At 41.6% G+C, this 144,179-nt stretch overlaps 2 protein-coding genes and 1 long non-coding RNA gene across 8 annotated transcripts in view; 1 reads left to right on the forward strand and 2 right to left on the reverse strand.

The window, feature by feature from the left end:
- LOC137619696 (uncharacterized) overlaps positions 1-13,254 on the forward strand; it is a 58,271-nt gene extending 45,017 nt beyond the window's left edge. For all 3 annotated transcript variants that reach the window (XR_011039958.1, XR_011039957.1, XR_011039956.1), the window contains 4 exons: positions 2,164-2,300; positions 6,461-6,589; positions 11,591-11,783; positions 12,882-13,254. This is a non-coding gene — a long non-coding RNA (uncharacterized lncRNA). The remainder of the gene's footprint in view (positions 1-2,163; positions 2,301-6,460; positions 6,590-11,590; positions 11,784-12,881) is intronic.
- Positions 13,255-35,119: 21,865 nt separating this feature from the next.
- On the reverse strand, positions 35,120-105,958 carry LOC137619697 (tRNA (uracil-5-)-methyltransferase homolog A-like). Of its 3 annotated transcripts, none has more exons than XM_068349973.1 (12): positions 105,806-105,958; positions 101,422-101,486; positions 94,790-95,085; positions 94,036-94,206; positions 92,282-92,431; positions 85,307-85,434; positions 80,056-80,179; positions 78,434-78,586; positions 76,734-76,831; positions 75,773-75,858; positions 49,770-50,014; positions 35,120-46,787 (listed from the first exon to the last, which is right to left on the reverse strand). In XM_068349973.1, exon 12 carries the CDS (start codon positions 37,815-37,817, stop codon positions 36,900-36,902), a length of 918 nt encoding a protein of 305 aa, XP_068206074.1. In that variant the 5' UTR covers positions 37,818-46,787; positions 49,770-50,014; positions 75,773-75,858; positions 76,734-76,831; positions 78,434-78,586; positions 80,056-80,179; positions 85,307-85,434; positions 92,282-92,431; positions 94,036-94,206; positions 94,790-95,085; positions 101,422-101,486; positions 105,806-105,958; the 3' UTR covers positions 35,120-36,899. The 3 variants fall into 3 exon arrangements, with proteins under 3 accessions (XP_068206074.1, XP_068206076.1, XP_068206075.1); XM_068349975.1 differs by having other exon boundaries at positions 105,806-105,868; XM_068349974.1 differs by lacking the exon at positions 78,434-78,586.
- Positions 105,959-117,620: 11,662 nt separating this feature from the next.
- LOC137619698 (uncharacterized) overlaps positions 117,621-144,179 on the reverse strand; it is a 27,793-nt gene continuing 1,234 nt past the window's right edge. The window contains exons 2-5 of one of the 2 annotated variants that reach the window (XM_068349976.1): positions 139,747-139,822; positions 131,931-132,060; positions 120,373-120,503; positions 117,621-118,145 (exon numbers count right to left, since the gene is read on the reverse strand). In XM_068349976.1, the coding sequence (XP_068206077.1) occupies positions 120,379-120,503; positions 131,931-132,060; positions 139,747-139,822 (331 nt within the window). In that variant the 3' untranslated portion in view covers positions 117,621-118,145; positions 120,373-120,378. The remainder of the gene's footprint in view (positions 118,146-120,372; positions 120,504-131,930; positions 132,061-139,746; positions 139,823-144,179) is intronic. The other variant, XM_068349977.1, reaches the window with a different exon arrangement.

Genomic DNA, 144,179 nt, shown 5'->3' on the forward strand with positions numbered 1-144,179 from the left:
TCAAATTGGAATAAATGCTGCTTCCTCATGGGCAAATTCTCGTGGATTCATGTTTTCTCCTCAGAAGACCAAAGCCATTCGCTTTACTCGTACTCGTAAAAGGGAAGAGATCCCCACCCTTTTCTTAAATGATTGCATTTTGCCATATGAGGATAATGTCAAGTTTCTTGGAGTCATTTTCGGCAAGAAAGTGACATATGGTCCCCATATAAATGACCTATCTATCAGGGTTAAGAAGTCACTGAACATTCTGAAAGTGATATCGCATTTTGATTGGGGTGCTGATAGAACAACTTTGCTTAGAATTTATACATCTTTGTGTCTGAGCAGGTTAGACTATGCATGCCAAATATATGGGTCAGCTACAAAGACTTTACTTGGAAAACTTGATATTGTTCACAATGCTGGGCTTCGCATCTGCACAGGTGCTTACAGAACATCTCCCATTGACAGTCTCTATGTTGATTCTGGCATACCTCCCCTTTCCATTCGCAGAGAGGAGTTGAGTTTGAGGTTTTTAGCTAGGTCCCTTGCTGTGAGAAACAATCCTAACTGTAAATATGTTAGGGCGCCTTTAGATCGGGCTCCTAACAGATCTAGAGTGCCTAAGCTTTTGGAAGTACAGCTGAAAAATGATGCTAGAGAAGTAGGCTTGTTAACAGCACAGATAGCAGAGGTAGGATATCCAAAGTCTCCTCCTTGGTGTAATCCACCTGTTAAAGTATGTTTTATGGCAGGAGGGAAAAATACCTTACCTAGTAGGGTAATGAAAAGTGAGTTTTTAAATCATGCTGCTCAACATCATGGGAAACATGTTTTTACAGATGGCTCCAAATCGGCTGCAGGAGTTGGAAGGGCAGCTGTGGTGGGGGATATTGTTATTAGAAGGAAACTCCCATCCTCTTGTTCAATATTTACTGCTGAGCTGTACGCAATAATTCTCGCAGTCCAACATATTTTTAGAAATGGCAACCAAAATAGTTTTTATACAATTTTTATGGATTCCAATAGTGTTTTACTCTCATTAAAACAAATTATGCCTGGCCATCATCTAGTACAAGAGGTGCAGGACTGGTTAGTACTTCTGCAGTCTAGGAAGAGTATCAGTGTTCACTTCTGTTGGGTCCCTGCCCATGTTGGGGTGGATGGAAATGAACAAGTAGATAAGGCAGCAAAGGAAGCTTCAGGGCTAAGTAATCCATCCCCCTTGAGTATTCCTTACAAAGATCTTAAAAGTGAGATTCATCTTTACTGTAAAAATAAGTGTACTGTAAAAATAAGTGGCAAGCTCGATGGTCTGGACTGACCACCAATACAAAATTGAAACAAATCCACCCATTGGTGGATAAATGGTCATCTTGTAATTCTACAAGTAGGAGGGATACCATTATTTTAACTAGGCTGCGTATTGGCCATACACATGCAACGCACAATTATTTAATGAATAGTGGGGAAGGGAGACAGGCCCCTCTTTGTAGTACCTTTCAAGTGACAATGGATGTTAAACATATTTTAGTCGATTGTCCTGTTTTTAATCTTCAGAGGAGGACACATTTACTCCAGGACAAACCTTTAAAAGATATACTGGGGGAAAACTGTAATACCCTGAACTTGAGAAAATTTATACAAAGTATTGGGTTATATTACGAGCTATAATTTATTTATTTTACCCTTTTAATCCCTATTTATTTCACATCTAGATTTTATTGTATGAAAGTGTTGCGATTTGTATTAAATGTTAAAATGATACTAAATGGTGTGAGTATACAGATATGATTAAATGATGTTCGTTATATAGCGCTGAATGGCCTTTGATGCCCCAGTGCTTGGCTTAATGCCTAAATCCTATATTCAATTCAATTCAACCCACCCCTAACTAGCGGTGGGTAGTTAAACCGCGACAAAAAATTCATCGGCTGATTTCAGCTTCGCCGAAATAATACTCCTCAGTAAAGAGCTCCAGGTTTTTATTGCTAGAAAAATACAAATTACTTGCAAATTTGTCATGTTTCATAAGTTGGAATTTTATTGAAACCCCTTTTGGCTTGCCTTTTCTCCTTGGCTAACTTCTTGTAATTTAACACGGGCAAACCTTTCCTCACATTCAAACACATCAATAAGCTTCCAAATAATGGTGTGACTAACGTTAACTTTGTGTTTCAGGGTGCAGTGCTGCTGAAGGCTATTAAAGTGTAGTATAAACAAGTGTCCCTCGTCTGTACATTGATGCCGAACATTCTATCTACAGTGCATAGGATTTTGACTGCCTGTATCCACTGACATCATCAACTGGCAGGAAGGTAAGGGCAAGAAAACAGGACATTTAAACAATCCAAGAAAGGAAGTGCTTAGTTTAATCCATTCTTTTTCAGAACTTTTTCCGGATGCCCCAGGTAGAACCCTGGTTTTAAGCCATGATGTTGACGTGGGGGGTGCTTCCCCTTTAAGAGTCCTTACCGTCTGAACGCTGTAAAATTGAATTAGGTCAGTAAGGAGATCAACTACATGTTGAAGCCTGACCTTATTCAGCCATCAGTGAATCCCCGGAGCTCTCCTATAGTACTGATGTGGAAGGCGGATGGCAAGTTCCGCATGTGTGTGGATTATCGAAAGGTTAATACCCACACCAAAGGTTATTCTTTTCCATTACCTCGTATTGATGACTGTCTGGATCGGATCGGATCGGCCAAGTTTATTACTAAGTTGGATCTGTTGAAAGGGTACTGGCAGGTTCCATTGTCCGATCGTGCTCGTGAGATATCTGCATTTGTTACTCCTTTCGGACTTTACGAATGTAAGGTTATGCCCTTTGGCATGAAGAATGCTGCATGCACTTTTCAGAGATTAATAATGAATAGGGTCAGTTGCGGTCTGGAAGGAACAGATATTTATATTGATGATTTCCCTACTTGGATGCAAGTTACTACTGTACCTGCCGTTTCTTGGTGGTGTAGCCTAGTGTTTCCTCCGCGGCATGGGCCATGGCGTTTCTGAGGGTGGTCCAGTGGTGCTTAACAGTGGCCTGACCCACGGGGTCTGCGAGGTGTTGTTCGCAGGCCGCCTTGTAGTTCTATGCCACCTGTGGGTTGCGGAGCTTACTACAATCAAAGCGTTGGTGTGGTACGCTGTCAGGTGCCTTTCTGGGTGGTCGTAGGGTCGTCACGGAGAGTCGGGAGATGAGGAGTCTGTGGTCCGTCCAGCATTCGTCCGCTCCGGGCATGGATCGGGTGATGCGGACGTCTCCTCGGTCTCTGGCTCTGGTCAGGACGTAGTCCAGGGTGTGCCAGTGTTTAGACCGTGGGTGTCTCCATGTGGTCTTTTGTCGTTTTGCTAACTGGAAGATGGTGTTGGTTACCACAAGTTGGTGTTCTGCACACAGACCCAGTAGGAGTTGGCCATTGGCGTTGCAATTTCCAATGCCATGGCGGCCGATGATTCCCTCCCACAGGCGATGGTCTTTGCCTACTCGGGCATTAAAGTCGCCAAGCACAACGAGCTTGTCATTGGCGGGCACTGCCTGGATAGTGCGGTCGAACTGGGTGTAGAAGGCAGCTTTGTCATCGTCGGTTGAGGATTGGTTTGATGAGAATGATGCTACCATGTCTCTTCTCATTGAAACCAAACGACAAGCACCCCTGACTTTGGAAAACCAACCAACAGCAGCTAACAAATGTGCTCACAAGGTGGCTGAAGCTGGTTGCCAAAGAGGGATCCGTGAAGCCCAAAACACCTGGTGGCAAAGAAAAGCTGCAGAAATACAGAGTTTCGCTGACCAACGTGACCTGCGCACCTTCTATGCAGCAACAAAGGAAATATTCGATCCCACACGGTCATCAGTGGGCAGCCTGAAGGACGCGGATGGGGCCACAACCATCACCAACAGCAAGGGCATCCTGGCCAGGTGGAGGTCTCACTTTGAGAACCTCCTCAATGACCAAGCAGACACCCCAGACGATCTCCTGCGAATGACTCCGCAGCATCCCGTCCGTCACTGGATGGCACTACCACCTTCCATCCATGACTTCAACAAGGCCTTGCAGTGCATGAAGCCCGGCAAAGCCCCAGGGCCAGACAACATCCCGTTGGAGCTCCTCACTCACGGTGGCCCCGGTTTGAGGAACCGTTTGATGCTCCTTATACTGAAAATATGGGAGACCAAGACCCTCCCCAGTGACTTCCGCGATGCAAACATTGTTACCATCTTCAAGAAGGGAGACAGGAAGAACTGTAACAACTACCGGGGAATATCACTACTAAGCATCGCGAGTAAGATTTTCGCTCGGATTCTCCTTGACCGCCTCCTTATTCTCGCAGAAGACGTCCTGCCAGAGTCCCAGGGCGGCTTTCGACCTTCCCGCGGGACCATAGACATGATCTTCTGTGCGCGAGAACTACAAGAGAAGAACCTCGAACAACAACAGCCCATAATGTTCATCTTCTGGGATTTGAAAAAGGCCTTCGACAAAGTACCTCGACCTGCCATGTGGGCTGTCCTCAAAAGATATGGCTGCCCACCCGATTTTGTCAAGCTGGTGCGTGCGCTCTGTGACGGAATGGTTGGGAGAGTCTGCCACCAGAACTCTCTTTCAGACCCATTCCACATCAACGGAGGCCTTAAGCAGGGCTGTGTTCTGGCCCCAACGTGTTTCTCGCTATACACCGCAGCAATGCTCAACGAGATTCCCCCAGTCGTTAGCTGATGCATACAACTCTGCCTACGAACGTTTTGGGATGCAAGTCAACACAGATAAAACCAAGACCCTCGTCCAACATCCACCAGGACTGATGCTCCCAAACTTCAATACCATAATGAATGACCAACTGTTAGAACAGGTGGACCAGTTTTCCTACCTAGGGAGCATCCTAACATCAGCTCCCACAAGCAAAAAGGACGTTGAGAACAGGATCAGGGCAGCCCACTCCGCCTTTGGCCGACTCAACTGCCGCGTATTTAACAACCACGCACTGACAATGACCACCAAAATAATAGTGTTCAGGGCAGTAGTCCTCTCCACGCTCCTGTATGCATGTGAAACATGGACGCTATATAGAAACGATATTAAAAACCTAGAACGCTTCCAACAAAGGAAACCGAGGCAGATCTTGAAAATTCCCCTGGGAGAGCCACACCACCAACATTGAAGTCTTAGAACGTGCCTCGCTGACCAGCGTGGAGGCCACCATCATCCACCACCGCCTCCGCTGGATAGGACACGTGCATAGGATGGATTCATCTAGGCTCCCAAAGAAAATATTCTACGGAGAACTGACCACGAGGATCCCCGTAAATGCGCTATAAAGATCAACTAGAGCGCTCCCTGGCTCTAACTGACATCGATCCTTCCTCATGGGAAGAAACAGCCAGGGACAGGAAAACCTGGAGAAGTACAGTACACCATGGCACCGTGGACTTCGAGGAGAGGAGGAGACAAAACGAGGAGGCTAGGAGGAGGAGAAGGAGAGAGCGATTAGAACAGCCCCGCCCACCACCTACCCTCCCTTGTGAACACTGTCCGCGACTCATCCACCACAGACTAGGACTTAACAGCCACATCAGGCATAAGCACCCACCCCATAGATAGGAGGCTGATGACTAACGACAGAACTCAATACTCGGACACGAGTGGGCGCCGACGACGACTACTGTACCATGAGATCATGCTCTTCTATTGGTCGGCATCTACTGTACTGTATCCCATCGTGCATCTACGTATGGGCGTTCCTGTGTCTTCACGTTTCGGCAACGGTATTGTACGCAATGACTTGGTGTTTGTGATTTCGCTTGCGTAACAATTTTACTGTAGTACCTACTGCTATCGTGTGTGATCCTACGATACATCATTAGCCATGGGTCCTAAGAAAGTTGCTGATGTTTAGGGAAAGAAGAGTATGATGCTTTGCATGGAGATGAAGATGGAAATAATAAAGAAATACGAGGCTGGCATGCGGTTAAGTGTGCTCGCGAAGGAATATGACTGAAATCCATCTAGGATGGGAAAGATCCTTAAGCAGAAGGAAGCTATCAAAGCAGCAACACTTTCTAAGGGCGTAACTGTTTTCTCCAGCAAGTGGAGCCACCTCCATGATGAGATGGAGAGACTGCTGTTTGTCTGGATAAAGGACAAAGAAATGGCTGGAGAAACTATCACTGAAGCGATAATCTGCCAGAAAGCCAGCGGTGGGTAGTTACACCCTGACAAAAAATTTATCGGCTGGTTTCAGCTTGGCCGAAATAATACTCCTCAGTAAAGAGCTCCAGGTTTTTATTGCTAGAAAAATACAAATTACCTCCAAATTTGTCATATTTCATAAGTTGAAATCTTATTGAAACCCCCTTTTGCCTTGCCTTTTCTCCTTGGCTAACTTCATGTAATTTAACACGGGCAAACCTTTCCTCACATTCAAACACATCAATAAGCTTCCAAATAATGGTGTGACTAACGTTAACCTTGTGTTTCAGGGTGCAGTGCTGCTGAAGGCTATTAAACTGTAGTATAAACAAGTGTCCCTCGTCTGTACATTGATGCCGAACATTCTATCTACATAGGATTTTGACTGCCTGTATCCACCGACATCAACTGGCAGGAAGGTAAGGGCAACAAAACAGCATATTTTTAGGCTAAAGTTATCCTCTTCGTGATATGTACATTGTACGCATCTCCCCAGTATTTACTAGATCTTTTACCAGCCAAACTTAATAGTCCATTCTTCCATCTGACTAGTGTCTTTATTTACTGCTGTGACCCAGTTCCCTTTTCTCGACTAAGATAATTCTTCTGTAGTCTTCCTTACCCACATCTTTTTCATCTTTCTCACTACCTCTCTCTCTATTCTCTTCCCTCTTTTATCCAATAATCACTAATGTCCCCTGTACCTTTGTTTCGTTATTCTCGGGTACACCTATGTCATCCATGCTGTTGTCCCCATTTCCTTTAACCTTTGACATTTCTTTTTCTGTTACTTTACCTTGAAGTCTTGTAATGTGTATCCTAGCTATCTCTCTCTCTCGGTGAACTACCATGTTTGGCCATGACTTACCAGACACTCCTACTACCTCAGCAGGCCTATTCCATTCCTTTTGACCCTCTCTCTTGTAAACACCTCATCTCCAACTACTGCCTCCTCAAAGAGAACATTGCGTTTTAATTTAAAGCAATTCTTAGTTTGCTGCAAGACACTTTTTTAATGAAAGCCTCTCTAAGCCTTGTGCACTGGATTCAATGTATCCCTTACTACCCCTTCTTCCGTACTTATCTCTCTACTAGCTGGATTTGAAGTCTCCCCTACTAAATTTGGTAATGCAGGATTTCTACCGAAAGGTAGCTGATTAGGTGAAAATTTTTCATAATTTACTAAAAAATTTTGCACATACCACCCATCTCAAAGCTATTGGCTAATTCGCATCTTCCTCATTTCTCATTTTCCTCGGACTTCCTCTGAAGATTCCCAACTGTTTTCTTGCACTATCCATTGCCCCATGGTGATTCTGCTTCTGTAGCCAACAATTTATATTCCACGTTTCAGTCATTGTTCTAATTTTTTTGATTTTGGAACAACTCTATTATCAGAAAGTAGTTTACAAGGTGCTCCAAAAAATGCGAACCACCCATCAATGCAGGTTCTTATGATAATTTCTGGCCCTTTGTCATTAATCCAGTATGCCTGACATCATCTGGTGGCCATATTAACAATAACTAAAAGCTTCCTTTCTTCGTTCTTTCCTATATCTGAAGCCAACCTCATTAAATATTCTATTTCAAGAAAATCCAATGATTCTTTTTATACTTCCTACATATTTTATAAGTTGCAATTAAATCTGTTATTAGCCTCCTAACTTGTTCCTTTTCTCCTCCACCCAAACCATCACTCCACTTGGCCTTTTAACCTCCATATCTTCTCTCCTTACTTGTCCAAACTGTAGGAGTAACTTCATAAGTGCCCCTTTAAATCTCTTTGTTACTTAGTCCCTTCCATCCCAAAAACATTTATTTTCTCTTTTTCTCTCTTCAGAATTGGTAGTCTTAAATGACTCGGTTCATCCTCTCTCAAATAAATTCTTATTTCACCTAATGCTTCTATTTCTACAAGAGTTACGTTCATATCTATCCTCATACCCATCCTACTCGGTTTTCTTCCCTATTAACCATGGTATGTCACCTTGCAAAATTTCTGTCTTCAAATAAAATTTCTTTGCTTTTAAACAAAACTGGAATTTCTATTACACCTTTAGATTTATATGAGGATTCACCAAACTTGAGGACCTTGTTTGATTCTTCTTTGATGTCCTTCATTCTTTTCAACTCTCCTAGGCTTAAACCAACTACAACCTTAGTCATAATTCACCACACACAGTTGATTTACATCCTGCATCTAAAATAGCATCAACTTCTCCCCCAAGAGTTCATATCAGTTTCTTGAATTTCTCCAATATAAATTTTCTCCTCTACATTATGTCTCTTAACTTGTTTAAACCTATGCTTATTTCCCACATTACTGGTCTTATTTTCATCGAACTTTTTTTCATATAACTTTACTTTATTCTGATGATTTTGAGGACAATATCTAGCTCAATGCCACTCTGAACTACATATAGCACACAATATTATTTTCCCTTCTCTATTGGATTTCTTCCACCTCTCCCTGTTATCTACCTAGTTCTACCCCCTACTCTTGTATCCCTCTCTGTCTCTACCCATATTCTTTTCAGATCCCTACAAATCATTCTCTTCCTTGTTCCTGAATCCTTCAAATATTCTTTTCAATATCTTTGACACAGAATCATACAATAGTTTCCCTTGCCCATATGCAGTCAACACCATCGGCTTTTGATTTTCGGTGAGATTTTCCTGCTCCAGAACATGAAAAACCTTGAGCCTTTCCCTCGACCAAACTTTTCCTATAGCCTTAATGCATTACGAAGCTGCGGTCTCATACCTATGAAACCTCTCATCTTTTCAACAGATTCTCTCTCTATTTTAAAGTACTTCTTCGTCTTTCCATAGTTATCCATTATGGTATCCTTTACATATACCTCATCTATTTTCATTAATTTACCTTTGAACCATCTGTAACTTTCAGTTTTTACCTATATATCTCTTCTGTCACTTCTAAAGCCTACCCTTTCAAACTTAATATCTCTATTTTTGGATATTTATCATCCCTACATACTACCAACCAATCTTCTACCTGATCTTTCAGACTTTAGTATTCTGACTCTTTACCACAGAACCTAGGACATTTCTTCCTTCCAACTCCTTAGTGTCTCCCATAGTGCTAACCTAACCAAAGAATGCTGATAACCAACACAGAAAATGTCCTAGCCTAGGTTCACTTTTAACCACTCTCTGTTACCACTGATAAATTTAATATTTTTACTATATTTAGCTTCTTTAAACTTCCTTAATCTGATGTCAAATTGTCAACACAAAAACAATTGTAACATTAAATACACACAAACCAATAGAGACAAGAGACCGCCCCAACACCAATATAGTTCAATCACCATGAATTCAATCAGTGCACTAATCCTCTGACAATCAATCGCCCTCACTAACAACAACACCACGTGACCTGACGTCACAAAAAACAACTCTTTTTCTTAACTATTTATTGCTGTAGTGCTTATTTACTTATAAAAAATCTGCTTTTCCTGGAATCTTCTCTACATATCCATATTTCAACCTTTTCTAGTAATGCTGTACATATAGCTTTTCTTTATTCTGATGATACTGAGGACAATTTCTAGCTCAATGCCATTCTGAACTACCTATAGCACACTGTTACTTTCCCTTCTCTATTTATTGGATTTATTCCACCTCTCCTTCCTATCCATCTAGTTCTACCCCTACTGCTGTTATCCCTCTCTCTCTCTCTCTCTACCTTTATTCTTATTTTCAGATCCCCACCAATCAACCTCTTCCTTGTTCCCAAATCCTTCAAATTCTTTTCAATATATTTGACACAGAATCATACAATAGTTTATCTTGCCCACATGCAGCCAACACCATCTGTTTTTTATTCTCGGTGAGATTTACCTGCTCCAGAAGATGAAAATTTCACCAGATTCTCTATTTTATTAAAGTACTTCATCTTCCAATAGTTATCCATTATGGTGTCCTTTAGATATACCTCATCTAATTTCATTAATATTACCTTAGAACCATCTGTGCCTTTCAGTTTTTCTCTCTTTTGTCACTAATAAAGCCTTTCCTTTCAAACTTAATATCTCTATATCTGGATATTTATCATCTCTACATACTACCAACCAATCTTCTACCTGATCTTTCCAACTTTTGTATTCTTACTTTACCACAAAACCTAGGACATTCCTTCCTTCCAACTCCATTCTGTCTCCTTAATGTCTCCCATAATCAAAGAATGCTGATAACCAACACAGAAAATGTCCTAGCCTAGGTTCACTTTTAACCGCTCAATGCTACCACTGATAAATTTAATATTTTTACTATATTTACCCTCTTTAAATTTCCTTTATCTGATGTCAAATTGTCAACACAAAAACAATTCCATAACAAAATACATACAAACAAATACAGACACAACAGCAATATAGTTTAAATGCCATGAATTCAATCGGCTTGCTCCTCTGACAATCAATCGCCCTCACTAACACCACCACCACCACCACGTGACCTGACACAGATCCATATTTCAACCCTTTCTAGTAATACTGTACATACATATACCAAAGGCACTTCTCCCAATTTTGGGGGGTAGCCGACATCAACAAGAAACAAAACAAAAAAGGGGACCTCTACTCTCTACTTTATGTAATACTGTAATACTGTACATAAAGCTTTGTAATACTGTACATAAAGCTTTTCTATATTCTGATGATTCTGAGGACAATCTCTTGCTCAATGCCATTGTGAACTACATATAGCACACAGTTACTTTCCCTTCTCTATTTATTGGATTTATTCCACCTCTCCTTCCTGTCCATTTAGTTCTACCCCTACTGCTGTATCCCTCTCTCTCTCTCTCTACCTTTATTCTTATTTTCAGATCCCCACCAATCATCCTCTTCATTGTTCCCAAATCCTTCAAATTCTTTTCAATATATTTGACACAGAATCATAAAATAGTTTATCTTGCCTACATGCAGCCAACACCATCTGTTTTTGATTCTCGGGGAGATTTGCCTGCTCCAGATGATAAAAAACCTTAAGCCTCTCCCTTAAACAAATTTTTCCTATAGCCTTAATGCATTCCGAAGCTGCGTTCTCATATCTATGAAACCTCTCATCTTTTCACCAGATTATCTCTATTTTAAAGTACTTCTTCATCTTCCCATAGTTATCCATTATGGCATCCTTTAGATATACCTCATCTAATTTCATTAAAATTACCTTTGAACCATCTGTACCTTTCAGTTTTTCTCTATCTCTTCTGTCACTTCTAAAGGCTTTACTTTCAAACTTAATATTATCTCTATATCTGGATATTCTTTTGAAATAAGCATACTATATTATTTTTGTAACTGATATGATTGTGATGCCTCTGAAAATATTGTAATCAGTCAGGTCTCCTTATTTTGCCATTTTCACCAACATTCCTAACTCCCACTCACCAGGTTTGCCTCTTCATGCCACATCCTACAAAATAATCTCGTACTCTTGAAGGCACTTCATATTCAGCCAGCATCATCCCGCCAGTTCTTCCATCGTAACTAGGGGCTTTCCAGCTCCTGAGTTTTTTAATGATGCCTTCGACTTCAAGCATTTTGAATTCATTCATGGACACGTAGAGGTCTTCGACAGCCAAAGGTATATCGATTAAATTATTCCCTTTTTATTGCTTACTCATGACCTCGCTGAAATGTTCCATCCAATGTTGTCTTTCTTCTTGTGTTGTAAGAGAGGCATCTCTATTATTGATGGCCATCTTCTTTGCCCCAGTAGAGATTTCATCAATAACTTTGAGTAATTCTTAGGCCTCATCTGCTGTCCTGTCTAAATATTCTGTCATTCCTGGCTTTTCTTATGACCTCATTATCAACACTTCTCGAACTTTCAACAATCAATTTCTGTCTCTCCTTTTTATAGTATCCCAAGTATCATTTGGTATAATTTGGTATCCATGGCTTTCTCCTCGTAACTGCGTCCCAAAACTTCACTATCAACTGACTATGTTCTTGAGATTGCACCATTCTTCATTGTATGTTCAATTCAATTGCAAATTGTTAATGTTCTTTTAAAAGCTTAGTTGTATCAAACCTAGTTATTCTATCTACCTTTTAGTTGGATGCTTTGTTTTAATTTTCCTGTGGCAATGAGGAGCTGGTGTTACCAATATCTGCACCTTTTTTATTATATTAATTATGGTTAATCTTTTATTTAGGTAAATGATCATGTTAACCCTTTTACCCCCAATGGACGTACTGGTACGTTTCACAAAACTAATCCCTTTACTTCCATGGACGTACCGGTATGTCCTTGAAAAAAATGCTATTTACATTTTATTTTGCATATTTTTGATAACTTTGAGAAACTTCAGGCATTTTCCGAAAGAATGAGACCAACCTGATCCCTCTATGACAAAAATTAAGGCTGTTAGAGCTATTTAAAAAATATATATGGCAAAATCTGCTTTTCCCCCCCCCAAAAAAAAAGCCCTGGGTTAAGAGTTGGAAAGTTCCAAATAGCTTGTGGGTAGAAGGGTTAAACAATTTGGTAAAGAATATAGTACGGAACAGGTCATCTGTAATAGATGGGTTGTACGGTATATTACTTTACTTACGGAAGCTGTTCCTTGTTATTTTATGTCAATCACTGCATTTTTATTTCATATGGAAAATTAAACCTAAACCGATTGTTGAAGAAAGGAAAAAAGGATATGACACTTATAATTTCCTTTTATTGCAGATAATTCTTTAACGGTGGGAACTTCATCATTGGACTTTAACAGTGGGAACTTCATCATTGGATGTTGACCTATTCGGACCTACTATAAGAGGAAAGAGTTTCTCCAGGCCTGAGAAGCGTTTGAATACCTCGGTATACTTGGCTGATGGAAACTGCAAATTGGAAACTTTTATACATCATGTGAACTATTACATCTGAATGGAGTGAAGTTCAAACGATGCACAGATGAAAAAAATGAGGAGACGACATCACAGAAATTCTGAACAGAGAGAATGGATCATCAACTAACATTACAGATGAAATAAACTTATATTAACTTTGTTTCATATGTAAAAAAACCAAGATGTGTGAAATAATAAAACACCAAAGTTTATACTATATTTTATTTTCCATAAAATTATTTTTTTTTTTTCTCTTAACATAGTGTCCCCCCCCCAAATAAGGGGCTGATCTCATTTTACTGACACTATAGAGATCTCTGCCTTACTGCCATGCTTACCAGAAACTTTGTGTAGAAGTTGAACAGTCCCTGATTCACACTCCAATGAGGGTGTTAACTGTCTCTCTCCTCTGAATGGAAAGTTTTAATGTCAAGTGAAAACTGTTTGCTTACTGAAAGCAGCCCATCACTTGAACACCCCCCAATTGGTCTTTTAGCTGCAATGTGTATTTTAAAAAAGCCTGATAAAATAAGTTTATAACTTGAAATGCTGCTGCTGACAATTTGAAATTACTGATAGAGCAAATTCAGAAAGGTGTTACAATATACCACAGAACAAAAGACACCTTTTGGTCATTGGACTAACTTGAGAAAATTCCTGAGTAAGTTTTAAACTAAGCCAAAAGTTGTTTAAAAAATAAAGTTCCTTTCACAACTGATAATTTCCTTTGTAAAATCATGACTTGACCTGAAGCAACAAATGAAAAAGATTTTAAATTCTTTCAATGACCCAAGAAAACATTTGACAAAGTTTCATATACCATTTTTAGAATTTGAATCCTGCTTAATATAACTGATATGAATAAAAATTTCCAGTTATTGTTATTCATCTCGATCTACCATGGCCCTTAACCCAATTTTGGGAGGTAGCCAACAAAAAAAAATCGAGAAGGGTATTTTCTCATTGATCCTCTTTGCCTGATGAATGACTCGCACAAGTTTGGTTCAGCAATACCAACCAAGCTCGGCCAAGTACCTTCAAAGTCAAAGAGTAACTGAGTAAAATAACCCTTTTGGTTCCTTTTTTGATGTCGGCTATCTCCAAAAATTGGGGCAAGTGCCATGGCAGTTAGTGATAAATCACAATACCTGAAGAGTTGTTCACAACCTGAGTACTAAGGTAATGTTACTGAAGACTTGAAATATACATCCTTTTCATCAGATATTTTAAAATTGTAATTCAATTGTTACAATCCTAACCTAATGATACCGTGCATAGACTAAAATCTTGAGTTCAGTTTAGGAAAATAGAATATTCAGAGCGCAAAAGAACTATCCGGAATTCTTCCACACCTATTCTAAAGCAACACCATTAATAAGCAGAATACGTTCAACTGTATAAATGCATAATTGTCAAAGTAAGAATGCATCTTAAAATGCAACTTTTAAACTCAAGCAATTGTTTCCCTGGATTTAGATTGTTTTGATTATAAGAATATTTCCCTATTTTTCAAGCAGATAAATATCTTTAATTTGGCCTGAATGGGAACAGTTTCAGATGTTAGCTCAATAATAATACTAAAGAAGTTGGTTATGCATTGATTTATATGATTTAATTCTGTAAATAACCAGAAGAATATATCATTGCATCAGTTAAGAACATCATAAAGTCACTTGCATCACCCTCAAGATTTACAGGATTTTAATTAAGCAAAAAATCTAGCTAAACTAGCTATACTGCAATATTTCTTACATTACTTTGGTTACAACTGACATCAAAGTAGAAACTTATTAATGTCATCAGAAATGAGGAGCAATAAATGTATGAAATATGCCCTTATAAACCCTGAATGTGAATAAATTATCATTAATGTAAAAGGATATTTATAGTTTATTTTAGTGTCCCAAGTCATCACTGAGGACAGGAGTCCTTGTTTCAAGTACAGTCCATTATATGAAGGATGATAAAAGCTCCCTAGAAAGCAGTAAGACCAAATACATGACTTAAGGTAAATTCGTGTGATGCTTCTCAAATGCGCAAAGACTTCGGAAAAGGGGATGACATCAAATGCAGAGTACTGCCCTGACACCCCAGCTTCACCCCAGCCAGTTATGTGCCAGATTGGACTATTGTCGCATTCCCCTACACCGACGAGTTAGCACAGGCAGAACACCCTTCAAGGTGGGACTGAAAGACCTGGTATTGGTACCAAGGTAATCTTAAATACCAAAATGCAGCTATCAGTACCTCCCTTGGAGGGTAACCACCTGATCTTTACATTAAATTAAAATGAATAGCAAAGTTATTTCCTGCTTATTCTGTAAACCAAACTAAAATGATTGTTGAAATGTGCCCTTTCATATTGCGGTCTTTTGAGCAAATGGCCGTTCCAATTACTGTACCAGACTGTCCTTAATTCATAATGTACATATTACTACTGTACATCTTATGAAACTATTGCCATTTTCATTTAAAGGTACTGTATTTTGCCAACCAAAATTGTCTCAACTGCATCCTGATGCACCAGCAGATTCCAAAAGGAGTTTACTGCTCCAACATGTAACTTTCTGATGCAAATTAAACCAACCATTTCTTATGACCCATTATACAGCAACAACACCAAAAAAACTTCCAGCAAAGTTTCAAAATCAGATTAATTAATGTGAAACAATTATGCCAAAATAAACTGATTTCTATTTAGGTAACCTGAACAACTAAAGGAAGTGTTCACAGCAATTTCCTTCCCAGAAAACTAAGAGAAAATATAGCTATTCTCAATTTTCCCTCAGAGGCTGTCATTATATTCATACAAAGTTGAGAATATAATACAAATACTTTTCTTAAATTGAGGGTAAATGGACCTGGATAATCCAATCTCATTCCATGTCAAACCCTAAGTTACAATTCTAAAACTTACATCCCTAAAAGAATATCGTACTTGTGCAGTTCATCACAAAACACAAGTTCAACTACCTTGGATTTATCGCGAGGCCATAAAGGAACAAAAACAGATCAAAGCAATGAGGAGAACATCACGCAAATCACTGATAAAAAAACACATCGAGTCTATCACTTGGCACTAAGTTTGAGACCAGTGACAATCAACTTGTGCAGATAATTTTCTAACCAAGAAAGATTACACTGAAATAATGTATAAAGTTACCCAACTGGAAAGTCAAGCACTATACAAAATTCTGTGTCCACAAGAACAGCTCTACAGCAATGGCCTATACACTTTAACCTCAGGAGACGACAGTTTTCCCATAAAAGTAGTAGACAATGCAAGGCTTTTATCAACACGAAATTAGCAATCAACACTTCCTAAGGATTTCTGCGCAATTTTCTATCCACATGTTTGTTTCCTTCTTCCTTATAGGCAACTAACCAAGTGTCTTGAATGGAAACTGAGCATTTTTTTTTTAAAGTATCTGCCAGAATAATGTTAAACATCTGCTTGCCACCAGAATGATTTAACAATCCATGTTTGAGGTAAATGGATCAATTCAAAATGTCTCAGAAACCCAGCATACAAAGACACGTATTCAGAATGCAGACAATTAACACCAAAGCGGAAAATCAAGGCACACTTGACTTTCGACATTAAGGAATCCTAATCTCAACCGAGTGGTGACTGGCAACAAAATCAACCCACACTGGAGATTGTACAACATATATTTGTAATAAGAAAGCAAAATTGTGGTCATATACAGAAGGCAAAATCCCTTCAACCACATCCTACCACTAGGGACCTTCCCATTGAGTTAGCAGTAATAGCTTGCTTGCAATAAAGTTTTATGGAACCTGAATACAATGAACAGCTCATATGCGGAAATCATTACCTCTTCCACAGACCTCTTGACACTGCTGTGATCCAAAACACAAACTGCACTGCAAAAGGGACAATGTCTTACTCCATCTTACGCTCCTAAATGCCTAATACAGATCGGAGACACATATCTGCTTCATATGCATTTGATGATTAGCAAGACATTCTTATTTAATCTTTCTAAAACAAAAAACTTGAGCAGGAACTTTGGCCTCAGCTTGTATGACAGAGATGGGGATTTCAACTAATTTTGCCCAAAAAGGACAAAAGTTAGCAATTATAAAGTGCTCAGGGAGAAATTGCTGCCCCTGGAAAAAATGGCAGCTATCAAAGGACATTAAAATCCATATTAAGTTTTAGAAAAATACAGTTATTTACAAAGTAAATACAGATTTGTAAATAAAAAAAAACAAAAGCAAACGACACTCGTGCACTGAGTACAGTAAAAATGTCGAAGTAAATTCCTTGGTCAAATACTGTACGAGTCAAAACACAAAGAATCTCAATACTGTAAATGGCTTGTGGCATCAACATACACAAGAGAAGTTGACAGCTAATGCACAAACAAATACAGATCAACCCACACTGTATCAATAGTTGTTCATACACATATTAATACAGGTAATATAACTTTGTAAGGGCACTATAGAATAAGTTTATTGATGAACATTCCTTGGTCAAATACTGTACGCGTCAAAACAGAGGGAATCTCGATTCAGATAATGGCTGACGGTACCAACAAACAAGAAAAGTTTGCAGCAATTCCATTAGACAACGAGATGGTAAGCCCAATGATATCCACAGCAAGCAACATGAAGTACAGCAGATAGAGAGGTAAAAATCTACAGCCTGCTTCAGCACAAAAAAAGGAAAGACCGATGCTCCAGAACTCAAAAGAAATTTGGATCAAGACTCATTCCATCAATAGCTGTCCACAAACATATTAAAACCAAAGATAAAGATCCATATTCCTCAGGTCAAGTTTAGAGATATCCGCAATTTATATATGCAGAAGATCTGTGCTTAGCCATCTAGTCAGATTCCTCTACTACCAAAGTGAGCAAATTATCAGATGCTTTGAAAGATCTGAATGAATACTACAAGCAAAACTTCTCAAATGCCAACCCAGACAAAACACAGGAATACGCTTTCCATCTTAAACATCACCATACAAAAAGGGAGTTGAGTATCTCATGGAATGATAGCTTCCCTATCTTTTAGGGTGCATGTAAGGAAAGTAAAGGCAAAGATATCTACCCGAAATAACCTACTTAGAAAACTTGCCAAATCAAATTGTGGAAAAAATCCTCAAACCTTAAGACAAACAGCTCTGGCACTCGACTAATCCCCAGTCAGGGGAAGGTCATATCATTCCCATAAAGTTGACGATGAACTCAAGTATGTAGCATAACTACTGATGCCTTAAGACCAACACCCCTTCCAGTGCTCTATAGATTGGCAGGCCTTGCACCATCAAACATCCGCCAAAAAGGCCCAAAAATATAAATAAGAGAATGATGAAAAGCACATCCTCTATGATCACTCTGGTGGTTAGACAGACTGAAATCCTGCAGTTAGCAGCTTACCACCTAGTACACTGGAGATGAACAAACCGCTTCTCACCTAGTGAGGCCATCCAAAGCCCATGCGAATCTCTTCCCCCATGGAACAAACCTCTGTAGAAAGGGTTGGGTTACTTCTAATCATGCAAGAGCTAGAGTTAGAGGAACTAGAGACAATCTTTATAAGAGGGATCTCGCCCCCTCTGCTGAGTGCCCATGTGGGCATCCCATCCAGACAATGGACCACACACTTCATGGGTTTGAACAGGAGCCAATCTGTACAGATTTGGACCTCTACGAAAGCAATCAAGCCACTATGCTGTGGATACAATTTTCTTGCAATAATATGTGATGATGAGGTCAAGCTGATAGGCCCTTCATTTATAATATCAAATAAAATAAAATGAAGATTACTGGAAATATATTCTCAAGTAAAAAATGCTGAAAGTACATTAATCAAATGTATTTGAGCTGAGATTACATCTTGAGTTGCACTGAAAGAATTTTCCTGTAACAGGAAATAGAAAAAAAAAACATATTGTCTTTCTTCCTTAAAGGATAAACTGTCTCCTAAACATGGTAAGATCTAAAGATTTAGATAAAGAGCAAGAGATTAAAATAGAAGACTGATCAAAGCAGTATTCTTCAAATGTTTTTCTCTAAACATCTCAAAATATATTGCCTAAAACGGATGTGGCACAGTAGAACTCAAGCAAACATCTTGAAAAAGCAGCTGTTGAGAGAAGCACCTAAACAAATATTCATGTAAAAATAAGCCGTTGAATACAACATCAAAACAAAATCTATGGACAGCATTTGACTCGAACCTTTTGAAATTAAGGTTTACAGAGGAGCTTTCAAATATAAGGACACATATTTCAAGCATCTTCACAAGGTGTGCTTAGAAAGGGCAAAAAGGATGGCATACAGCTTTATCTTCTTCCAGGTAAGCTTTAGTCACTCATAGTATAGCAAAAGGTGATTACTGTACTCCTTTAGATCCTCAGAAATAAGACAGTCAAGTTTAACAATGCAAGGAACACACTTATTTTGAGTTAAATCCATCCCAAATTTACCAAAGGTACAAAAAAAAAAAACCTTGGAACAGACAGAAGGATATCTATAAATCCTTTGAACGAATGAAGACAAATGAAGACTATTTTGGGTCAAGAGTGATATCCAGACCTGCATTAAATAAATCCTACAAAATTACAGCATATAAATGAACGGAAAAAATTAAACCCATCAAGAGTGGAAAAAGTAATCCTGACAAGCTTGTAACATCCTCAGGCTGGTAAGAATGAACTCAACTGCTGATTTATAATATTGGAAAAGTATTAAAGAGGACAAGTAACCTTCAAATCCTTTATCCAAAGAGGAAAAATAAACAGAAAATATTTCTGGATCAAAGGACACTTCTAAAGTGAAAACCTAAATTGCTTACCAAGACTTTCATCACAGAATTCAGGTGCAATATGAAAATCCAAATCATATTCACCAAAACAGTTTTCTAAATGGTCACTCTATCTGCCTATTGGAAAAGTCTGCCTGGCAATATGTTGGAGGGAGGTTCAAGACCCGTTCGGGCTCGATCGTTTCTTGTAGTGTCTGTAACATCACCATCCTTGTAAGCTAAGGATAGGGAGTTTGGGGGAGCCTATAGGCCTACCTGCTGAGTCATAAGCAGCCATTGACTGTTCCTCCCTGATCCTAACTTGATAGTAAAGGGGCTTGGGTGCTGATCCTACCAGTATGTATATATGGTCAGTCTCTATGGCATTGCCACTGTCACTGTCCCTTGCCATTCATGATCAACTTTTAAACCATAATTCCTACAAAACTGAATTCAAAACATATCAGCAGAGGAATAAACTAAGCATCATATAATTTGAGACTTCTAGCCAATATGGAAATTCCAAAAACTGTACAAAAACTTCTTCAACATCATTTAGTCCTGTGAGTTTTTTTATATCTGATTTCAGTGAGATCAGTGTTACTGTCTGGACACGAGTCGTGGTATGACAATGAGAAATTATCCAACAGATTTTGTAGATTTGAGAATAAACCCCTCAGAAGAATATTGGAAGTTAAATGGCAGGACAGGATTAGAAATTAAACTATAAGAGAGATTACTCAAGTGCCATCTGTGGATGAGATCATGGTGAGGGGTAGACGGAGAGGGTTTGGGCATGCTCTTTGCAGTCTCCAAGAGAGATTAGTTCAGCAAACTTTCAACTGGGCTCCACAAGGCACTAGAGGAGTTGGAAGACCCAGGCCTACATGGCTGGGGACGAAGCATGAAGTGGGAGATGATGAATGGGGAAGCATTGATTTACAAGCTCAAGATAGACAACTGGCAAAATCTAACCAAGGCCCTTTGCGTCAATAGGAGTAGGAGATGATGATGGTTTCCACTGAAACGAAGGATGTACTCCTGAATCCTTTGCCGATATGAAAATCTTCCCATGGAAAAATGCCACAAAAGGAAACCTAACAAAATTCATTACACTTCTAAATGAAAATTGTCTCAAGATATGGTAATTGAATGTTTAACTTCAATATTCATCCATACTGAAAAATATATCCCAATAAATATTAGCTCTGGGTGATAGGAGGATAAATGTGAGAGAGGCAAGAGAGCGTGGTAGAAATGGGAATGAATGGCGAGCGATTGTGACGCAGTTCCGGTAGGCCCTGCTTCTTCCTCCGATGCTTTAGATGACCGCGGAGGTAGCAGCAGTAGGGGATTCAGCATTATGAAGCTTCATCTGTGGTGGATAATGGGGGAGGGTGGGCTGTGGCACCCTAGCAGTACCAGCTGAACTCGGTTGAGTCCCTTGTTAGGCTGGGAGGAAAGTAGAGAGTAGAGGTCCCCTTTTTTGTTTTGTTTCATTTGTTGATGTCAGCTACCCCCCAAAATTGGGGGAAGTGCCTTGGTATATGTATGTATGTATGTACTATATAACATTAATGTAAACAGTACATGAACTATAATTCATAATGCAATCTCTCTAATAAAGAAAGTATACATTTCCAACTTCTCATCAAATCTTTTGAACAGACTTGGATTTATTGTGCAAATCTGGTCAAGCAATTGCAGCATTTTATGTAATAAAGATGACCGAAGACACAAATATTTGTGGTACCGGATTACTGTATGTTAAACAATCATAAATCCTCATGATCTGCTAATATTTCTTCTGAACAAATATATGCCATTGACTTCTATTTTCAATAAAAGTTCATCCAAAATTACAGCAGAGTTACTTCCTGTACAAAGCAATAAGATTTCTTAAATTCTCTGCATATTCTAAGCAGATTTTGAAAATAATCTTTCCTTGACACATTTAACTGTTATCAAATCCTGTTAACCAACTGAAATGTGTCAAGGAGGTTTTAAGATTAACACAGAAACGGTGTAAGGAACAGTAAGATATCCAAATCCTTTTCAGGATTCCAAAATCCTGCACAACCAACCAACAGTAGATTCTCCCAAAACACATGTGTTATACACCTGGCAAACTTGATAGCCAGGGTGTAACAAATTCTACATAAAAAAGGGATTTTGACGAAGGAAAAATCTATTTCTGGGAAGAGGCCTGTGATGCCCGGTGAAAGGTCCTTCTTTGTACCTTTCCTAATATAAATCTTCCAAATATACTAGAGAAAGATAAAAGCATGGAATGCAGAGGTTACAACCCTCGCGCGAACACCTTGTAGGTGTCGTGTATTTAACAAAGGCGTGCGAAAACCACTATTCACAGGCTGTCTTCCAATTAGATAAGCCCTTCATCAATGGGGAGGCCCGTGACAGGCCCTAGTCTAAACTCCAAAAATAAGTGGCTCAAATCCGATACGGCAAATTTAACTAGAACTTGACAAAATCAGACCACCTGAAACCAAGAAATATGGAAAACCAATGCAGAAAAAGAAGCCATATCGTCTTCCTGAGAATCAAGTCTTCATAAAAAACCTGAGACCAAACTTGGTTGAAACCAATGTATTCATGACATTTCATCAAGAACAATTTTAAGATTTACAACTTTGCTTTAGCTTTTGTAAAGTCCCTCTATTACAGTACTATACAGTACATATCAACAACCATAGCATAATAAATACACATGACGCAGTTGGCAATCTATTAGGACAATATTTCACTTTCTGGAACATGAATGAGCCTGGCTATTAGTCAATGGTACCTTTGGCACAAGAATCTAATTGGGCATTAATTTGGCATGGCCATTTGCTTCAACATTTGGTACAAACCAGCAGGAAATAATTTTACATTATATTTAACGAAATGAAAGATTCACTGCGTCAAATCTCAACGAAATGACGCAGTCGTGTGCATGTTGCACTTTTCTTTAGTCAACTACGCATTCAAGCAACATTACAGCAACTTGTCTTAGACATGTATTGGGTGATACTGTACTCCTTTCTAAACAGTTCCTACCATTCATAATATAAACAGAAATGAGCCGAAACTCTTCCATGTCCTTTGTGGGACAAGTTACACAATTAACTAAAAATGCCCTACAATTAATGACTCTTTATTAACATTCTGTGACTTTTAATGTTTCTCAAGATTCAAGGATAAACTAGTCCAGTTACTACTATCCTATCACACAAAACAATAACACTAACTTCGTAAGCCTATTTAAGCTCACACTAGATTGTTCCTCTTCACATCAAATTAATGAAGATATACACTGCAAGATAAAGATATTTTTCTTAGTAATCAATTCTTTAAAGCAGGGACAGACAATTACTGGAAAAAGTTATAATTAAATTACATTCATATTTTGGAAATTATGCATCTTACAGCAGAACGTATTGTTTATTAGAGCATTCAACTTTTGAAGCCAGTGGAAGATTTACGGCTAATCACGCCACTCTCTGGAAATTCCATATTCAATAACTGAACTCAACATCAAGTTAATGCAATCACTTTAAAGAATTAGGATACGAAAAAACTGAATTACCTAAAAAACATCTGATGAAAAGGAAACTTTTTCACTTCTTCGGTAAAATTATCCAACTACTGTACTCATGTTTGGAACAGCGATACTTTCCAAGGAAATTATTACTTATATCAGTTACAATGAAATCAGGAACCTTTCTTCATATGGAATTCTAAACAACAGTCAAGGGTTTTCTTAGGTCATTTTAAAAATTTAAAAACTAAAGCCATTTGTTTCCTCGTCAGTCATAATTCTAAAAGGAAATTTGGCTGTGGTGTTAGCCAAATAGAACTTCAAAAATACAACTCTTTGTTAAGTTACAACTGGGACTCAAGAAGATTTCTCTTAAGACCAATGCCAGGCTATCTTGGGTTCTGTGATATTTCAAAACACCTTGGAGAATTTAGCATAAGCTAATAAATAACTCTATCAATAAAACAAAAATGCCAGCAGCATGGTTTCAAGTTATAAATATTCCACATTTTAAGTATCAAGCTATTTAAAATACATCGTATCCGAGCCAAAATTAACCAACTGGAAGACGACCCAGCGATAAACCGATCCAGTAAACAACCAGTTTTCACTTACCATTTAGACTCTTCATTAAGATGAGAAATACAGCGTCACCGATCACAGGAGGGAGCCAGGGACCGTTCGGGGATTCTACGTGGTTTCCGGTGGCGAGGCAGCAGGGGAGACTCGACAAGTGCCATAAAAATGAGATCAGCCCCAAGGGGTGGTGGCCTTTATTGATTAAAACTTTTCCAATAACAAATTATACCTGGAAGATTAGATTCAAGAATACAGTAAGGTTAAAACGTTAAAAAATTAACATTATTTTGACATATGTCTGGAACATAATAAAAAAATTAACCTTATTTTGACATAAACATTAAAAAATCTACCTTAGTTTGGCATATGTCTGGAACATAAAAAAAAAATTAACCTTATTTGACATATGCCTGGAACAAAAATTACAAAATTAACCTTATTTTGACATATCTGGAACAAAATTACAAAATTTAACCTTATTTTGACATATGTCTGGAACATAAAAAAAAATTAACCTTATTTTGACATAGTCTGGAACAAACAAAAAAAATTAACCTTATTTTGACATAAGTCTGGAACAAACATTACAAAATTTAACCTTATTTTGACATATGTCTGGAACAAACATTACAAAATTTAACCTTATTTTGACATAAGTCTGGAACAAAATTAAAAAATTAACCTTATTTTGACATAAGTCTGGAACAAACATGAAAAAAATTAACCTTATTTTGACATATGTCTGGAACAAACATTACAAAATTTAACCTTATTTTGACATAAGTCTGGAACAAATATTAAAAAATTAACCTTATTTTGACATAAGTCTGGAACAAAAAAAAATTAACCTTATTTTGACATATGTCTGGAACATAAAAAAAAATTAACCTTATTTTGACATAAGTCTGGAACAAACATTAAAAAATCAACCTTATTTTGACATATGTCTGGAACATAAAAAAAAATTAACCTTATTTTGACATATGTCTGGAACATAAAAAAAAATTAACCTTATTTTGACATAAGTCTGGAACAAACATTACAAAATTTAACCTTATTTTGACATATGTCTGGAACATAAAAAAGAAATTAACCTTATTTTGACATATGTCTGGAACCATAAAAAAAAATTAACCTTATTTTGACATATGTCTGGAACAAACATTAAAAATTTAACCTTATTTTGACATAAATTTAAACTATGAGTGATCTTATACAGTGCAAGAAATATGCTCTAAACCCAGCTCTAAAATAATAGGGAAAATAAGCCTAATATAACTTTACCTACAGTTCACCTGGACATTCTAAAGATGTCAACAATTATAACGCTTTAATTTAAAACGCCAAAGTACAAGAAGATTAAACATTGCCATAATGTCTTCTTAAATATCTACTTCTACATAAACACACAAGTTTTGCTATCAAACATTTTTAACTAAATACTGTCCCTTTATCTAGGCTTCTACTAACTCTGCTTTCTTATCAAAAAGTTAATTGTGTTTTTTAATTTAATTGCCCATACAGTAAATCACAAAAATGAATTGACTTTCTATTACCTATTTTCATCTATAACATAAAAATAATCTTTATAATCACCAAAAATATCTCCTATTGCAAATATACGGTCAAGAATTACGAAAATAAAACACAACCGAAAGAAAGTACTTCAAATACTTCACCTAATGCTACGCAACAAAATCTTTAAATTCAAGATAATAAAACAAATCCCATAAGCAACATCTTGAAGAGGTCTTCCTATTAAACAACAAAATGGATACCAGACTTATGTCAAAAGAAGTATTAATGCAAACATCAAAGTTCTCCAACAGTAATTCCATCACATTCAGTATAAAATTATACATCCTTTTCTACATAAATATAAACTAAGTTGTACTATACTGCAGGAGTGGCCAAGGTCATTCATTCATAAAACTATTTTGTGACAAAAGGACCTAGTCTACAAATCATATTTACACTTTTAAGACTGTTATATCTACGTGGAATTCAAGTGCATGTGAATATTAACATGATAAAAAAAGTTCTGGTAATAAATTGAAGAGTCTAAACATTTAAATACATATACAGTATATCAAATAACTTTATAGATTAAACCTCTTCATACCATAGAAAATTACATAAGAATATAATTTATAATCGGGTACAAAACTAAGAAAAATTACCTGAGTTAAACATTATACAATTTCTGAGATAATACTGTATAGTTTCATGAATACAAACCTTATCTAAATTGATACTTTATCACTGGGATATGCATAGAAATATGTTGTGTATTGTAGATTGTGTAGTACAGCAATCTACTTGCACCAAACCTCCCCCTTTAATGGAAAGTGTGCTATTTCCACATATTAAAGCCTTTGCTTCATCATTTTGCCTGAATTCTTAGTGAGAGGCAACATTCAATTTCCAGGATTATATAATTTTCAAATAAACCTGTTTCTTAATCCAGGATGGAAATAAATGAAGAACTCTCATATTAAGTGGAAGGATTTAAACCGACATATGGAATTGGGTGGTAAGATCTAAATTTATCAAGATCACTCAAAATAGGACAACTACGGTGCTGGTATCTGGAACTTGTAAGATGGTTTAAATCTTTGGTTATCTTGGATCATCTATTAAGTAAGTCCATAAGTAAACGACGTCTGGATGTTAAGCCACGAGGTCACGTACAGAATAGCACAAACCTTGACACGACAGAAAGCAGCCCTAAATACCATGTTGTCTATAGTTTCTGGAATAGTTAGCCTTCCCCTTATTGCAGAAACAATTAAAAATCATCATAACAAACTGCAGAAGTATTACATCCTCAAGACTGTGAGGGATGTTGACCAACACTTCAATATATCTTCCTTTTGCAATTCAACACTTTGAGAGTAATTTACATATAAACACATATTTCAAATGTTTAGCTTTAATACCAATGTGTAACTTCTTCATATGCTTGGATAAAGCAGAGATAAAGCTAACCTCAAGCGATGGAAATCTTATTTGGCGAAAGTTCTGGTCTGATGCCGACGAGTCAGAATCCCAACTGAATACTTGAGACAAAAAAAGGACTTTGTATTCTTTTGAAATCACAGGAGACTCCATGACAAAACCTAAGTGTAACTAAGAGATTCCAACTGTGCACTGGAAAGCATTTTCTTTTAAATAGCCATAGTTGATCAGTGACAGGATACTAAGTGGGGGAATAGTCATCTTGACACAACTACCTGGGTTTTGTATTCTTGCCCGAAATTTGGAAGTCTTGAGAGGATCCCAATCCTCTTTCAAGAATTATCCTTGAAGTTAATCCATCGATCTGAGATAGAAAACTAAAATGAAAGACGGTTTCAAGTGACTTACATAAAAGTTTTATAGCTTCTCTCGGAAAACTTCTTTGAACGAGATTAAAATTCCACATTAGAAGTTGAAATATAATGGATGTGCTCTCAGGTTTTAAAGTACAAATCCTAATCTCTCTGTGTATAAAACTATGTTACCTGATCAGCGAAAATAACAATCTATTTCATAACAATAGTAGAAAAACATGTCCGTCGTTCAACACAACACTTCAGAGGGGGAAAGACTACATCTTCATCACACAAATCCAATGACAAAGGATTTCTTAAATTCTATATCTACCAGTAATTAAAGAGATATAGATACGTTTATAAGGATATAGAAATTACTCCCTGAGGAATGAACCTGTACTTGCTATTTGGGACAGTCGACAAGAATGCACTGCCATTCTGGAAATACAGGAATCTTTTGACTTGTAAAGGATTTTGTACGTTATCTCCTTAAATGTTCCTAATGATGAGCCAACATTGACGATATATCCAACATTATTGCAGTCTTTCTTCCTATGAATAAATTGTCAAAGACCTACAAAGATTTCCTCATTATCAATTGTACTCCAGCACGAAATGTACTGCAAAGGTTTACTCAGAATTGTTATGACATTGGCAATTTGTGAGGTCAGATTAAAAACCAGAGAAAAAAACATTGTAACATCAATGTAAAAAAAAAACTCTGGAAAACTGTACTCACAAATTGCCAATGTCACACAATTCCTAAATTGTATTCAAAATTGTTACAGAATACTAATGCAATTACTTTAAATGTTAAACTGTTCACATTTCTGTGGAATGAATCTTCCTTGAAGATAATACATTCTACTGGAGTAAAAGACAGTACTAAAAGAGTAAAAAGTTTCAAGCACGTGATTCTTCAATGATGGGCTTTCTAAAAGTTTAGTAAGTCCTCTTAAAAAACTTCTATAAAGGAGACTAAAGCCCCAATATGGATGATAAATTAAACAAGAAGGAAGCACTTAGGTTTCGAGATAGCTGGAAACCATAGCACATCTACAGCACAAACATGTTTGTTGTCAAACACACTACTTCAGATGTGGGAAATATGTAGTTTAAAAATCCAAATATGAAGGACGTCTTAGATTCTACACATCCTTGCAATTATACATTAATAGAAGCCAGTCTGTACTAAAGAATCCTCTCCCTTCTGCTAAGGAAATGAGCAAGAATATTTTCATTCCAGGAAGACGTACGGAACCGAGAAAATCTGTCAGCCTGTAGAGGATTTCGGATTTTGTCAAACAGATCCTCCATTCATGATACTAGTAGCTATTCAACCAACACTGTTGTAACCTTACTCCATATGAACTAATCCTGAAAGACCATAAGTGTTTCTCTGCAGTACTCTGAATTGTCCTGATATTGACACTTTGTGATATCCGTACGTTCTTTGTTATTCATATGAACACACATTATAATCTTACAAAAACAAATCACTAGAAACAGACATTTTCAATTGGAACAGAATTTGCCACTTCTGCAGTATATGTACATTTTAAAACCCTACTAGAATTATTAACAAGCAGAACACCTTTCATAGGATCTTAGCAAAATTGAGCTACAAGATGAAAAAATGGATACAAAAATTAATGAATCTAATTGCTACAAAACCTTTTAGCTGAGTGGAACCAAAAAATCAGATTGTTTATTTCAGATATAATGGATTCATTCAAGGACAGGTGATTCCAAAAATCAAAACAGGAACATTATTAAATTCAAAATTTCAGAAAAACCTAAATGTATTCTGCTTATTAATAATGTTATAAAAATTACACATTTGGAAGTAATTTGTATTTTTCCTAACTATACAAACCTGAACTCTTTACTATGGGATATATGTATTAAGCGTAGCTGGAATCGAGCCATAAACTTGTACGCAAGGTGTCAATGACCCTCCGCTAGTTAGCAGGGGGGTAGAATAGCTCTCACACTCACCCAGTTTGTAGTTAGAAAAAATACAAATGACTTCGCTCTTTACTAAGAAGACTCCCTCTTAGGTGGGTGAAAGTCCGAACCTAAACTAGTTGGGAAACTTGACTTTGGGTTCGACTCTGAGATCGTTAGAGCGTGAGAGAGGTACCCTGACACCTCGTGAACTCTCAGTCTGATAAGCTGTACAGTTGACTGCCTGGGCAACCATGGTGAATGAGTGGAAAACAAGCACTGTGACTTGAACAGGTAAGGATAGTGTTAAACATGTTTTCATGCTTGAACCTAGACATTACCTGTCTCCCACTCGAAGGGAGATGGACATAACAAAGTATAGAACATATTCTAGACCATATAAGGGAGAGGCTTCTTACCTGCAGTCAGGGGTAAGACAGCTTGCAGAGTCCTCCAGATGCTGTGACCCAAGAGGGGAAGATGAAGAAAGAAAGGCCAGTTATTCTATCCACTCATCACAAACTATAACCAGGTAAAGATTGCCCTCCACCGACAGCTACTTGTCCTGTAAGGGAGCTGAGGTACCTTAAACCATTTCTTGAGCAGCCTCTATGGGATACATTCTGCAGATAGCGGGAGGTGAAGGTTGTTTGCCTTTGCCAGACACTCACTTGGAGTATCTGCGCCCCAGAGAAGTTTCTCTTAAACGCTAGGGACGTACTTATGCCCTTAACGTCATGAGCTCTGGGTCTAGGTTCTTGTTGATTAGAGTTGCCATTAAGTGTATAGACAATGGCCTGTGGAATCCATACAGAGTTCGTGTCCTTTGCGATTCTCCTCTTGATCCTGCCCATGCTGACAAACAGTCGTATGATATGCGGGCGTGCTCCAGATGTGCGCTTGAGGAAGCACTGAAGTGCTCTCACAGGACACAGTAACAACTGATCAGAATCATCGGTCACATCACAAAGACTTGAAATCCGGAAGGGCTCGAAACTAGACACCGATACAACTGGATTCCGAGCCTTAGCTACAAACTTAGGGACGACGCTGAGTGTTACCTGGCCCCAACACCTTGAATGGGCATCCTAGGAAAGACCATGCAATTCACTGACCCTTTTAGCAGAGGCAAGGGCAAGAAGGAAAACGGTCTTCAGGGTCGGGCCACGATGTGGAGGCAGCTGTGCACTCCTTCAAAACCTCCAAAAGCTGTTCCTTTGTGGGTGAACCTGGGAGTCCCAAGTAAGGCCACAAATGACGCAAAGCATTGAGAGAGCTAGATTCCGCACGGGTGGTAGGCGCTATGGCTTTGCTACGAGGTTTGTCCTGGAGTTAAATGGTCATCATTCTTGCTTGGCCATCCTCCAGAGAAAGTCGAACAAGCAGTCAGCAGGGAGAGTACAAGATGCCAGAGAAAGAAGTCGAGATTTCTTCAACCTCAAGGGAGAAGAATCCCCCTTTAGTGTACTTCGGCTGCTTACTGCCTACTGTACCGCTTCCACTGACAGGATGATCACTCCCGACACTCGCCACAGGGAGAAGCCTGAATGCAGGAGTGTCGTCTACATGCAGGGCAAAATCAGTGAGGATCCGTCTCCTTAACAGACATAAACATGCTGCAAGGGCAGCCCACTATTATCATTATTACTTGCTAAGCTACAACGCTAGTTGGAAAAGCAGGATGCTATAAGCCCAAGGGCTCCAACAGGGAAAATAGCCCAGTGAGGAAAGGAAAGAAGGAAAAACTACAAGAGAATTTTAAGAACCATAATATTAATATAAATCTTTCATATATAAACTATAAAAACTTGAAAACCACAAGAGGAAGAGAAACAAGATAGAATAGTGTGCTCGAGTGTACCCTCAAGCAAGAGATCTCTAACCCAAGAAAGTGAAAGACATTGGGACAGAGGCTATAGCACTACCCAAGACTAGAGAACAATAGTTTGATTTTGGAGTATCCTTCTCCTAAAGAGCTGCCAGGCAAACATAATCGCAGTCCTTAACACCAAACACACCTGCAAAGACAAAAGATTAAGTCTTACGGCCAGGTAAATAAAGGATTGATGTGAGCGAGACAATAAGTCTTTACTCTACGGAGCCAAAAACATAAGTGATATATATCAGTGGGTTTGTGTGTGAGCAGGGTGGCCGGTCTACCACCCCTAACTAGGGTCATTGATATCTCCTGTAAAAATCTATGGCTAGATTCCAGCTATACTGAAAACATATATCCCGTAGTGAAGAACGAAGGGTTTGTATTTGTGTGGGAATAAATACCTTGTAAGCCCTAAAAATTGCATAAAATTTCCATACACCTGAGGAACAGAATGCCAGGAAGTTTACTCAATATAAACTGTATAAATCATACGGTACTAGAGGTGTATCGTGTTGAATATACCTAGTGAAACTATGGATTTCTAATGAAGACTTAATATTATGCTAATCTAAATGTTATTATCACCATCATAAACATTATCATTAAAATTATCAAACTTAGATAAAGAGAAAAGTAAAGGTTGCAGGGAACAACACCACGAATAACTCGATGTTTACACTTTCTTAGTTGAACGATAATTTCATTGTTATGGCATTTTTCCTCAAATAGGCTACCTATTATGAACTTATGCCAATATGTAAGGTATATATGGTTTGGTTACATTTATTATCAGTTACTGTACCGAGGCCTATGATAGCCTACCGATAAACATGACCTGGAATTCAAGGTGTGATTTTCCTATCGGTTGTATAAGGCGACCCCCAATTTTAAGGGATGAATTTTATGAAATATATGGTAACTTAATTCATACATTATTTTCCATACACGGACAATAGCCACTGGGAAAACTCCCCATCTAGGAATATTGCCACTGGGAAAATTAAATTACTCAGATTCCAGACTTAAGTTTTTTTTTATACCTCTTGAAAACTGTTGATAGTTTTTCAAACCACTGATATTAATAAAATTGCTGATTATTTACAGACAATATAACTGACATTCCATCTTTTATTTATCTAGTGCTCTAGATTTTCTCATGTTAATAACTGATATGATAACTTTAAAAAATAAAAAATTTAGTATTTCTGCTAGCTTCAGCCCATAATGGTATTCATCATTAACAGTGAACATGAACACATGCTCGTTTATAAGCAACAGTTGATGCATCATATATATGGGACAGATAATGACAGTACAGTCATACACTAGATGTGTAGCCAACAAAAAGAAAAACTGGAAGGTGAGGCAACATACAAAAACATCAAATAATGACTTTGAACTTTCGAAACATATAAACGAGGAAAAAAGTCCCCTTTCATAGGTTAGCTACCCCCAAAATTGGGGAAAGTGCCTTGGTAGATAGAATAGTTTAATCAAGCAAGTCGTGTTCTGGCACCTCAATTTACTATGTTGTAGTGAATGTTGGAAGGTGGTCAGCATTCGGACACTAGGCAGTCCGCATGAGACACTAATATGTAGTGCTTTGTGGACTGTGGCCAGGTGTCGCACGCGGGTGAGACCAACAACTTGACTAGACTTCAGCACTACCTATGCCCCCTTTTTTTAAAAACTACAACCTTACTCAAACTAACCACCTAACCTTGCAGAATAGATATAAACTATCTAGCTAGACAGAGTACTGTACCACAAGTCACAGACCTCAGACAACCATAAAAACCAAAATCCAAACACAGGCATACAAAAGTTAAGGTTGAGGGGAGGTAGTAACTCCTTTTTGCCTAATACAGAAGCCGTAGCTACGTATGGGCCCAAGGTGTAACACCTTTCATAATCCACTCTTACCTCTCTGAGAGGCGAACACAGAGTTGCTTCTCCAGAACGTTGCGTCCATAATCTGTCTAACTGACATATTCTTACGATATGCCAGCGAAGTAGCGATAGCTCTCACCTCGTGAGCCCTTACTTTCAAAAGACCGAAGTTCTCCTTCTCACACAAGAGGTGAGCTTCTCTTATTGTTTCCCTCAGGAAGAATAATAAAGCATTCTTTCAAAGGGGCTTTTGCAGATCTTTCACTGAGCACCATAAGGAATTAGATGCACCTCTAACATTCTTAGCACGAGATAAATATGCTCTGTGGGCTCTAACTGGGCAGAGGAGCCTCTCCTGCTCTTGACCCACCACATTAGTGAGGTTAGGAACCTCAAAAGTCCTTGGCCAGGGTTTTGATGGATTTTCATTCTAGGCGAGGAAGTAAATCCTCAATGCACATACTGCTCTTTCTGGTTAAAGCCCACTTGTTTCTCAATAGCGTGAATTTCGCTGATCCTTTTTGCTGTGGCCAGAGCCATCAGGAAGAGGGTTTTCTTAGTAGCATCTCTAAGAGACGCTTGTGAGATGGGTTTGAACTTCTTGGTGCATAGGAACTTCAGAACCACATCCAGATTCCAAGCTGGGGGTCTTAACTGAGCCTGCTTAGTTGTCTCAAAAGACTTTTTGAGAGCTTGCAAGTCTTTATTCTGAGTTAAATCTATGCCTCTGTGCCTACAGACAGCTGAGAGCATACTCCTATATCCTTTGATCGTGGATACGGCTAGTTTAGCATCGTGTCTGAGGGACAACAAAAAATCAGCTATTTGGCTCACAGAGGTAGTGGTTGAGGAAACTGTGCTGCTTACACCAAGCCCTAAAGGTTTCCCACTTAGATTGGTAGACTCTTTGTGAAGAGACCCTCCTCGCTCTGGCGATAGCTCTTGCAGCTTGCGCAGAAAAACCTATCGCTCTGACAAGCTTCTCGATAGTCTGAAGGCAGTCAGTCGTAGAGCGAGGGGGTTTTGATGATACCTCTCAAAGTGGGGCTGTTTGAGAAGCTTTGGACTTGAAGGCTGCTTGGAAAGTCCACCAACATGTCCACCACTTCTGTGAACCATTCTCTTGTTGGCCAGAATGGAGCTACCGGGATCATTCTTCCTGATTCAAGGAGAGCGAATTTCCTGACGACCAGATTGATGATCTTGAACGGGGGGAACGCATAGGTGTCCATCCCCGTCCAGTCCATCAAGAAGGCGTCTACTGCTATTGCCTCCTCGTCCGGGACTAGGGAGCAGTAGTTGGGGATCCTTTTGTTTTGGTTGGAAGCGGAGAGGTCTATTAAAGGTCTCCCCCATAACTTCCACAGACTCTGACAGAACTGGTGGTTGAGGGTCCATTCCGTGGGAAGAACTTGCCCTTTCCTGCTGAGCATGTCTGCTCTTACATTCCTCTGTCCCTGCACGAATCTTGATAGAAGTCCTACATTGTTCTCCTTCAACCACAGAAGGAGCTCTTTTGCTGTTTCGAACAGAGACAGAGAGTGAGTTCCCCCTTGCTTTCTGATGTAAGTTAGAGCCGTGGTGTTGTCCGAATTGACCTCCACTATCCTCCCTGACACTGAGTCTTTGAAGGCCTTCAGTGCTAACAGAATGGCCATCAACTCTTTCCTGTTGATGTGCTATCCGGTTTGTTCCTTTTCCCAAGAGCCTGAGACCTCCTTGCTTCCTAGTGTTGCTCCCCATCCAGACTCCGAAGCGTCTGAGAACAACACTAGGTCTGGGTTCTTCCTGCACAGGGAGATTCCTTCTCCTAACAAAGCTGGATCCAACCACCAAATCAGATGACTCTTGATTTCTGCTGGAATGAGGAAGGAAAAGGAGTCCTCCTGAATATTCCTGTTCCACACCCTTGATAGGAAGTGTTGACGAGGTCTGAGGTGCAGTCTTCCCAAAGAGACAAATTGTTCGAGCGAGGAGAGGGTTCCCAGCAAACTCATCCAATCCCTCACTGAGCACTTCCGTCTCTCCAAGAATTCCTGAACCTTCTCGAGGCACCTGGTCTGCCTCTCCTGGGAGGGAGAAGCCCGAAAACGAACTGAGTCCAGAACTATCCCCAAATAAACAATAGTCTGACTCGGTTCGGTCTGAGATTTCTTCTTTTTAATGACGAGACCCAGTTCTTGAGCCATCATGATAGTCTTGTGTAGGTCCTCCAGACATTTCTCTTTCGACCGGGATCTTATCAACCAGTCGTCCAGATACAGTATAGAGATACTCTTATCCCCTCTTGATGAAGCCATCCTGCCATGTTCGCCATTACTCTGGTGAAGACTTGAGGAGCAGTGCTGAGGCCGAAGCAAAGGGCCTTGAACTGGAAATACTTGCCCTGGATCATGAATCTCAGGTACTTCCTTGAAGTCGGATGGATGGGGATGTGAAAATAAGCGTCCTGTAAATCCAGAGACACCATCCAGTCCCTTGGACGTACTGCTTCCAGCACCGACTGAGTCGTCTCCATGGTAAATTTTGTCTTTTCCACAAAGACGTTCAGAGAGCCGACATCCAGAACGGGTCTCCATCCACCCGAACTCTCGGGTAGAAGAAACAGGCTATTGTAGAAACATGGGGAGGATAGTTCCAGAACTGGTTCTATTGCTCCCTTCTCCAACATCTGGTCCACCAGGTCTAGTAGGGCCCTTTGTTTCACAGCATCCGAGTACTGAGCCACTAAGGCTAGAAGAGTATTTGAAAGCGGAGGCTTCTTCAAGAGGGGGATCTTGTATACCTCCTTGATGACCGAGAGGGACCAGGAGTCCGGCCCTCTTTTCTTCCAAGCCTGCCAAAAGAGTGACAGTCTTGCTCCTACCGCTGTCTGGAGGACTTGAACTTCACTTCTTGGAGCGGGATCTGAACGAACCTCTATTCGTTCTACCGCCCGTCTCCTGCCTCCTTCCCCTGAAGTCTGTTCTCGAAGGAGCTCTACCTCGAAAGGGCTGCTGAAATTTCCTCTCCTCTCTTTTCAGAGACAAAGGAATCGCTGGTAAAGGCTTTCTTGCAGAGCGTGACAGGTGGTCTTGTGTGGCCTTTTGCGCAAGCGAAAGGGTAATGTCCGTGACAAGGGACTCAGGAAAAAGATGCTCCGAGAGAGGGGCATAAAGGAGCTCAGCCTTCTGCGCGCCCATCACTGCTCTGGAAGCGAAAGAACATAACAGGGCCCTCTTCTTCAAAACTCCAGCCAAAAATAGGGAAGCCAACTCATTTGACCCGTCCCCAAGAGCCTTGTCCATGCATGCCATAATACTAGTAAGGTCTTCTGTTTCCTCCAGTCGTTCGGTTTTCCTGGCCAGCATACCTAGAGACCAGTCCAAAAAACTGAAGACTTCGAAGGCTCGGAAAATCCCCTTGACGAAGTGGTCAAGCTCAGACACGGACCGCATTACTTTGCCGAGTTAAGGGCATGCCTCCTAGCAGAGTCAACAATACCAGAGAAGTACCCCTGGGAGGAGGCAGGCACTCCCAGGGTCAGAAGTTCTCCAGTCTCGTACCACATGCCCGCCTTAGATGCAAATCGAGCAGTCATCAACTCTAGCGAGAGCCTTCCTAGCAGAGATGGACAGCTTCATTTTGATGAAAGCCAACTGCTTTTTGGCCTTCTTCCTGCTAAATTGCGATTGAGGAGAACGAGGGGCAGCAGGTTGAAACTCCTCCCCACAAAGCTCAAGGAGGGAGCGAGAGAGAACCTTATAATCCCCAGCCGCATTAGCGGGTTTATCTTCATACTCTGAAACATCATCAAAATCTTGTCCTACTTCAACTTCAGCGTCTCTTTGGGCTGAAGGTTCACCTGCATCCAAGAGAAGAAAATCGTAGGATGCGTCCTGTTGGCGAAGGCTGGATGCGTCCTAACACCGAGAAACGCGTGCGTCCTAGCGCCGAGCACTAGAAGTGTCCTCGAGGCGGTAGGAGGATGCGTCCTGGCGCCAAGAGCTGGAAGCATCCTTGCGCCGAGAGCTGCGTTCGTCCTGGCGTCGTGAAGCGGAAGCGTCCTGGAGAGGCAGGCTGGAATCGTCCCGGTGTCGCGAGCGAGAGACGGAAGCGTCCTGATGTCGAGAATCACAAGCGTTTTGGAGGCGTGCCGATGAAAAAGAAGCTCGGTACCGCGCCTTAGACGAATCTCGCCGCAGTTCCCTGGGAGAGGAACTCCGTTCCCTCTTAGAGGCCAATTTCTTAATAGGTAAAGAGGCGTCCTTACGTCTGTCCGCTTGGGGGGAAGGGCGGCTAAAAGGTTGCCCCAGAGAAAACAGCTGCTTCTGCATAACAGTCATAAAAGACTTCGCGACTGCTGCTGGATCCTGCGGTTCCAAAGGCGATGGCTGCCGAGTAGCGCTTGTTGTAGGAGAAGGGTATCTCGACGGTCTCTCTTCACTTCCATCTCTAGGCTTTGGCCTTTTCACTGGAACAGCATCCAAGTCATCCTCAGAAGGAAAAGGTTCGGGGCTACTTGATAAGGGAGAGCGAGAACGGGTCTGGTCAGTAAGGTTCCACCTCCTCTTGGTCGGTCTCGAAGCCTCATACTGCCATTTGTGTCTGGGAGAGGGGCTCGGGGGGGACCCCATCACTACCGACACGCCTTTTCCATGGCGGCCAAGAGCAGCCTGGGAAGATGCAACAGGATTGTCTGAGGCGACGGCTGACCGATGATATGTACCTCTCACTCCCTTACGGCTGTCTACATACCTTCTCCCTTGGTCCTCCACTGCACTTTCACTAGCACTAATCACACTCTCACTCTTACCTTTCAAGGCTGAAAGTTGGTCTTTAATAGCCTTCAACTCAGGCGCCATCCTGGCGTACCAAGGGTCATCCGTCGATACCTTTCCTGTAGAAGGGGCAGGAGCTACTACCTCAGGAAAAGGTTCAGCTTCTACAGAGGAATTAATTAATGGATCAATAGAAATATCTAAACTGACTTCACCAGCAGATTTAGATTTAGATCTCGAAGCCCTCCTGGCTTTATCTAACTCTTAACTTGCACACATAGCGCTTCATATCTAGCCATTCTTTCTCGCTTAAAACCTCACATTCCCATTCCTTGCACCTTTTATCAAGCGCACAATCAAAACCCCTGCAACCCAAACAAACAGTGTGAGGGTCTACCGAAACTTTCGGTAACCTCACCTTGCATTCCTCATTTACACAAACACGAAAATGAAGTTTATCAGTCATATTAAACAAACAAGTAGTAACAGAATAAATACAAAAGCGATTGCCAAAACCCCAAGTCAATGTACTTCACCAAAAAATAAGTCCGGTACAGCGACACAGGGAAAGCGAACGAGAAACTCCAATGGCGGACCAACGATATTGTCAGTCCAACCGGCAGAGATGATCTGAGGAACAGAAAATGGGAATGATTCCAAGTACCACCCTGTAAGGGTTGTTAACCACCTAACCGCACAACCACCACACGGCGGTTGCCGCGAGTTTTTGAAAAATTCTGCCGGACGTCAGAGACTATAGCTATATATATATATATATATATAACTGCCAGGTAAGTTCTATTCATAAAACTTATGATTATTGTAGAAATCGAGAATATAAAGTCTAATTTTGAGAAGACTTATTTTAACGGAATAAGGCTGTTTTCCCTGATGTGTCCCTTAAAGGGTGTTTCTTCCATTTTTCACAATTGCTCTATAGGAAAATGGTTCACCTTCATTTCAAACAAGAATACCACAACAAATTTTCCTTGAAAATGAGATATTTTACTGCCCTTGCCTTTGTGCCAAGCCAAGATGTTATTGAGGTTTTTGAAGAACTTTCAGATAATGCGAGATCACAGGAATTTCTCGCTTATTCTGAAACAACGTACACAGGAATTGAGAGAGGAACGTAGAATAAAAGACAGAGAGCTACAGCTATGTTTCCAATCTGTAAGTTCTTTACCACGGACAAATAACAATATGGAGGCCTTTCATAATGTGCCTAATAATTCAGTAAGTAACACCGATGCCTTAGATGACCGCGGAGGTAGCAGCAGTAGGGGATTCAGCATTATGAAGCTTCATCTGTGGTGGATAATGTGGGAGGGTGGGCTGTGACACCCTAGCAGTACCAGCTGAACTCGGTTGAGTCCCTTGTTAGGCTGGGAGGAACGTAGAGAGTAGAGGTCCCCTTTTTGTTTTTGTTTCTTTGTTGATGTCAGCTACCCCCCAAAATTGGGGGAAGGGCCTTGGTATATGTATGTATGTAACACCCACCACAATATCTGGAGACTAATTGACATATGAGGAACACCTATAGTTGATTCTTTTTAGTGAGGCAGATTTGCACCAACTCGCAGGGGTGCCCTTTTAGCTCGGTAACGTTTCCTAATCGCTAATTGGTTGGACAAGATAAGATTCCTGATCGCTAATTGGTTGGACAAGATAATTCTAACCTATCAGATGCAGGAAACTTTTCCGAGCTAAAAGAGCACCGCTGCGAGTCGTTGCAAATGCGCCTCATTAAACAAAATTGATTATAGCAACGGTTAAGAGAATTTATTTTGAACGAGGGGATTCCCGTCGCGGTAAGAAAAAGTACCAAGATATAAATGCCAGAATAGAGAACATAGTCCAAAACTACAGTACTGTATTTATGTTCCATTTCTTAATACAGTAACATGCATATCTTGTAGTAAACAAGTTCTGTTCCCTTCGTTCTCTCCTGTGCTCTATATGATGTAATTTTTAAAATGTTTATCGTGTAATAACTAGTACTTTTATTTTGTTTGGTTTCTCCTATAAAATGATATTTCAATTATAAAATAAATTTTTGAATATACTTACCCGGTGAATATATAATAGCTGAGCCTCCGGCGGCTCGACAGAAAAAACACAAAAACTCGCGAGCGATCGCTATGAAGATTGCGGGTGTGCCCACTAGCGCCAACTATCGGCCAGATACCGCATATACATGTAAACAGACCCAATTCTTCTCATCCTGCTGGGTCTCTATCGGGGAGGAAGGGGGGGCCTTTAATTTATATATTCACCGGGTAAGTATATTCAAAAATTTATTTTATAATTAAAATATCATTTTTAAATATTTAACTTAGCCGGTGAATATATAATAGCTGATTCACACCCATGGTGGTGGGTAGAGACCAGAGTTAATAAAGTTTACAGCGTATATGCTTAGAGTTTTTGACAGTTATATCATAACAAAACCCAAATATATATAGGTACCTGGTAAGGAAGTTGACTTAGACGATTACTCTGCCTTGTTAGTCTGTCTTCCTCACGAAGCCCAGCGATCCTCTTAGGATGCTGAAAGACTCCCAGGAGCTGAAGTATCAAGGGCTGCAACCCATACAACAGGACCTCATCAAACCCCTAATCTGGGCGCTCTCAAGAAATGACATTTGACCACCCGCCAAATAAAAAAAGGATGCGAAAGGCTTCTTAGCCTTCCGTACAACCCAATTAAAAAAAACATTTCAAGAGCAGATTAAAAGGATATTGGAATTAAGGGAATGTAGTGGTAGAACCCTTACCCACTACTGCACTCGCTGTAACGAATGGACCCAGTGTGTAGCAGTCCTCGTAAAGAGTCTGGACATCTTTTAAGTAAAATGACGCGAATACCGACTTGCTTCTCCAAACGGTCGCGTCCATAATACTTTGCAGAGATCTATTTTGCTTAAAGGCCACGGAAGTTGCCATAGCTCTTACTTCGTGCGTCTTAACCTTAAGCAAGCATCGGTCTTTTTCATTCAAGTGAGAATGAGCCTCTCGTATTAAAAATCTGATAAAATATGACAAAGCATTCTTTGACATAGGCAATGATGGTTTCTTAACTGAGCACCATAATGCCTCAGATCCACCTCGTAAGGACTTAGTACGAGCTAAGTAGAACTTAAGAGCTCTAACTGGACACAGCACTCTTTCAAGTTCGTTGCCTACGATCTCTGACAGGCAAGGTATATCAAAAGACTTAGGCCAAGGATGAGAAGGCAGTTCATTTTTGGCCAGGAAACCAAGTTGAAGTGAACATGTGGCTTTTTCTGTAGAAAAGCCGATGTTCTTACTGAAGGCATGAATTTCACTGACCCTTTAAGCCGAAGCCAAGCACACTAGGAAAAGCGTCTTGAGGGTGAGATCCTTCAGGGAGGCTGAATGTAATGGCTCAAACCTGTCTGACATGAGGAACCTTAGGACCACGTCTAAGTTCCATCCAGGAGTTGCCAAACGACGTTCCTTAGAGGTCTCGAAAGACTTAAGGAGATCTTGGAGATCTTTATTGTTGGAAAGATCTAAGCCTCTATGACGAAAGACCGAAGCCAACATGCTCCTGTAGCCCTTAATCGTGGGAGCTGAGAGGGAGCGAACATTTCTCAGATGTAAAAGAAAATCTCCGATTTGGGCTACAGAGGTACTGGAAGAGGACACAGATGCTGGCTTGCACCAGTCTCGAAAGACTTCCCACTTCGACTGGTATACTCTGATGGTAGAAGCTCTCCTAGCTCTCGCAATCGCACTGGCTGCCTCCTTCGAAAAGCCTCGAGCTCTTGAGAGTCTCTCGATAGTCTGAAGGCAGTCAGTCGAAGCGCGGGGAGGCTTTGATGAACATTCTTTACGTGGGCTGACGTAAGAGATCTACCCTTAGAGGAAGACTTCTTGGAATGTCTACCAGCCATTGAAGTACCTCGGTGAACCACTCTCTCGCGGGCCAGAGGGTAGCAACCAACGTCAACCTTGTCCCTTCGTGAGAGGCGAACTTCTGCAGTACCTTGTTTACTATCTTGAATGGTGGGAATGCATATAAGTCCAGATGAGACCAATCCAGTAGAAACGCGTCTATGTGGATTGCTTCTGGATCTAGGACTGGTGAGCAATAGATTGGTAACCTTTTGGTCAACGAGGTGGCAAAGAGGTCTATGGTGGGTTGACCCCAAGTAGCCCAAAGACTCTTGCCCACGTCCTTGTGGAGGGTCCATTCCGTGGGTATCACCTGACCCCTCCGACTGCGACAGTCTGCCAAGACGTTCAAGTCCCCCTGGATGAATCTCGTCAACAGGGAGATGCCTCGATTTCTTGACCATATGAGAAGGTCCCTTGCGATCTCGTACAGCGTGAGGGAGTGTGTGCCTCCTTGCTTGGAGATGTACGCCAAAGCTGTGGTGTTGTCTGAGTTGACCTCTACCACTTTGTTTCGAAGAAAGCTTTCGAATTTCATCAAGGCCAAGTGGACTGCTAATAGCTCCTTGCCGTTGATGTGCATGCTCTTCTGACTTGAGGTCCACAGACCCGAGCATTCCCGACCGTCAAGGGTCGCACCCCAACCCAAATCCGACGCGTCTGAGAACAACACGTGGTTTGGGTTCTTGACTGCTAGGGATAGTCCCTCTCTCAGACTGATATTGCTGTCCCACCATTTCAGGCATGCCTTTACTGGTTCGGAGACTGGGAATGATACCGTCTCAAACGTCTTGTCCTTGTTCCAGTGAGAGGCTAGATGGAACTGGAGAGGCCGAAGGTGTAGTCTCCCTAGCGAGACAAACTGCTCCAAGGATGAGAGAGTCCCTACGAGACTGTTCCAACTCCTGACTGAACAAACGTTCTCTTTTCAGCATTAGTTGGACTTTGAGCAGGGCTTGTTCTATTCGGGTGGCAGACGGAAAAGCCCGAAAAACTGGACTGCGAATCTCCATCCCCAAATATAGAATAATCTGGGATGGGATCAGTTGGGACTTTTCTAGATTGACCAAAAGTCCCAACTCCCTGGCCAGACTCAACGTCCAATGTAGATCCTGCAGACAGCGAAGACTGGACGATGCTCTGAAAAGCCAGTCGTCCAAGTACAGGGAGGCTCGGATTCCCGATAGATGGAGGAATTTTGCCACATTCCTCATGAGCCTCGTAAACACGAGAGGAGCAGGACTGAGGCCAAAGCACAGGGCTCGAAACTGGTACCCCACATTCCTGTAAATAAACCTCAGAAACGGTTGGGAATCCGGGTGTATAGGAATGTGGAAGTATGCATCCTGAAGGTCGAGAGAGACCATCCAGTCGCCTTCCATTAATGCTGTCAAGACAGCCTGGAAGACTTCATCGTGAAGTTTGTCTTGACAATGAACACATTGAGCGCACTTGCTTCTTACGTACTCCTGCAGTGAACGTGGCTGCCAGATCATTGGAGCCATCCCTGATAGACTTGTTCCTGCAGAGAACGTGGCTGTCAGATTATTGGAGCCATCCCTGATAGCCTTGTTTATGCATGACATAATTGTACAGCAAAACTTCAAACGCTCGAAAAAAACTCCTAACAGGAGATGGTCTAGCTCTGAAGCCGATCATAAAATCTTGGAGCGTCTCATGGCCAGGCGCCAGGGAGAGTCTATGAGGTTTGAGAAGTCTATCTGGGCAGAGGCAGGAACTCCCAAGCCGAGAACTTCTCCTGTGTCATACCAGACTCTCGCTCTATAAGCCAGCTTAAAAGGAGGGAAAGCAAAGGCTGTCTCCCCCAAACTCCTCCTGGTGATTAACCAGTCGCCTAGCAAACGTAAAGCTCTCTTAGAAGAGCGAGAGAGCACTAGCTTAGAAAACAACGGCTTCGAAGTAGCTAGGCCTAGTGTAAACTCTGACGTTTAGGCGAACGAGGAGCAGCAGTTACAAAAAGATCCGGACAAAGATCCTTAAAAATCAGCATGATTTATTTAAAGTCCATAGAGGGCTGAGCAGCTTTAGGCTCCTCTCCGTCTGACAGAGTCCTCAAGGGAATATCAGTAGGAGGGGGATCAGCAACTTCCTCATCTGAAGGAACCTTGTCCGACAATTGCCGAGTCTCAAGCAAGGGAGAGACCTGCCGTGGTGGCAATGCTTGACAAGCAGAGTCCACACGCAAAGGAGCAACAGTAGCAGTCAAGGACGCTATGTCATGTAACTGCTTAAAGGACTGACCAGCAACAACAACAGTTGCGGGAGGACGCTCGACGTCAACTCGAGACTGCCTTGACTGCCTAGACTGAGCAGTCAAAACAACTCTTGACTGCGGTGCTTGACGCTCAACGTCAAAACAAGTCAACTATGCTGGTTGGCGAACGTCCTGAACGTCAATAAGAGCAAGCGGCAGCGGCTGAACGTCCACAAGCGGCTGAGAGTCAACACGGGACTGCATCGAGTGAGGCTCTACAAAACATGATTGACGTGACTTTGTAACGTCAATGTCCGGCTGACGGCCAGGATCTCGATCAGCTAAGCGGCGAGGATCATCGTGAACCTGCTCAGCAGAATAGTCCTCCATAAGAGAGGCAAGCTTATTCTGCATGTATTGCAGTACAACCCATTTAGGATCAACGGGAATGGGTGCGGTAAGAGACGAGGGTAACGTCTGTGACTGCAACACCTTGCCTACAATAAGACTCTCGGAGCCTGTGTTACGCTTTTGTTTAGGCGGCGAGCAGTCTTCCGATGACTGCATAGGGTCAGAGCTGTCCCAATGGCTACAACCAGGACGCTGGACCTGTCCTGAAGGGACTGACTTTCGCTTTAAGGGCCTCGAAACCTTGCTCCACGGTTTCTTACGCGAAAAGCCTTCGGATGACGAGGAGAAAATCGTCTCGCTCGTCTTATGGTAGGGGCGGTCTTGATGAGACACGCCTGAAACCATAGAGGGAACGTCTGTTCGCTGATCAAGGCCTCTCGAACCCATAAGTCGTACGACATTACTTCTCCCTGGGGCTTGGGAGCTTGCAAGAGGTCTCGGACTAGGCGAACGACAGGCACGAACAGACGAACCCTCGGTCGCAACACTGATAACACTTTGCGCAATTATCACTTTATCACTACGATTTTCTGTTTTGCACTTACTTCACTGAAATCGAATTTTTCAATAATTCACATTAGGCATGAATAAAACTGATTTCTACCTGAAGCACATCAAAAGGTTATAATTGCGAAATAAGTCGTATAATGTAAGCACACTAATACAAGCAAAAAACAGTAAACATATATATCGAATATATAAAGATAAAAAGATCAGTGACTGGGGAGGAGACTAAACACTAGTTCATTCAAAACTACGTTTTCAATCTCTCACCGTACAGTGCCTTGGGACGAGAATAAAAACTAAAAAACGTTTTATCCTTTCTCCCCATACAGAGACTTGGGACGAGAGTAAAAAACTGACTCGAGAACAACGTTACTCGCTTGGGACGAGAATAAAGATCGGAACGTTCTCTCTTCCTCTCTCTCTCTCCTCTCTCTCTCTCTCTCTTGATTTCACACCGAAGAGAAAAGCCCACTCACCTTTCGTCAATAAACAGGTTATTTGACCAAAGGAAAAAACTGAAAGGACTAAGAAATTGAAAATTAACAAGTTCCTTTAAATTAGTATTTAAAACATTTCAGTTTGAAAGAAGAATGAACAAAACGTCAGAATCGATTTACTCTTTCTGCAAAGTGAAACCGTGATTCTCTCTCTCTCTATCGTAACGATAGAGCGCAAACTGCGTAGCATAAATAAACCAAACGTTAGTTCATCTTTGAAACAGTACGAAGACTATTCAAAGAAAATCTTTCATAAAATATCTACTAAAAAAATATTCATTTAATAAGTTTTAAATCATTTGCTCTGTAAAAGTTATTTACGATTGAAAGGGCTCAACGTTGTTTAACTTCGGTTTCCAAGTTAGGACCGCCTACTCTCGGATTAGGGGAGGAATAGGTAAGGTCGCATATAAACAAATCATTAAAATTTATCTTGATGTTTATTATAAATGGAAAGCTAATCGAAGAGGCCTAATAAAGGCGATTGAGATATAAAATATATAGAGGAAAATCTATAATTAACAACAACAATTTATAACGTGATAAGATAATTGCTAAAAGCCTAAAACACACTTCCGTACTAAGGGAAGGGTCGGCCATTTTTAAAAGTCAAAGAAAGTCCAAAAAACAATCCAAAGTCATCAACAATTAAATCTATCCAAAAAAGAGTTCAAGATTTAAGTTGAAGATAAAACACCTGCACTGCGAAAGCTCAAACCAAAAGGAAGTACTTCACCAAGACTGTTGAAAAACTCCAGGTTAACAGCGAGTAATGGTACGTCTTGTCGATCAGACCGACAGAGAAGAATTGGGTCTGTTTACATGTATATGCGGTATCTGGCCGATAGTTGGCGCTAGTGGGCACACCCGCAACCTTCATAGCGATCGCTCGCGAGTTTTTGTGTTTTTTCTGTCGAGCCGCCGGAGGCTCAGCTATTATATATTCACCGGCTAAGTTAAATATTTAAAATTTGCTTTAAAAACTAAATACGGATGGCAATGTTCCCAGTAGCAATATTTTTAGGTAGGTAATTTTCCTAGCGGCCTTACTCCTAGTGCCATTCTTTGCTGTTTTTCAGGAGATAATACATTGCTTTACCTTTTTGAAATAACTATGATATATATACAAGTACTGTACTGTACAGGGTATAACAAAAAAAAAAAAAGTTTACTCTCCCTTGGACACCTGTTCCTCTTCAATACCATTTAAATAATACCTAACGTTTCTCATCCAGAGAATGAAATATAAACCCTTACGACCTCTCATGTATTACATGTATTACGTGACTCTTTTCAACTTGTTTTCTTTTATCATTTCGATCATACGACACATGCAACATCACCCATCGAGTGGGTTTTCTTTCCAGGGCAGAACATCCAATTTCTTGATGGTGGGAATCTCCTTGCCCAGTATAAATCAAGGGGTGGTTGCCCAGTGCTCCGTTTTCTTGACCTGTTACCTAGATTTTTGGGTATTCCACCGTTGTATACCAGGTCCAGCATCTGCAAAAGAAAATATGATTTCAAAGTCTTTTTCTATTAACTGTTTTAAAGTGATCAAAATAATATAATTTCATAGAATTCCTAAATAATACTGTACTCCTTGAATTTTTATAATATACTTTAGTAGTTTAAGGCATGAAGACTAGTGAGGTTTATGACAGTGAAAAATATCGCACACAAATAGCCCCCCTTTTCAAAGCGCTTATAAAAACTATGCGTTAATAAATTACTCAGTAATGTGAAAAACAGAATTAAAGACTGAAATAATAAGATGGGATATGTAACCTGCTTAACTGTTACTGTTCACTTGTTTTTTATAGTCATGGGCTAAAACACTTCTTATTATAATTTGATTATAATTCCTAATACATAATTCTAATCACCACAAACCAAATACTTTCCCTCAGCCTAATTTTGGGTAGCATAAATCTCCAGACAATAGAACTGCACAGAAGTTCAGTTTTTTATAATCTAAGTATGTATTTGGTTCCTTGAGCACTGCTAGTGTGAAACTGATCCTTCTTCGTCATTAGAAATGAAACGGCAAATGATATTAACCAAATCTATTACTGTACAGCACTACTATAATACAACAGAGATATGCAAAGTTGTTGTTTTTGTTATTACTGTATTATCCTTATGAATAGCTAAGCTACAACCGTAATTTGAAAAGTAGGATGTTATAAGTCCAAGGTCTCCAACAGGGAAAATTAGCCTAGTGAGGAAAGGAAATAACGAAATAAAAAACTATATGAAAATTAACAATTAAAGAATATAAAATATCATAAGATCAGTAACATTGTTAAAATAAATATTGTATGTTATATATAACGTATGAAAAGACTCATGTTAGCCTGTTCGGTATAAAAACATTTGCTGCATTTTTTAGCCTCTAAAGTTACACCGATTCAACTGCCCGATTAGGAAGATCATTCCCATGGCTTTTTTGGAGAGGCAGGAGGCCTATCATCTTTGGAAAGGTAACATCAGATTTTACTTGGAATAACTATACTCAGCCTAGAGCTTTTGCTCAACGAGTTTATGATTCAACTGAAAAGGAATACAATTTAACCATAAAAGAAAACCTTTCTGGTACAACCCAGGCATATAAGTGCTGGGCTACCCTTAAATGTACATTCTTTAGTGAAGATGCAACAGTTCCTCCTTTACTTAAACCAGATGGCTCCCTCACTCAAAGTCCAAAGGAAAAGGCATCCCTTTGGCTGATGTATCTGACAGTAAGCCGAGTAATGAGAAACATGATATTCCTCATTCCTGTTTTCCCCGAGGCTAAACTAACTAGTTTAGCTTTTTGATGTGAAATTAAAGCTATTGATTGACCTTGATGCTTATGGAGGTGTTGACCCAAATGGTATTTTTTTGTTTTTCATAAAGACTGCAGATTTCATAGCTTCAAAGTCATCTGTTATTTTGTGGAAGTTAGCATTTGGCCGCTGGTTGCATGATGAGCACAGGCTATGCGATTATTTCATAAAGGCAGAAAGAAATTTTGCTCTGGGATATCTTTCTTAAGCATCTGGATTTAAAAAGTCTATGTTGCTTCAGTCTGAAGTTTTGAGTCCTCTTCATGTAGCATCGCAGTACAGTACTTTCAAAGGACAGAGAAGCAAGTCATCCTGATCTTGCCTGTTTGCTCCCTTAAGGGAAGAGACAGAGAAGGACTCGGCACTTGAAGTCATGAATGCCTGGGTTCTGGGTCATAGCTACAAAATTTGGGACAAAGGTAACCGTAACCTTTAATTATTCGGTGTGACTTGTAACACATCAAAAGACATGCAGTTTGCCTACAACACTCACCAAGGCCAAAGCTAGATGCAAGGCAGTAAGCACGTCTCAAGGGTTCATACGGGATTAGCTTGAGAGACCTGAAAACACGAGTGACCCCACACTGGCGGTTTGAGTTCCCTGGGAGGACAAGATTGTTTGAAGCACCTCATGAGCATAGACGGCTCAAAGATTGATTGACGAATTAATTGAGTGTTTTCTGGCATCCTGACATCTAAGGTCATTGATGCTGATATAATGTTATAAATAAAGAATAAAAGGAAATTAAATTTAAAACAATAAAAGTAAAGATTTCTTATATTTTCATCAATTAATTATATATAGTTTACTTATTTTCTTTCCTTTCCTCACTTGGTTACTTACCCTGATTGAGCCCTTAGGCTTGTAGCATTCTGCTTTTCTAACGAGGGTCATAGCTTGGCAAGTGATAGTAATAATAATACTACACTACAACTGAAATCGATGTGAATGCTCCGAGGACTGCCACTGATATCTTAGCCGTATTTAAGAATAAATACTCTAAAAGGTGATTCTTTACTTAACATAGCTTTATATTACTTAATGGCATGAACATCATGAACAGAGCAAATCCAACCACTAATTAACCCTTTAACCCCCAAAGGACGTACTGGTACGTTTCACAAAAGCCATCCCTTTACCCCCATGGACGTACCGGTACGTCCTTGCAAAAAAATGATATAAAAATTTGTTTTTCATATTTTTTAATAATTTTTTGAGAAAATTCAGGCATTTTCCAAGAGAATGAGACCAACCTGACCTCTCTATGACAAAAATTAAGGCTGTTAGAGCAATTTAAAGAAAATATACTGCAAAATGTGCTGGGGAAAAAAATAACCCCCTGGGGGTTAAGGGTTGGAAATTTCCAAATACCCCGGGGGTAAAAGGGTTAACTGTTTGATAAACTAATGCAACTACACCTGTAACATTCTAAATACAGTTGGCCCTCAGTTTAACGGATATGCTGGCCGGGATCTAACACGTTTGTAAAAGCAGGACGTGATTTAAACATTTCCTACATAAGCTAACCTACACTGACCTTCAAAATACCGAAAAACACAATCATTACCAATCACTTTCGAGAAACTCAAGAGCCTATATATCCTTAACATAAAGAATTATGATTATAATTTTCATAGGTATTCAAATACTTCTTACCTTTATTAGAGAGATGTTGTGGTATCTTGACATTCGTTCAACGTTGCGACTGAACAACATCTATGGCGAGACTACATGCCGTGCATCCAGCTGATTTCTCAATGCCATTATCTTCTATGGTAACTATGGCATCCGTATGATTACCATCTGCCCCTTTGTCCTCTCCTTTTACATCTTGATTTTAAAGCGATGGCCTTTGAACTTTTGCCGTACTTATCCTGCAACACTTTCATCTTCATAGAGACCTGAAATACGACGGAAAATAGTTTAATATCAGAACTACTCATATCGTTGAGGACTTATCACTAAACGTATCTTGCATGCATAGTAAGCATTGCTCTGAGGCAAATATCCAAAGCTTATCAAAGATTAGTACAGTATTCTGTGAGCAATAATGCACTATGGCTACAATCCAAGTCTTTTACTCAATATTGAATTAATATTAATTAATCATTGTTGCCTTTCTAACCTCGGGTACAAAATACTTGAAAATCAATATCAAAATTTTCAAAGCAAGTTGTATTATTCCTAACTATACAAACTTGGGTCCTTTGATAGGAGCATGAACTTTGCAGTCAAGATTTATAAAGAAGGCAGTAGTTACTGCCAGGAAATAATCACGCCCCTTGCCTCCCCACCTGTTCTGGCAACTAATAGACCCCCCTACATGTGCATTAAGAAATCAGTTCTTGGCTGACCAGGTAGGCTGCAAGATGTTCCAGCAGATGCTGCTAAGACGAGGGTCATTTCCAAATTGAGATGCCGGGCCAAGGTTGACAACAGACCAGCTATATCAGTAATACCGACTGTGACAAAGGAGTCGACCTTTGAAGAAGATTACGGCAGTAATACCTTTGACGATACTTACAGATCCTGCTTCGGTGTCAACTCAGCTGACAGTGTTTCTACTGAAGATGCCAAGACCCTCCAGTCAGAAGGCCATTTATATGACTTGATCAGGGCCTTTAACTCTAGGAAGAGCTCCAAGCTCTTCCAGATCCGTCACATACAATTACTTGAGCAACTGCGACGTGCAATCGTTTATTTATGTCATGCCTAACCTAGTAGTACATCTAGTATAGCTCTAATGAGAGAAGGAACAAAAGAAACAGACCTACTGAACATCGATCAATTACTAAATAAATCAGTAGAAAAAAACATCTAGTGTAGCTCTAATTGGAGAAGGAACTAAAGAAACAGACCTACTGAACATCGATCAATTACTAAATAAATCAGTAGAAAAAAGCTAAGTTCCATTCCATAAATGTTTGCAATGTCTATTTGCAAGGATAAGTTCCAAAGCTGCTCACATTGCGGTGTTGATCCAACATTTGCTTGAGATAAGCAACATAGAAATACTGTGCAGCCATGATGATCGTAATCATGGACTGTTGAGGGAAAAACAAAAGCGCTCAAACAATTGTTGTTTTCTTCATCCTTGGCTAACTCTCTCCCTCCCAATGGAAGAGAAAAGACTGGAGAAGTACCTATTAGATACTCTTTCTGACTGGTCTTTAAAGACTACAGTACTTGTTTCAACCAGAAAACAGTCCTGTTTCTTTCTTTTGATCGTCATCAGCTGACAGACTCCTTTACTGCGGTGGATAAAATTCAAATCTATGATTAACTGCACGTACATGAAGCCTCTATGCATAAAACTTTTAAAAAACTGAATGCAAGTGTAAACCGTTCACAACTCATGGTCTGCTGCCATGCGTATCCTTGGCAAACTTATTACCACTGTACTAGGAAGGATTTACGTCTACATGCGTTTCTTTACTCTAGGAAGGCAAATACTTTGCACAAGCATCCCTAATTTCTTGTTTTTCTTTGTCAGGGTAAAATCCCCGATCATAATCATGCAAACACGAAAAGGAGAAATATTAAAAATCTAAAGTAATTTGTAATTCCCCTAACTACTGTATCAATAGATTTACACTGGCTGCCTATTGAAGAGAGAATTGAGTTTGAAATATGTATAATAACCAATCAAGTTATCAGAACCGGACGTCCAAAATATCTAAGAGAATTGCTACATATAGTCCAGCCAACAAATCGTGTTGACACGAGAATAGTTACAGATGGTTTCAAACTATTGGAACCGAGATAGATGTCTATTGCAGGCTCTACAGCATTTAAATATGCAGCCCTGAGACTATACAATAAGTTCCCACGAGACATCCGAATGACTGAAGATATTAAGGCTTTCAAGAGGAAACTGACGACTTCCTTATTCTGCGCGTGCTCCAATAGTGAATATTTAATAGTAAACAAGCAATATACGATGTGAAATGTTGAATGCTTTCAAACGAACTCGATAAAATGACTGTGGAGGTCCTGTAGAGAGTAGGGTTCCCCTGCTGTATAGGACCGGAAAAACAGCCCTTAAAGTAAAGTAAAAACTACTTAATTTAGACACCCCGAGTAAAGTCGTCCCATAACTCTTGAGAATCCTTTAGAAGCATATCCGAGATTTCTAGGTGTAATCTTACGGGAGAGAGAGAGAGAGAGGGATTAGTAGGGAAATGTCACATCTTTTGATAACCCTTTCTCTCGTCATGAAGAGAAACTTGGAATCTAGAAGGAATTTGTTTCCATAAACAAAAATGTTATTTTCCTTAGTAAAATAAATTTTTGAATATACTTACCCGATGATCATGTAGCTGCAACTCTGTTGCCCGACAGAAAAAACCTACGGTCGGGATACGCCAGCGATCGCTATACAGGTGGGGGTGTACAACAACAGCGCCATCTGTCGAGTAGGTACTCAGGTACTTCTTGTCAACAAGAACCAATTTTCTCCTCGGTCCACTGGGTCTCTATGGGGAGGAAGGGAGGGTCCTTAAATTCATGATCATCGGGTAAGTATATTCAAAAATTTATTTTACTAAGGAAAATAACATTTTTCAATATTAATCTTACCCGATGATCATGTAGCTGATTCACACCCAGGGGGGTGGGTGGAGACCAGCATACATGTTAACATTAGAAGCTAAGTATCCCGTATTTCATTTTAGCAGTTATTCAAAATAACAAACATAAAATAAATAAGTACCTGGTAAGGAAGTCGACTTGAACCATTACTCTGCCTTTTTAAGTACGTCTTCCTTACTGAGCCTCGCGATCCTCTTAGGATGCTGAGCGACTCCTAGGTGCTGAAGTATGAAGGGCTGCAACCCATACTAAAGGACCTCATCACAACCTCTAATCTAGGCGCTTCTCAAGAAAGAATTTGACCACCCGCCAAATCAACCAGGATGCGAAAGGCTTCTTAGCCTTCCGTACAACCCAAAAACAACAATAAAAAGCATTTCAAGAGAAAGATTAAAAAAAAAAGGTTATGGGATTATGGGAATGTAGTGGTTGAGCCCTCACCTACTACTGCACTCGCTGCTACGAATGGTCCCAGGGTGTAGCAGTTCTCGTAAAGAGACTGGACATCTTTAAGGTAAAATGATGCGAACACTGACTTGCTTCTCCAATAGGTTGCATCCATTACACTCTGCAGAGAACGGTTCTGTTTGAAGGCCACTGAAGTAGCGACAGCTCTAACTTCATGTGTCCTCACCTTCAGCAAAGCATGGTCTTCCTCATTCAGATGAGAATGGGCTTCTCTAATCAAAAGTCTGATGTAATAAGAAACTGCGTTCTTCGACATCGGTAAAGAAGGTTTCTTAATAGAACACCATAAAGCTTCTGATTGTCCTCGTAATGGCTTTGTACGTCTTAAATAGTACTTAAGAGCTCTTACTGGGCATAGTACTCTCTCTTGTTCGTTTCCAACCAAACTGGACAGGCTTGGAATCTCGAACGATTTGGGCCAAGGACGAGAAGGGAGCTCGTTTTTAGCTAAAAAACCAAGCTGTAAGGAACATGTAGCCGTTTCAGATGTAAAACCTATGTTCCTGCTGAAGGCGTGTATCTCACTGACTCTTTTAGCTGTTGCTAAGCAAACGAGGAAAAGAGTCTTCAAAGTGAGATCTTTAAAAGAGGCTGATTGAAGTGGTTCGAACCTTGCTGACATCAGGAACCTTAAAACCACGTCTAGGTTCCAACCTGGTGTGGCTAACCGACGCTCCTTTGAGGTCTCAAAAGACTTAAGGAGGTCCTGTAGATCTTTGTTGGTGGAAAGATCTAAGCCTCTGTGGCGGAAGACTGCTGCCAACATGCTTCTGTAACCTTTGATCGTAGGAGCTGATAGGGATCTTACATTCCTTAGGTGTAAAAGGAAGTCAGCTATCTGCGTTACAGAGGTACTGGTTGAGGAAACTGAATTCGCCTTGCACCAGCTTCGGAAGACTTCCCATTTTGACTGGTAGACCTTGAGAGTGGATGTCCTCCTTGCTCTGGCAATCGCTCTGGCTGCCTCCTTCGAAAAGCCTCTAGCTCTTGAGAGTCTTTCGATAGTCTGAAGGCAGTCAGACGAAGAGCGTGGAGGCTTGGGTGTACCTTCTTTACGTGCGGCTGACGCAGAAGGTCCACTCTTAGAGGAAGAGTCCTGGGAACGTCTACTAGCCATTGCAGTACCTCGGTGAACCATTCTCTCGCGGGCCAGAGGGGAGCAACCAACGTCAACCGTGTCCCTTCGTGAGAGGCAAACTTCTGCAGTACCTTGTTGACAATCTTGAACGGGGGGAACGCGTACAGGTCTAGATGGGACCAATCCAGAAGAAAGGCATCTACGTGAACTGCTGCTGGGTCCGGAATCGGTGAGCAATAATTTGGGAGCCTCTTGGTCATCGAGGTAGCGAACAGATCTATGGTGGGCTGACCCCACAGGGCCCATAGTCTGCTGCAAACATTCTTGTGAAGGGTCCACTCTGTAGGGATGACCTGACCCTTCCGGCTGAGGCGGTCTGCCATGACATTCATGTCGCCTTGAATGAACCTCGTTACAAGCGATATCTTTCGATCTCTTGACCAGGTGAGGAGGTCCCTTGCGATCTCGAACAACTTCCTCGAATGAGTCCCTCCTTGCTTGGAGATGTACGCCAAGGCTGTAGTGTTGTCGGAGTTCACCTCCACCACCTTGCCTAGAAGGAGGGACTTGAAGCTTCTCAAGGCCAGATGAACTGCCAGTAGCTCCTTGCAGTTGATGTGAAGTGCTCTTTGATCCGGATTCCACGTGCCCGAGCATTCCCGACCGTCCAGTGTCGCACCCCAGCCCGTGTCCGATGCGTCCGAGAAGAGAAGGTGGTCGGGGGTCTGAACAGCCAGTGGTAGACCTTCCTTGAGAAGAATGCTGTTCTTCCACCAAGTCAGTGCAGACATCATCTCTTCGGATATAGGAACTGAGACCGCTTCTAGCGTCATGTCCTTTCTCCAGTGAGCAGCTAGATGATACTGAAGGGGTCGGAGGTGGAGCCTCCCTAACGCGATGAACTGGTCCAGCGATGAAAGCGTTCCTATTAGACTCATCCACTGTCTGACTGAACATCGGTTCCTTTTCAGCATGCTCTGGATGCATTCTTGGGCTTGACTGATTCTGGGGGCCGACGGAAAAGCCCGACTCTGAATCTCCATACCTAGATAGACTATAGTTTGGGATGGGACGAGTTGGGACTTTTCTATATTGACCAGGAGACCCAATTCCTTGGTCAGATCCATAGTCCATTTGAGATTCTCCAGACAGCGACGACTTGACGGAGCTCTTAAAAGCCAGTCGTCCAAATAGAGGGAGGCTCTGATGTCTGCCAAATGCAGGAATTTGGCAATATTCCTCATCAGTTTGGTAAACACTAGAGGTGCCGTGCTTAGGCCAAAGCACAGGGCTTGGAACTGGTAAACGACCTTTCCAAAGACGAACCTTAGGAAAGGTTGGGAGTCTGGATGGACGGGGACGTGGAAGTACGCGTCCTTTAGGTCCAACGAGACCATCCAGTCTTCCTTCCTGACCGATGCTAGCACCGACTTCGTCGTCTCCATGGTGAACGTCTGCTTGGTGACAAAAGCATTTAGAGCACTGACGTCCAGCACCGGTCTCCACCCTCCTGTCTTCTTTGCTACTAAGAAGAGACGGTTGTAGAAGCCCGGGGATTGATGGTCCCGGACTATGACTACCGCTCCCTTTTGTAGCAAGAGAGACACCTCTTGCTGTAAAGCTAGCCTCTTGTCCTCCTCTCTGTACCTGGGAGAGAGGTCGATGGGAGTAGTTGCTAGAAGGGGCTTGCGCAAGAATGGAATCCTGTACCCCTCTCTGAGCAACTTCACAGACTGTGCGTCTGCACCCCTGTTCTCCCAGGCCTGCCAGTAGTTCTTGAGCCTGGCTCCCACTGCTGTCTGGAGAGGTTGGCAGTCAGACTCTGCCTTTTGAGGACTTGGAACCCTTCTTCTTTTTGCCGCGTTGACTATCGGCACGGGTACCTCCTCTGCTGGAGGTTCTGCCACGAAAGGGCGGAATGAACCTAGACGCTGGAGAGTCCATCCTAGGTCTAGGCACGGAAGGTAAAGCTGTGACTTTACGTGCGGATGACGCCACCAGGTCATGGGTATCCTTCTGGATCAACGAGGCGGCAATCCCCTTGATCAGCTCTTCCGGAAAGAGACACTTGGAAAGCGGAGCAAACATCAACTCCGACTTCTGACATGGTGTGATCCCCGCCGACAAGAAGGAGCAAAGGTGATCTCGCTTCTTAAGAACTCCAGACACGTACGAAGCCGCAAGCTCGCCAGACCCATCCCGAATGGGTTTGTCCATGCATGACATGATGAGCATGGCAGAGTCCTTATCCGAAGGGGAGGTCTTTCTGCTTAACGCTCCCAAACACCAGTCCAGGAAGTTGAAGATCTCAAAAGCACGAAAAACTCCCTTCAAAAGATGGTCCATGTCCGAAAAGGTCCAGCAAATCTTGGAGCGTCTCATAGCCAGTCTGCGGGGAGAGTCTACCAGACTTGAGAAGTCGCCCTGGGCAGAGGCAGGAACTCCCAAGCCGGGATCTTCTCCCGTGGCATACCAGACGCTAGATTTGGAAGCAAGCTTGGTCGGTGGAAAGATGAAGGATGTCTTCCCAAGTTGATTCTTGGACTGCAACCACTCTCCCAGTACCCTTAAAGCTCTCTTGGATGAGCGCGCGAGTACGAGCTTCGTAAAGGCAGGAGCTGCAGACTGCATGCCTAAAGCGAACTCAGAGGGAGGTGAGCGCGGGGTTGCAGACACAAACTGGTCCGGATACAACTCCCTAAACAGGGCAAGGACTTTCCTAAAGTCTAAGGAGGGAGGCGTAGTCTTGGGTTCCTCTATGTCGGAGTGTTGATCGTCCAAATGCGCAGCTTCGTCGTCATCAGAGACTCCTTCATCCGAATGCTGAGGAGGAAGCGGCAAAGGAGGAGAAGAAAGCTGAACGGCTGAATCCGGCAGCACGGGTGCATGCGTAGCTGCACTGGATCCAACATCATGCCGCTGCTGGTCAGTCTGAGAGCTGGCAACAACAAAAGCGGAGTGATGGTGCGTGGTGGGGACTGCCGTGGGTTGTGGAGACTGCCGCATTGCGTCAAAACACGGCAGCTTGACAGCACCTTCCCACTGCTGATGCGGTAGCTCACGCATGTCAACGGAGGGTGCCGCACGTCGGCTAACGTCAACATGCGTCTGGCAGGGTCGACTGCGCATCGGTGGTGGAGCTCTCACAGCCGGAGTGTGGGAGCAGGCAGCCGCAGTGTCTGCTGAGCGCACAACCGTAGCAGGTTGTAGGTTAACAGGTGCAGTGTCAACCTTCTCAGCACGATACTCCTGCATGAATGAAGCTAGCTGAGTCTGCATAGACTGCAGCATAGACCACTTAGGGTCTACAGTGGTTGGTGCGGCAACAGACGGAGTGATTGCCTGCTGCGGAACCACTCTACCTCTCTTGGGAGGTGTGCAGTCTTCGGAAGACTGCGGCGAGTCCGAACTGACCCAGTGGCTACACCTGGGCCGTTGGACTCGCTCGGAAGGGACCCTGCGCTTGAGAGGTCGTGAGACCTTGGTCCAGCGTTTCTGCCGAGAAACTTCTTCCACAGACGAGGAATGAATGGGCTCACTCGTCTGTTTGTGGATGGGACGATCTCTGCAAGATACGTCCGCAACCACTGAGGGTACATCTGTACGCTGATCAAGGCCTGTCGAACCCTTTGGTCCTTCGACATTGCTTCTCCCCTGGGCTTGGGAGCTTGCAAGAGGTCCCGGACTGGGAGGACGACTGGCACGAACAGATGCACCCTCATGCGTAACACTGACACTGACACTTTTCACCGCACTTGCACTCACTACACTTCCCACTGCACTTTTCTCCTTCAACTCTTTGACATCGGCCAAGAGTTGATTGCGGTCATTAGCTAATGACTCCACTCTGTCACCAAGAGCCTGAATGGCACGCATCATGTCCGCCATCGAGGGTTGCTGAGAGCTAGTAGAAGGGTCGGGAGTCACCACTACAGGGGAAGGAATAGGTTGAGGGGCATGGGGAGAGGAAAAATCAAAAGAGCGAGACGAACTCCTCCTGATCCTATCCTTCTCTAGCCTACGTGCATTCTTAAGGAATTCATTAAAATCGAATTCCGAAAGCCCAGCGCATTCCTCACATCGATCTTCCAATTGACAGGATTTACCCCTACAATTGGAACAAACGGTGTGAGGATCTATAGAGGCCTTCGGAAGACGCCTAGAACAGTCCCTAGCGCTACACTGCCTGTACTTGGGGACTTGAGTATGGTCAGACATCTTGAATTAGCCAAGGGGGGAATCCAAAATCTATCTAAGTCGTCAACAAATAATCCAAAACTAATCAAAAAAGCTTGATAAGGTAATGATAATAACTCCTGTACAGCGAAAGCTAATATCTAGAGAGAATACATCACCAAAAAGCATGAAATCAACTCCAGAAACAACAGCGTATCAAGTAGGTCTTGCCGGTGGCACGACAGAGGAAAAATTGATTCTTGTTGACAAGAAGTACCTGAGTACCTACTCGACAGATGGCGCTGTTGTTGTACACCCCCACCTGTATAGCGATCGCTGGCGTATCCCGACCGTAGGTTTTTTCTGTCGGGCAACAGAGTTGCAGCTACATGATCATCGGGTAAGATTAATATTGAAAAAGGATGCTTCCCTAATATGTTAACATCAGATAGAGTATGTATAGATGCATACAATACATATCTATCGCAGGCACCAAGGTTTCTCGATAAGAAAACATGCCCATCTTGGTTTTAGAGTGATGTCTGTGCCTAAGCAGATGGAAAATACCTCTTATTGTAGATCTCTAACTGCCTCATCCACATTCAGTGTCTAGAAAAGAGATTCACCAGCTCAGGAGAGTTCAGGCGAGGCGAGCGATTGCCTTAAGCGCACGCTGTTGAACGCCGGGAAAATCTCTGCAATTATCTCGAGTGTACGCTGAGTGCATTGAGAGAACAATTGCTTTATGCATATCTTTCAGGTTGACTCGGGTTCGAGCCCCAGAGAAGCATGAACCTGGTTCAGGCTCTACCTACCTGTTAGGTGAAGCAGGCTCATTGACTGTGGGCAAGCAAGAGATGTACCGCCCACCTAGGTGAAGCCGGCAAGCGGGAGACGTGGGGCACTGGGAGTGCAGCCACAGGTAAGCGAGCCTGGCTCGTGCATTTTACAACCAGTAGAGCAAGCTTAGTTGTGCAACGGAGCGCATGAGAAATGGGGATTGACCCGAGTGCTAGCTTATGATGCTCAGCTCTCAAGCAAGGTTAGCTGATCGGCACAGACAATTTGAGTGCTGAGTACTAGCTGTTGCCAAGATCTCTGCGGAGCTCCAAAGAGCTAAAGCGCTTTGGTGTCAGAACGCATGTCTCTTTGAGCTACCTGGTCAGGACAACAGCTAGCACTTGCGACAGCATCTGCCAAACAATCCCGGAGAGTTCGTGGGTTTAGAGGAAGATCCTGGCTAAAGCATATCTCTCAAGTGAAATGCTAGTTTCCCCCTAAGTTTTGTGCTGAGGCCGCTGAGAGGCAGCTTGTTAAGCAAACCTCTCAAATTGGTAAATTGATTTAATCACCATAATAAATTGCTAAAAGCAAGTTGAACACCAGACTCAGAATGCGAAGCAATTGGCTTCCAATAAGCAAGAGTAAAAACATTGAATCAACAGCACTCACTGAGATGAGAGATACTCACATGTGCACTTCAGAAAACCATGAAGGGATGGCAAATACACACAAAAGGAAAGCAGTCTGATCCTAACACTTCATAGAAGTCTAGCTTCAAGGAAGCGAGCATGAGCTTTCACCCTTGGCCAGCTTAAAGTATTAAAGGTAACATGATAACATTATTCAAGTTCTTGACTCAAAGACCATATCTTGGGTAGTGTCATAGCCCCATGTACCATGGTCTTCCACCGTTTTGGGGGAGAGTTCTCTTGCGTGAGGGTACACTCGGACACACTATTCTGTCTTATTTTTCTTTCTCTTTTTTTTTAAGTTTTTATAATTTATATATGAAAGAATTAATTTAATGTTACTATTATTGAAATATCAAAAATTTTAAGTAATTTTTATTTTTCCTAACATACTTACCAAGAACTACTTTCTTAGGAGTTACCTGTAATCTCCTCTCTACCGACCAGAGTTTTGTGTAGGGTACCCTCAATCCCGTTTTCTATGGAGGCCTACCTCGGCATTAAAGAATGTGGCCTGAGGGTAGGCTTATCGCTATGTCGATGTCCGCTTGGGTCGAAATCTTCAGTAAGTTCTATTGAAGTAGCACAATACTTGCAAGGGAAGAGAGGCACTCGGGGAAGGAAGGGAGGGCCATTACCCGAAAGTAGTTCTCGGTAAGTAAGTTAGGAAAAATAAAAATTACTTAAAATTTTTGATTTGTTCCAACACGAATACTTACCTCGAACTACTTTCTTAGGAGACTTACACTTTAGGAGGCGGGAGTGCTATTCTGACCTACAGACCCAGTAAGCGGAGGCCAAGAAGCCTAGGTATAACGGTACATACTAGAAAACGGACGAGAGGGTAACTACACAAAGAGCTCACATTAGTGTCTAAGTACTCACCCTTTGAAAAACTTCTTCTGATGTTGCATCCAGTAACGTAGTCGTGAAGAACATGTTATCCAATGGTACAAGTTGGTAATCTCCAATGAGGATAGGGAGCAACTGGGTAGGATGAAAGGAAACGCACCTGTGTCTCCCGGTTGCTATCCGTGATTGAGCCTGGGGCTTTTACCGTTAAACCACTTGGAGGGCGGATATGACTGTTCCAATGGAGAACCCGTCTAAGGACTTCCTCGAGTAGTCCTTGAGGTAATGGGCAGTAAAGGTCGACTGGTTCGACCAAGTACCTGCCCGAAGGATCTGACCCACTGCCATGTTTTTCTCAAAGGCTAAGGACGTGCTCAGGCCTCTGATGTCACGAGGTCTGGGGGCGCCTGGCACGGCCAGGCCTTCTTCCTTGTAGGCTCTGGCAATAACTTGTCTCAACCCGAAGGAAATGGTGTTCTTGGATACTTGCTTCTTAGTAACACCCGTGGACACGAAGAGGCTCTTGATGCTTGGCCGGAGATGAGCCGTTCTTTCAATGTATTTTCTAATGGTCCGGACAGGGCATAATTTCAAATCCTCCGAATTACCCGTCTTAGGGATGGCTGGTATGGAGAAACCTTCGAACTTCGGATCCCAGACCGCTGGGTTCTGGGTCTTCGCCACAAAGGAAGGAACGAACTTGAAGGATACTTCTTTCCATCCCTTCGAATGAGAGACGTCATATGACAGCCCATGGATCTCACCTACTCTCTTAGCGGACGCCAAGGCCAGCAAGAAGACTGCCTTGAGAGTGAGATCCATGTCCACATCTTTCAAAGATTCAAAGGGGGGCCACACAACATCTTCAGGACCTTAGCTAAATCCCACTGGGGCACCCTACTCGCTTGTGGGGGGCAGGACTGATCGAAGCTCTTGACAAGCATCGCTATGTGCCTAGAGGCCCCCAGGTCGATGCCCTTCAGGAGGAAGATTTGGCCTAAGGCGGCCCGTACCCCTTTTATGGCTGGGATTGTCATTCCCATTTTGTCTCTGAGAAATACCAGAAAATCCGCTATGTCCGGGACAGAGGCATTGAGGGGCTTTATGTGCCTCGCAGCGCACCACTTCGTGAAGGAGGCCCACTTAGCTTGGTAGACCGCAGCTGAAGACTTTCTCAGGTATAGCGACATTCTCTTAGCAGTGGATGAAGAATATCCTTCCTTCTTCAGGAATCGCTCGATAGTCTCCAGGCGTGAAGACGTAGGGACTGTGGGTTGTCGTGGAGCCTGAGAAAATGAGGTTGATGTAGAAGGTCTGACCTGTCGGGTAGAGGCCACGGAGGTTGACTCGCCAGGTCTTTTAGGTCCGCGAACCGCTCTCTCTCCGGCCACCAGGGCGCTACCAAAGTCATTTTTAAGTTTCGGGCTGTCCTTACTCTGTTGAGCACCTGCCTTATCAACGTGAAAGGGGGAAAAGCGTGACGTCTAGATTGTCCCACCTGTGCTGAAAGGCGTCTTCCAAGGCTGCCTTCGGATCTGGTACAGGAGAACAATATACGGGGAGTTGGGCGTTCAGTTTGGTTGCAAAGAGGTCCATCACCGGGGAACCCCAACGTTGGATGATGAGCTTGGCTACTTCTGGGAGGAGGGACCACTCTGTCCCTACTATTTGGCCCACTCTGCTGAGACCGTCGGCCAGCACGTTTTTCTTCCCGGGAATAAACCTTGCTAACAACACCACTTGGTTCTCTTCCGCTCAATCTAGAATCTTTATGGTGAGATCGCACAACTCCTTCGACTTCAAGCCTCCTTGCTTCTTTATGTATGCTACTACCGTGGCGTTGTCGCACATCAACGCCACGGTGTTTCCCCTTAGAAGATCTGCGAAGTGTAGGCAAGCCATCTGGACTGCCTTCAACTCCAGGACATTGATGTGGAGTCCCTTTTCCCCGTCCATCCAGGTTCCTCGCGCTGTCTCGTCGAGGAGATGGGCTCCCCATCCTTGGTTGGAGGCGTCTGTGAACAGTAGTAACTCGGGGGGGTCGTTCGCAAAGGGCATCCCCTTGAGTGAGTTCGACCGGCAATGCCACCATTCCAGGGAGGGCCTCGTGTTTGGTAGAACTGGGATTAGCACTTGTTGCGAGTCCAGTTGGCACCAGAGGTTCTTCAGGTTCCATTGCACGGCTCTGAGTCTTACTCTCCCCTGGGGAACCAGTTTCTCCAACGACACCAGGTGCCCTATCAGTCTTTTGCTCTCCTGGGGCGCCCCGATAGGAACGGGCGAATGATTTCCATGAGGTTGTTTATTCTGTCTTCTGAAGGGAAGGCTTTTCCCAGAATGGTATCTAGAGTCATTCCCAAGTATGTCATTCTGGTGGATGGTGATACAGTGAACCCTCGTTTATCGCGGTAGATAGGTTCCAGTCGCGGCCGCGATAGGTGAAAATCCGCGAAGTAGTGACACCATATTTACCTATTTATTCAACATGTATATTCAGACTTTTAAAACCTTCCCTTGTACGTAGTACTGTTAACAAACTACCCTTTAATGTACAGAACACTTAATGCATGTACTACAGTACCCTAAACTAAAACAGGCACAAATATTAAAGGTGATTTTATATCATGCATTTCCTAAACATGCTAAAAAGCACGATAAAAAATGGCAACCAATGTTTTGTTTACATTTATCTCTGATCATAATGTAGAAACAAACTGGAGGTAGAGCTTTGCTTATTACCCAGACATATTTCCCATACTTTTCCCTTAGAACTACATCACATCTTCCTACTTTAGATATATAGATATATATATATACTGTATATATATATATATATATATATATATATATATATATATATATATATATATATATATATATATATATATATATATATATATATATATATATGTATATATATATATATATATATATATATATATATATATATGTGTGTGTGTGTATATATATATATATTTATATGTATACACATATACATACCTACATATATACATAAATACATGCATACATATATATATATATATTACTGTATATATATGGGTTATGGAAAAAATCCGCGATGGTCGAACCGCGAAGTAGCGAGGGTTCACTGTAGGTTTGATTTTTCCGGGTTGATCACGATGCCCAGATCCTTGCAAAACTGGAGGAGTTTCATCCCTTGTTCCTCCACGAGGTCCTTCGAGGAGGAAAGAAGCAACCTGTCGTCCAGGTATCGGATGAGGCGAATGCCTCGTTCGTGAGCCCACACTGAGACAGTCGTGAAGACTCTCGTGAACACCTGGGGCGCTGTTGACAATCTGAAGCAAAGGGTCTTGAATTGCAGGATCTAGGAACCCCATTTCACCCGGAGAAACTTTCGACTCGAGGGGTGGACCGGAATTTGGAAGTAGGCGTCCTTGAGATCTATGGTCATCATGTAATCTTTCTCCCTCAAGGACAGTAGGACTGACTTCGGAGTGTCCATTTTGAAATCTATCTTCTTGATGAACTTGTTAAGAGCCGACAGATCTATAACCGGCCTCCACCCCCCCGTCGCCTTTTCTACCAGGAACAGGCGACTGTAGAAACCCGGGCCTGGGTGAAGAATTTCTTCCATGGCGCCCTTCTCCAACATGGAGGACACTTCCTCTTCAAGGGCGGTCTTCTTCAACGGGTCCTTGGGAGCCAGCCATTCCGCCCGGCTGGGCGGGATTAGAGGGGGTGGTTCTGCTAAGAACGGTAGTCTGTAGCCCTCCTTCAGTACGGACACTGTCCAAGGCTCTGCTCCGTGAGCCTTCCATGCTTGCCAATGTAGTCTGAGGCATCCCCCAACCCGAGGCTTGGGCGGGGATAGGGGGCCTCTCACTCTATCTCCTTCTGGAGGAGCGGCCTGAACGGCCTCTCCTAGAGGCAGAATAACCTGTTCTAAAGGAGGTTGAAGATGCTGGAGCCCCCCTACGGGGGGGGGGGCTGAGGCGCTGAGGACCAGGAGGAAGAAGGAGCCTCTCTCCTCGTCGTGCTGGGAGAGGCCTGAGCCGTCGCAGCACTGTCTGAGACGGACCTCTTGTAGGGCGGTCTCCTTGTAGGCGTAGGCCTGGGGGTGTTCAAATCTTTCCTCTTCGAGACCTTCTCCATAATGGTCTCGAATCCTTTTAAGGGGAACAAGGAGTCACCCCACAAGGGCAGGCTCCTCATGGCCTGAGCTTCCCTGTCTGGGACCTTCCAGGACACCTTAGCCAGGATGGTGTCTCTCTTGCGGAGTACCCAATTCGCTGTCAAGGCGAGAGACTGGTACATCAAGAACTTTAAGGTTTTACCCCCGGAGGTAATAAGTTCCCTCAGGAGGTTCTGCTGTTCCGGGTCCGCGGGGTCGAACGAGGCTTGCACACCTACTAAGGTGGAAGCAGTCCAGTCCAGCCAAGAGGAGACGTGCACCAGGTCCCTCAACATTTCTTCCATCATGGAGGCCTCCGATGGAGAAAAACAAACTGGGGCCGAAGAGGCTATATCCTCCGAGACGCCCTGACTCAGGATGTCAAGGGAAGGTTCTACTTTACAGGGGCCTGGACGACGCCCTTCCGGTACATATACCTTGCCCTGAGTCTTGAGACCCTGGAGTAATTTTGAAGAACTCTGAGTTTTGGGGGACTCGGCATTACTAGCCACCACTTTGTCTACATATTCTTGCCCTAGGACAAGATCTCGGGCTAGAAGAAGAGCTAGAGAGGTCTTAGGTTGGGTAGGGGCCTGCATTAGTCGTATAAGGCTGGACCTCCAGTAGTCTTCGTCAGTAGCTGCAGGTCCTTCAATTTTATGGTGCCTCCTGATAAGGCCAATCACCCTTCTATAGGCCGAGTCCTCCGTTGGGGAACCCTCCCTACCGTCAGCCGAGGTCTCGGCTTGAGACTGGGGAGCCGGGTCACCGGGCATACCCACCGGACGTCTTGTTCTTGGAGCCAGGGGCGCCGCCCTACCAAGGTACTGTACTGGACTTCTTTGGCGGAGGCGTCCGCACCAGGGGCAGGGGTTAACGCAGGCATCGTCAACTCAGCGAGGACTCTCGTCCGCTCAAGGTCTCTGGGGGACGAGGACGAGGTTCCCGTGGGCTGACCCGACAGCGGGAACCGTTCCTTCTGACCCGAAGGCCGCACCAGCTGGGCTGGTTCGGCCAGGCTGCCCGAAAGGAAACGCGGTTCCCCCCGCTGGGCGGGGTGAACCGGAGGCTTCGAGGTCTTATGCCTGCCTGTAGAGTCCTTCTCGCGAACTAGCTTGCGAGGGTCAAAACCGTGTTTGGAGGAAGATATCCTTGGCGAGAACTCCTTGGACCGGCGGTCCGGGGAACAACGTGCCCCTGTCTCACGGGGTACGAAGACCCAATCGCCATCCGGTGACCTACTCCTTCTGTACTTTCGTCTTGGAGAGCGGGAGCGTTTCCTGCTGTATCTGGAGCGCGACCTTGAACGGGAACGCCTGCTCCTGGACCGCTCTCTCCGACGGCGATGTTTTCTCCTGGCGTCTTCCCCCGACGAGTAATACTCCTCTGAAGAGCCCGACGACACTGCACTTACCGTACGGCGGGCGGGAGCGGGGACAGCGGGGGACTTCATGACTCGTTGAGTGCCTGAGGTAGAAGGCTGAAGGAATTCTTCGGGGACTTCCGTGAGAGGGGTAGGGAACGATGATTGACGCCTAACGCTAGGAACCCAGGGATCCAGGCCCTCTTCCATTCGCAAAGGGGACCTACCTGGTGTCTTCGGAAGCTTCCAACCAAAGGCATCACTCCCCGTAGAACCTAACTTACCCTGGTTGTCGGCGCCTACCGAAGACCCTGAAACACAGGCCCACGAAGGGGGTGAAGACACCGACACAACGTTACTACCCCACAAGGGGTCATCGGAGGACATGTGCCCCCGAGCACAAGGGCCGATTCTCCGGACGCACTGCTGGGCTCTTCATTAGCCCTAGATGGACCCGCAACCCCCACTGCACCTTCACTAGACTCTTGGGGAAGATCGCTAGCTTTCCTGGGGGAACGTTTCGACGATTTCCTCTTTATAGTTCCGTAATGTACCCACTGGATATCACTCCAACCTACACACTCGGGGCACGTATCTGATGACGAACAAACCCTTCCCCTACAGGAGGAGCAAAGGGAGTGAGGGTCCACTTCAGGCTTGGAGAGGAACGCTCCACACGATTTACCGGCTCTAGGCCCCGGACAACGGCGGATTTGCTCCATAATGCACAAACGCAAGACACAGGCACGTAGGGAATCAAGGAATACACTGGGTAAGCACAAGGGTGGAAGGTGAACACACAGGAACACCCGGGAACAGTACACAGGAAACACAAGTTACCACGCGGGGAACACGTGGGACACACAGAACGCACACAAAGGATCGATAGAGAACGAGAGCGACGTGTTGACACGTCGCGACCAGAGAACTTACTGGAGATGTTGACCCGGGCGGACATCGACCTAGCGATAAGCCTACCCTCGGGGCACATTCTTTAATGCCGAGGTAGGCCTCCATAGAAAACGGGATAGAGGGTACCCTACACAAAACTCTGGTCGGTAGAGAGGAGATTACAGGTAACTCCTAAGAAAGTAGTTCGAGGTAAGTATTCGTGTTGGAACAAACTGCTATTTAAATTTTTTTTTGCATATTTTTGATAATTTTTTGAGAAACTTCAGGCATTTTCCAAGAGAATGAGACCAACCTAATCTCTCTATGATGAAAATTAAGGCTGTTAGAGCAATTTAAAAAAAATATTCTGCAAAATGTGCTTGAAAAAAAAACAACCCCTGGGGGTTAAGGGTTGGAAATTTCCAAATAATTTGTTTTAACAATTTGTATTTTTTCTTAAATATAAAAACCTGAGACCTTTAACAAGTATGTTTTCAACGTACATGGAACTCGGCTATTAGAATTTATAACAAGGAATCAGTAGTTACCTGCTGGTTGCAGGAAAGCACCTCCCCAAGCACAATGAGTAGCTACTTGAACTTTAAAGACAAGGACTTGTAGTGTGGTTGAGCCAGGATCTGTAACTTAAGAGGACTCGGGTCTATGTATTGCAGTTTGGAAAAATACTTTTTATTCTAAAAATTTGTGATTTGCTCCTACACAAATACAAGCCCTCATTCTTTAATAGGAGACTTATCCTTAAGAGGGAGGAAGTCGTGTAACCAACTGGCAGATTTACATTCCTGGGAAATGCCAAAGAACTTTGGTACTGAATAGGAGTAAAAATCAAAAATTTTAAATAATTTTTATTTTTCCTAACATACTTACCGCGAACTACTTTTCTTGGAGTCACTTGGTGATCTCTCTTTCTCGACCAAGGTTTTTCCCGCCGTTACCCCCCTTACTCCGCTCTACATAGGCTTACCCCCGCCGCCAGAGAATGCGCCCTGAGGGCAGGATTAGGGCAGGTCACTGCTTCTCTGGGTCAGCGTCCTCATTAAGTTCGTCGCTTAGCCCAACTTGGCAATGGAAGGATGGCACTCGGGGACGGAAGGGAGGGCCATTACCCGAAAAGTAGTTCTCGGTAAGTATGTTAGGAAAAATAAAAATTATTTAAAATTTTTGATTTGTTCCAACACGAATACTTACCGAGAACTACTTTTCTTGGAGACTTATACTTTAGGAGGCGGGAGTGCTATTCTGACACTTGACTCGGCACATAGTGCCTAGAGGGCTATGGAATGCGGGGCCTATCAGAGTGCGGAGTGAGGGTAACTGCGGAACCTTACGCTATTATCTAAGATTCACCTCTTAAAATTTCTTCTGGCGATTTTCTCCTGATGTAGTCGCGAAGAATTTGTTCACCGTTGGGGACAGCTTCAGGCCTACCGCTACACAGCTTGGAGGGCGGCAATGACTGTCCCAATGGAGAACCCGTCTAAGGATTTTCTTGAATAATCCTTGAGGTAGTGGGCAGTAAAGGTCGACTGGTGCGACCAAGTGCCTGCCTGCAGGATCTGCCCCACCGCCATGTTTCTCTCAAAGGCCAAGGAGGTGCTCAGACCCCTGATGTCATGGGGGCGGGGAGTGCTTGGCACTGCCATTCTATCCTCTTCATAGGTTCTAGCGATGACTTGTCTCAGCCAGAAGGAAATGGTGTTTTTGGAAACTTGTTTCCTATTAACACCTGTGGAAACGAAGAGGTTCTTGGTACCTGGTCGGAGTGAGAGACGTCGAATGACAAACCATGGATCTCTCCCACTCTCTTATCGGACGCCAAGGCCAGCAAGAAGATGGCCTTGAGGGTGAGATCTTTGTCCACGATATCCTTCAAGGGTTCAAAGGGGGAACGACACATCATCTTCCGGACCTTGCCTAAGTCCCACTGGGGCACCTTTTCCGCCTGAGGGGGGCAAGACTGCTCGAAGCTTTTGACAAGCATTGCTATGTGTCTCGAGGCCCCCAGGTCGATGCCCTTCAGGAGGAAGACTTGGCCTAAGGCAGCCCGAACCCCTTTATATGGCTGGGACTGTCATCTCTGCTTTGACCCTGAGAAACACCAGAAAATCTGCTATGTCTGGGACAGAGGCCTTAAGAGGTCTAATGTGCCTCTCAGAGCACCACTTCGCGACGGAGTTCCATTTTGTCTGGTAGACCGCGGTTGACGACTTTCTCAGGAATAGAGACATTCTCTTAGCCGTGGAGGAAGAATATCCTTCTTTCTTCAGGAGCCGCTCTTTAGTCTTCAGTCGTGAAGACGTAGGGAGAGTGGCCTGTCGTGGAGCTTGAGAAAGTGAGGCTGGTGCAGAAGGTTTGACCTGGCGGACAAAGGCCACGGCGGTTGACTCGATAGGTCTTTTAGATCTGCGAACCACTCTCTCTCTCCAGCTACCAGGGCACTACCAAAGTCATCTTTAGGTTTCGGGCCGTCTTTACTCTGCTGAGCACTTGTCTTATCAACGTGAAAAGGGGGAAAGGCGTACACATCCAGATTGTCCCACTTGTGCTGAAAAGTCTTTTCTAAGGATGCTTTCAGGTCTGGAACAGGGGAGCCATAGACTGGGAGTTGGGCGTTGAGGTTGTTGCAAAGAGGTCAACCACCGGGGAACCCCAGCGTTGAATGATGAGCTTGGCTATTCCTGGGAGAAGGGACCATTCTGTCCCTACTATGTGGCCCATTCTGCTGAGGCCGTCGGCCAGAACGTTTTTCCTCCCGGGAATGAACCTTGCTAACATCACCCCTTGATTTTCTTCCGCTCAATCTAGACTCTCTATGGTGAGATCGCACAACTCCTTCGATTATAAGTCCCCCGCTTCTTTATGTATGCCACTACCGTGGCGTTGTCGCACATCCACGCCACGGTGTTCCCCTTTAGTAGACTTGCGAAGTGCAGGCACGCCTTCGGGACTGCTTCCAACTCCAGGACATTGTGTGGAGTTGCCTCTCCCCTTCCAACCAGGTCTCTCGTGCCGTTTCATCGAGGGGAAGGGCTCTCCATCCCTGGTTGGAGGCGCCTGTGAACAGTAGTAACTCGGGAGGGCCGGTCCCGAAGGTCGTCCCCTTGAGTGAGTTCGACTGGCAATGCCACCATTCTAGGGAGTGGCTCGTGTCTGGAAGGACTGGAATTAGCACCTGCTGCGAATCCGTCTGTCACCAGAGGTTCCTGAGATTCCATTGGATGGATCTGAGTCTTACCCTCCCTTGGGGAACTAGGTTCTCCAATGAGACCAGGTGACCTATCAGCCTCTGCCAGTCTTTCGCCCTCCTGGGGTGTTCCGACAGGAACGGCTGACTAATGTGCCTGAGGTTCTTATCTTATCCTCCGAAGGGAAAATTTTCCCCGAATGATGTCTAATGTCATTCCCAAGTAGTTCATTCCAGTGGATGGGGATAGATTGACTACTTCGGGTTGATTACGCTCCCCAGATCCTTGCAAAACTGGAGGAGACTTCTCCCTTGTCCCTCCAAGAGGACCATTGAGGCGGAAAGAAGCCACCAGTCGTCCAGGTATCTGATAAGGCGGATGCCTCGTTCGTGAGCCCCCACTGCGACAGCCGTGGAGACTCTCGTGAACACTTGGGGCGCTTTCGACAGACCAAGGAAAAAGGTCCTGAATTGCAGGATCTGGGACCCCTATTTCACCCGGAGGAACTTCCGACCCGAGGTGTGGACCGGAATCTGAAAGTATGCGTCCTTGGGGTCGATGGTCATCATATAATCTTTCTCCCTCCAGGACAGCAGGACTGAATTCTGAGTGTCCATTTTGAAGTCCGTCTTCTTGACGAACCTGTTGAGAGCTGACAGATCTATAACCGGTCTCCACCCCCCGGTCGCTTTCTCCACCAGGAATAGGCGACTGTAGAAACCTGGTCCTGGGAGAAGAACTTCTTCCATGGTACCCTTCTCTAGCATGGACGACACCCCCTCTTGAAGGGCGGTCCTCTTTAACGGGTCTTTGGGATCTAGCCATTCTATCCGGTTGGCCGGAAAAAGCGGGGGTGGTTCCGTTAGGAATGGAAGTCTGTAGCCCTTCTTTAGTACGGACATTGTCCAAGGTTCTGCTCCTTGAGTCCTCCATGCTTGCCAATGACGTCTGAGTCATCCTCCAACCCGAGGGTTGGGTGGGGATAGGGGGCCTCCCAGTCTTATCTTCTTCTAGAGGGGCGGCCTGATCTGTCTCCCCTAGAGGCGGGGTAACCCGACCTGAAGGAGCTAGAGGGCGCTGGAGCTCCCCTGCGGAGGGGCTGAGGCGTTGCGGACCAGGAGGAAGAGGGGGGCTTCTCTCCTCGTAGTGCTGGTAGATGCTTGGGGTGTCGCGGCACTATCTGAGACGGACCTCTTATAGGGCGGTCTCCTAGGAGTCGTAGGTCTGGGGACGTTAGTCTCCTTCTATTCAAGACCTTCTCCATTATGACTTCTAGTTTCTTCCGAGGAAACAGAGACTCTCCCCACAAGGGAAAGCTGCAAATGGCTCGCGTCTCCCTGTCTGGTGCCTTCCAAGACACCTTCGCCAGAACAGTGTCTCGTTTCCAGAACACCCAGTTAGCTGTTAGTGTGAGAGACTGATATGTCAATAACCTAAGGGTTGAAGGCCTTGCTGGACAGGGTCCTCGGGGTCAAAGGAGGCTTGTACACCTCCCAAAGAGTAAGCCCACCAGTCCAGCCTAGAGGGGACGTTTACTAAGTCCCTCGACATTTTCTCCATCATGGAGGCTCCTGCTGGCGAGAACCAGACTGGGGCTGAAGAGGCTCTACTGTCTGAAACGCCTTGACTAAGGATGTCCTGCTGACCCCCCCTTAAAGGTTGGGGGACCCCGGCAGTGCTGGCCACTACCTTGCCGACATAATCCTGCTCTAGGACTAGACCTCGGGTAGAGGAAGTGCTAGGGACGTCTTAGGTTATAAGGAGTCTGCATGATCCTCAAAAAGGCTTGACTTCCAGGAAACTACATCCGTAGTTGCAGGTTCCGGTACTTGTGGTGTCTTCTGCAAAGGCTAACCACTCTCCTATAGACGGAGTCCTCCGTCAGGGAGCGCTCCTCTCCGTCAGCCGAGGACCCGGCTTGGGGCCGGGGAGCTGGGTTACCGGGCACGCCGACTGGACGTCTAGCTCTTTGGGGCCAGGGGCGCCGTTCTGCCGAGGTACTGGATTTCATCTGCGGGGACGTCCGCATCAGGGGCCTGGGTTAGCGCAAGCAACGCTGGTTCAGCGGGGAGTCTCGTCGGCCCAAGGCTCTGGGTGCCGAGGATGCGGTTCCCGTGGGCTGACCCGACAGCGGGAACCGTTCCTTCTGACCCGAAGGCCGCACCAGCCGGGCTGGTTCGGCCAGGCCGTCCGACCAGAAGCGCGTTTCCCCCCTGGGCGGGGTTAACCGGAGGCTTCGGGGACTTACGCTTACCTGCAGAGTCCTTCCTACCGCTTGATCTCGAGGCGCCGGGTCACCGGGCACTCCCCGGGCGCTTCAGTTCTGGAATACCAGGCACTCCCTTGCGGTGGTACCGGTTTTCCCCGGCGGGGAGCTCCGCACCAGGTTCGGGGTCAGAACCGGCAATGCCGTACCGTCGAGGACTACTGTTCATGTATTCTCTCCAGGGGACGCGGACGCGGATCCTCGTGGGCTGACCCGACGGAGGGAACCGTTCCTTTTAAGTCCGAGGGCCGAACCAGCTGTGCTGATTCGGCCAGGCTGCCCGTAAAGAAGCCCGGTTACACCTGCGGGCGGGCTGGGGGACGCGGATCCCCGTGGGCTGACCCGACGGAGGGAACCGTTCCTTTTAAGTCCGAGGGCCGAACCAGCTGTGCTGATTCGGCCAGGCTGCCCGTAAAGAAGCTCGGTTACACCCGTTGGCGGGGTGAACCGGAAGCTTCGCGGTCTTACACCTGCCTGAAGAGGCCTTCTCACATTTCTCCCTGCGAGGGTTATATCTGTGTCTGGAGGATGGCCTTCGTGGTGAGAAAAAACCCTGGGTTGTCGGTCCGGGGAACGCTGCAATACAGACCTGGGAGGCTCATTCTCGGCGAGGCCCTCGGCTGCAGAAGAGACTGAAAAATATGCTAAGAGACTGGAGAAGAATTAGGGACATCTTCCCCCACATGGGGTCATCAGAGGAGACGTGGCCTGCTTGCACCAGGACTCCGTCTCCCTACACACTCTCGAAAGTAGTACTTACCTCGAACCACTTCTTAAGAGTTATCTTCTTCACAATAAACCAACCTCGTCTCCTACTCTGGGTAGGGGAGGGTGGTAGGGAAGCTCTGTCAGACGGGACGCCCGGCGCTAGTCTTCGTAGGCGAACCCTTCGTCGCCTACTTCTTCTTGGTGCTATACCGCACCCACTCAAACTCTTGGGGAAGAGCAATGGGCACTTCCCCGCAACTGACTTACCTCGTCCCCTACTCTGGGTAGGGGAAGATGGCTGTATAAGAATCTCTATTCGACGAGGCATCGGGAATTAAGTTGGCGAGGAGAGGCTCGTCTTCCTATGAGCCTCTTGGATGTATTCTTCCTTTTGGTGCCGAAGTGCACTCACTGCACTACGTTCAGGACCAGTAGTCCTGACACGTGGTTGAAGGGGAACATAAGCTGCCCCTACTTGGCTAACACCGAGGATAAGGGGAGGAAGAATGATTTATGTAAAAATTGGTCCTTTCAGCTATTAATTCCTTGAAGAAAATCAAGGAATACTGTTCCATAACGCACACAACGCACGACACAAGCACTAAGGAAATGAATTAAACACCGGGTAAGGACACGGTTGAAAAGTGAACGCACAGGAACACTTGGGAAGCACACTGCGAAAAAACACAAGTCCCCACGCTGGGAACACGTGGAAACTAAAAGCGCACAAAGGATCGAGAGAGACTGAGAGTGAGGTGTTGAACACCTCACGACCAAGAACTTAATGGGGAGAATGGCCCAGAGAAGCAGTGACCTGCCCTAATCCTGCCCTCGGGGCGCATTCTTTGGCGGCGGGGGTAGGCCTATAGGGAGAACGGGGTGGGGAATAACGGCGCCAAAAACCTTGGTCGAGAAAGAGAGATCACCAAGTTCTCCTAAAGAAAGTAATTCGAGGTAAGTTTCGTGTTGGAACAACTATGTATTCTATCTACCATGGCAATTCCTTCAATTTTGGGAGGTAGACAGAAAGAATCATCTATAATTTATATATGGTGAGAACGGTGCAGTTACATGAAAAAAATTGAAGATCAGCTCTTCCGTTTGAAGAGGAAAAAGAACCTTTATATTTGAGATTATCATTATTATTACAGTTTATTACCATAAAGTCCGGGCATAAACTAGAAAATTTCTTTTCTTGACAAAGAAAATAATATTTCAATAGAAGATCACATTAAAATAAATATAAATAAAGTGTTAAAAATATCATAGCACTGTTAATTTTAAAATCATCTATAATCTACATATAGTATAGTGACAACAGTACATCTATACAAAAAAAAATTTGAAGACCGGCTCTTCTATTTTGAAGAGGAAAAAGGTCAGTTATATTTCTGTGATCATCATTATTATTATTATTAAAATTTGCTACCGTAAAGTCGGGGCATAAATTGACGTAAAGTTCCTCTCTCGACAAAACAACCAAAATTCTAGTTATAAAATTATCCTATTAAGAAGAAATAAAGAGAAATTTCAAAAATTTCATGGCACTTTAAGTTAATTTTAAAACCATCTATAATTTAAATACAGTATAGTGAAAACAGTGCATCTATACGGAAACTAATTGAAGACCGACTCTTCTAATTTAAAGAGGAAAAAAATCCAATAAGTTTTTAGATTATCATTATTATTATTACAGGATTATTACTATAAAGTCCGAGAATAAATTGACAAGTTTCTCTCTCGACAGAGCAACCGATATCTGATGTTACAAACATTAGCGCACCTCCCTTCAAGACTGCACAAACTCACTCCTACTGCTCTCTAAAGTTAAAACTTAAAAGTAAAGGGTATGCCAACAAATCCATACAAAAATTTACAGCATTGTAGTTTCAACTAGCATAATCATTCCACCTACTGAAGCGTGTTATTAATCGTCCATAAACCCATCTACGTACCTTACTTTTAACCCGATAAAATAGTTCGTCCAATAGAAGATGAACTAAAGGCTATCATTAATGAAAAATAATGAATCTATATTCGCTTGAAATCTGTAAAGCCGTAAGAACTAAAATCCCATTGTGATGTGCTAAGGATAAACTATCAGGTTTGATCATCTAAATCATGGGCGCCCAACCATTTTGTCCTTCTGTGCCCCTTGGGCTTTTTTTAGCTTCCAGTATACCCCTAAAACTGATGATGAAAAAATACAATGAAATTGACAGTGATGTATCTTTCAATCTTATTGCAGATTAAATCATACACTGCACATTACAGGCCACTCTATCAGATCCAATGTACCCACTGAGTAAAAATGTACCACTGGTTGGGAACCCCTAATCTAAATAAGTGTCCGTAGACAAGGCTTAAATTCTAGATATTTTCAGAGATATCTACAAAATAGACTATCATAAAAAAGGGAAGGATAACAATACTCACGTCTTCGCTACTGCCCGCTTGATACTCGCCCTCGGGCTTGGCGGGTATGCATTTGAAGTAATCTTCGTCGCGAGGTAGCGGGTTACCTGCATCGAGAGATCACTTACAGGTTAATCTAATACGTGTAGCCGAGGCCTGCTACTATAGACACGTAAGATAATGAATGTTTTTATTGGCTTGGAAGAGCTGGGGATTAAACTGAGACAAATGAATGAATTACAAGGTTCTAAATATCATGGGAAAAATCAAACTGTAGACCTGGATCAGATGTGAATTCAACACATTATTCCTTGAGAAAATTAAAAAACAAATCTTTAATGTTTAAGGCCATAATAAAACATAATTAAACCATTGCTGACAAAGATACCATCATAACGAATATTAATACTGTTCTTAATATATTTCATTTTAATTGTTCATTACATCTCTTGTAGTTTATTTATTTCTTCATTTCTTTTCCCCACTGGGATATTTTTCCTGTTGGAGCCCTTGGGCTTGTAGCATCCTGCTTTTCCAACTAGGGTTGTAGCTTATGTAGTAATAACAACATCTTTAACCACCATTGAACAAGCAGTGTGTTACAAGCACAAGGACTCCGAAGGGGGAAAATGGTCTTGCAAAAAAAAAAATGTATAAACAAATAACCAATGAAATTTAAACATGAGAATAAAAAACAAACTAAATAAAGTCATTAAGATATCTTCCCAGTGCAAGAATGAATATGTAATTATTTGGCAACATAACATCACTAGCGATTGATGCCGATTCAAGAATGCTAAATTAACAATTAATAACTTCAAGATAAAAAAACTAAAATAGAAACACAAATTAATAAATAATATAACTTTTAAAATTTATTATATTTAAAATCGACTAAGAAGGCCAGCTTCTAATATGAACTTAAAAATGCCACTGGCATCATACAAAATGTCCTCTCCGAGAATTCACAAGTAATCTGTACCTTCCATTATCCTTCTCCGCTTGCATTCCTCCCACCTCTCGAACAGGATGAGCAGTTCGTAGTGGGGCGTGTGAGGGAAGAGGTCGACAACGGCCGCTCTGCAATGATAAGTAAAAATTAAAAGGAAGGAACACTTCAACCAAGGATGCTTCTCTATGTAATTACATCAAATTCTAAAATCACAACCAGTATAAAATGAAAGAAAAGTTTCAATACAACTAAAGAAACAACTATGCTATGCCCCTCTAAATCCTGGTCCCACAAGAAGCGTGAATTAACCCTTCTACCCCCAATGAACGTACTGGTACGTTTCACAAAACTCATCCCTTTACACCCATGGACGTCTTGGCAAAAAACTATTTACAATTTTTTTTTGCATAGCTTTGATAACTTTATGGAAAAATTCAGGCATTTTCCAAAAGAATGAGACCAACCTGACCTCTCTATGACAAAAATTAAGGCTGTTAGAGCAATTTAAAAAATATATATTGCAAAATGTGCTTGAAAAGAAAAAACCACCAGGGGGTTAAGGGTTGGAAAGTTCCAAATAGCCTGGGGGTAAAAGGGTTAACCAGATGTAAAAAACTTCTAAATTGTACTATACAGTGGCTTACAGCATTCAAATTCCCTCTCGGCAATGAAATGAAGATGATAGACTTGACGAATCACAACTTTTTTAACTATGTCGTTTCCAGACACTTTTGTTGGTCTAAACCTTCAGGCACGGAGGGTTAGGCAAAATATTCTATGTTACTTTTGTAGCTTTTTTTCACAGCCATAACTTATCCACAGACTGGTCAATTACAATATCCGGTGCATGTTTTAATCCACAAACTTGTTCTTACCAATTATCATTAGTATTTTTGCCATTTGAAAGATCTCCTGATGGTAAATTTCAAATGGCACATACATACATATACCAAGGCACTTCCCCCAGTTTTGGGGGGTAGCCGACATCTAACAAAAGAAAAGAAAAAAGGGCGGACCTCTCCTCTCTACGCTCCTCCCATCCTGACAAGGGACTTAACCAAGTTTAGTAGTACCAGCCGAACTCGGTTGAGTCCCTTGTCAGGCTGGGAGGAACGTAGAGAGGAAAGGTCCCCCCCTCTTTTTTCTTTTGTTTGATGTCGGCTACCCCCCAAAACTAGGGTAAGTGCCTTGGTATATGTATGTATGTGCCATTGGAAATTTACCATCAGGAGATCTTGAAAGCTTAAAATACTTATTGTAAAATACTTATCGTAAAATACTTATCGTAAAAAAAAACCTATTTAAAACTCAAAAACATTTCACAAATTTTTTACAATCGATCAATACTGTATGCTCGCTACACAAAAGTATTTCCGTCTTCCTCTAACAAGCCCGACAACTCGAATTAGTTAACCCTTTTACTCCCAAAGGACGTACTGGTACGTTTCACAAAAGCCATCCCTTTACCCCCATGGACGGACGTACTGGTACGTCCTTGCAAAAAAAGGCTATAAAAATTTTGTTTTTCATATTTTTGAAAAATTTTTGAGAAAATTCAGGCATTTTCCAAGAGAATGAGACCAACCTGACCTCTCTATGACAAAATTTAAGGCTGTTAGAGCAATCTAAAAAAAATATACTGCAAAATGTGCTGGAAAAAAATAACCCCCTGGGGGTTAAGGGCTGGAAATTTCCAAAGAGCCTGGGGGTAAAAGGGTTAACAGACTCACCTGATTGGAACGAAAAATTCTCCTTTATAATTCTTGCTCTTCGGTCGAGAGAGATCGACGAAATTCTTGAAGGTGCCGTCGGGATCGCACGACATGTAGATTAGCCGATCCATGTTCTTGCACTTGCGGAGCGCTCTGATAACACTCTCGGCTCTGGGGAGATTGACTGTTAGAATATACAGTTTTACTGAATGTAGGCAGGCAGTTAATTTTAATAGCCAGGCCTTCTCCATCATAAGACTCAATACTACGCAGTACTCTAGAAGTTTTATTCCAGCTGTTACCAAGTTGTGGAATGATCTTCCTAATCGGGTTGTTGAATCAGTAGAACTTCAAAAGTTCAAAGTTGGAGCAAATGCTTTTTTGTTGACCAGGCAGACATGAGTCTTTTTATAGTTTATATATGCCATATTTGTTTTTGATGTTGTTAATAGTTTATATATGACATATCTCTTTTGACATTACTTTTTTTAGAATGATTTATTGTTAATTTGTTCTCTTCAGTTATTTATTTCCTTATTTCCTTTCCTCACTGGGCTATTTTTCCCTATTGGAGCCCCTGGGCTTATAGCATCTTGCTTTTCCAATTAGGGTTGTCGCTTGAATAGTAATAATAATAATAATAATAATATACCCAGGCACTTCCCCAAATTTTGGGGGGTAGCCGACATCAAACAAATGAAAAATAAGGGGACCTTTCCTCTCTACGCTCCTCTCAGCCTGACGAGGGACTCAACCGAGTTCGGCTGGTACTGCTTGGGTGCCACAGCCCACCCTCCCCTGTTATCCACCACAGATGAAGCTTCATAGCACTGAATCTCCTACTGCTACTACCTCTGCAGTCATCCAAGGCGACCGGAGGAAGCATCAGGGCCTACCGGAACTGCGTCACAATCGCTCACCATTCATTCCTATTTCTAGCACGCTCTCTTGCCTCTCTCACATCTATCATCCTATCACCCAGAGCTTTCTTCACTCCATCCATCCACTCAAACCTTGGCCTTCCTCTTGGAAAGGAAAATTATATCAATGAACAGAGAAAGAATGAGATAGATTATCTATTACTTCACCCATGGCTAAATATGAAATATTGCAATGCAAAAATATCCAAATATTTCTCAGACAGAGTAGAGAACTTTTGACTTTAATATAATTCAGAAGTATGGATATATGGAACCTTCTCTAGGGTCAGGGCCTGGGAGGCCAATTGAGGAGTAAAGTATACTACAAAGTTCAAGTTTAACGAGGTTGAATGACAACTGCAGTAATAAGAAGGGCACATATGTTGAGACTTATAAGATGTAGAGTTGCAAGAGGATGAAGGACCCCTGTTAAGTTAAGTTCAAAGACAATGGACCAGGTTAGGTGCAGAGACAATGCACAAAGTTAGGCACAAAGACAATACACAGATTTATAGAGGTCACTACTGTCCCCTTGAAGCGATGAACTTTACAGTACTTTGAGATTTCCCTTCTGCGAGTGGTTTACCCCAAGATGATTCCTGACCCAGAACACTTAGTCAAAAGGGGTCAGGATTGCTTTAATATAAATGGACCCAAACTCCACTGCAAGTTTTAAACCTATCCTATCCGTCTTTAAAACCGATACTCTTCTATACTGACCACAACGGCTATGAGAACATCGTCGTGGGACGACGTCCTGACGGTGAGCTGTCTCCACACCCCTTTCGTGGGTCAGGGGATCGAACGGTTTGTGCTCCGAGCTGCGAATGTAATCCTGGAATACCTGTTGGAAAATAAAAAGGGGTAAACATCAGTTTGAAAACAAGTAGCTTCTTACCACTAGGATCTTAAACAAAATGGAGATCGCATAGAAAAACACTGGTCAGTTTTTTGAGGTCTTAGAGAAATCATTAAATTTACAGGTAAAGTAATCTTTTGGCTATTGCGAGCATCAAGACCCAAGCCCCCACTGCGATGGTTGACAACCGCTAAGTAGATAAATAAACCTGTATTCTTTTTTTAAATTGCTGTAATTTGCCAGTAGCTATAACCCCTCGTGAATAACGATAACCAACAACCACAGACACATTTATGGATCTATTATTTCCATGTTGTTTATACTCTACAATTCTCGATTCAGTTTTCTTACTATTTTTACTTACCACACCAAAATTTACTAGTTTCCTTATATAATTTTTCTATAATGGACTTAAAATTGATAACTTTCAACTGTTATATATCATGAATATGATTATATAATTGCATGTAGTTAATAACAATATATATATACTGTATATTACGTATTTTTTCTAACTTATGCATCAGAAACTTGGAGCCTTACCTAAGCCTTAGAACATAAGCTAGTTATAACTCAAAGAACTATGGAAAGAATAATGATGGGAATAACACAAAGAGAAAGAAAGAGCAACATGGATACGAGAGCAGACTAAAGTAGAGGGTATTCTAACAAGAAAAAGAAATGGACACGGGCAGGACATTTTAACCCTTCTACCCCCAAAGGACGTACTGGTACGTTTCACAAAACCCATCCCTTTACCCCCATGGACGTACCGGTACGTCCTTGCAATAAAATGCTATTTAAATTTTTTTTTGCATATTTTTGATAATTTTTGAGAAACTTCAGGCATTTTCCAAGAGAATGAGACCAGCCTGACCTCTCTATATTAAAAATTAAGGCTGTTAGAGCAATCTAAAAAAAAATATACAAATATACTGCAAAATGTGCCTGAAAAAAATAACCCCATGGGGGTTAAGGGTTGGAAATTTCCAAATAGCCTGGGGGGTATAAGGGTTAAGAGAATGACATATATTAGATGGACATTAAGAATAACAGAATGGGTCTCAAAAGAAGCAGGAGAATTTGATATTATAAAAATATTTCGCAGACAAAAGCAAATGTTAATCTTAAAACATGTGCGAATATCAACTACAGTGAACCCTCGCTACTTCGCGGTTCGACAATCGCGGATTCACCACTTCGCGGGGTTTTCCCATAACCCATATATATATACATATCGCGGATTTTCCGGAAAATTCGAAAATACCGCGAAATCTGAAGACAACCAAATACGATATTTTGTTACCTGTAATTCCATTAATACTGTAATTAGTAATATCTGCTCTTACTGATTGTTCATTGCATTACATATGATATATAATTCAGCACAGAAAGAAATAAAACACGAAAAGAGAATGTGATCATACGATAATTCAGTATGTAGTAAAATTAAATCGAACATGAAACGCAAATCAGATGCAGTCATACCATATTAGAATGGTGTGTACTGTAATGGATGTGCTTCTTTTCCATGAATCTTTTGTATGTATACGTACGTAGTACAGTACTGCATCCAATAATATTCTTTGTTGCAAAAATCACATTTCGAATACTGTAAGCGTACGAGAGAGAGAGAGAGAGAGAGAGAGAGAGAGAGAGAGAGAGAGAGAGAGAGAGAGAGAGAGAGAGGCGTAAAATAGCGTACGTAAATTTTTATTATTATTGTTATTATTATTATTATTGTTGTTGTTGTTAATAAAATTATTATTGTTATTATTATTAATCATTATTATTATTATTATTACTGTACAGTATTATTATCATTATTTATTATTATTACGGTATTGTACTTAATCTACGTACGTTCAGTATGCGCGGGGGCATCTTCTATGAGTAACCAACGCACCATAGTACTGTAAGACGGGTTGTGATTGGTTCAAGCGCTGATAGATGACGAATCAAAACTCAAGTTTTGTTATCTAGCCTGTGATTGGTGTTTTGCCCGCATCTTCTACCCGCAGCATCAAAGTTCTCGCGGGGCTGCATCGTTCACTTTCTCTTTCCGCGTATTGCTGAGTAGACGTTCTTAACTTTGTGAAGTTTAATCTGTGCTGTGTGCGACTGTTTTAAGTTGAACTTTTTGTTGAACTTTCTGTTACAATGCCTCCCAAGCGTTCTGCTTCTAGTAAGGCTGGTAGTGAGCCTAAACGCCACCGAAGGATGATGACGATAGCTGAGAAGGTTACGTTTCTCGACATGTTAAAAGATGGTAGAAGTTACGCGGCCGCCGGCCGCCATTTTGGCATCAACGAATCCACCGTTCGCTACATCAAGAAGGACGAGGCGAACATTAGAAAGACTGCTGCAATCACCTTTAGCAGATCAGCGAAGCGAGTCGTTACAACGCGTAATAAAACGATCGTACGCATGGAAGGTGCTTTAGCTGTGTGGATTGCCGACTGCCGGAAGAAGAACATAGCGTTGGATACGAACACCATCCAAACAAAGGCTTTGAGCTTATATGAGAATTTTGCTGCAAAGGAACCTAAAGACGACGACGGCAACCATGCTGAAGATGATGATGATGCAGATGATCCTCAACCAGGGACATCCACTGATTCCCAGCCTCAGAAACGTTTTTCCGCAAGCAAAGGATGGTTCGCGAAGTTTCAGAAACGCTTCGCCCTGAAAAGCGTTTCCCTGCATGGGGAGTCTGCTTCCGCTGACACTGCCGCTGCTGAAACTTACGTGAACCAGACTTTCAAGAACATTATCGCTGAAGGTGGATACAAGCCGGAACAAGTGTTTAATATGGATGAAACCGGCTTGTTTTGGAAGAGAATGCCGTCGCGAACTTTCCTGTTCAAAGAGGAAGCCAAAGCCTCTGGCTTTAAGGCATTCAAGGATCGCGTTACCCTCGTGATGTGTGGCAATGCTGCTGGATTTTTGTTAAAGCCGGGCCTTATTTATAAGTCGAAAAATCCTCGCGCTTTGAAAAATAAAAATAAGAATCTCCTTCCCGTGTACTGGATGCATAATCAAAAAGCATGGATTACGAAGATGCTGACCTCCAACTGGTTCCACCAGTGTTTCATCCCGCAAGTCCATGAATATCTCTTAGAGAAGGGCTTGCCATTCAAGATCCTTCTCCTTATGGATAACGCTGGTGGACACGCAACTGACCTGTCGCGTGAGGGCGTTCAGGTTGAGTTCCTGCCACCCAACACCACGTCATTAATTCAACCGATGGACCAGGGGGTTATCAGGGCGTTCAAGGCCCTCTACACGAAGAATACCTTGGCGGACCTCGTTGCGTGTGTGTATGCTGCCCAAGATGACGAGGATGAAGATTTCAACTTGAAGGCGTACTGGCGGCAGTACACCATAGCCACGTGCCTGCAGAATATTCAAAAGGCACTTCAAGAGATGAAACCTGCAACCGTGAATGCGAGCTGGAAGAAGCTGTGGCCCGATATTGTTTACGACGACAAGGGATTTACTCCGTCGGAAATCCAACACTCTGCAATACGGAAATCTGTGCAGTTGGCTGCCATAATTGGAGGTGACGGGTTTGGCGACATGACGACTGAAGATGTCGACGAGTTGTTGGACTGCCATTCCCAGCCCCTAACTGACGCAGACCTCGAAGACCTGACGAAATCGGCAAGTGAGGAAGAGAGTGAGGGTACCCAGGAAGAGACCCAAGAAAATGTCGAAGAAACGGGCTTAACATTAGAACGGCTTGCCAAGTTCTGCAACCATATGAAGGAGGCGAAAGAAATGTTACAAGAGTGGGACGAGGATATGGTTCGCTCGATGCAATTCTCAAATAAGGTCGATGACATCATGACTCCCTACAGGATGCTCTTGGATCGAAAAAAGAAGCAGCGGCAACAACTTCCGATCACAATGTTCTTCCAGCCTCGCAAAAAAGAGCCAGTTCCTCCTGCTAGTACGCCTTCGGAAGAAATTGAAGAAGTTGAAGAGGTGTCCCAGGAAAAGACACCTCCGTCTGAAGAGACGTAAAATACTATCATTGACTGCACAGTAGAACACATCATCAGCTTCATCATCATCATTTCTACTGTGCAGCAAATTCATCGCCATCGTCATTCAAGTTTTTCTTGAACTTCTTTCGTGGTGAGTACAGTAACAATCTTTATTTTTTACTTTAACCTGTTTTATAGTTTAGTAATGTACGTACTGTATGCATTAAGTTAAAGGGAAGGTTTTAAAAGTCTACATGTTGTAACCTATCATATTTTTTTTGTTTAAAATTTACATTCGTACGTAAAACAATCTCTCTCTCTCTCTCTCCTCTCTCTCTCTCTCTCTCTCTCTCTCTCTCTCTCTCTCTCTCTCTCTCTCTCAAATTGTTTTCCTGCTTTGCTACGTACAAGTACTGTATAATTGTAAGGTAACATATTTTGTAAATGCTTTTACTGTAAATACTGTATGTACTGTATCATTATTTATCACTATCATCATGCGCGTTAAATGCCTTGTTTGTTATGAGCGTGGTTGTTTACTGAGCGTACACACCGTCGTTTCAGGCGGCGTCATAAAGAAAAAGATTTCATTTGGAAGTCCTAAGAAAAATACGTAAACTAAAACATTGGTAATAAAAAAATCAACATACAGTACTGTATAATCAATATAATCGATGCAAAAACTAACCTATACATATATGTGTACACTAAATGAGTTTGTTTCTTCATTATGATCAGAGATGAACGTAAACAAAACATTGGTTGCCATTTTTTATCGTGCTTTTTAGGTGTTTAGGAAACACATGATATAAAATCGCCTTTAATATTTGTGCCTGTTTTAGTTTAGGGTGCTGTAGTACATGCATTAAGTGCTCTGTACATTAAAGGGTGGTTTGTTAACAGTACTACGTACAAGGGAAGGTTTTAAAAGTCCGAATATACATGTTAAATAAATAGGTAAATATGCTGTCACTACTTCGCGGATTTTCACCTATCGCGCCCGCGTCTGGAACCTATCTACCGCGATAAACGAGGGTTCACTGTATTACAAATGTAAATGAAAACATTCGGACCATCTCTACTTGGCACCACAGAGTCTCAACACTCAAAACATCCGACCTACCTCGACGACCTTCTTCAGAGTATTTGGAATGTGGACTAGATGACCTACTGGTCTGACAGCCAGGCTCCCGGCCTTCTAACTGGAAACTCGGAATCCGACAGTCGGCAAATCGTCATCGGGGTTGATGCCTAGAAGGTGACATCGAAAAAATTAATAAAGCTGGAAATTGTTCTTAGTTGGGAGTGCAAATTCCCATATCTTCAAGGGAAAAAAGAGAGGTAATAATTAAATAATAAGTAAATAATAATAACAAAACAAGATCTGAATGCAAAGGGTAATGAGAACTATGAAAAATCTTATACAAGCATAAAGAACTAACTGAACAACAGTGTCAAGAGATTAATATCTATATCAGGAATAAGAAATTTAATAGACCTTAAATTCCTGTCCAACAAATTAAGATGAGAATCAGCAGTTGAAGACCAGACAGGATTACAATACTCAAAACAAGGCAGAATGAAAGAATCAATATACTTTTTCAAAATAGATTAATCACCAAAAATCTTAGAGAGACTTTCTCAATAAGCCATTTTTTTGTGCAACTGAAGAAACAGGTGTCATTTCAAAGCTTAATATCTTTACTTCATTAATCTAAAGTAAAAAAACACTATATTAAAATAGCGGCACGTAATAATAAGCCACATATGCATCTTCAGTTTTTCAGCTAGATTTTTCCAATTAAAAATTGAATTTCAAAAATAAAATCTATTTCTACACTCGCCTGTAGTTCATATTACTTCTTCTCTAGAGGCTTGGTTTAAATTGACATTTACCATAAAATCTTCAAACAATTTAAATATTTCCATTTTCTTTCCTTCAATTATTAAAATAGTACAAACCTTCAACCAGTGATTTATGATGGATAAGCCCAAAGGCTTAACAGGGAAAAATAGCCCAGCGAGGAAAGTAAATAAACTACAACAGAAGTAGTGAACAATTAAAACTATAAAAACTGTACTGTAACAACTTTAAAATAGATCTTTCATATATACAGTAAACTAAAAAAAAAAACTTCCCTGAGCTTAAAATCAAGAACAGTGGCCCGCCATTAACTAACAGGAAAGCAACGAGTAACAGTATCGAGACAGCTACGAGAACCGATCACTTCCCACTGTAGAGGATTCGCCCATCCCGATATTACAGTCACGCGTTGAGACGAGTCTAATATTGCCTCTCTTATTAATCTACTGTACTTGAAAATAGTTGGACAAAACCCTTCCTGGGAAGCTCGATACTTGTTCCCCTCTCCACTGGTATCATCGCCTCTCCTCATGTATGTGCCAACTTACTCTCGGCTCATCAGATAGGAGAAGTCTTTTACATTTTCCAAACATGACGACTACAAACGGGTGCGAGTTTCTGAAGCTTAAACTAAAAAGTTTTGGATCAATAAAGGGAAACACTTCATGAATGATCACCAGGAGATAGTTTACATAGCAGATAGAGAAAGGTGTTTCGCAATACGATGCTAATTTCTTTGAACAGTCTTAGATATGCGTCAGGTTTCCGATCAGCCACTCAAGTTAATGGGTCTATGAAGAAAACAAACAAGGCTGTTCTTGCAAAACTATTGAAATGCTGTGAGTCATCTACTGAAAAAAAAGGACCTTGAACCCAGTGAGATGTTAAGAGACGCAATGGCATTACACTAATTTCGAAACTAAATAATAAAAATCTCACATTCGAAGGCGTCCGATTATTTTCACAGATGTTTCACTAAAGAAAAGCAGCATGAAAAGTGATGTGATCTTCGATGTGTACAAGGAAAAGTCAAGTGAACATGCTGAGAGTCTTAATAGTGGTTATCTTATAACATGATCTTTAGAGAATCAACATCAAATTACATGGTCAGTCTTCAAAAACTCCTGAAACTTTCTCAGATTAATCAGCGTCTGTGTAAGCTAAAGAAAAAGTTGTCCCAATAGAGAATCAACATCAAATTACATGGTCAGTCTTCAAAAACTCCTGAAACTTTCTCAGATTAATCAGCGTCTGTGTAAGCTAAAGAAAAAGTTGTCCCAATAGAGAATCAACATCAAATTACATGGTCAGTCTTTAAAAACTCCTGAAACTTTCTCAGATTAATCAGCGTCTGTGTAAGCTAAAGAAAAAGTTGTCCCAATAGAGAATCAACATCAAATTACATGGTCAGTCTTTAAAAACTCCTGAAACTTTCTCAGATTAATCAGCGTCTGTGTAAGCTAAAGAAAAAGTTGTCCCAATAGAGAATCAACATCAAATTACATGGTCAGTCTTTAAAAACTCCTGAAACTTTCTCAGATTAATCAGCATCTGTGTAAGCTAAAGAAAAAGTTGTCCCAATAGAGAATCAACATCAAATTACATGGTCAGTCTTTAAAAACTCCTGAAACTTTCTCAGATTAATCAGCATCTGTGTAAGCTAAAGAAAAAGTTGTCCCAATAGAGAATCAACATCAAATTACATGGTCAGTCTTCAAAATCTCCTGAAACTTTCTCAGATTAATCAGCGTCTGTGTAAGCTAAAGAAAAAGTTGTCCCAATAGAGAATCAACATCAAATTACATGGTCAGTCTTTAAAAACTCATATAAACTTTCTCAGATTAATCAGCGTCTGTGTAAGCTAAAGAAAAAGTTGTCCCAATAGAGAATCAACATCAAATTACATGGTCAGTCTTTAAAAACTCCTGAAACTTTCTCAGATTAATCAGCATCTGTGTAAGCTAAAGAAAAAGTTGTCCCAATAGAGAATCAACATCAAATTACATGGTCAGTCTTTAAAAACTCCTATAAACTTTCTCAGATTAATCAGCGTCTGTGTAAGCTAAAGAAAAAGTTGTCCCAATAGAGAATCAACATCAAATTACATGGTCAGTCTTCAAAATCTCCTGAAACTTTCTCAGATTAATCAGCGTCTGTGTAAGCTAAAGAAAAAGTTGTCCCAATAGAGAATCAACATCAAATTACATGGTCAGTCTTTAAAAACTCCTGAAACTTTCTCAGATTAATCAGCATCTGTGTAAGCTAAAGAAAAAGTTGTCCCAATAGAGAATCAACATCAAATTACATGGTCAGTCTTCAAAATCTCCTGAAACTTTCTCAGATTAATCAGCATCTGTGTAAGCTAAAGAAAAAGTTGTCCCAATAGAGAATCAACATCAAATTACATGGTCAGTCTTTAAAAACTCCTATAAACTTTCTCAGATTAATCAGCGTCTGTGTAAGCTAAAGAAAAAGTTGTCCCAATAGAGAATCAACATCAAATTACATGGTCAGTCTTCAAAAACTCCTGAAACTTTCTCAGATTAATCAGCGTCTGTGTAAGCTAAAGAAAAAGTTGTCCCAATAGAGAATCAACATCAAATTACATGGTCAGTCTTCAAAATCTCCTGAAACTTTCTCAGATTAATCAGCGTCTGTGTAAGCTAAAGAAAAAGTTGTCCCAATAGAGAATCAACATCAAATTACATGGTCAGTCTTCAAAATCTCCTGAAACTTTCTCAGATTAATCAGCGTCTGTGTAAGCTAAAGAAAAAGTTGTCCCAATAGAGAATCAACATCAAATTACATGGTCAGTCTTCAAAATCTCCTGAAACTTTCTCAGATTAATCAGCATCTGTGTAAGCTAAAGAAAAAGTTGTCCCAATAGAGAATCAACATCAAATTACATGGTCAGTCTTCAAAATCTCCTGAAACTTTCTCAGATTAATCAGCGTCTGTGTAAGCTAAAGAAAAAGTTGTCCCAATAGAGAATCAACATCAAATTACATGGTCAGTCTTCAAAAACTCCTGAAACTTTCTCAGATTAATCAGCGTCTGTGTAAGCTAAAGAAAAAGTTGTCCCAATAGAGAATCAACATCAAATTACATGGTCAGTCTTCAAAATCTCCTGAAACTTTCTCAGATTAATCAGCATCTGTGTAAGCTAAAGAAAAAGTTGTCCCAATAGAGAATCAACATCAAATTACATGGTCAGTCTTCAAAATCTCCTGAAACTTTCTCAGATTAATCAGCGTCTGTGTAAGCTAAAGAAAAAGTTGTCCCAATAGAGAATCAACATCAAATTACATGGTCAGTCTTCAAAAACTCCTGAAACTTTCTCAGATTAATCAGCGTCTGTGTAAGCTAAAGAAAAAGTTGTCCCAATAGAGAATCAACATCAAATTACATGGTCAGTCTTTAAAAACTCCTGAAACTTTCTCAGATTAATCAGCATCTGTGTAAGCTAAAGAAAAAGTTGTCCCAATAGAGAATCAACATCAAATTACATGGTCAGTCTTCAAAAACTCCTGAAACTTTCTCAGATTAATCAGCGTCTGTGTAAGCTAAAGAAAAAGTTGTCCCAATAGAGAATCAACATCAAATTACATGGTCAGTCTTTAAAAACTCCTGAAACTTTCTCAGATTAATCAGCATCTGTGTAAGCTAAAGAAAAAGTTGTCCCAATAGAGAATCAACATCAAATTACATGGTCAGTCTTTAAAAACTCCTGAAACTTTCTCAGATTAATCAGCATCTGTGTAAGCTAAAGAAAAAGTTGTCCCAATAGAGAATCAACATCAAATTACATGGTCAGTCTTCAAAATCTCCTGAAACTTTCTCAGATTAATCAGCGTCTGTGTAAGCTAAAGAAAAAGTTGTCCCAATAGAGAATCAACATCAAATTACATGGTCAGTCTTCAAAATCTCCTGAAACTTTCTCAGATTAATCAGCGTCTGTGTAAGCTAAAGAAAAAGTTGTCCCAATAGAGAATCAACATCAAATTACATGGTCAGTCTTCAAAATCTCCTGAAACTTTCTCAGATTAATCAGCGTCTGTGTAAGCTAAAGAAAAAGTTGTCCCAATAGAGAATCAACATCAAATTACATGGTCAGTCTTCAAAAACTCCTGAAACTTTCTCAGATTAATCAGCGTCTGTGTAAGCTAAAGAAAAAGTTGTCCCAATAGAGAATCAACATCAAATTACATGGTCAGTCTTCAAAATCTCCTGAAACTTTCTCAGATTAATCAGCATCTGTGTAAGCTAAAGAAAAAGTTGTCCCAATAGAGAATCAACATCAAATTACATGGTCAGTCTTCAAAATCTCCTGAAACTTTCTCAGATTAATCAGCGTCTGTGTAAGCTAAAGAAAAAGTTGTCCCAATAGAGAATCAACATCAAATTACATGGTCAGTCTTCAAAAACTCCTGAAACTTTCTCAGATTAATCAGCGTCTGTGTAAGCTAAAGAAAAAGTTGTCCCAATAGAGAATCAACATCAAATTACATGGTCAGTCTTCAAAATCTCCTGAAACTTTCTCAGATTAATCAGCGTCTGTGTAAGCTAAAGAAAAAGTTGTCCCAATAGAGAATCAACATCAAATTACATGGTCAGTCTTCAAAAACTCCTATAAACTTTCTCAGATTAATCAGCGTCTGTGTAAGCTAAAGAAAAAGTTGTCCCTATAGAGAATCAACATCAAATTACATGGTCAGTCTTCAAAAACTCCTGAAACTTTCTCAGATTAATCAGCGTCTGTGTAAGCTAAAGAAAAAGTTGTCCCAATAGAGAATCAACATCAAATTACATGGTCAGTCTTCAAAAACTCCTGAAACTTTCTCAGATTAATCAGCGTCTGTGTAAGCTAAAGAAAAAGTTGTCCCTATAGAGAATCAACATCAAACTGCATGGCCACTCCTCAAAGAATCCTACAATGTCTTGCCCAACCTAGCAATTCACAATCATTTCACCTTTCCTATTAGTACACCTTTCAATATCATGGTGTCAAACTAATCCAAAGACCTAATAGCAATGCATCCCTCAGTATAACAATGGCGTGATATATCTCAACTTTTCTTGTCATAAAACATAACAACAAATCATCTCATTTTCTCTCATCAGTAAAAATATGTGGAATGATCTTCCTAATCAGGATGTTGAATTAGTGGAACCACAATTGCAAATAATGTATCTACTTATTTATGTCGAATAGACTGACCAGGCTCTCTTTATACTTTATACACTACAGATCTATTTTTATACGTTACCGATCTCAAAACATTTTAATTATTCATTACTTCTCTTTTAGTTTATTCATATCTTTACTTACTTTCCTCACTGGGTACAGTGAACCCTCGCTACTTCGCGGTTCGACCATCGCAGATTCACCACTTCGCGGATTTTTTCCATAACCCATATATATACAGTAATATATATATATATGTATGCATGTATTTATGTATATATGTAGGTATGTATGTGTATACATATAAATATATATATATATATACACACACACACACATATACATATACTGTATATATATATATATATATATATATATATATATATATATATATATATATATATATATATATATATATATATATATATATATATATATATATATCTAAAGTAGGAAGATGTGATGTAGTTCTAAGGGAAAAGTATGGGAAATATGTCTGGGTAATAAGCAAAGCTCTACCTCCAGTTTGTTTCTACATTATGATCAGAGATAAATGTAAACAAAACATTGGTTGCCATTTTTTATCGTGCTTTTTAGCATGTTTAGGAAATGCATGATATAAAATCACCTTTAATATTTGTGCCTGTTTTAGTTTAGGGTACTGTAGTACATGCATTAAGTGTTCTGTACATTAAAGGGTAGTTTGTTAACAGTACTACGTACAAGGGAAGGTTTTAAAAGTCTGAATATACATGTTGAATAAATAGGTAAATATGGTGTCACTACTTCGCGGATTTTCACCTATCGCGGCCGCGACTGGAACCTATCTACCGCGATAAACGAGGGTTCACTGTAATTTCACCCTGTTGGAACCCTTTGGTAATCATCCTTCTTTTCCAACTAGGGTTGTAGCTTAGCTGGTAATAAAAACATTAATAAACTTTGAAAGAAAACAGACTTTGCATCCATTACCTAACATATCACCTAAGTAAATCTCCACACCATCAAATCGTTAAGGACTCAATACTTTCGAGAAAAGCCAACATTACCTTATCTTCGTACGTAAAGTGGGCAAACGGCGTCACGCTCTTCACGACCTGTTCGTTAATTGGGATTTTGGCGTCCGGGTCTACTCCCTCCAGGAGCTTGGAGTTGGCGGCTCGTTTGGCCTGGACCGGGTCTTCCACGGGTTTTGCGATCTGGAAGAAAAAACTTAATAAATCATTTATATAAATGATTTCAATTGAAATCTCCATGTACAGTTTTTTTTTTTTATTTCTAAACGTATTGGATGAAATATCTATGATAGATGAATTAATTACTATTTTAGCAAGACGTAAATTAAGACAGTAAAGAATCAAGAATATATACAATAAATACAGGAGACCTGTAAGAACTTTAATACCATAACAAGAATATGTACTGTACAACAAATAAGGGAAACCTGTAAGATTCCTATACTTTACAGCACCAGCATTGAGATTAAAACGAGTCTGAAGGACACTCCAAAATCAAACCATTGTTCTCTAGTCTTGGGTAGTGCCACAGCCTTTGTACCGTGGTCTTCCACTGTCTTGGATTAGAGTTCTCTTGCTTGAGGGTACACCCGGGCATGCTATTCTATCCTATTTCTTTTCCTCTTTTGTTAAAGTTTGTATAGTTTATATAAGAGATATTTATTTTAATGTTGTTACTCTTCTTAAGATATTTCATTTTTCTTTGTTTCCTTTCCTCATGGGGATATTTTCCCTGTTGGAACCCCAGGGCTTATAGAATTCTGCTTTTCCAACTAGGGTTGTACCTTAGAGAGTAATAATAATAATAACAATAATAATTGTACAATTAGGAAGCACATTTCACAAATTGGTTACAGCATCGGGAATGAATTCCAAAATACTCTACGGTTTTAACCATTCCTCAAAATAAATAAAGCTAGAACCACCAACAACATGAAAGCCCCTTCGGCCACATAGCAATGCGCATTGCCTGCATAAGCAGGGAGTGCATTGCAACATTCCTATATGAACATATAAATAAAAAATGATCAGCTGAGTCTTCACATACACATCCACATATTACAGTAATATACATAAACATTGTTATTACCAGCGAGGTTATATTTTCACCTGGTTTTACCCGACTACTTTTTTACGCGTATCTGTGTGTGGGATTACGTTAAATTTCGTGCTGGATTTTCATCAAATTGCAACAACGGATTGGCATTATGCCCCAGAAGAACCCCTTACATTTTTTAGGTGATCCAGATGAAGATCATAATTCTGGTTAACCCTTATACCCACAAAGGACGTACTGGTACGTTTCACAAAACTCATCCCTTTACCCCCATGGACGTACCGGTACGTCCTTGCAAAAAACTGCTATTTACATTTTTTTTTTGGCATATATTTGATAATTTTTTGAGAGACTTCAGGCATTTTCCAAGAGAATGAGACCAACCTGACCTCTCCATGATGAAAATTAAGGCTGTTAGAGCAATTTAAAAAAAAATATTCTGCAAAATGTGCTTGAAAAAAAATAGCCCCTGGGGGTTAAGGGTTGGAAAGTTCCAAATAGCCTGGGATTAAAAGGGTTAATATTGTTATTATGTAATAGATTTATTCACGGCCAACATACCAAAGACGAAACCTTGGACCGAAGACTTATCATACAGTACTGTAGATACACTCACGGCCAACACGAAAAGAGGAAATTCTGGTCCGCAGACTTGAGTAAAGCGTTGACAATCTTCATTGCCGGGGGTCTGAAATCTACGATTACTCTTTCTACTTATTATAAGACTCACCGAACACGAGAGGACGCATTTCTTCCACTTGAACTTGTCCAGCACAGTCAGAGCCTTGGTCCGGGACTTCTCGTCACGGAAAGTCACGTAGGCCCAGTCTTTGTTGGAGCCGGCTGGCTTGATCGTGTGCGCCTTGAGCTGCAAGGTCTCGTTCAGAAGTTTCTTCAGTTGCTGGAATGATAAACGATTGTTAGCATTGTTTGAGAGCAAAATGTCTAATTATAGTCGAATACTGTTTGCAGGCAAAGGTCAAACTATAGTTTAATACTGTTTGCAAGCAAAGGTCAAATCATAGTCCAGTACTGCTTGCAAGAAAAGGTCGTTATGGTCCAATACTGTTTGCAAGCAAAGGTCAAGTTATAGTCCAGTACTGTTTGCAAGAAAAGGTCAAGTTATGGTCCAATACTGTTTGCAAGAAAAGGTCAAATTATAGTCCAGTACTGTTTGCAAGAAAAGGTCAAGCTATGGTCCAATACTGTTTGCAAGAAAAGGTCAAATTATAGTCCAGTACTGTTTGCAAGCAAAGGTCCTGTTATAGTCATTGGGGGTTAAGTTTTCTGCTATTCCTCAACTGTTTATCTAAGTCACCTTATTAAGTGGTATGAATATCAAAGTCCTGTCCTTAAAAAAACGGCATTAGCCGACTGACCAGCTCAAACGACGATAGTTGGCACACGTAAAGGAAGGAACGACCACCAATTCGTCATCTGCTTTTGTCTATTTATTAGTTAAAACAAGTTAGTTAACTACTCACCCCCATCGCATAATATCGAGGCAGCCCCCTAAAGTTCTATCTTAAAATCCTCGGAGGTGAACTCCGTGTCTCGCTTCGTCTGCGGCGTTTCCCTGGTCTCCACAGACGCTTCCCTTCCAGTGGAGCCGTTCGTGTCATCTTCCTGTATCTCATCGATGTCGCTGTCCGCCTTGAGGGTCAGCTCGTCCTTGGCCTTGCGGTGCCGTTTTCCTCGTCGTAGTCGTCCTCCGCCTCATCCTCCTCGCTGTTCAGGTGATCCTCGAGCTCAATCATGTCTTGGTCATCGGCCAAGTTTTCTGAAAGACAAAGTTGAGCTTAGTAAAACAAATACATCTGATAGACATAATTATTCTTATGAGAAAAGTTACTACTATATAGCTAAGAACTAATATATACTCATCCCTTTGAATTTTTATTATATGCAGTAAGTTTCACGAATTCCTTAAGAAATAATTCTCAGTACGGTAGTCGGATATTTGCAAGCTCTCAAACCAGTGGAGTGCTTGTCTCGTCAACATCACTTCAAGTACGGTACTTGTACTGAGCTCATTCTAATATAAACAACTTTCAAAATAAAGGATTATTATTCTTTGGTTATAAAAGGATAAAGGAATAATCAGTACTGTACCTGTCTACAGCCTCTCTTACATTAAACTGGTGAATTTGAAGGAACATTTAATGAACACTTGGAATAACAACGTTAACGGCCCTTTCAATTACGGAAATACGACGCAGAATAACTGGAGATTTTCCGACCGAGAATGGATAAAACTTCACTGAATAGACCCAGAATATGATCCCAGAATATAATGAAATCTTGATATAAATCTATATATGATATACTGTTGGCAGGAACCGTTGATTGATTGATTTTGGGTTTTTCCGTCATCCTGACATACATCAAGCTTTGTTGAAATAACTAAAAACACGATGCAATCTTGACACAGAACTACGGATGAAGATGAAATAAAGGCTAGCAAAATAAAAACTAATTACCCACAAAGCTTCAAGATCCATATCCCAGAAGAGGACGATACAAAGAAATTAATCTAATCCACTTCAACTAATATATTCAATTGAATCCCAAAGTCCTATTCTACTGTTGTACCTTTTCAGTGGCTCCTTTACTTATAAACAAATCATAAAAACAAACAACTTTTATGTTCGACTGCCAGCATCTTTTATCACTAACTACTATTAACCATCATAATAAATATCGAACCAAGAACATGTTAAACATTTACACTCGGGAAATTTCAACAGCCTTCTGCCACGTAAAAATTTAAATTTTATTCATATCTATTTTCCCTTACCATACAAACCCGAATCATTTATCAGGAGAATGTTTTTAGCGTAACTAGAAGGCGACTTAAAATTCTTAAATAGGAGACCCTAGGGGATACGTCAAAGCCCTTTGATCCTGCACAGGAGCTAAGATGACACCTCTTGTCAACCCCAACGACATAAGCATGAAAATACAGCCGGCAATAAGCCAAGTCACTAGCAGGAACGGGTTGACGTCAAGGATGGCGAGGTTGTAGACTCTACTAGACATGGTCCAGCTTGAATGGTCCCTGAACTCCCGTCCAACTGATTACCAGGCAGAGATGTTTCCGGAACAGAAAGGAAAGTCACCTCGGTCCAGGCTAATCGTAGCGAGGAGATGAAGGAGGATTGAAGTCGTGGCTGGCTGATTTCTATATCCAGTCTAAGCATTCCTGACCGTAGGTAATGGAGATCTTAAAAGCTTTCCAATGAATAGTGACAAGAAAAACACACCCTTTACTTAAGCTTGGAGGGGATACCACAGGCTCTAGCAGGTCCTCTAAGGCTGACGTTCTCCTATCGACAGATTGCGGAAGACTGACGACCAATCTCCACATACAACCATAAAAACTAAACAAGTTCCAAGAGATAGAAAAGGGTACTAGGAATTAGGGGAGCGTAGTGGTAGATCCTTTGGAGCAACGAATGGACCCAAAGTGTAGCAGTCCTCATAAAGGGTCTGAACACGTTTCAAGTAATGGGATGCGAATATAGATTTACTTCTCCAAAAAGTTGTATCCATTATGCTTTGCAGAGAACGATTTTGTTTAAAAGCTACCGAAGTAGCTACCACTCTTACTTCGTGTGTTTTCACCTCAAGCAGTCTAAGCTCTGCCTCACCAAACTGGGCATGAGCTTCTCTAATCAAGAGCCTTATGAAAAAGGATAAGGCGTTCTTCGACATAGGCTGCGAGGGCTTCTTAACTGCGCACCAGAGAGCCTCCGAGCTGCCTCTTAAACTCTTTGTTCTGTCCAAATAGACCCTTAGTGCCCTAACAGGACAGAGCACCTTTTCCACCTCATCACCCACTACATCATACAGATTAGCAACCTCAAAAGACTTCGGCCATGGATGTAAAGGACGCTCATTCTTGGCCAGAAAACCCAGCTTCAAGGAACATATGGCTTTCCCGTCTCTGAAACCAATGTTCCACACTGACTCTTTTAGCTATCGCTAAGCTCACCAAGAAAAGGGTCTTCAAAGTTAAATCTTTAAAAGAGGCTGAGTGCAGAGGCTTGAATCTGTCACTCATGAGGAATCTAAGAACTTCATCCAAATTCCAAGCAGGTGAATCTTGATGACATCTCTTAGAAGTTTCAAAAGACCTAAGAAGATCTTGTAGGTCTTTATTGTTGGAGAGATCCAAATCTCTATGCCTGAAAACAGTTGCCAGCATACTTCTGTACCTCTTAATAGTCGAGGCAGAAAAGTTATGCTTAGTTCTAAGAAATCGGCAATCTGTGTTATAGAGGTACTGGAAGAAGAAACCGAGTTAGCCCTACACCATTCTCTGAATACTTCCCACTTGGACTGATACACCCTGATGGTAGAAGTCCTCCTTGCTCTTGCAATAGCCTTGGCTGCCTCCTTCGAAAATCCTCTAGATCTTACGAGTTTTCCGATAGTCTGAAGGCAGTCAGACGTAGAGCTTGGAGGTTTAGATGGTTTCTTGCCAAGTGGGGTTGTCTGAGAAGATCTGGTCTTAACGGAAGGCTTCTCGGCACATCCACCATCCATTCCAGTACCTCTGTGAACCAACTTCTTGACGGCCAGAAAGGAGCAACTAGGGTCATTCTGGTCTCCTTGTGAGATACAAACTTCTGCACCATCTTGTACAGGATCTTGAAGGGTGGGAATGCGTACACCTCCATGTGCGACCAATCCAACAGTAACGCGTCTATGTGAGCCGCCTCGAGATCCGAAACTAGGAAGCAGTACGTCTCCAGCCTTTTCGTCTTCGAGGTTGCAAACAGATCTATGAGGGGACGACCCCATAACCGCCACAGCTTCTTGCAAACGTCTAGGTGTAACGCCCATTCTGTGGGGAGAACTTGGTCCCTCCTGCTGAGTCTGTCCGCACTCACGTTCTTGACCCCCTGAATGAATCGTGTCAATAAAACAATCCTCCTTCTCTTTGCCCATACGAGAAGAGATCTCGCTAACTCGTAAAGAGACTTCGAGTGGGTCCCCCCCTGCTTTGCTTTATACGCTAGGGCCGTGGTGCTGTCCGCATTGATCTGAACCATCTTGCCTAGGACCAGATTCTCGAATCCCTCGAGGGCTAAGTGCACAGCTAAAAGCTCCTTTTGACTGATATGAAGAATCTCTTGCTCTTTTGTCCACAGACCTGAGATTTCTCTTTTCCCTAAGGTTGCTCCCAACCCCGAGTTTGAGGTGTCGGAAAACAACAAAAGGTCTGGGTTCTTTTGCTCCAATGAGAGGCCCTCCTTGAGTCTGTAAACGTTGTTCCACCATTGAAGGTGTGTTCTGATTGCACTCGTGATGGGAATACTCTCCCTGTCAAGACTGTCTCCCTTCTTCCAATGAGCATTGAGATGAAATTGAAGGGGACGTAGGTGCAGCCTCCCCAGAGACACAAACTTTTCCAGAGATGAGAGGGTCCCCAGAAGGCTCATCCACTCTCTCACTGAACTGACGTCCTTCCTCATAAAGGCACAAAGCCTTAGGAGCGCTGACTGAATCCTTGCCGGGGGTGAAAAAGCCTGAAAACCCTGACTCTGAATCTCCATCCCCAAATAAAGAATCTTCTGGGATGGAGTCAGCTGTGACTTCTTTGAACTCACTAGAAGTCCCAACTCTTTTGCCAAATCCAAAGTCATCTGAAGATCCTTCAAACAGCGATCGGCTGAGGGAGCTCTTATGAGCCAATCGTCCAAGTACAGGGAGGCCCTGATGCCTCTTGAGTGCAGCATGCTCACCACACTCAGCATGATCTTCGTGAATATCAGAGAGCTGTGCAGAGACCGAAACATAAGGCTTGGAACTGGAAGACCTCCTTCCTGTACACGAACCTCAGATAACGTCTGCAACTTGGATGTATTGGGACAAGAAAATAAGCGTCCTCGAGGTCCAACGATACCATCCAGTCGCCTTTCCTTACTGCTGCCAGCATGGTTTTCTGAGTTTCCATGGTGAACTTTGAATTCTGGACGTAGTTGTTGAGAGCACTTACATCTAGAAATGGTCTCCATTCCCCTGAACTCTTGGGAACCAGGAACAAACGGTTGTAAAACCATGGCAATTCCAAGTCCCGCACCCTCTCTATCGCTCTTTTTTCCAGCAAGAGAGACATCTGAAGCTGCATGGCCTGCCTCTTCGGTCCTTCCCTGTATTTGGGCGAGAGATCCACAGGATCTGTGGCTAAAGGAGGCTTTGATAAGAATGGGATTTTGCATCCTTCCTTTAGAACACGAACGGACCAAGGGTCAGCTCCCCTTACCTCCCACGCTTGCCAGAAGTAACTTAGCCTGGCTCCCACTGCTGCTTGAAGGCGCGGACAGTCAGACCCTGCCTTGACTGGACTTAGCTCTGGTGCGCAGGTGAGCGCTGGCGCGCTATAACAGGAACATCATCTGCTGGCGAGCGCTTGCGCGCAGGGGAGATGGTGCGTAAGGGACTTATGCACAAATTTGTGCGAAAGCCCTTGATGCCCCGAAGGGATAGTTGCCCGTATTACAACGGGATGAGTTGGCGCCCACAGCGCGTCAGCAGGTCTGGCGGGTGGAAGGTCGGCGTGCCCTTTGTAAGGACGACCTTCCACCGAAGGAGATCGCGAACGATCTGCGGAGAGGTCCAGGGATGTAGCTGGTAGAGTCGGAGAACGACGGCGAGGTTCCTCTGCGGCGGACTGCAGAGATGATGAACCGAAGAGGCGCCTCCTAACACCCATGTGAGGTGAAGGAAGGCGGGCTTTACGCCTTATACGCCCTCTGGGGCCCGTGGGGTCAGCGGGCTAACCATCAGCAGTCCTCCGAAGAGGAGTCTCTGTGAGTGAACTTCCCCCGAGGGGGAGAATCACCGGCAGGAGAGACCGTTGGACTTAGTTCCTCCCTTGAAGGATGTTCGGAGGGGGGAACTAAGCCTTCAGCTACATCGGGGGAACATCATGAGCAGAGGTTTGATACAACTCATCGGAAGCCTCTGCCACAACAACGTAGATGATAGACAGAGGATCAACCTCTGCTAAAGTCGGCAATTGTTTGACAGCTGCCCCCAACCTGATCATGTCAAACAAGGCTTCCTTGGAGGGCAAACCCTCAAGCCCCAAGGAAGCCCAAAGCTGTAACAAATCATTATTAGATACAGGTACATTAAAATCCTCCCACGGGGGAGGAGGAGGAGCTGCCTCGCTATGGGAGGCAACTCACTCTCCCAAACCCCGAGATCGCTCAACAGAACTACGGCCTACGCTACCACTCGACAGTTTCTCGGAAGAAACAGATCGAGTGGGAGATTCGGAGGAGGTTTGGGCCACGGAAGAAGAGCCCTTGGGATTTTCTCCTTTCAAAGAAACCTTCGAAGGAGAATTATCCCGTCTGGACTTCTTCTTCCGGCGCCGAGAAAACCTCTACCACTGGGAGGTAGACCACTCCCTACACTCCCCACACACATTATTCCTATCACACCGCTGGCCCTTACAGTAAGGACACAAGGTGTGGGGGTCCGTTTCGACCGCTGACATATACGTGCCACAAGGGCGGTCAGGTAATCCAGGACACTTACGCATAGCAGAGGCCAACTTCACACACACTCTATCAAAGGAAAAGCAAAAAGATTAGCAATGGCTGTCAAGGAAGGCGAGGGTGACAGCGGACACGTCCGACTACCACCCGAGCCGAGAGCAAAGTGAGCTCAAGCACAGGTGTGTGTGAGGGCGTGGGGTAGCAAGCTACTCTCCCTAACTAGCGGTGGGGTAGTAAACCCTCGTTAAAATTCTAATGGCTCGTCATTTCAGCTACGCCAAAAGTAATTACCCATATTAAATAGCGTGGTTTGTATTTCAGTTACGGAACAAAGGAATTATTTTATAACAACACTCATAATTTCAGTAACGGAAGAGACATTTTACCAGAAATATTCACTCTGTTTGCCTCAACTTTCCCCAATAATTATGTTTTGCTGTGATGAAATAGTTAAAGAAGTGAACGAAGGAATGGAAGATATAAGCAAAGATCCAGGAATGTAGGTACTCAGACAAGGAAGTTAAACAGAATTAGTGATAATGGAAAGGACGAACTTAATTGGTTCCAAGAATCCCACCCTACAAAACATAAACTCTACTTACCACTATCCTTTCTGATTAAGAAATCCGTTTCCCGGTGTGGCTTGTGGGATGATTCGCATTCAAATCTGAAAAACATATATTTTGTTAGAAAGAGTCTCAAGGCTTTCTATTAATCAGGTAATTTTGGGTACTCACAAGCTGTACATCAGCTCCACTCATTTTTCCATAGCTAGAGTCTATTATTATTATTATCATTACTTGCTAAGCTACAACCCTAGTTGGAAAAGCAAGATGCTATAAGCCCAGGGGCCCCAACAGGGAAAATAGCCCAGTGAGGAAAGGAAACAAGGAAAAATAATATATTTTAAGAACGACGACATTTAGATAAATATTTCCTAATATAAACTATGAAAACTTTAACAAAAAAGAGGAAGAGAAACAAGATAAAATAGTGTGCCTGAGTGTACCCTCAAGCAAGAGAACTCTAACCCAAGACAGTGGAAGACCATGGTACAGAGGCTATAGCAAAACCCAAGACTAGAGAACAATGGTTTGATTTTGGAGTGTCCTTCTCCTAGAAGAGCTGCTTACCATAGCTAAAGAGTCTCATTTGAATAGACCTTAAGTCGTCTTATTTGATGGTAGTATGATCATTGCCCTAAATTTTCAGAATGTGCTCTCTCAACGTAAATTTCTAATTTCCTATGTTATTCATCCTATAAAAAACTAATTTGAAAATACGATACGGGATATGTGTAGTGATAATAAGTAAGAGAAGCAATAATTCACGCAAAGTAGACTGTAATGATGAAGGCAAGAACAGACACTTCAGATCTAAATTGGAGAGGCAGATACAAAAATAAAGATACAAAATGTATGTGTGGCACTGAAGAAGAAACATTGGAACACTTTATATTACACTGCGAGATGTAAAAGGAAACAAGAAATAATTGCACACTATTACATCAACCATATATTGAAAATGAACGTGAAATAATAGCGGACATTCTTTGTTTCAAGAATTGTGATAAAAAAGAAATAGAAAGCAGAAAAAAATCTTATCCAAGAACTGTGGAAAATAAGAAAAAATAATAAAACAAGACATCAAGTGACAAACGACAATACCATATAAAGAAAAGAATAGAGGAGCCGTTGCAAAGGCTTATTCTCAAAGTACAGGTACAAATTTGCTCATTTCCCTTTTTACCCTTATCAATATACTAGGCACTACAATTTAAGCTTGCTCTCTCAATATTTCAGTTCTACACTGTGCATCAGTATATTTTACAGTAAACGTCCTGAATATTTAGCTTTTCCTAATGCAGATAAAGAACAGACACCACAAAAAGGCAAATCACCATCTGCAACTTCTTATTCCGAATAAGGGATAATAAATGTAATGGGCCACCAGTAGCCCAAGCGCACAAGTGGCTTATTGAAGGATAAAGCAAAGGGGACGAATCGTCACACCCCCAGCCCCATTTCAATAAGGACCCAGCGACCTAGGTTAGAGTAGACATTATTAATGGGTTATTGTGACTCTTCCGATTACTTCTTTGAATATGATCACTGCCTCGGTAGCATTGTTTAACCCTTTTACTCGCAGGCTATTTGGAAATTTCCAACCCTGAACCCCCAGGGGGTTATTTTTTCCCCAGCACATTTTGCAGTATATTTTTTTAAAATTGCTCTAACAGCATTAATTTTTGTCATAGAGAGGTCAGGTTGGTCTCATTCTCTTGGAAAATGCCTGAATTTTCTCAAAAAATTATCAAAAATATGAAAAAAAAAATTTTATTACATTTTTTTTGCAAGGACGTACTGGTACGTCTATGGGGGTAAAGGGATGGCTTTTGTGAAACGTACCAGTACGTCCTTTGGGGGTAAAAGGGTTAATAGATCTGATGATTTTCTTTTCAGCATTACTGCATTCTGCCAATAAGAGGGTAAAATTCATCCTTCATCATCATGGGTGAGGTAGATCCAATGCGGGTCAAAATTGGGCATAATGCAATTTACAAAATGAGTACACAAAGAAGGTAAAGTACAGTTTACAGCGTCACATTTTGAGAAATTTTGTCTCTCATCTTCAGGCTGGAGTGTTTGAAATGGTGCTGGTAACCCTGCTTCCAAAGTACCCATTCCTATAAACCTGCTCACCACAGGACAATTCGTGACCCTGCGTTTGCTTCCAAAGTACCCATTCCTATAAACCTGCTCACCACAGGACAAGTCGTGACCCTGCGTTTGCTTCCAAAGTACCCATTCCTATAAACCTGCTCACCACAGGACAAGTCGTGACCCTGCGTTTGCTTCCAAAGTACCCATTCCTATAAACCTGCTCACCACAGGACAAGTCGTGACCCTGCGTTTGCTTCCAAAGTACCCATTCCTATAAACCTGCTCACCACAGGACAAGTCGTGACCCTGCGTTTGCTTCCAAAGTACCCATTCCTATAAACCTGCTCACCACAGGACAAGTCGTGACCCTGCGTTTGCTTCCAAAGTACCCATTCCTATAAACCTGCTCACCACAGGACAAGTCGTGACCCTGCGTTTGCTTCCAAAGTACCCATTCCTATAAACCTGCTCACCACAGGACAAGTCGTAACCCTGCGTTTGCTTCCAAAGTACCCATTCCTATAAACCTGCTCACCATAAGACAAGTCGTAACCCTGCGTTTGCTTCCCAACAACCCATCCCTATAACCCCTCTTACCCTAAGACAAGTCATAACCCTGTGTTTCCTTCCAAACAACCCATCCCTATAACCCCTCCTACCCTAAGACAAGTCATAACCCTGTGTTTCCTTCCAAACAACCCATCCCTATAACCCCTCCTACCCTAAGACAAGTCATAACCCTGTGTTTCCTTCCAAACAACCCATCCCTATAACCCCACCTGGAGTCTTTGTATATCAGCGGTCAGTTCCTCCAGCGAGCATAAAATATGGACATCAACTAACCTAAACTTCCCCCCTTAAACTAACCTACAAGATGTGTCCTTACCTACTTAACTAAAGGGGGTGGTAGGGGACCCCTGCGACCCCCTTACACTGCCGTATTCTTAGTGCAACGTCATCATACATACAGATGGCCGCTATCATACATACACCCCCCTCCTCCCGGCTTATCCTAAGGCAAGTCATATCCGAGTGTTTGGAGAGCAAATATTTGGTTACAACTTTGTAATATTCTTGTGTGGACATATGGCACTCTCTGACATGTACAAGGTTATGTGTATATGAGCTGTCTTACTATGTAAAGTAGTATACGATAGAGTACAAGTGTGGCTCCGAGTTGTCTAACCATGTATATTACTATAAAATACTATACAGTATAAGTGAGGCAATGAGTTGTCTTTGAAGTACTAGTTTTAGGGTTAAATCAGGATACACTGGTCTAAGCCTGGTCGATGGGGGAGTGGCCAACCCAGTAGTTAAGTCAGGATACGACTCCTAGACTGCGTTAAATGGGGTCAAGTTTGTTTCCCTTTTAAAATGTAGTTTTTTCAAAAAAAATATTGTAATTTTAAAACATTTGAAATGTGTATAATGTGTTTCCCCTAATTATTTGCATCAGTAAAGTTTAAAGTATTTACAAATATACCAAGAAAACTTCTTATTTTCTTTATTTGGGTTATTGTACTACAGTAAAGATTTACCCCAAAGGATCTCCTGACCCGGTCCGTCCCAATAAACTACGAATTGCCACATATTAACAAGGTAATATAGCAAGTATTTACCAAATTAATGACCTATTTGTGGTTTTTCCTTTAAAAAAACATAATGATTACCATTTAATATTTGTTTAAGACGAATGATTTCCGTGGTCTCGTATTCTTTACGTTCGACCAAGGGTGGTGAGTAAGGTACATTGTAAACTCAATTTCCGATAGAAACGAAGACAAGAATCGTTACAATAATGAAAATAATCGTTACAATAAAGACAAGAATCGTTACAATAATGAAAATAATCGTTACAATAAAGACAAGAATCGTTACAATAATGAAAATAATCGTTATAATAAATCTAGCAATCGTTAGGACACACAGAAGAATCGTTAAAACGAATACGAGACGATAAAACGTAGTCAAGAATCGGTACAACAAACACACAAAAATGGTTAAAAAACGAAGACAAAATGGATAATACGAAGACAAAACTAGTTAGCAACTAGACAATAATAGTTAGAATAACATAATATAAACCTACATGTTATTAATGTAATGTAATTCTGCTTTTTATAAGGATAAACTCTAACTTTACCAAACGCAAATTGTACCGCTAGCTGTTACACGTCAAGCAAGCGTGATTATCTTATAATTAAAAGGATTATATACACTTACTGTGTTCCTAATAGTTAAAAGTTACTTTTAACTAATGATAATTACATTATAAATTACGTAATGTAATACAATTATACAATATCATGCAATTATTTACCTTGGCCGCTGCGTTCCTGGTTTGTTTGCTTGTGGGTAATGACGTCATAAATTAGAGATGGCTTCTTGGTGACGTCATACCAAAACAAATAAACTATACATCTTTAAAATGTTTTATCTTATTTTATTACTTTAAATAATATAAATATATGAAATAAAAATCATATACATAAATTATTATTATATTTAAATACGTTTTAGTAGAATTTATTCTGGATATTAGTTGAATTTGACGATTTAATTAAGATACTTTACTGGGATTAAAGCTATACCCATGACGTCATAGAAACTTCTTCCTAGGTCCTTATTTTTTACTCCTTTATAGATAAGTGCAAAGCTTCTTAATATTGTTATTAAGTTTATATTACCTGTGCCTTAAATAAATTAATATCATAATGAGATTCTCAATCTTTACTTTTATTCCCTTCTACCTTGAAATTACATAGGATAAAACCTTGCTATCATAAGTTTTGGCAATCTATTGTGGTAATCAGTTTGGATTTCTTAAATTCTTCTTTTATGTGCATTGCCCTACCTATAAAGGCAGCCAGATCCCTGCTAGGATTTTTCAGCGTACCTAATCTTATTTCTACATTCTTTAGCTGTCCTAATTTTGGGCATAAAAATAAATGTTCAGTAGTATCTTCTTCATCTTTGCACAAGTCACACAAATTATCTTCATCCATTATAGAGTACACTATAATTTTTCATTTATGGCTGACATATTTTCATAGCTTATTGTTCAATCTACGTACACATGGAAGAACAATATAAAAATCAACCAATTTTGATTAAATGTGCATTATATTATTAATAAATGAGCAATAGAACATCAAAATATGATTTATAATCCACATGTAAGAGATTAGTAATTCTAGTGCAACAGGAAACAATTGTGTTGAAACGTGCATGCATAATTATTATATAAAAACACATTCATAGTACAGTATACATTAATGTATTTGCTTTCCTTCATACATTATTATATGTCTGAGATGTTTAAAATAGGTTCCATAAGTCAGCATAGCATTTCATAAGCCCTAGTATTAAGCTCGTTTAGTGGGAAGGTTATGTGCTGTGATTGGTTGCTTTGATAATGACGTCATTAACTATCGAGCTCATAATTGGTTCTTGACTCATGACGTCATTATTCATAGCTATTATTGATTTTTTATTGATGACGTCATTATCCATAACTCATTGTATTTACTTAAATACAGAAAGGAGAAGGGTGTATGCATTATAAATGTAAGAATACTTTAATTAAATATCTTTTGATTAACCAAAAATAGTTTAATAATTGCGGTTTTCTGCGTATATGGTATTACAAAATATTCTCGCCTTATGCATTTATAGCGGGAAATATCTGTTGTCTCATTGGCTGGTTGTATGTGACGTCAGACATCGTATTCATGCATAAAAAAAAGCTATACGTATTCTAGATTGATTAGAGCTTAAAAAATTGAATTTTACAAAAAATAATCTTACCAATATAATTAATTTTGAAATAAAATAAATAAAAAACTTATTAAAGGTCGTAAGTTAGATAAATAAGTCATATTTGAAGGAGTAATTGACTAACTTTTTGGCTACGATGTTCTATGCATGTGTTCGTTTGTGCGTGAACGAAGGCAATAACCAATCAGAGCTGAGGAAGATATAGCCAATCAGAGGACTGGAATGTACCACCAAGAGTAACGGCATCTTATGAGTTGCTGTTGAAGAATCCTGCCCAAATACCCGTAAATTTACATTAAAACGATTATGAAAACAAAATAGGATGAAAAAAAAAACGTCATTAGCTAGAGCGTATGTCCGAAATGGCTCCCGTGAAGCTTATTTTTTTGGTCAACAGCAGCTCATAAGTCAGAGGAACCCTCTCGTCCTATGCATTTTTAGCGGGAAATATCTGTCGTCTCATTGGCTGATACGTCCTCTGCTGTGATTGGTTGTAGTATGTGACGTCAGGTAATAGTATTTTATGAATGAATTCGATTCGGTAGGAGTGAAATACCTATACGTATTGCAGATAAACTAGGTCTTATAAATTATATTTTTTCATAAAACCAAACGTATGATAGAATTAATTTACTACCCACATAAATAATGAATCTTGTTCAATTGCTTAAGCTGAATAATTAAGTATTTTTGAAGGAATAATTTATCTACGATTTGGCTACGATGTTACCTAGGGGTAAAACAAAAACTATACGTATTTTAGATTAATTAGAGGTTCAAAAATTAAATTTCACAAAAAATAATCTTAGTCATATTATTAATTTTTGAATAAAATAAATAAAGAATCTTATTTAAAGGTCGTAAGTTGGATAAACAAGTCATATTTGAAGGAATAATCGACTGTTTTTTCTGGCTACGATGTTCTATGCGTGTGTTCGTTTGTGCGTGAAACCACGGCAATAACCAATCACAACTGAGGAAGAAGTAGCCAATCAGAGGACTGGAATGTACCACCAAGAGTAACCGGGACTTATGAGTTGCTGTTGGAGGAACCTGCTCAATTACCCGTAAATTTACATTAAAACGCTTATGAAAACAAAATAGGAAGAAAAAAACGTCATTAGCTAGAGCGTTTACCCGAAATTGCTCCTGTGAATCTGATTTTATTGTCAACAGCAGCTCATAAGTCGGAGGAACCCTCTCGTCCTATGCATTTTTAGCGCGAAATATCTGTCGTCTCATTGGCTGATACGTTCTCTGTTGTGATTGGTTGTAGTATGTGACGTCAGGCAATAGTATTTTATGAATGGGTTTGTCTCGGTAGGAGTGAAGTATCTATACGTATTGCAGATAAATTAGGACTGATAAATTATAGTTTATAGTAAAAATGAGCTTTTAATATAATTAACTTAATAATAAAATAGCAAAAAAATCTTGTTCGAATGCTTAAGCTGGTTAAATACGTCTTTTTAGAAGAAATAGTCAACAACGTTTTGGCTACGATGTTTAACTTGTATGTGGGAGTTTGTAGACAGAAGTAACAACCAATCACAGCTGAGAAGATACAGCCAATCATAAGGCTGGATTATCCCGCCAAGAGAGTGTTCCTGCGATTTATGAGCTGTTGTTCGAGAAACCAGTTACTTATTCAATACATTAAAAATTCAAATGCTTTGACATTATTCACTCGCTAGCCAACAGCAACCATAATCCAGAGGAACCCTCTCACCTTTATGTATATTTAGCGGGAAATGTCTGTTGTCTCTGACTGATTCGTCCTCTGCTGTGATTGGTGATATTTATGACGTCATAGAACTATTTTTATGAATGAAATTACGTATCAGACCTGGGAGGGTAGGGAAAAACCTATACGTATATCAGAAGAATTAGGACTTAGATACTTAGATTTTATAAGAATAACATTATAAAAAGTAGTACTTCTTTAACTAAACAAATAAAGGCTCTTATCAAGGCCGTAAGTTAAATAAATACGTCAAACTCGAAAGAATAATAGACTGTGTTTCTGGCTACGATGTCTAGTTATGAGAGGCAGGGCTGAAGATTTATTGTTTGATGGGAAATTATAAATATATTTCAATAAAATATATAGAGATAGTCCTTATAAGATGTTTATATAACAATCTATCAAAAGGATACATTTTAGAGACCAAATCTGTTTTTTTAAGAAAATACGTTTCAATGACGTCATGAACAGTAGTATGCATTTTACAGATTGCTTAAATGACTGAATAATTTTGTTTGCTGGTTTGAAGTGATGAAAATCGCTAATGATGAATATTCAATAGATATTATTATCATAAAAAGCTTATATAGTGAAGGAACTACATAACTTTAATTCGTATTTTGTAGAATTTCAAGTAAACTTTGATTATTTAAAGGAATAAATGACAGTTTTGGTTACGATGTTTGTGTGTATGAAGCTGTAGCATATAATTTCAGCAAACACTGAACAGATGATGAAAAATATGGATTAATCTTATCTGAAATTTGCCTCAGCTGATGTAGTGATATACTAAGTAAATTAGTATAATTTGATAATTAAATAAACTATAGGCCTACAGTTAAATTAAAGTGAATTAATAGTGATAGTATTTTCTAATAAATATCAGGAACTGAAATTTAGGGTAAAACGTATCTGGGTTTCTTTATCAGGAACTCTAAACCTTGTAGAGATTAATGTCTCTCTTATATATACAAGACAGCACCTGGCTTAAGGAGCTGTTTAGATTTAGTATAATTCGTCTTTGTGAGCTATGGATTTGGGGGTAACCTATGGGTCTACCTGCCGTCTCATTAGCAGCCATTGTCTGGCCCTCTCTGGTCCTAGCATGGGTGGAGGAGCTTGAGTGCTGATCATATGTAGGCTATATATAATCAGTCTCTAGGGCATAGTTCTCCAAGGGTATTGTCCCTTTCCCTTGCCTCTATCACTATCTAAATGTCAAGTTATAAACACAAAAATCCTATGAACATAAGTTTCATCTGCAAATATCTTTTGAATTGTTACTGAAAACTCCAGCAATTCAAGATTTGATTAAGTTCATGATAATAATACAATGTAACCTACCTTGGTTTTCCACTGTCTTGGGTTAGAGTTCTCTTGCTTGGAGGCACATTTGGACACCATACTTTATCTTATATCAATTCATACTTTTTATAAGTTTTTTTTTTTTTTTGTAGTTTACATAATATTTTGTTTTTCCTATTCTTAAAATATTATATTTTATTTCAGTTGTTCATTACTTCTCTTGTAGTTTGTGTATTTCCTTTCCTCACTAGAGTATTTTTCCCGGTTGGAGCCCTTGGGCTTACAGCATCTTGGTTTTGAAAGTTTTTGTGAAATTTGATTGGCAAGAATGTATGGATTTTGAAACATTTGGCCTACCTATGGGCTCAAAGAACATTTTTACTTATGAAGTAAAAATGTTGGACGACAAAAATAAAGAAAAGAAACTTTAAAGTCATGCATACAGTACACAACATGAAGAGTACTTACCTCCATACTAGTAATGATTTTAAAATAGGTCTTCGATACTGTGAGTAGCAGTAGTGATGGTGTCTACATTGTAGATTAAAGCCAGTTGAGATACTACTGCTAGAGAGTTACAGGGTCCTTTGACTGGCCACAGTCCTACATTGGATCCTTCTCTGTTAACGGTTCACTTTCCCTTTGCCTACACACATACACTGAACATTCTTGCCTATTCTTTACACATTCTTCTCTTTCCTCATACACCTGACAACACTGAGATTACCAAACAATTCTTCTTCACTCAAGGCGATTAACTATAGCACTGTAATTGTTCAGTGGCCACTTTCTTCTTGGTTAGGATTTAAGAGACTCTTTAGCTATGGGTAGCAGCTCTTCTGTGGAAGGACTCTCCAAAATCAAACCATTGTTCTCTAATCTTAGGTAGTGCCATAGCATGTGTACCACAGTCTTACATTGTCTTGAGTTACAGTTCTCTTGCTTGAGGGTACACTCGAGCACACTATTCTATCTTATTTCTTTTTTCTCTTGTTTGGTTAAAGTTTTTATAGTATATATAGGAGATATTTATCTATTTTAATGTTGTTACTCTTAAAATATTAAATTTTCCTTTTTTGCTTTCCTCACTGGGCTATTTTCCCTGTTGGAGCCATTGGGCTCATAGTAACCTGCTTTTCCAACTAGGGTTGTAGCTTAGCAAGTAATGATAATGATATTGAAACGATTATAATTTGGTAACAAAAGTAACAGTGACCTTTCTTCGGTTTGTGATGGTACTAGTCTAGACTATCCAAGCCTCAACTCTTAACCATAATATATAATATACGATAGTTATCTTGATCAGTCCAGAGTACTTGTGTTCTGCAGATGGGGATTGTCCCTTTAATCATTTTGAATTCATTGAATTTCTAACAGTCAGACCTTCTCCATCAAGTCTCAATACTACACAGTACTCTAGAGGTTTTCATTCCAGTTGTGGAATGATCTCCCTAACCAGGTGCTTAAATCAGTTTAACTTCAGTTTCAAATTTGCAGCAAATGTTTTATGTAGAACAGGCTGACACAGGTGTCTTTTTATAATTTATTTATGAAATCTATTTTAATGTTTTCGTTCTTAAATTGGTATTTTAATTGTTCCATACTTCTCTTGTAGTTTATTTCATTTCCTCACTGGGCTATTTTTTGCTGTTGGAGCCCTTGGGCTTAAAGCATCCTGCTTTTCCAACTAGGGTTATAGCTTAGCTAGTAATGATACTAATACTGATAATAAAACTTGAGATTTGAACAACAGAAGGAATAAGGTGCAAAAAAAGGTATAACAGAAGCCTAAAATTGTTGATGCTAAAGATGGATTCAAGAAATTAGGGCTAAATAGCCAGGCAATAGGACCTACAAAGCCAATTGGAACTCTGGGAAAGTAGTTATATGAAGGATACTCAACTTTTGCAAAAAAGAGGAAGCCAATTCACAAAACTAATCATCAAAGTTTGCGAAAAAAGCGCTCCCAAAAATCAACTGAACTGTAGCCATTAGCTGCGTTCGAAGGAATGGGAAGCAGGACGTATAAGGGTACTCGAAGGTGATAGGTGTAACGGCTCCTTACTTTTCCTTCCTCTTGGTGGATTAGACTGGGTAAGGTCTTTTTGGGGTGCGGATATCTATGGTTTTCTTAGGATACGTCCCTGATTATACACGATATCTTCGGATAGTCGTTTCCGGGGGTTGGAACCCTGTGATACCTGACGGTAATTCTCTTGCAATATCAATCGCAGAAATAATATACTGTGGAAGTTGCCAGAAGGAACTTCCATCAGGATGACATGGCTCGAGCCCAAAAATAGATTTATCCTACGTCAAAATCCCTTTTATGTGTTGGGATCCTCGGTTTGAGGGTTTTTCGGTGCCAGCCATCCCTCAATCCGACAACCCGAAGGATCTACTCTTATGTCCCGTGAGAACAGTAAGAAAATACCTGGAGAGGACTGCAAAATACCACCCTCAGATCAAAAATTTATTCATCTCAACAGGTTGGGTGAAGAAACCGGTCTCGAAAAATTCTATCTCTTTCTGGCTGAGACAGGTGATAAGGAGGGCCTACGAGGCTTCTGGGACTCCTCTCCCTGGAAAACCAAAGACCTCATGATATCAGGGCTTTGAGCACCTCTCTGGCTTTCGAGAAGAACATGGCTGTGGGTAAGATCCTGAAGGCTGGGACCTGGTGTAGACAGTCCACCTTCACGGAACATTATCTCAAAGATTGTACGAGAAAATCCTTGGACAAGTTTTCTATTGGCCCAATCGTGTCGGCCCTTCAAGAGATCTAAGGTCATAGCCCCAGGGTAACCGGGGGTGTTAATGCCAAGAGACACTAGTTCCTTCCTTAACCTTACCCCCCCCCCCCCTTTTCCTTCCTTCCCCGGATCGAACGGGCCAGGAAGATGTTGAAAAGACCTTAATCACTGAAAGGAACACCCTTCAAGAGGACATGTATCGGAGTTAGTTTTGAAAAGGTAAGCCATTTAGACACTTAAGTGAGTTTTTTGGAGTTTTCCCCTACTTTTCGTACAGTTTTCTAGTGGTCATGGAACCAAGACCTCCTTAGAGGTTCCCTCTCTCGCGTGCCTTCCCGTCGAATCCTGATCCCTGCAGGACACTCCCACCTCCTAAAGTGTAAGTCTCCTAAGAAGGTAGTTCTAGGTAAGTAACCGTGTTGGAACAAATCACAAATTTTTAAGTAATTTGTATTTTTCCTAACATACTTACCTAGAACTACCTTCGGGTTATGGCCCTCCCATCCTTCCCCGAGAACCTGCAGGATCGAGTAATACCTATTCCAACGAAACTTACTGGCGATTCGACCTGAGCTAGCACGCTGCCCGACCCCGGGTCGCCTCAGGGCACGTACCACACTGCCAGAGGTTGACCCCGTAGAAAATGGGAAGAGGGGGGTAAACTATACAAAAAGCTGGTCGGTTAGGTAGAGTTAACCAGTAACTCCTAAGAAGGTAGTTCTAGGTAAGTATGTTAGGAAAAATACAAATTACTTAAAAATTTGTGATTTTGAGCAAAGCGAAAAATCTATTTTTGGGCTCAGGCAATGTCGTCCTGATGGAAGGTTATCTTGAGTCTCCCTGATCAGGAAACTATGATTTAATTTTGTAAGGGAGGTCACAGCAAATAGGTTGGGTGGGATACACAAATATATGTCTTTTAATTTTCTTAGTCCAGTTAGTGTCATGCCAGCTGGACCGCTGGCTGAACTACATTACAACAGGCTAATAAGCTGAAGACGACGTCAGTGGCTGGGAGGTCTGATTGAGATGTGTCCAATGTTGTTGCTGCGCCATACATGCAATTGACCATGAATGTTAGTTTCATTTATTAAAAGATAAAAAAGTTGCACATCAGAAATTGTAACTGATACTAAGGCTGAGGTATGCATTGCTGGGTCAGTACAGGTACGAAGCCTGGAAATTGCTGTGAAAAATCTAAATAAATCAGAATTAGATTTCCAACATGCACCAGAAGGTCAGAGGAGTGTCATGGGTTGTTGTCAGGTTAACACTGAGTGTGGCAGCATGTCAACAAGTGAGTGAATGTATTTTGTCAATGGGACACACAAGTTATTGAATGCTTCCACATCATTGGGGCTGGTGGGTTCCAATTTCCCTATTCAAACAGGTTATAATTAACATGGGAATGCAGTTTTGGGTTTGCAGGGCGATTAATAATACCCAATGATTTTCTATCCTCCTCATCGCGTTTGATGTTAATTTAAATTGCATCCGAGTATTGAAAAAATGGATCACGTATAGGGAATGGGAAAATTTTGATGCTGAGAATTTTATTGAAGCTAGTGTAGCGCAAATGTCTTGTGAGAACACAAAATGTGAACATATGGTAGATAGAGAATGTGTTGGGTGTTATACCAAGAAATATAATGACAATTTTGAAAAAATGTATGATACCATGTGTCCCATAAAGAGCAAACAAATAGTGGTACGCGAAAATATTAGATGGTATAATAGAGAGCTATTAAAGGCAAAAAGACTTAGACGTAAGATGGAAGGTAGATGGAAAAGAGCCAAATCCTCACAAGCCAGAAATCTATATAATAAGGCCAGAAATGACTATAACATCCTGTTGGAAAAAACAAAAAGAAAATTCTACAACGGCAAAAGTAAAAAAAACTAATAACATGAGGGACTTTAACAAAAACCTAGATGATTTGATGGGATTAAAGAAAAAATATGTCTTGCCTGATAATGTTTTTGCAGAGAAATTTGCTATATTCTTCAATGAAAAAATTGATAAAATTTATAGAGGTTTCCCCCAAAATCACTTGGAAGGACAGTCAGTTATGCCAGTGAAGGCGGGTAAGAAGTTAATAAAATTTAGGGAAATAAATATGTGCGACTTGTTAAAAGTTATGAGAGAGATGAAGAATACATATTGTGGAAACGATCCTTTCCCAAACATTTCAATAAGTGAAGCTCCAAACAAACAAGTTGTATATAATATTTACCTGAACATAATTAACCTAACTATATCACAATCCTGTTTTCCTAGCTGTGAAAAAACTGCGTTGATCAAACCAATATACAAAGGAAAAGGTGATGTAAACGAGCTAAATTCATATAGGCCCATTTCAAATTTATCCTACATGTCGAAGCTTATTGAAAAAGTCATAAGTGAGCAACTATGGGCGCATATTGATGAGTTAGAGGTATTCCCGGAAAATCAATTGGCCTACAGAGCTAATCATTCTACAGAAACTACCTTATGCTCAATAATAAATGATATGATAGGTCTTCTTGATGAGGGAAAGTGTGGAATTTTGATCATGTTAGATCTTAAGTGCTGCATTTGACACTGTTGTGCACGAGTACTTACTTGACGACTTAAAGTCTATTGGAGTGACTGAGGAAGCACTGAAATTTTTGCGAAGTTACTTAATGAATAGGAAGGCTATTGTAGAAGTTTCTGGAAACCGATCCAGTGAGAGAATTCTTATGAAAGGTGTACCACAGGGTAGTGTTCTGGCCCCTGAGAATTCTTATGAAAGGTGTACCACAGGGTAGTGTTCTGGCCCCTATCTTGTTCAACATATATACTATCGAGCTATCGCACATCTTGAAAAAACAAAAAGTGGGCTTTAAACTATATGCAGATGATACTCAGTTCTACCTTCCAATTTCAACAACACAAGATACAAAGAAGAAAATTGATGAGATAATGACTGAACTAAAAACATGGATGCAGAGGAAAAAGCTTAAATTAAAAGATGATAAAACAGAATGTATGTGTTTTGGCACAAAGGTGGCTTTGAAGAATTACCAGTTATTTCAAAGTATAAAAATTGGTGATGCTGATGTTGGGATTGTGCCTGTTGTGAAAAATTTGGGTGTACTGATAGATTGTAATTTGTCAATGAGGGACCAAATAGTGAACACAGTGAAAGTGTGTAACTATCACCTGAGAAACAGCATTAGAAAATATTTAAGAGGGCAGTAGAAAAATTTTAGTGAAGAGTCACGTAATATCAAGGCTTGATTATTGCAATTCTCTGTACTATAAATTGCCCAATACACTACTAAGAAATCTTCAAAATGTGCAAAACCGGGCAGCTAGACTGATGAAAGGCATTAAACTACGGGAGAGAATAACTCCTGCATTGATCGATCTACATTGGTTACCTGTTAAGGCTAGAATTGAATTTAAGATTTTCTTATTGACTCACAAAGCACATACAAGTGATAAGCCTAAATATCTTCGTGATTGCTTGGTCCCCTACCCTCAAGCTACCAGTGCTGCTATAAGAGTTGGACATGCTGATGACCCACATAGACTATTCAAAATTAGTGTGCATCATGCAATAGGAGGAAGAACGTTTAGTTATGCTGCACCGAGACTCTCCAACGACCTTCCACTTGATGTCAAGAATAGCAAAAATATGGCAGCTTTCAAGTAAAACCTGAAGACTTATCTTTCTAGAAAGTATTATAATAGTGACCTGAAAACTATTAAGCCTGAATACAAATGCTAGCAAAATAGCTGATAAGATACAGAGCAAAATATTAACTGGAAAGAAATTTTTTTTCTTTTATTTTCACACACCAAGGCCCGCCTGAACAGACTTTTAGTGTCTGATGGAGGGCGAGAAATAAACCCGTAAAAGTAAAGTAAAGTAAAGAGGATAACATTCCCCTGTTTAAGCAATGGCTGTTGGAACATTTCTCAGATACTGTACTGTACAACATTTCAAGCAAACAGATGTTTTCCCAAATTACTAGCTAATTTCTCTCCCTTAGCATAAGGAAAAACCTATAAAAAAAGCACAGATAATGATGTTTTAGTAGGTATCTTGCAACCTGTGCCTACAGGGGACAGTAACCAAGTGGTGTACCTGTATGGTGGAGGTAGGCCAAACAGATAGCACCCACAAAGGGACCATACATTTTCAGAAACTCGATGCATGTGGTAAAAGGGAAACGCATCATAAATTTGCACCATTTGATGTGGTGTTAAATATCCCTGTACATACTTTTCAGGCTACCATTGATGTAAAATTCTCAACTCAAAAACTTAACCCTGTTACCCCCAGGCTATTTGGAACTTTCCAACCCTTAACCCCCAGGGGTTATTTTTTATTCAAGCACATTTTGCAGTATATATTTTTCAAATTGCTCTAACAGCCTTAATTTTCTTCATAGAGAGGTCAGGTTGGTCTCATTCTCTTGGAATATGCCCGAAATTTCTCAAAAAATTATCAAAAAAATAAATAAAAAAATTGTAAATAGCAGTTTTTTGCAAGGTCGTACCGATACGTCCATGGGGGTAAAGGGATGTGTTTAGTGAAACGTACCAGTACGTCCTTTGGGGGTAAAAGGGTTAATAGGTTCCAAGAAGCTGTTTGAGAGTCGAACTTCGTTAAATCTTTACCTAAGGCAATCTTCACCTAACTTGCATGCCTACGATTTTCAGCAACAAAGGTCAACGAATAGTCCTGTTTCATATCGCAAATGTCTTGCTTACTCCATTGAATCTTATAATATTGTTTTATTACAGCATTCCATAATGAACTTTCGATACAATATAAGATTTAAGATTTGATTTCGAAGACCAACAACAGACCAGCTATTTACAATTAGACAAATTAATGAAAATTTTTTGGAATTTAATAAATACTGTACACCTTGCACCTCTTCTTTCATTTCAAATGGACATACTGTACACCAGAAAAGTTGATACGTGTAACGAAAGCCGGCTACACAAACACCAAATGTTTAGAAAATTCTGTATTGCCTTCTTGGTGAAGTGGTGCTATCAACCGTACGGCCTCGTCACATTCTTCTATTGATGTCAGCAGCACCTGAAAAAAAAATTAGAGCACTTATAATTCGTCAAGACATAAACATTTCAAAAACTGTTGAAAAATTCCTAATAACACAAAGAATATATTGGATGACTATAATAGAAGATTGTTTAGCAGCTGTGAGGCTGGCCGGAGAAACAAGGCTCTTTACGAAACACAAGAAAAGGTTGTTTTAAATTCACTTGTACAATACGAGAAATTCAACCAAACACTGTACAGTAGTTTGAATAAGTGAGGAGACTTAAGATGTGCATTCAAAACAAATTAAACATGAGTTGGTTTCATCAATTAGAAGACATGATTGACTGAAATCTATTGCAAAAGAAAATGGAAAAATAAAGATTATCTGGATAAGGTTACTGTAAAACTTGGTTGAGGAATGATCTTCCTAAAGAAACAGACCAATTCATTCTTACATCTACAACATATTACTACACAGTAAGTTTTAAGAGAGGTTTCTACATCATACTTCAGAGGACTTGTTTCCCATCTGCTGTTCGTATGTGCATTTCATTTTCATCATACAGTACAGTACTTTACCACCTCCCACGATTCAGTGTGATCAATGCCCTCGATTATTCAGGGCACGAATTAGTCTTAAGAGCCATTATACGGCTCACCACCCAAACAATAATTAACTTACTATGACCTTCTCCTCTATTCAACCTTCTATTGGGACTGAAAACTATATTTGGATATGATTACATGCCGACGACTTTACATATTCTTTTTCTCTAGAATTATTTTATTCTATAAAGAGGGACTTTACAATGTGCTGGTCATATTTGTTTGGTCCAAAATAATATTACTATCATCATAACAATACATAAACCATATGTATTTTACAACTGTTATCTTGTATTTATCAATCTCTCATACAGCACCAACAGCACACGAAACTCTACGGAAAATACGCGACTTTGGCTTCAAATTGGTCGACCACCCACCTTACTCCCCAAATCTGATCCCCTGCGACTATCACCTCTTTCCACAACTGAAGAAACGTCTAGAGTGAACGAAATTTCACGAGTTTTCATAACCCAGTCAAAAAAGAATTATGAGGATCTCAATGTGAAGCTGGGCTCTTAGGTGAGGATTCTATAGTGGCATAGCTATATCTTGCTCCTCCCAGATTGCTATTTTAGTCTCAGAGCTTTGAATCTACAAAAATTATCTTTATTTTCTAATTACTTTTTCATAAATATGCAACTTCCAGTGCACACTTGTCTTCTCTTATTATTATTATTAAATGCTAAGCTACAACCCTAGTTGGAAAAGCAGGATGCTATAAGCCCAGGGGCCCCAACAGGGAAAATAGCCCAGTGAGGAAAGGAAACAAGGAAAAATAAAATATTTTAAGAATAGTAATAACATCAAAATATTTCCCACATAAACAATAAAAACTTCAACAAAACAAGAGGAAGAGAAACTAGATAGAACAGTGTGCCCGAGTGTACCCTCAAGCAAGAGAACTCTAACCCAAGACAGTGGAAGACCATGGTACAGAGACTACAGCACTACCCAAATTCTGGCCACGGCTTCATCATAGTTTGCAGAATCAGCTAGTCAGTTTGAAAGCTCCATTCCTGAACGAAGTAGCAAGTAGTACTGTAAAGGGAAGAAACAAACATTGCAAAGAGTTTTTCGTAAAGATTACGGTGTGCCAGGCACGGCATATCTGCAATACCCCTTTCAGATCTGTTCCGTAATCATGAAAAAACTGAGAAATCAAAATTGTTCTCCAGTCTCAGGTAGTGCCATAGCTTTTCACTGCCTTGGGGTAGAGTTCTCTACTTGAAGGTACACTTGGACACACTATTCTATCTTATAACTCCTCCTCTTTTGTATGTTTTTTTTAAGTTTTTATAGTTTTAATATGAAAGATTTATATCAATGTTGTATCCATTCTTAAAATATTTCATAAATGTTCATTACTTCTCTTGTATTTTATGTATTTCCTTTCCTCACTGGGCTATTATTCCATGTTGGAACCCTTGGGCTTATAGCATCCTCCTTTTCTAACGGGGATTGTAGCTCACCTTTTCATAAATATTATGTGAAAGAGACAAATGTATCGAGTGTAAGCAAGAAAAAATTTAACAGAATCTATAAAACAGACATTAAATGTTAGAAATAAGTACTTCATATTGATTAGAGAAGTCAAGGCAATAGATTTTTGGCTAAAATTTCAAGAAAATCCTCAGGTAATTTCCAATTTACTTACCAGCTATCAAACAAAAGACTGCATCTTTCTCTGGTGACGAGGGGGCCAAGATGAGGCCCAAGGCTCTGATGAGACTGGAAACTGCTGGACACACGTCTGGGGTGCCGTGAGATGCCCATCTTCCACAAGATCTGCAAAACGAAGAGATAAACAGTACAGAAGGTCCTTAAGCTTACAAATTTAATAGGTTACAAAAAGCTGTTTGTAAGTGAAAGTTTGTTAAATTCTGACCTAGGGTAAGCCTAACCTGAGACCCATGACTATGATTTCCGGGTAGAAAGGTCAACAAATAGTCAGGTTTCATATGAAATAGATATCAGGTTATTCCAACTGTTGGTTTGCTTATTGCATTAAATGATATATTATTGTTTTATTACAGTATTTCTTTATCTTATCCTTGTTATTTTCAGTTGGATTTGTGTTTGTATCTGCGAATGTTTTTAAGTTGGGGACTACCTGTGCGATGAAAATGCTCTTCCCCTGAATGATACATGTTCAGGTTTTAATTATTATCATTATTATTATAATTACTAATATTAGTATTATTATTAACATTATTATTATTGCTATTATTTTTACTTGCTAAGCTTGGTATGTTTCATGAGTAAAGAAGGTCCCAACCTCACAAACATTCGGACCTTTTCAACTGGGAGGGCCTATGGGGATATAATCAATTATATTGTCACATGAGGCGTGTACATTGATGTAGATGAATATAACAGTCTTTTAATGTGTTTCCGAAGATTCACAACTGTTCATAGCTATCCTGATACTGTGCACTGATTGAAGCTCACAAATAGTATTGGCAAATAAAGACCTGAAGAGTAACATTAACAACAATGGGACATGCATGAGGTCACTGAATTTGGAGCAAAAGAAGGCTTGAAATGGAAATTTATTCATTCTGCAAATGCTGTAAGGCCAAACGGTGTGAGGCATTAGTTAACTAAAAAAGGTTTCTGTTAATGCTTGTAGGAGCTACTATTTCAATATTTAGTGATTTACAGAGCTTTTTTTGAAATACCAGACTTGATGAATGGAAGGCCTATTGGATTGAAGCCTGGTATGGGTGTGGAATTAGGAACACTGTGTGTCCAAACTATTTACTTTTGGGTACAGCATAAAGTAGTTGACACCGAGAAGTGTTTAAACTAGACAAAATGTTGTCGACACTTTTTGGAGTAAGTGGCAAAGAGATTTCTCCACACTCATTGTAAGGCGAAAGTGGCACTCGGAAAAGAGAAACGTACAACTCGGTGATATCGTTATAATAAAAGATAAAAATGTTGTGCGAGAGAAATGGAAAATGGGACAGGTTGTAGATACAGAAACAGGCAGAGATAGTAAGGCGAGAGATGTGAGAATTGGATACAAAATACAATGACCTGAAAAATATTAGAGACGTAGTGACAGTTATTAATGGATCTGTTCACAAGTTGGTGGTATTGCCACCCATTGAGGAGCAATAAAAGTGGCAAGAGTGTATTATCAGTTACAGACACCAATATTATCATTACTATTACTAACCAAGCTACAACCCTAATTGGAAAAGCAAGATGCTATAAGCCCAAGGGCTCCAATAGGGAAAAATACTCCAGTGAGGAAAGGATATAAGGAAATAAATAAATGATTAGAACAAATTAACAATAAATCATTCTAAAAACAGTAACAACGTCAAAACAGATATGTCCTATATAAACTATTAACAACGCCAAAAACAGATATGTCATATATAAACTATAAAAAGACTCATGTCAGCCTGGTCAACATAAAAACATTTGCTCCAACTTTGAACTTTTGAAGTTCTAATGATTCAATTATTTATATACTACACTGTTAAAAATTTGCTGTAAAATGCAGTAAAAAAACCTGGAATAAATGTTGCCAGGCATTTACTGTTTTAAAAATGGATATATTGACGTAAAGGAGTGATAATACAGTCACTAACCTGTAAAAGATAATAACAAAGTAGGGTAGAAATTATGGTCGCCTGTATTTTAATGAAATACGGCTGCAAACAGTATATTTCTATGGAGAATTTCCGATTAAAATTACATTTATGTCGTAAGTGTAGAATGTAGTTTTTTCCTTTGTCGTAACTATCTAGTTTTGTAAACTGTGTGATTGTCGATGCTCACTAATGAAGTGTAAATTTAAAAAAAGATTTTAGTTAACAAGAAGAGATCAATACCATAAGCAAGGAAAGAAAATGAAAATTGCATCTACCAGAATGATCAGCTTGGTTGATGTTGTTGTGTCCAGTGTCTTCTAGGAAATGGACACTCCAAAATCAAACTATTATTCTTTTGGGTAGTGCCACAGCCTCTGTATCATGGTCCTCCACTGTCTTGGGTTAGAGTTTACAGTTCTCTTGCTTGAGGGTACACTTGGGCACACTATTCTATGTTCCCGTATTTCATTTCCTCATCATGCTATTTTCCCTGTTAGAGCTATTGGGCTTATAGTATCCTGCTTTCCCTAGTAGGGTTATATTTAGCTAGTAATAATAATGATCATAATATTCGACTGTAAGGACACAACCCATCTAAACTAATTCAAGGTAATTAAGAACACCACTTACTTGATCTAAAATATGAATACCACTCACCTTTTCATAAATAATACGTGAAAGGGACAAATGTATAGAATGTAAGCAAGAAAAAAGTTAACAGAATCTATAAGGCAGACATTAAATGTTAGAAAACGGATTTTGAGCGAAGCGAAAAATCTATTTTTGGGTAAGATAGCCATGTCGTCCTGATGGAAGTTCCTTAAAGGCAGCTTCCTAGGGTATATTACAACTACGGCGATATTCCCAGAGAATTTACCTTCAGGTACCCAGAATTCTAACTCCTGGAGCGAGTATCCCTAAAAAAGACCTTAGGGATATCGTAAATATCAGTGGACGTATTCTTGACACGCCTCATAGCAATCTATACCCCGAATAGAGTTAACACTTCGTAGGGGTCAAATGGCAAGAAAACGAAAACGATAAGAAAGGGGGAGCCGTTCGTAAGGCATCTCTCCTCCCCGTTTCGAAAGCGTGCCCTGCGCCGCTCGCGGCGCCATCTGTATTCCTTGTAGCGATACACGAGGTGCTACAGATACTGTATGTAGGGAGGGGTCCTACAATCCTTTTCACTCTTTTTTTTTTTTTTTTTTTTTTTTTGAAAAGGAACAGGGCGGGTCCATCAGGACGACATGGCTATCTTACCCAAAAATAGATTTTTCGCTTCGCTCAAAATCCGTTTTTTGGGCTCAAGCCATGTTGTCCTGATGGAAGTATACCAGAGCATTACTGTATCTGTGGATTCTCAATACGTGCCGTACTCCTCAGGAATGTTTCTTAGTCAACTCGACTGAAAGACCTAAGATGTTACCGTTATACATCTTTTCACTAATCATAAGCCATGAAAGCGCTTCCTGCCCCCTACAGGGAGGAGTCCTACTAGACTCTAGAAACGAACGAAGAGTACATATACCTATGTATGAATCACTCGCCAGCCAGTACAATATAGTGGTCTCACTCTATATGAAGTAAAGCATAGTCTTACGGGACTACAGCATCCAAGGGAAAAATCCCGACCAGCACCCTGGTCGAAGTAAAATTAGACAAAAAGGTTATATCTGCGTAGGATTAAACTTGCTGCCACCACCGTCCTCAGAAAGGGGTGGAGTCCTTTATGCTAAGGAAAGTATAAACCAGTGCAACAAGGCTTTGCATTAAGGAATAGGCTATTATAGATATCCCCGATTAATATACAAAGGCTAAATGCTCAAAAAATAATATGAAATCAATATAGGTGAAGGAGACGCAAGGTTCCCGAGAACAAGTTTATTGAGTAACAATAAATAGACATGGTCACCATAAATATGTACATATGATAGGTGGATGACCAACAATTTACACAAGTACCGTAGTGCATGGATGAATGGTTATCTGAAAGAAAACAAATATGTCACTTGCCACATACCCAGGTATCAAAGTTAACGTCCATGTTACTACTTTGCTAACATTAGTGTTAGCAAACGCTTGGCACACCTGTCTGTACTTGTGCTGCCATCACCATAACGTTGGAACAGTCACTGTGGGCTCTCAGAGCCTTCACTACTAGTTATATCAACGCATATAACTAACCACTCACCCAAGAATCAAAGTCCCAAATGATTCCGCTGTTCCTCGCAGAGTTAAACAGCAGGGTTAACGACGCAACCAACTGCTACCACAGACCTCTTTAGCTGCTCCACTTGCTTAGCATAGTGGCGAAAGAATACCCTGGAAGACTTCCAGCCAGTGTATGAACGAAGGTGTTCAAAATCCATAAAGTTAAAGAAGTTTAAGGATGAAGCAACTTTCCTCGGATCATGACCTGCGGGTGAACTGTCAGGATCCGCTCTGCGAATAAAATATGTAATTTTCGCCCTAAGCTGATTTAAAGATAAATTCGAGCCCGATGTTTCTCCTCTGAATAGTTGGCCCCCATGGAAGTCTGAAGTTCTACGAAGATAGACCTTTAGGCATTCTACGGGACATAGAGATGCATCTTCTTTCAGAGGGCAGATTCTCCAGGGACCCCACCTGTTGGTGGGCAACTCGTTCTTAGCGAGAAACGTAGGGTCCGGAAACAGGTTCAGTTCTCCCCCATCCAGGAACTGAACTCGGCCCTCCTCTCTCGAGAGGGCCACAATCTCACTAACTCTGGCCCCAGAAGCAAGGGCAAAAAGGAAGATCACTTTTTGAGTCAGGTCCTTCAATGCACATTCCTCATTATCCAGTAATGAGGCAAAATGAAGGACTTTGTCTAACGACCACGAAATAGGCTTTGGAGGAGCTGATGGTCTAAGCCTAGCACAGGCCTTCGGGATCTTATTAAACATCTCGTTAGCGAGGTCTACCTGGAAGGCATATAGAATGGGTCTTGTCAGAGCTGACTTACATGTAGAAATTGTGTTAGCCGCCAGCCCCTGTCCGTGGAGGTGAATGAAGAAGGATAGGCAGAACTCCGTAGAGATCTCTTGTGGGTTCTTGTCTTTGACAAAGGCTACCCATTTCTTCCATGCAGATTCGTACTGCCTCCTAGTAGACTTACACTTGTATTCTTCCAGGAAGTCGATGCTATCTTTCGAGATTCCGAACCGTTTCTTCACCGCTAGGGAGAGAAAATCATGAGCTGCAGGGTTCGGGTTTTCTGTAATGAAGCGTAGACAGTCGACTTCTGGACTTGCTGGGACAGAACTGGGTCCGGGAGTGGTAGAAACTTCAGTCGTAGTTCCAGAGCTAGAGGGAACCATACACTGTTCGGTCACTTGTGGGCCACTATTGCTGCTACTCCCTTGAAGGATCTCAGTTTGTTGAGGACCCTCAACATCAGATTGTGAGGGGGAAACAGGTAGATCCTGGACCATCTGTTCCAATCGAGGGACATCGCATCTACTGCTTCCGCCAAGGGGTCCACGTATGGGGACACATATTTCGGCAGCTTCTTGTTGTCCTTCGTCGCGAAGAGGTCTATCTGCAGTTCTGGGACTTGTCTCAAGATGAAGGAGAATGATCCTGCGTCTAGGGACCATTCTGACTCTATCGGTGTAACCCTGGATAGAGCGTCCGCGGTCACATTCCGGACTCCTTGAAGGTGAACTGCTGACAGGTGCCACTTCTTCTTCTCCGCCAGTCGGAATATGGCTAACATTACCTGGTTGAGAGGTGGGGATCTCGATCCCCGCCGATTCAGACATTTCACTACCACCTCGCTGTCCAGTACCAACCTTACATGGATCGAGTGACGTGGGGATACTTTCTACAGGGTAAGAAGCACTGCCATAGCTTCTAGAAAGTTTATGTGAAAGGTCCCAAATAGCTTGGACCAGGTCCCTTGCACTTTTTTCCGATGGGAGTGACCCCCCCACCCTACCTTTGAGGCGTCTGTGTGGATTGTCACTGACGGGGGGGATGGCTGAAGAGGTAGAGACCTCTTTAGACGACTGGCTTGAGACCACGGTCTGAGAAGAGAACGTAGTCGAAGTGGGACCGGTTTCTTCAAGTCCCTTCGCTCTTTCGATGCAAAGGTTCTCCATACTCCCGCTGCATCTTTTAGCTGTGCTCTTAGCACTGGGTCTGTTACTGATGCAAACTGAAGAGAGCCCAAAACCCTCTCTTGTTCGCGTCTTGATATCCTCTCGGAACCTAGAAGTCTCCTGACAGACCCCGCTATTTCCTTCCTCTTTGACATCGGGATGGAAAAACGGTGTGACACTAGATCCCAGTGAATTCCCAACCACTGGAACCTCTGAGCTGGAGAAAGACGAGACTTCTTTCTGTTGATCATGAAACCTAGATATTCCAGGAACTGAATCACTTGTAGGGAAGCTTGCAAGCATTCTGCTCTGGATGCTGCCCACACCAACCAATCGTCCAGGTAGGCTACTACTTGGAACCCTTTTAGGCGTAACTGTTTGAGCGCTGCGCTCGCAAGCTTCGTAAAGATCCTTGGGGCTATGTTTAGCCCGAAGGGCATCGCTCTGAAAGCATAAAGTTTTTGTTGTAGCTTGAATCCTAGGTAGGGGGAGAGACGGCGACTTATTGGAACGTGCCAATATGCGTCTGACAAATCGATGGAGACGGTATATGCCCTCTTGGGCAGTAAGGCCCTTATGTGTTGTAACGTTAACATCTTGAACTTGTGGTTCACTATGAACTTGTTGAGTGGTGACAAGTCCAGAATGACTCTGAGTTTCCCCGAGTCTTTCTTGGGAACACAAAACAGCCTCCCTTGAAACTTGATGGACTTTACCCTCCGGATCACCTTTTTCTCCAACAGATCTTGGATGAACTCCTCCAAAACGGGGGTGGAGTGTTGGAAAAATTGAGTGCACTGGGGCGGAGTACTGTACCAACTCCAACCCAGTCCATTTTTGAGAGGGCTGTGGGCCCAGGGATCGAAGGTCCAGCGATCCCGGAAATACTGAAGTCTCCCACCTACCGGCGACACTTCACTTTGACTGCCCTGCAGTCTTGCCTCCCTGGTCGTGACCACCTCTGAATCCTCGTCCCCTAGAGGGGCGTCTCGCCGAACCTCTGGCTGCCCCTCTGGGTCTTGCACGAAACGTGGTTGATTGTCCCTCGAACACGGGATTGAATGCCGGGGAAGCTGATGACATGGCTTGGGGTACCCATTGGAAGGTGGTCGGGGTCTGGGCTACCAGTTGTGGTACCGGAGGCAAAGCTGGCTGCTGCTGCTGCTGTCTCTGTGGTTTGAAAGGCTTGGCTGGACGGGAGGAAAACCTTGATTTCTTCGCCTTTCCTTTCGGCTGAGGGCCCTCATCCGGAGAAGACTTCCTCTTAAGGGACAGGCCCCACTTCAGGAGAAGATTGCGGTTCTCAGTGGCTGCCTTGTCCACGACCTCTTTAACCACGTCCTTGGGAAAGAGATCTTTACCCCAGATGCTGGATGAAATGAGCCTCTTGGGTTCATGCCTCACTGTGGCCGAGGCGAACACAAACTCCCTACAGGCCCTCCTTGCCTTAACAAAGCAATAGAGGTCCTTAGTCACCGTGGCCAGATGGATCTTGGCCATTACCATGAACATCTCCGGCATCTTGGGGTCGCTAGCCATCGTCTCCATGTTGGTCTGGAGAGACATCGAGGCTGCCAGGCACTCCTTTGTGTCCAATTCCCTCCGTAGGAGGAATTCCGACAACTTGGTAAGGTTTTCGCCGAACTGCTGACCTGCAATGTCGGCGTCCAACTTCCCAACCGAGAAAGTGAGGTGCACCTCCTTCCAGTCCTTATTGTCCAGCGGCAATGCCAACGACAGAGGTTTGCATTCCTCCAGAGATGGACACGGTTTGCCAGCTTCAACCGCCTTCAAGACGGCCGCGAACCCCTTTTGCATAAAGGGGAAGGCCCTAGCCGGGGAGGATACAAAGGAAGGGTGCTTCTTACTCAAAGCGGCAACTTTAGAGTTTGAGAACCCCCTCTCCTTCAATGCAGCTGTTAAAGTGGCTTGAGCCTTGGAGTGATCCAGGATAATCACCTCCTTTGGTTCTGTCTCCTCCTTCGAGGCCGGCTCCTTCTTCAAACGGACGTAACAGTCCGGGTAGGCCCCTCTACTGGGCCAGAATTCCACCTCCTCAAGGGGGATTGAGCCCAGTTTCTCCGACATGACGATCTTCCCAATCGTCATCGGCATGTGCTCGGCATATCTCCACGGGTTGGCATCCGAGCACAGAGGAAGGTCCTTCACGTTGAGCTTCTTTGGAGGTCCACGTGATGCTGTGATCTTCTGCATCTGGAGCTCCAAAGTAGCGGCCTTCTGATTATTCTCCCTCTGCATCTGTTGGATCATACCAACGATGGAAGAGAGAGCCTGTCCTAGCTCTGCTGGAAGAGCGGACGAGGTAGAGGGGATAGGTTCAGGGACCTGAACCGGCACGTCTGAAGATACGGGAACCTCTTCCTCTACGGCAATAGGATCTCGATCCTCCTCCTCGCCTTCTGCGAGGAGATCCTGTTCCACACGATCGGACAAGTCAGACATCTTGTCGTCCAACTGGATGTCCTGCATGGCATCAGCGACATCCTCCTCCACTGGGATCTGGACGAGAGGGATCTCCAGCCGAGGCTGGGGAACAACAGCATCAGTGGAAGCCTTGGGAAAAAGGTATGCCCTCATCTTCTCATTAGGAAGATAAGGTCCAGTGGTGTTTTTCTGAAAACCCCTTACCCATAAGCGAAGCTTCTCCCTCGCTGCATCTCTTGACTCCGCCGACCTAGGGGATTCAAAAGCCTCTGATAGCAGGTTAGTACATACAGCACATACCTGCGGATCCCAGTAACGATGGTCATCATTGGAGGCTGCGCAAGCCGCGTGCCTCCTACACGAGGCATGTCCGCAAAAGTTCTTACTGCGGACATTGCAGAAGACACTATCACACTTCGGATGCTCCTCCTGTAAAAGAAGAAAAATTTCCATGAATATCAAGTGAATTTCAATTCACATGTAACAAATGAGTATTCACCAAGAATAAGGGAAAGACACTGACTTGTGAAACCCACACAAACACCTGTGGAAGCCCACCAGCCAAAGTCACATAGTTAGTCTTTACTAGAATAACCAGAGAGCATATTTCCAAAGGAAATTAGGTGTAGCTCACACCTAAGGTAAAATTTTTTACCCTTCCGGCCAGGGATGAAAAGAATTCTCTTTTATCCTTGTAAGGCGACACCAAGTGATTGCACAAGTAACACAAGTAAGATAGAAAAGACAGTGTTGTAACCTACTATATCATGGACTCCCTTGGTTGAATACACCACCAAAGAAAGAACTGATACAGTACCTGAGGGTGGTGTGCCGGCCGGCTACTGCCGGTCAGCACCCCCCCCCCGTTTTTCGAAAGGTAGATCTCAAGTACACAACATCAGATCACCCTTATTGGGGAGAACTCCAGATCCCATGCCTGAACCGGCCGGCAGTGGTTGCCGGTCCGCAGCCACCCGGTTTGCACTGCGTTGCCGGCCATCATTCTTAGTGGCCGGCTAACCGGGCAGTGTAGCAGGCCGGCCGGCAGCAGTAAGCAAACCTCACCGGCTGGCCTCCACACCAGGCAGCGCTCGGCTGCCGGCCCCACTTGTAGTGGCCGGCAGGTGAGCAAGAGACTGGCCGGCAAAGGTATATAACCATCGCCGACCGACAGCAAGAGAACTGGAGAACACCCCTCCCCACCGACGGCCGGCCTGTAGGCCGGCAGACGGCAAGGACAACACATACGAAGACAACAGAATGAGTGCCGGGCTAAGAGGCTATGAGCCTCTGTGCCCGGCACCCGAAAGAGTGCCGAAAGGAAGGGGAGACACTAAGTCAGGCTTCCTAACCGCTGCTTACTGAATCTACAGACGGCAGCGATGGAGGGACCAAGAAAGGACCGGGCAGCACTCGAAGGAAGGGTCTCTGCCGGTCGGCACACTCTGCCGGCCGACAGGAGACCACGTCAGTTCCCCATCCTAACCTAGGCTAGGTACGGATGCGGACGACTGACACAAAGAAACGGAAAATAGAAGGGAAGGACAGAGGGTCCTATCCAACCTTGCCTTGGTTAAAGGTCATTCCCAACTAAGACAGCTCATCTCAGCTAGAGAAAGACCCGAGGGGGAGGCCGGCACTACTGGCTGCCTCCCTAAAACCACGGCAAGGAAGGAATTGCTATTCCAGAAAAAGGAACATATCCCGAATCCGGAACGGCAAGAGGACAAGTCTGAGGGGTCACTGAGCGAAGGGTTCACTACTGGAACCCAACAAGGTGGACCAAGGGGGATAAACCCCTTATGCCCGTGTCAATCAGCAAGGGAGACCCTGCCCCATGCTAGACCAACCCGGACTCAGACTAAACACTGTTGTACTGTCCCCCTCTGAACCAATTCAGATGGAACAGGAAGGTACCGTACTACTCCAGCCTAGATATATTTGAAAATTAATTCAAACAAACCACTAGAGTTAAGCCTAGGGCTTAAACAGAGGGAAAGGGTTTGCCCCTTCCCCGAAGAGAAGGGAGCAAACGGGGAAACAGATAATATTATAATGACCTAAGACAACCTAGCCTAGGCACTAAGAGAATCGATTACCTAATTCACCGAAACTCACACCAACACTATCTTGGAAGGTACTCGAAAAGGGCTTATATGTATAACGTTGCCTAACGCTTAAAACAATAAAATCACACTTGGAAGACTGATTATCATGCAGGAAGTACATAGGCCAACCGCTAGCCTACGAAGGCTAGTGTTGGCAGCCTAGGCAAAACTTCGCCAGGCACACTACTAACGCATCATAACAGAATTCCTAAATAAGCTAATTAGCTAATATTTAAGCGCAAAGGGGCTGGGAACGTCGCTCTTGCTAACAAATAAATCCTATTCTAGCGAGCGACAGCATCCATGATGCCTCCAGCAGGCAACAGCTCTTGTATCAAAGATAACTCTTTTAATTACTTTAATTTTAACCAAGAGCCTACATTTATACATAAAAGAAATAGTACTCAACTTATCAGAGGCCGAAGAAGTTGGAGAAAGCATTATAACACGAGAAATTCCAAGATTTGGTAGAAAACAGGGAACAAAACACCGAGTCGTAGAGCTACGCAAAAAGGAATACAGATGGCGCCGCGAGCGGCGCAGGGCACGCTTTCGAAACGGGGAGGAGAGATGCCTTACGAACGGCTCCCCCCTTTCTTATCGTTTTCGTTTTCTTGCCATTTGACCCCTACGAAGTGTTAACTCTATTCGGGGTATAGATTGCTATGAGGCGTGTCAAGAATACGTCCACTGATATTTACGATATCCCTAAGGTCTTTTTTAGGGATACTCGCTCCAGGAGTTAGAATTCTGGGTACCTGAAGGTAAATTCTCTGGGAATATCGCCGTAGTTGTAATATACCCTAGGAAGCTGCCTTTAAGGAACTTCCATCAGGACGACATGGCTTGAGCCCAAAAATAAGTACTTTATATTGATTAGAAAAGTCAAGGCAATAGATCACTTCCCCAGGTAATTTCCATTTTACCTACCAGTTATCAAACTAAGTAGCATCTTTCTCTGGTCCTGAGGGGACCAAGATGTGGCCCCAAGGCTCCGATTAGACTGGAAACTGCTGGACACAAATCTGGGGTGCCGTGAGAAGCCCATCTTCCGCAAGATCTGCAAAAGGAAGAAATAAACAGTACAGATGGTCCTTAAACTTACAAATATAATAGGTTACAAGAAGCTGTTTGTAAGTCAAATTTAGTTAGATTTTGACTTAGGGTAAGCCTAACCTGGAACCCATGACTTTGATTTCCAACTAGAAAAGTCAACAAATAGTCAGGTTTCATATGCGAATCCTCGATAAGGGGGGGATGACTATATACATTAAACTGGAAGTGTTGAAAACTCAAATATTCCTTCGGCTTATGAATATATTGCAAAACCAACCTATCGTTTCAAACTTTGGTTATAAAGTTACAGAGTGAGTTGTCAAATAAAGTGTATAAAACAAATGCACTACAGTACATCATTCTAAATTAATTTTGCTTCATTAATAAAAATCCAATAATAAAGAGAGTATTTATACTGAATGTTAGTGAAACAGAAAAATTGCATAAAGAAAATAAAAATGAATCTTTCAGTCTCTAAAACAGTGTATATCTTCAGCATCAACCAAGCTGACCATTCTGCTAAATGCAATTATAATTTTTTTCATTTTTTACATTATTGGCCTCTTTCCAACTACCCTTGTCCTTATGTTTTTATAAATGACTTTATTTTCTCTACACTTTGAGGCTTTTGAGAGTATGAAATTCTTATAGTAGCATTTACGTAAAATATTTCTAATATACTTATAAACATAAAATAATTCCAGGGTTGTGTAAAATTACATCAAAACCAAAACTATTAATGCTATAAATCCCTCCAAATTTTAACTAGTTCACCAATCCTTTCAAAAGACACTTTACTCCAATCCTTAAGGACACTTTACTCCAATCCTTAAGGACACTTTACTCCAATCCTTAGGTATTTTTCAGTTCAACTTTGATGCAGCATTTCCTTCAATTAATAGTACGCAGGTACTTATTGCATTGTAATTCTTACATACATACATAACCAAGGCACTTCCCCCAATTTTGGGGGGTTGCCGACATCAAACAAATGAAACAAAAAAGGGGACGTCTCCTCTCTATGTTCCTCCCAGCCTGACAAGGGACTCAACCAAGTTCGGCTGGTACTGCTAGGGTGCCACAGCCCCCCGTGATAAAAACAATTAGAATAGCGCCAATGTATCCCTGCGTGTCGTAAGAGGCAACTAAAAGGGACGGGACGAGGAGGCTAGGAACCCCCTCTCCTGTATTATAATCCTGTGAGACATCATTGTAATTCTTATATCAGAAAAATTATAGCAATGTTAGATGGTTGAAATATAAGGGCAATAACTCATAAGTTTTATAAAGCCAATTAGAATGCAGTAATAAGAGTCATGAAACTTGACATTGAGAAATGTACAGACTTGAAATAATAAAATCACAAAATGGCTGTGAAAATCACAATATAATATACAGTACACCCAGAGAAGGTATCTATATATATACTCATCCCAAAGTTTAATATGGCCTTGATATAAGAACTTTGTATAGAGTTGTAGACAAAATTGGGGTTACTGTATTATCCCTTCTACCCCCAATGGATGCACTGGTACGTTTCACAAAACTCATCCCTTAACCCCCATGGACGTACTAGTACGTCCTTGCAAAAATCTGCTATTTGCATTTTTTTGCATGTTTTTGATAACTTTATGAGAAACTAAAGGCATTTTCCAAAATAATGAGACCAACCTGACCTCTCTATGACGAAAATTAAGGCTGTCAGCTCAATCTAAAAAAAAATATTGCAAAATGTGCTTGAAAAAGAAAAACGCTTGGGGGTTAAGGGTTGGAAAGTTCCAAATAGCATTGGGGGTAAAAGGGTTAATGCAGTTATTAACTAGAGTGACACAGTCAAGACCAAATTTGAACTCTTATGTAGTGTACAGTACCGTAGTGATTATTTTATCAACTGATTAGTGACCATATTGAGGAAGTCTAAATTTGAGTAATATTTTTGATAAGGTTTCTTCTTTTGGAGGGGTTTATTAATAATCTAGAATGTTTTACAGGAATTGATTGATTGATTGATTTAAAGTTTTCAGGCATCCTGACATCTGAGGTCATTGACGCCGATTACACAACCCACTGCCAAATTCCCGAGGAAGAGGAGGCAGAGGAAAGGTGGGGCAGGAAGTTTAACAGCCCCTTACATTACAGTAGCAGCAGCCAACAAGACAGCAGGTACAATGGAGTGACACCCAACGGACATGCTGGGACTTGCACCTCCCTCTGTACCCCCAACCTCACCCCCACAGCACTAGAGACAGGGGCCAGAGACAGATCCCTCTAGGGAGGACTGTCTAAGCCTGTTGATCTCGGTGCTAGGGACCTTCTGATGGAATCTCTCAGCTACTGCATCCCGACATTTCAGGATGGTATTTGCCCACAAGTTCAATACTTGGTGGGCCAGAAACTCGATCGTGCGAGTACCTGAGAGAGGGAAGGTTTCCATAGCTTTCCTGGTACGTTCTTTGGAGAAATCCTCAGAACGTATCAGGATACCTAAGGTCCGCAACCAGATATCGAGCCACAAAGTGGCTTGCATAGCACACTTCGCAACTTTCTCCTGGTTGAGGATCTTGGCTGCCGAGAACGAGACCTGTCGGTTGGAGAGTCTCTCAAGAGGGACTCCCCTGGTTAGCTCTTCCAGCGAGTGGTGAAGAGGAAGAGCTAAACAAGGCTCCTGAAGGATCTCTAAGTACCTCCTCTGCTGTACGGGAGGAGGTGGGAGGAGCTTGTTGGTGGCACCATAACGGTTGGAGGAGGACATCTCGGAGAGCTGTTGTGAGATCTTGTCCCTGGTACTCTTAACCCCTTGAGACCAGGGCAGTGCTGCACTGGTCTTGGAGTGTTTCTGAGTACCAAAGACACGGTCCGGGACCCTGTCTTTGCACTCTCGAGGAGGGATCTCTGGGTCGGAAAACCCGTTGAGAGCCCTCAGAGTCAGAACTTGCCAAAACCCATGTTCTGACTCTTGCTGGTCTCCTCCTGCTGCAGGATTTGCAGTGAAGTCTCCTTCTATCCCCAAAGGCTCTTCTTGGGGAGAGTCGCGGACATTCTCTGAGTGGCTAGCTGGCTCCATCCTAGTCCTAGTAGAGGACTTCGGCAATGTTTTGGAGTCCTTAGATTCCTTCCTGGGAAGGATGTAGGACTCTAACATTGACGAGGGTGGCATGTTCCTTTCAATCCCCGACTGAGTAGACCCCTTGGTGCGAGGAGAGGTTTCCTCCATTGGTGCGACGGGGGAAAGTCTCTCTTCGCGTGATTCCCTTCGGGACGGGAAATCTTCGTCTGAAAGGGAAGGAGAGGCAGTCTGAGGAAAAGAAGGAACCTGCCTCGAAGGTCTGCGTGGAGTCAGTTTCGCCCTTGGGAAATGACCGCATCTGGAACTCCTCTTTTTCTCTTCAAAGGCGTAGAAGAAGCCATAGTTTTGTGTCCCAATTCACAGAAGACAGGCTTGAAAGCATGCGTTACGGCTCTGATCAGTGCAGCGAACCAGGGCTGTTGGCTGACAGATGCACTGTCAGACATACCCCTTGAAGGGACAGCGATTGAAGGATCCCTGAGAGGAGTCCCTATCATTGGTGAGTTTGCCTAAGGTGGCTTTGGGATCCTGGACCCCTCTGGATGTATCCCTTCTCCCACAATGCGCGGTGGTATGCGCTCGCGGGGAGGGGAATGAGGCGATGGCAACCTTGCCGTGTGTAGTTTAGTAGTCTCGCGCGCGGGATGATATTGACGCTCGTGCGAGGGAGAATATCGGGGCTAGCGCGCGGGAGACTGTTGACGCGCGCGTAGGATTAATACGTTGAGTGCGCGGGTGTGCAGGAGAGAGTTCACGCGCATCTATACCAGCTGTAGGGCGCGCTTGCAGGAAAAAGATCCCTAGCGCGCGGGCGCGCAGTTGAATCATGTGGGGCGAGTGAGAGAATGTTGGCACGCATCCTTTGGAGAGGATGGGCGAGCGTGCGCGCGTATTCTTAGCTGGAGCCTTGTTAGGCCCATGTAGAAATGACGACGGCAGGTCGGCAGGTCTGTCGGATGGAAGGTCAACGTGTTCTTTAAAAGGACGACCTTCCACCGAAGGCGATTGCGAACGATCTGCAGAAAGGTCCAGGACAAGTGCAGGAGCAGTGATAGATGATTGGTCTCGAAGCTCCTCTGCGGTGGACAGCATCAAAGATATTGAACCAAAGAGGCGTCTCCTCACCGCAGGTGAAGGAAGGCCTCTTAGGGTGAAGAGGAAGGCGAGCCTTCGGACGAATGCGCCCTCTGGGGGCCGTTGGATCAGCAAGCTGACCTTCTGCAGTCCTCCAAAGAGGAGTCTCTGTAAGTGAACTCCCCTGAGGGGGAGAAATACTAGCAGGAGAGACTGACGATGGACTTAGTTTCCCCTCATAGGTTGAACAGGAAAGAGAGAAATTAAGCCGTCAGCTACCATTGAGTTTGGAGAGGCAAAGGTGATGGGTGATACTGCATGGGATACCTCTGACACCACAACGTCGACAAGAGACAGATGATCAACCTCTGACGGTGACGAAGATTACGTGACAGCGGCACCCAATCGGATGTAGTTAAGCAAAATCTCCATGGAGGGCGAACCCGTAAGCCCCAAGGGGGACCAAAGCTGAAATAAGGAGGTTAGTGACATATCCTCCCCTAGGGGGGAGAGGTGGAGCTGCTTCCCTAGGGGAAGCAACGTCATCTCTCGAGTCCCAAGGTTGGTAAAATATACATCGATCTACGCTACCACTCGACGGTCTCTCGAAAGAGACCGACCGAGTGGTGGGAGCTTCAGAAGAGGATTCGACAACGGAAGAAGAGGCCTTGGGTTTTTCTCATTTCGAAGCAACCTTCGAAGGAGAAATATCCCGTTTGGACTTCTTCTTCCGTCGTCGTGAAAACCTCTCCCAATGGAAGGTAGACCACTCCCTACACTTGTTGTTGCCATCACACCGTTGGCCTCTACAAGAAGGACAAAGGGCGTGAGGATTAGTCTCGACCGCCGACATGAATGTTCCACAGGGGCGGTCGGGAAACCCAGGGCAGGTGCGCATGATCGCAGAGGCCAACTTCACATATACAGAACTAGAAAAAGAAAAGGCAAAAGCAATTAAATGGCTGCCAAATAACGGCGAGGATGAAAGCAGGCACGTCCGACCACCATCCGAGCCGAGAGCAAAGTGAGCTCAAGCACAGGTGTGTGAGAGGGGGGTTGCAAGCTACCCTCCCCTACCCCCGCAACCTAGCGGTGTGGGGAGTAAATCTTCGTTAAAATTTAATGGCTCGTCATTTCAGCTACGCCGAAAGTAATACCCCTATTAAATAGCGTGGTTTGTATTCCAGTTACGGAACAAACCAGGACTCACACAAATACACTAGATATAGATGGAATCAAACCACAGGGCAGTTTGATAAAAAATCAGTAATTGATTATGTCGTTATATCAGACAAGAGGCTTGTAGAAAATGTTAAAAGTATTGCCAGGAGTCTCCCTTGATTCAAATCATAGACTAGTCATAGGAAAAATTTACATTCCTCCCATAAGAACAGAGCAAACAGAGAAGAGAAAAATGATAAAAACAGAATCCTTGAAAGACCCAGTTATCAAAATGAGATTTCAAAACAAGTTTACAGAGAGGTTGCAATACCTGGAGCAGCGGGATTGGAAGGGACTAAAGGATGTAGGGGAGAAGGAACTTGGCTGTAGGTTTGTTGGAGGTACTAGGAAAAGACGTACAATTTGGTGGAATGACGAAGTAAAAGGTGCAATAAAGATGAAGAACAAAATGCACATGAAATGGAAGAAAGAAAGGAACCAACAGACTAGAGAAGAATATGTATCTTCTAGGAATCAATCAGGAGAGATTAAGAGAAGATCACGGATAAATGCAATATAATATAAAGGATGAAAATGGAAACATTATTGGCACGGCTACAGAACTTAATGAAAAATGGACTACTTATTTCAATAGGTTACTAAATGTAACTACAGAAGGAAATGAAGAATATATTTTTCAATTTGACAGAGAAAATAGGGAGGATGTGATTACTTATCATGAGTTTGAAAATGCTTTGAAAGAGATGAAAAATGGGAAATGCCCAGGGTATGATAATATACCAATTGAGTTATTAAAATAGGGAGGGGACCTAGCAAAGTAGATATTATATGACCTAACCTTGTCATTCTGGTTAGAGAGCACGGTTACTGAAGACTGGGGGAAACATATTTCTGTACCCTTTTATAAAGGTAAAGGTGATTCAGGCAAATGCAAGAATTATAGAGGTATAACGCTCATATGTCATGCAGCAAAACTTTATGAGAGGATTTTAGAAAAAAGGGTAAGAAACATCATTGAACCTCAGCTAGGCGAAGAACAGCATGGATACAGAAAGGACAGAAGTACATCAGATCTCATATTCGCCTTGAGGCTTGTTATTGAAAAATCATGGAAATACAATAGGCCACTGTATATAGCATTTATTGACTTGGAAAAGGCATATGACTTGGTACCTAGGAACAAATTGTGGTGCTTAGGAGAGGTTTATGGACTCGACGGTAGATTGGGAGCTGCAATAAAGAGCACGCACGAACCATGTATGAATATTGTAAGGACTGGATACAAGGATGAAAATTGGTTTAGAGTAACAACAGGTGTTAAGCAGGGAAGCGTTCTTTCCCCACTCTTGTTCATTGCATACATAGATGTAATTATAAGAAGTTTTAAGGAAAGAATAAATATCTCGGGAGACTCATGATTTTTGCTGATGATATTGCTTTCTGGACATATGATCAGGAAGAACTAGAAAGAGCATTGATAGCCTTGAACAATTGTTTAACAGAAGCCGGACTGAAGATGAACATTAAAAAAACAGAAATATTAACAATCAACAAACAAAAACAAGCTCCAACGAACATCATGATAAGAAATACGGTAATTAAGTACACCAACGCATTCAAGTATTTAGGGTGTATGTTTACAGACAACGGCTATAAGAAGAAAGAAGAATTTACTGAACGAATAAAGAAATATAATAAATGCTCTGGAGCACTCTATCCAATTATGAGAGATGCATACGTACCTATAGAAGTAAAGAAAACCATATTTGAAGAATTACTAACACCAATCATGACATATGGATCTGAGAGCTGGACAATGACAATCAAAGACAGGAGCAGAGTCCAAGCTTCAGAGATGAAAAGCCTGAGAACGATAATGCACAAAACAAGAAGAGATAAAATAAGAAATGTAGATTTTAGAAGGATGGTTGGGGTATCTCCTATGTTGAACAAGATTGAGAAGGGTCAGCTGAGATGGCTGGGACATTTAATGAGCATGGATGGAAATAGAATTGCAAGGAAGAGATGGGACTGGACGCTTGGTGGGAGGAGACAAGAGGTAGACCACGTAAACGCTGGAAGGATGGAATTGAAGAGATTCTGACAAAGAACAACATGCCAACAATTGAACAGGGGAGACAAGAGGGAATTTTTTAAAACAGAATTGAGTGGAGAAGACAACTGATTCCACTGACAGGCTGAAAGCCTACCTGGGAGTGGAAATAAGTAAGTAAGAATAATTACGTTAATGCTGTAAAATATTCTTCTTATGCAGTATTCTGATATTATAACATCATAAAAATTGGCTGCTTTAGGAACAAAATAACTTGAAAATAACAGTAAAATATAAAAGAATAAAAGTATTACCTTTACGTCATCCATAAACTGCTGTAACTCATTGTTTTCCCTTTGTTCTTCCATTTCCTTCTCCACATGCCCTCCACTAGAGGAATAAAAAAACGGATCAAACTACAGGTACTGTACACTACACTAATTTGTATTTCTTATCTATACAAACCGAAGTCCTTTTATAGGCATAGGATTTCAGTGAAGCTGAAAACTCGGCTATTGAAATTCATAATGAGGTATTAGTGGCCCTTCCCACCCCCTGCCAGCTCACATATTAGCCACTTTTACCTTCAACTAGAACTTAAGGGGTGGATGAGGCAGAAACTATAGCTTTAAGGACTCGGGTTTATATACTGTTGTTAGGAAAAATACGAATGACTTTAATTTATGACATTCTTACAAATATACAAAACCCTGGTCCCTTAATAGGATACTTACCCTTAGGATGGTGTTAGTCCCTATAAGAAAACTGATTGGCTTAAAATCCAGGGATATCAAAACATTCGAACCTTAGGAGGAGCGAGAGCGTTGACTCCAATTCACCTTCTATGACCTGAATTCCGAATATTAAGCTAGGTTTCTACCATTAGACAGACGATCAGGGAAGAAAATATATTCCCAAGGGATCTGATGTCTTCAATGTAAGCCTAAAGTAAAGCGATTGGTTTATATTACTCTCCATCCTCCCTCTCGGCAGGAGGATGAGGAAAACATTTCTATAGGAACCTAAAATACAGTGGAATAGTTACTTGATATGGTAGCTTATCTGCATCAAGATCTGATCCAGCGACATATCAGTTCAACTGCTGCACCCCCAAGGATGGACGAGGAAACTAAGAAAAAAGCTAGACATTCTTACTCCCGTCTTAGTCAAGATGCTTCTTGGCCGACCCGCCGAGACGCTTTACTAAGCATCTCTCCCCGCCGTGCGCCAAGCGAAGGGAGACCGCATTCATTGTTCTCTCTCGCTTCGCTTGTGTTGCTTAGTCTTGCCGCGTGGAACTTTTAGCTGTTTTCTTGTGCTTTTTAGTGTAAAATAGTTCTTGTGACGCCCTTAAAAATGTCTGTTGCCTGCATTTACAGAGTGAATGGATCGACGGTTCGCTACATAAAAAAAAAAGATGAAATGAAAATACGTAAAACTGCCTCAATAACGTTCTCCAAGGACACTCAGCGCGTTGTGACTCCTCGTAATAAGACGATTGTGCAAATGGAGACTACGTTATCAATGTGTATATCGGACTGTTGGGAAAAGGTTACGCTCGATACAACATGATTCGAACCAAAGCCAAAACCCTGTATGATAGCCTAGTTTCTGAAGGGAAATCTAACGAAGAAGACGAAGGTGATGATGACAACGAAGGTGATGAACCTGCCCCACGAGAAAAATGTGGTTTTGTTGCCCGCAAGGGCTGGTTCGAGAAATTCAAGAGGTTTGGCCTTCGCAGCATTCTTTGTATGGGGAGCCTGCCTCGGCAGACCAAGAGGCAGCTCTTCGTTACATCGAGGATGAGTTCCCGAAATTAATTAAAGAAGGTGGCTATCTCCTGGAGCAGGTGTTCAACATGGATGAGACTGGCCTCTTCTGGAAGAGGATGCCGTCCCGGACGTTCCTTTACAAGGACAAAGTAAAAGAGCCAGGGTTCAAGGCCCACAAAGATCACGTCACTCTCCTCATGTGCGGGAATGCCGCGGGCTTCATGCTCAAGCCTGGCTTAATCCTCTGGATTTGAAAAACAAAAACAAAGCCTTGCTGTCTGTCTACTGGATGAGTAATAAAAAGGCATGGATATCTAAAGCCCTCACACTCGACTGGTTCATAAACTGCTTCATCCCACAGGTGAAGCTGTACCTCGCGGAGAATGGGCTGCACTCCTCTTGATGGACTGTGCAGGCGGACATGCAACGGATCTGCATTATGACGGGGTCCAAGTGGAGTTCCTGCCTCCCAACACCACTTCCCTCATACAACCAATGGATCAGGGGGTCATTCGGGCCTTCAAGGCCCTCTACACGAGGTCCACGATGGAGGGCCTCATCTCCTCCATCGATGAAGACGACAAGGATTTCAGCCTCAAGAGAAATTGGCGGAAATACGACATTGCAACATGCCTGGCCAACATTCAGAAAGCTCTTAATGAGATATAACAACAAACATTGAATGCAAGTTGGAGAAAATTGTGGCCAGACGTTGTTCATAACTATGAGGGATTTACGCCAGATGAAGTTCACCACTCTGCCGTAGATAAGGCTGTGAGACTGGCACGGTTTGTAGCCAACGAAGGTTTCTCTGACATGACGACAGATGACGTCAACTCACTGATCGAGTGCCACTTGGAGCCCCTAACCAGCGAGGACCTTGTCGAAATGACAAGATTAGCGAGTGAGGAAGAAGAAGAGGCAGCCGACGTCGGCGACGATGACGAAGCTGAAGAACGTGGCCTTACCGTGGACAACCTGCAAGAGCTCTGCAACAAAAGGCGCAGGAAATCGATGATAACATGGTCAGAGCCATTGAATTTAGTAACCGTATTGACAGTGTAATGGCGTTGTGCAAGAGCATCTTTGCTCAGATAAAAGAACGTCAACAACTTCCCATCACGATGTTCCTAGTGCGCTGAAAACCTTCTGCAGAAGCATCAAATACTCCTGCAGCCTCTCCGGCTTCCCACCGAGCCACTACGCCGCCTCCTGCAGTTTCTCCAGCTCTATCGGAAGCTGTCGTTGACGATCCACCGTCTCTATCAACTGAGGATGAGGCGTCACCTGAGGAGCAGTAAAGCTCTCATTAACCTGTGCAGTAAATCATCTTCATCTTCATCACCTCCATTATACTGCACAGGTGTTTCATCGTCAATTATCAAGTTCATCGTCATTGTTAGAGGTGAGTTACGTATCTGGTTATAAGAATAAAAGAGTTCTAAAAACATATCTACAGTATATACACATACACTATTTATATCTACATATGTAAGTACATGTACACTTACACTATTTATATTATTTATGTATAAATGTAAATGTACATACAGTATACGTAATGTATTAAATACTGTATTTATACAGTACAGTACTTTATTTTATGTACAGTATATAATTTATATTATCAATATTTATTTACATGATTCTTTAATGTTCTAATGATAACATATGCATTTATAGGGTTAATATACACTTATTGTTATCATATATACATGTACACAAAAAATGTACATACTGTATTCCAAAAATAGGGAGGGAAAACTACTTCGCGGTTTTCCACCTATCGTGGTCGGTTCTGGTCCCCATTAACCGCGATAGGTGAGGGATTACTGTAATAATAAAAATGTAAAAGAAATTTACAGAGACACAAGCAGGGTATTAAGAAGCGTCGACTGTTTCGTGAATGGATTTCCCACCATGAGGTCAGTCATTATGATAGCTGGGTGATAAAAAGCTTCCTAGTTTGAAAATAAAATCCTTCCAACAGACCACCATTCGTCATCCAGACCAAGACCTTAGTAGCAGAGAATGCACAGCGCAACCATATAATGTTGCCAGACCCACAATAACTCTTCAATCTGGTCGTAACAATACAAGACGAGGGATTGTATCTGCATAGGAACAAAAGATTTTCATTCAGCCACTGCAAATTTCAAATTTCAAAATATTTACCACAAGACTGACCTGAGAGCTTCATTAACAGTGGAAATCAAAACAAAATAAGAACTCGCAATGCCGACTTCTTTCCCTTTAAAATTGTGATAAGTTGGAGTGGCTGTTGAGCCGTCGTAGAGAAAGTCAATTTATTATTGGTGGGTGTGTACGAAAAACGTGTCCTATGTTGTAAAAACACTTGTTTCACAGAATTGACATGAATACGCCAAAGTTATAGTTAAAACCTGCAGAAAATGTTTTCATGTTTATATTTGAAATATCTTTTTTAATGTTGTTATTGTTTTTAAAATACTGTATCTTATTTTAATTGTTCATTATTTCTTATAACATTTATTTATTTTCTTTCCTCACTGGCCTACTATTATTACTATCTAAGCTACAACCCTAGTTGGAAAAGCAAGGTACTATAAGCCCAGAGGCTCCAACAGGGAGAAATAGCCCTGTGAGGAAAGGAACTAAGGAAATAAATAAACAACATAAGTAATGAACAATTAAAATAAAATATCTTAAAAACATTAAAACAGATATTTCATACATAAACTATAAAAAGACGTATATCAACCTGTTCAACATAAAAAAAAATTTCTACAAGTTTGAACTTTTGAAGTTCAAACTTAGGTGCTTCGAACATTCCAAATGACGATAGCTGGCGAAATGAGTTGTGGTAGTCACCACACAGACTGCTCAAAATACACAAAATCCAACGTAAACAGCATCTAATATCAGAAAAACAGAGGAAAATACAAATTTTGTACATGACTGTCCCATCATTGTACACAGAAAACCTAACGTGT

This window comes from Palaemon carinicauda, chromosome 26, assembly GCF_036898095.1.
Source record: "Palaemon carinicauda isolate YSFRI2023 chromosome 26, ASM3689809v2, whole genome shotgun sequence".
Lineage (NCBI taxonomy): Eukaryota > Metazoa > Arthropoda > Malacostraca > Decapoda > Palaemonidae > Palaemon > Palaemon carinicauda.

Bases quoted from the DNA above. Each gene is read 5' to 3' on its own strand.
- LOC137619697 (XM_068349974.1), bottom strand. From the start codon at position 37,817: ATGGCGCCTGAGTTGAAGGCTATTAAAGACCAACTTTCAGCCTTGAAA.